This window comes from Lactuca virosa, chromosome 7 (assembly GCF_052849685.1).
Source record: "Lactuca virosa cultivar CGN04683 chromosome 7, Lactuca_virosa_CGN04683_v6, whole genome shotgun sequence".
Taxonomy (NCBI): Eukaryota; Viridiplantae; Streptophyta; class Magnoliopsida; order Asterales; family Asteraceae; genus Lactuca; species Lactuca virosa.
The window spans coordinates 230677564-230821742 of record NC_136432.1 but is presented as its reverse complement, the minus strand read 5'-3'; positions in this window follow the sequence as shown (position 1 = coordinate 230821742).

Below are 144179 nucleotides of genomic sequence, written 5' to 3'. Positions count from 1 at the left end.
TAAAAGTGTATAAATACACTAGATTTTGAAGGAATAGTTACCAAATTCTAAGAACACACTTGAAGAATTTTGAACTTGGAAGATTTTGGCTTTCTTTTTTAGAGAGTTTGGAGTTACAGCAAAGAGAAATGGAAGTGGGGGTTTTTGATTGTTTATTGTCGTGTATAAGAAGGGAAGGGTGAAGTGATATTTACCTAGTTAACTTTTGGTTATAAGCTTGGATATTTGTTGGATATTAATTTGCATGGGAAAAGGGTGAAGTATCTCATCATAAAGTCAACTATCCTTATCCCTTTATTCCCTAAACCGAAATCCCATAGAAAACTCACAAGAAAACACCCAAAACACATGTGATTTCGGCCCATGCTCCAACCGAAATCACATGTCCTAAAGCAAACCGAAATCACATGTGATTTTGGTCTAAGCATGACCAAAACCCCATGTGTTGGGTCCTAGGCCGAAAACACTTAAAGGAAGTGGTCCAATCTTGATTTATTCTAGCTTGTTGACTTTTCAAAGGTTAGTTACGTATATGGTTTGCAATACATATATATACATGTACTTATACAACTAATGTCCTTTTTGTTTTCAAAGTTCATATATATATATATATATATATATATATATATATATATATATATATATATATATATATACTTATACAACCATTGCCCTTTTTGGCTTTCAAGTTTTATTGTAACAAGGTTATATTGTGGCTACACTTATACAAAAAATATTTTAGACTTTGTTTGACTCACAATTTTCCAGTTGTCACATCATCCCCCCGTTAGAGGGAATTTCGTCCCGAAATTTGCATCTTGAACGACTTCTTACAACTAGAGGAAAAGTTGTGCGTATTTCTGTTTCATTTGGTCTTCCCGCTCCCAAGTGAATTCGGGTCCTCACTTGGCGTTCCAGCGGACCTTCACTATTAGTATACGACTTTGTTTCGTTCTCTTGATCTCCATGTCCATTATTTCCACAGGTTCCTCTACGAAGTGTAGACTCTCGTTTTCCGTGGTGGAGACTCTTCATGGTTAAGAGTCCAATTCGCATAGCGAATATAAAATGGCAACATGAGCTCCATCTCGTTTTCCACGACAACAATAGGATGGTTGTTAGAAAGAACTTATATGTCAAGCGACGCATCAACAAGGTCGGTAAAGAAGAAGAATACGAGCACAAAGGCATTGGTGAAGCATCTAATAGGCATTGTGGCTTACTTAACTTCTAAAGTTGATCGTGTACAGAAAAAAGATGAACCGGATACATGTTTTGGAGAGGATGAGGACATGGTAAATGATTAGGAGGAAGAAAAATATTACCATGGTACACAGTTGCATTATGATGATACATCTATGCATGGTTTGGAGGAGGAAGTTGGGAGTACACCTACTGTAACACCCAGTTCCTGGTATGTATTTAAAGTTATAAGTTATTTATTTTGTACAAGAACTCGACGAGTTGGAGGCCCCAAACTCGTCGAGTAGAGATGGATTTGGATGCGGGTTATGAAGTCTACTCGACGAGTTGAGAGCCTCAACTCGACGAGTAGGCCTGACAGAATGAAACCCTAATTTTAAGGGTTTTGCACCCTATTTAAACACCTTAACCTCCAAAGGCTGGCCTCATTTACAGCCTTCATCGTCCCAAACCCTAGCCAAGAAACCTTAATCCACTTTTGGAGAGTTTTGAGCAATTTTTGTGCATTCTTTGTGATTTGAAGCTTGTGAAGGAAGGAGAAGCTTGGGGATTCAAGAGGAAGGTTGTATATCTAGAGTTTGAGCTGCATTCCTTACTCATTTGAGGTATAAAGTTGATACCTTGGCTTTCTATTACTTAGATCTTCATTTAGGGTAGTATGTTGTCACTTTTGGGCCATATTGAAGTCATTTTTGGGATTTGAGTATATCATTAAGTTGTGACTTCAGATCTAGGCACTCATGAGCTTGTGAGGCTTAAAGTTGCCAGCTTTATCAAGCCTTGGCCCTTCTTCATGCCCTAGATCTCTTATATAGCTTAGTTTTGGTGTTTCTAGCTTCATGACACCATGCATGGACGTAAAGTTAGCAACCTTACGTGGTAACTTGGTCTTAGGGGACCATATTTATGGTTTGGAAGTATTGAAATCGATTGGAAGTGACTGAATGGATTTAGACAAGGAGAACTCGACGAGTTGTTCATCCAACTCGGCGAGTTGGATCGTAGTCCCCCAACCCTTTATGTTATTAAGCAAACTCGGCGAGTCTAGGAGATGACTCAGCGAGTTGGCCATGGTTTTGGGTTTTGAAGACTGAAGAACTCGACGAGTTCAAGGAGGAACTCGACAAGTTGTGTTATGAAGTCCCGACTCTATTATAGGAAGGAACTTGACGAGTTCATGAAAGAACTTGATGAATTGATGGACCAACTCGGTGAGTTGAGTCAACTCAGGCTGTTGACTTTGACCAGAAGGTTGACTTTGACCAGGGTGTTTACTGTGACTTTGACTTTGACCAAAGTTGACCCGCAAGGGGTTATGGGTATGAAAGGGTAATTAAAGAAGATCTTTTGTGTGTAGAGGATTGAGTGGAGTTGATTTCAGAGCCGAGGACAATTCAGCTACTTCATGACATTTGAGGTGAGTTACCTTCCAGTAGGAGTGGGTCGAAGGCACCAATGTCGGCCCACTAGTAAGTGTTATAGTAGATATGATTGTATTTGTGATAATTATCTGGTATGCCACTATCTATTATGGGCTAGTATGCTATGATATTATGTGATAGTGGTAGGAGGGGTAGGATAGGCCCCAGTATCGGTCGAAAGGACCGAAGGGGTAGGCCAACACTCTGATATGCTAGGCAGTATGTGACTTATGTGTTTATGTACTAGGATATTATATGGTAGAATTAGGGGTGAAATAGTCCCCTATACCGGTCGAAATGACCGAAGGGGTAGACCAGCACCCTGATATGCTAGGCAAGTTACCGGTTGAAAGAGACCGAAGGGGTAGGCCAACACCCTGATATACTAGGCAGTTACCGGTTGAAAGAGACTGAAGGGGTAGGGCAGTACCCGGACATGTTAGACAGTATGTTTATTGTATGGTATGTGATATGATGGGGGAACTCACTAAGCTTTGTGCTTACGGTTTTCAGTTTTTGTTTCAAGTCCTTCTTCTTCGAAGGGAAAGGATCCGACACGATAGCAGTGCATCACACCATGATTTTCCGCACTATGATGTTCTTGGGATTTGTACTCTAACATTATTATCTTATGACTTGTTTTGAGACATATGCTTTATGGGATTTTATGATATGAGATAACTTAATGATGTTTTCAATAATCTGTTTTATGAATTATTAAATTAAAAATGAATTTTTTGGTCTTGGATTTTGGGATGTTACACCTACACATGTTGATCCGTCACCGGACGTGGGTCAACATCACAAAAAAAACATCGACTCCTATTGTTAGGCCGTAACGAAAGAAGGGTGTTGCATGGTATCAGTGGACGCCATTCGTAGTGGTACAAAACTCATATTTTAAATTTGGTGTATTTATAAAAGATTACGTTATTGATAATTATTTAACATTTTAATTTTTTAGATCCAATCCACACCAAAATTAAAGAAAATCACCAAAGCAAGGAAAAAAAGCAGTGGAGTGTCCTGAAAAAGCAAATGAAGACATTGTGAATGAAGAGAGTAATGATGTTTCAAATCATCAACTGTTAGACAGTCTTTATGCTGCTAGTACGTTGGGTTTTTGGAAATAATGGAATATGATCTCTTCCACCCTCAACAGTACACACAGGCTGCATATACTCCTACTGGATGTGGAGTTTTGGTCAAGGTTACTTATAATTACTGACTCTGGGTGGTTAATTTCTTTGGTAACATTCGTTAAATTTTAAATACTTTTTTATATGATAATTTATATAAATAATTGTAACATTTTTATCTTAAAATGTACAACAAATTGCAATATGGAGTGGCTTGCTCATGGAAAGACGACCGACGAACACAAGGTGGACGATATACCCTCAAGAACTCAGTTTGCAACCCGAAAAATCATTTTTTTAAGGAATGTAGCAAACGGTGTTGGAGGATATCCTAAATGGAAGGATGTGGAGATGGTTAGTTTAGTTTAATAATTATTTATTTATATATATAATATTACCGAATTTACAACTATTTAATTTAAATACCTGGAAAGTACACATTTATGATTCAGCATGATCTATGAATTTCTTCTCAAAGTACAAGATTGGTGGAGAATTCAAAATTTTTGGGGATAGTATTATCTTAGAGCTAGATGTGATTGAGTACTGGAACGATTTTCCCGATGGACACATAGACAATGCAACTGTGGAGTTTGTTGAAACTATAGACGTGCCACAACAGAAAAATATCCAAGATAAAGGGGATTGTGGAGTATTCGTCTGCATGTTTATGGAAATGATTGTTTCGGGGATACCGGTGAAGATTGATAAGCCACGTGGAGAAGCGGGATTTCTCTACAGAAATAGGATGACAAATATTATTTGGGACACTATATAACTTGATTTTAGGAACTTTGTATATATTAATATGAAATACCTATTTTTAGTAATTTTTTTAATACAAATATGTGTTTTATTTTGTTATTATATATGTTTCGTGGACTGCCAAGTCACTTCCGCAGACTGCCATTTTCATTATAAAATGACTCAAAAATCTATATCATTTCATCTAATATATATATCACTTCATCTACTTTGTATCTTTTACAATGGGTTCAAAACCATGATACAATGTTTTGGCTCCTTTTAACCAATACCTTCAACACTGACGCTGAAGCCACCTTAGAAAACCATCGCAACACATTTGATATAGTAGCAAAATGGTATGAATTGAAAACAGAAGTTGTGTTATTCAACGATCTTTATAAGAAGATTGAAGACGCACGTGTGAATGATATTGAGCAAGACATCTTGGAGGCGGCTAAAGAAGAATACAAATCCATTAGCAACGGAGAGATTTTCGATTATGAAGCCCCTTGGAATCTTTTGAAAGATCTTCCATATTTTTAACTTGTACTGCGTTTGTATTGCTTTATTTATGTGTACTATGGTTGATTTTTTTTGCGTTTGTATTATCTTATTTATCCTTTATTTTTTGAAAGATAATGCACCAACAAATATTACGATACATTCAAACAAAAAAAACATTACAAATAACATAAAAACAGAAAAAAAAAACAGAAAAATAAACATTACGAATAAGATGTAGGACTGACAAACATTACATAAAACATTACAAATAAAATAGTCGTCTACATGAAAAAAGGTTTATTTTTAACGAGATTCCAAACATCTGTATACTCGAACTCATTTCCATCAAACTCGCACAGGTAATATCCGTTCACGTCTTCAAAAAGTTATTCATCGTCTGCATGAGAGCGTCGCATTATCTCATAATTGTAGCATCGATTGAACCATGTGACTTTATTCTTTAAATCGATCCATTTACTAACAATATAGGGTTTTAGCTGTTCTTGTCCTTCTCCCACCTCATGGTTGAACAAAGCTATTAGGCGGGACCATTCATCACCAACAAGGCAATGAGGGGGAGCCATTGCTGGTAGACCCACGTAAACGATAATCCAGCATCGTGTTAGGACCAACACCTCTGTTGTCGTCCATGGACATGTACCATTTGATGAAGTTGCTGCATTTGACGGATTTGCTGCATTCGAAGAACTTGGTACATTGGACGCCATTTAGTGAAAGGATCCCTTTTGTGAATAAAAGATGTGAATTTCATATAGATTCAAACTTTATTATATAAAAAGATAGGTTAGGCGGCCTGACAAGTCAGTTACGCGGACTGCCAAGTCAGTTATGCGGACTGACAAGTAAGTTACGCGGACTGCCAAGTCAGTTACCCGGACTGCCAAGTCAGTTATGCAGACTGACAAGTCAGTTACACGGACTGCCAAGTCATTTACACGGACTGCCAAGTCAGTTATGCAGACTAACAATTCATTTACTTTCGCTGACTGCCAATTTAGTAACTTCCGCGGACTGACAAGTCACTTCTACGGATTGCCTAAACATTTACTTATGAGGACTATTAATACAAATTCCTTTTAAATTGGACAACCATTTTCATTTTTAGAAGTTGTTGAAAGTTGTGAAAATGAGTTCAGTCATTGAGGTATTCAAAAAAAGTTTCTCCAACCTACCGATTTTCTTTCATAATCTGGAAAGAACCAATACTAACCCCTTCATGTGCATTAAGAAATATTCGTACAATCATTTCCAATTTTGTTTTGTGACATTGGGATGCGTTGTATGTAATCCTTTATAGTAAATTTTTTGTTATTTGAAGTTGTTATATGGCTAATATTCTTATCTTTACTTGCAGATTCGTACGTTTCTCACGTCTATGATACCAATCATATTCGTTGGTCACGTACCTCTACTTGGGACGTATATAACATCCATGTACATTGCGGTTTCTTTAGATGGAAATCATGAAACCCTTCTCATAGCATTTGCTTTCGGAACCATAAACTGTGACGAGTCATGGCTCATGGGTATGGTTCATAAGGAGGCTGAAAGAATGTTTAGGTGACAATACGAAAGTTAGTTTCATAAGCCATATGTCTGATTCCATGGACTTTGTAATTCGGAGAGTCTACCCTGATTCATATCATGACTATTGTTGTAAAAATATAGCTGAGAAAATACGCGCTTCCACCAGAAGCAATATAGTTGTGGAGCAGTTGTTCTGGAAGACATGCAAAGTGTATAATATTTCTGATTTTTATGCGTGTTTGAACAGCTTACAAAATGAGGTGAATGGGAATGATCTTCATTGGATTGACAATATTCCCATTGCAAAATAGGTACGGGCTTTTTTCCCTAAAGTACGTTTCAATGTTAAATTCATTGACATTCCCGATGTTGTCAATTGGATAAGAACAAACAGACATGAGTTACCAATAACAACAATCATTCAAATGGTCCATGACTCGATGCAAGGAGTGAATGTTCAACGTTCTGCATTCAGAGGTAATAATGAAATGTTATATGACATCATGATTTTTATTTGATGATCCAGTTCATTTCAAAGGGGAATTTCATGGTCTTCTGACCCTTATGCACTTAAGGTGCTTCGAAAAAGATTTATCCACTCTGATGGTTGTAGGGTTAGGCATATTGTTGGCGACATATATGAAGTGAGTAAGTATTTAACCACCGAATCCGTGCAATTAGAACGTGGTATTTGTACTTGCGGGAAATGGAAAAAATGCGGTATACCTTGTGATCACGCTATATCATCATTACAAAGGCTTGAAATTGAAGAAATCCAGCAAATGATAAATTTAAAGCTAACTACCGCGGTGTATCGAAATGGTTTTCAAACTGAGACAGTGAATCCTATTCCAATCCTTATGCATTGGGAAATACTGGTTGAAAGTGTTGGTGTCTTACCTCCATGGCTATTTACTTGAATTGTAATGTATGGATCACAACGAATATTAGTTTGTATTCAGTTCTATGTTAACCTTAGTTTTGGTCCGATGGCTTTGTTTAGTTTTTAATAAATAATGTTTACCTTTTAATAAATAATTGTAATGTATGTATGAAAACAAATTGACAAAAAGCTCTACGGACTGACAAACAGCTCTGCGAACTGACAAACAACTCTACGAATTGACAAGCAACTCTCTACAAAGTTGAAGGGTGTATATATTGTCATGGATGATCGTTCAATTTTTGGTAAAGAGTTACAAATTATTTTGAATTTTAATGTGAGTTCATCTTCAAATTTCTACATTTGCTCGTGCAACGAACTTGATTGTTACTATTGTGATCCGATCGACCATTTTCTTGCACCGTCACCAAACGTGAGAGGGTCGTATATGTCTGATGATACTTTGCAACAATTTAAATGGGCTGAAGAATAACAAAAAAAGATAAACATTCATCTCGGGCTCTCACTGAACGTTGTGACCTCATTGCGGCAGAGTGCAAAGAGGCTGAGGAAAGGATGCTGATTAATAAAAAAATCAAAGAGCATGAAGAATGGATAAAAAAGAATAAGAAGACTATCAAAATGACTAAAAAATGGCTTGCTGAGAAGGATGCAGAAATGATAGATCTTGGGCGGCAAAAGGATCGTTTTGAAGATAAAATAAGAATTAGGGATGACTATATAACAATGGAGAAAGGTAAGTGTCCATTGCAATTCCCTTAAGTTAATTACTATTGCTGTACGTTTATTATGTATTTTTGGTTTGTTATATTATCTTCGAGTTTAAGTTATTTTATGAAATTAACTCTACTAGTAATGATGCACTAATATAATCATAAAATTACCCATAATATTTAAAGTAACCACACCATTTCAAAGTACACAATCAACGTCTTCCAAAACATAACATACTTAATTATAAATACAACATCAATCATTCAAATCAAACGTTGAACACTAGTCTTCTCTTTGCGTCCCTTGCTTCCTATGCATCTCTTGCATCCCGTGCGTCTCTACTGTCTCGTGAATCCCTTGTATCCCTTGCGTCCCTTTCCCTTTTGTCTTACTACCTGACCCCATGCTACTTTTTCTAGGCTTCTTTTGCTTCATTGGGACCAATGTCGGACAAGTCGTTGCATCATGTGTTGTACTATCACATCTATTACACCTTCTTACTATAGGTTCCTCACCTTGTGACGGGATATGATTTTTGTTTTTCGGTCTACTAGATTGACGTCTATCCATTATCAGGGGTTTAACAACCATCATCTCATCAGGAATTTCCCAATCACATGGTTCTGGAAGGGGGTAAACCGTCTCCTCATACGTACTTCGGTACGTTTCCATTTTGTAAGCGTCTATAGCGAGATGTCCAAAGTTAGTTTTTTTCAAGTGCTTTAAGACCATTATAACAAGACCACAAGGCAAACTAGTTCCTTCCCAATATTTATATGTACAAGTATCTTGCCTCATATCAACTATGCCACTATGTTTGAAATCATGCACTTGATATATTGCATCTGAAACACCTGAAACGGACCATCCTGTCGTACGCTATTCATTTTTGCTAACTACTTTTTCAGCCCACTCCGTTAGCATTGTTGAAAATTTCTATGTAAAGAACTTATATATAATTAAATTATTATTCGACATAATTAAAGTCCAAATTAAAGTCATACCTCCATCAATGCGACGCTTGTTACACCCTTCGTGTGAAAGACGACAGAAAAACTCAAGAATGGGTATTATAGGCATCTTCCTTGCATGTACAGATAAAGCATTCATGGACTCTGCACTGTTGGAGATCATGTAACCGTACCGTTTCGACAGGGAATATGCTCCAGTCCATTTAGCATGTGGAATTTCACTTAGGTACGCCGCTACTTGCAGCCTAGTAGAACTAAATCTATACCACAAATCTTCAAATACATTTCTTTTGTAAGCTCTCACAAGCCTCCAAAACAAGACTTTTGTTTTATCATTTTTCCCAAACCGGTGTACTATGTTTCCTAGTTGATGAAAAGCATACACGCCATGATGAGCGTTTAGGAAAACATTTTCAATACTAACCCGAATTGCGTCGGCCCTATCAGTTACAAAGGTCAAATCTTGACAATCACCAATGCATTCATACAACTTTTCAAGAAACCATGTCCAAGTAAGACCAACGCATTCATACAGCTTCAAATGGGCACCATCCATAATTATGAATTTACGATAAAAACGTTTGAACACTCGTATCTGCAATATATTTGTATGGAACACATAAACACTCTACATTTTTTTACAAATTAGTATATATTAACTAACAAGTTTTTTGAATTTACCGTGCTCCCAATGGCATAAAAACAACACTCAATACAATCTTCAGAATCTGTTTGTATATAGGCTACTGTACCGGGATTATGCTTCTTTAAATTGTGAAAATAAATTGGAAGTTTGGAAAAATATTCTTCAGAGGATCCCAACAACAGTTCCATAGCATATTGTTTTGCACGCCAAGCTTGTTTGTAACTTACATTGATTTCCAGCAAAGCATTCAAATCCCTTGATATTTCATTAGGCCTACAAACCTTCGAACAAGTTTTTCCCATAATCTCATGCAATATAGTACCCATGACTTTCTTATTTGCGTGCTTATGATTTGGGTGTATATATAATGACGAACATGTGTGCACGTTGTTGAAAGTCCTGATTTCAAATTCATCAGTCGGATCAATGCGTTTTGCATATAAACGCAAACTACAGTTCTCAATTTCACAATATACCTCGTAACGGTTTTTGTTAGAATGTTTGGTCTTAAACTAAAACTTTTCTCTGGTTACTTTAAGACTCAAAGTAAATATTAGTTGTTGTTTGTTATCGTACGTTTGACGAAAAAACATATCATCATTTGGACCTAAACTATGAAATGGTCCAGGTTCAACAATGGGATCAGGACGATTAGGTATGGGAGGCATACCATAAAAGTTGTCCGAAGCTTTTTTTCCGAGTGTGAACTCATCTTCTGACCAACCTTCATTTGATTCGTCATCGTCGGTCAAAGTTTTGTCACACAGTCTTCCTAACTCATAAATTTTCTTCTTCCACCGTATTCACTGTCACAGTTTCTTCTTGTGGACACTCTTCAACATTATCAGATACAATGTTTTCAACATTGTATGGTACAATCTTGTCAACCGCTTTTGTCTGTTCGACCTATCCCTCAAACACCTCCAAATACAAATGCACAATCTCCTTCGTTTCAGACATTACATTTCTGAGTTGATGAACATCTGCTTCGTCTATAATATTCATAACGTACCCATGAATCGGGTGTTGAAATGACAATGATATACTACTATTGAACGTATTAGCCTTACTTTTAACCAAATCAAACAATATTCGACGGTCAAAATTAGGCGGAAGTAGTAAACCTAAGTTGTTAAACTTTTGTCTAACGTACGTGTTAATTCCATTGCTCAACTGCCAAAAACTCCCGTACATAAAATAACAAAACTTATATTTTCTTTGAAAAAAATTTCAACCCTAAAACTAATGGATTTTTGAAAATAGATCAAAAAACAAACAAAATCTTTTATATCACAAAAAAAACTTCGCTAACACCCTTCTAACGACCCATTCAACGGAGAAGTTAATGCCTCCGCATAGCCCTCGTCACCACCTTTGCGGAGGATTTAATGAACGTCAAAAAATCACTCCACGGAGGGTTTAATGTCTCCGCGGAGGTATCTCTGCGTAGAATCATTGTTCAGTCTCATATCAAACAAATTTTTTTGTTCCGTGGAGATTTTGTCATTCCGCGGAGCCCGTAGAGGATGCTCCGCGGAGATTTCGTCATTGCGCGGAGCCCGTAGAGGATGCTCCGCAGAATGCATGTCTATAGCCGAAATTTTGTGTTTTTGTGACTAAATTTTTAAATACCCCCCCCCCCCCCAAAAAAAAATGTCTATAAGCGTCTTTTTCCCAACTTAATTTTATTTGTTGTTTATACAACAAATTTTGTTGTTTATACAACTTAATTTTATTCTCTATCAGTTTTATTTAAATAGTGAACCATGTAAATAGCAAACTAATCGCATTAAGCATTGACGTTTCAGAAATTGAATAAAAAAAAGTAAACAATAGTTTCTATTTTTCTCCTCTGTCCCTCTACCCTCACATTTTCCCTCAAACAAATAGCAAAAACCCTAATTTGAAGAGCTGACATCGCACCTCATCCGCCCAACTCATCGTCCACACCACCATCGGTAGTGAACAACCGCCCACTCTCCATCCTCACACCACACACCGTATCTGATCGACGTCGTCACCTACTGTGTGCTCTCGTAACACTTTTCCGGCGAGAAGAATCCACCACGATCTGTCACTCTCGCTCTCACTTTCCTAAATCATTTTCGTCTTTAACAGATGTTGGTTAACCTCCTATTTTCTCTTTTCCTTTTCATATGCAATCAATTTAAATATGAAATGTATTCGTAGCGGTTATGTGAACGAAGTATTGGTAATTTTTATTATTAGCTTTATATTTCCATTTTTTTGTTAAATAACATCAGGAAAACTGAAGCATATTATATGTTGAATGATATAGGGAGCCCTTGGTGGTGAATTTGAAATCCCTCACTGTGAAAAAAGGTGGTAGCTTTAACAAGGATGGAGCATGCTTCATATCAAATGTAATGGTAAGAATCCTTTCGTATTGTATACTCCTGTTTTTTATAACATAAATACCAACTACCAGCAGGTTAGAATCATATCTCTGTTTTTTTGTGTCAAGAAGCCATATGGACATCATGTATTTTTTGAAATTATGTGTTAAATTCAGAAATTTGTTTGCCTCTTTAAGTTTAGCACAAGTTTTGTGTTTATACTTATGATATGTTTCATAATATTAAATCCCAACACATTTATGCTCAATGACACCTCTATATTGCAGTGAAATAACACCTGAAGGTCCCTAGATTGCAAATCGTGATCGTATTTTCTTTAATAGAAAGAACATAACTATTGTAAGTATCTTGTTAAACAATAATTGCATGCTTCTTGGTTTTGATTCAGTCACATGCCAACACAGAGAGTTTGTAAATATCTTATATACCCATTTAAGTCCTACATTGTTTATTATCTTGATGGAGTTGGTTAGTGTATTTCAACAGATCCTGAGTAAAGAGGTACACAAGTTGATTTTGGTCCATGTTGTTCTTCAGATCTTCAAATGTAAATTATTATATTTTGATTTATCTATCTGACCGTACATGATTGCAGGTTATGTTATATAATACACTATCTTTAAGTGGTAGTATATGTTAACCGAGTATCATATTTAAGTTATTGGGTTCAATATTTTTTTTATTTGTTGAATTTGATAAGGGTTGTACTGGTGGTGTCAAAATTACTACTACACCAACCATAATATTTTTACTTCCATGTTTTAAATTTATGCAATTTGTGGGTACCCTGTTTAACCGAGATTTGGTTATATTTCTCAGATTATTCCAAATCAGTGAAAACCTTTGTATAATGTTATTTGACCAGTATCGCGCTGCAGAGGTAGTCATTAGAGGGTCAGGAAAAATCAAAATGGTTTTTGGTATGCTAAAAACTGATTTCATTATAATTTATACTTGAAAAAAATATGATATATTAGGATGTCCTTACAAACTACAAGTACCTTTACTGTGTTATTAATTAATTTTCTTTTGATTAAAGGTTGATACATATATGTGTCTCTGTTTGGAAAGGTCAATGTACTGCCACTCTTGCTTGTGATGGGTTAAAGTTGCTCTCCTTGACGTTGTTTCTATAAGTTTCATCGCTCTCAACCCTGTTTGCACTAGGTAAACACAAGAAATGATTGATAACAATGTTTTTACCCTTTCATGTTTCCGAATTTTTATGAAGTTCAACTTATTTGATTAAATGCATTTGGAGGTCAGCTTACAAGCAGATGCAACCATGGTGAACAAACACCACTACAAGCAATGAAAAAGTAAGCAATGAACAGACACCATGCAAGCAACCTTGGGAGTAAAAAAGTTCAACAATTTTTTCATTTCTATTTTATTTTATAAACATTTGCGATCCATGATTTTCATTTTTGACAAATCTGGTTACATGTAGGATGAAGTGCCTTTATAGTTTGTGTCATTGGTTTTATCTTTACTTTGTTACAAATGGCCTTTCTTCAATTACTCTGCTTCACATCATGGTAGTTTCTTTGTTTTTGTATTACAAATGATCGTAATTTGAGTTCAAGAATTATGGTCTATGTAAAACTCATATAACAGTGTAAATTGCATTCAATATTGATGGTTAAATTTCTTGCAGATGGCCCTTCTTGAAATACTCTTTTCACATCTTTAAACCGGTGTAAATTGAAACATAAGGATCTATTTGTTTTTAAGAAATAAGAAAGGAAAAGGAAGTTGCAATGATAGAATTATGGCAAATTACTTATGGTTTATTTACATCATGTTGTTATTATCTTTGTTTATGTTATATTCTAATAATTGTTCATTATTTGACATTTATTCACTTTGGTGTACGATTGGTAATGTATCTGTCATTATATCTGGTATCAATATTGATTGGTCATCTTATTTCAGGCTGAAAGGAAGCTAAAAATACGAAAAAGGAAATACTCTGAGTTGTGCAAACAAGTAAGAAAAATTCCCTTTTGTTATTTAATTATTTCTGATTTCACCAAATTTTCGTATATATGAATGTATTTAGTTTCCATGTGTTTATAAGTCTTAATAAAACAAATGTTTAGAGATTTAGTTGTGAGAAATTAAATATCATCCTACCCACGCTCCTACCACTTTTAGATGATGACAAGTGTAATAAAAATTTATTAGTTTTATTAAATATGAAAAGTGTTAAGTGTGTAGGAAGATGGTAAGAGAAAAAAATAGGAGGATATTTGATTTCTTTTTAGTTATTATGTGTATGTGAAAGTAAATTGCTATTTCTTTCTACCTAATTATAGCAATGTACTTTCAAAGTATAATGGTTTAATACAAAAATAAAATTAAAATAAAATTAAATATTTATTTATGATAGAAATAAGAGTAAGATGCTATGTAAGACAGCCAAATGAAAGTACAATGCCTTTTTATGTATTTAGCCAATAATTTGGTTAAATACAAGATTTAATAATCCACATTCAATATTTTATCTAATATAACATCTTACTTTCATTTCGTTTTTTTTTTTGTATTTTTTCTAATTTAGCTTTTTCATATTTTTTTATTTAATCATTTCTTATTTCAAAAGCAATGTACTTTGTTGTTCACACGTATAGAAATGTACTTGCATTTCTTAAGAGTTTATATGCCAATGTAGCATCAAAAATGGTTATCCAACTAGCTGCTACTATTGCTAAAGCCAAACTTGAAAACGATCCTAACCGGAGCATTGCTAACGATGTTTAAATTGCCGTCTCTGCTTTCTATTCGAAGAAAACGGAGCCAAGTATGCAGGTAACCAAGTTTATTGCTTGGGAATTTCCTTCCGTTCAAATAAAAAAAAATAGGGATGGTGCTTCTAAGAGGAACAAATACTTGCATGGTGCTGCCACGGGACATTCGTCGGGGTGCTGGTGGCCTTCCCCGAGACTGTTCAGGAACATCTTGATGTGGGTATACCTGAAAAATTCCTCAACCTTCGCCCAGAAATGAAAGGAACTTAAAGGGTATATTGACCTTTTTAAACTAAATGCTAGATCTAACAATATAAGGGCAATGATGCAAGAAATCTGGAAATGATGCTTTTCATTGGTATTTCTTAGATTTATTGTGAAAATTTTGTGTTTGTTGATTTGTTCATTTGTGTAGCTTCAGATCTGTAATGATAATGGCATTTGAGATTTGCAAGGGGTTTTCAGATCCCGATGAAAAAATGATTTTTAGATCTGTGTGAAAAATAATTTTGTTCGGAATAGTCTTTAGATTAAAAAGGCTATTCTGGATGATATTTGGCTAAAGATAACCAAAAAGTTATGTATTAAAGAAATTATAGTCTATTATCTTTAATCAGTATTATATATTACTAGATTATGACCCGCGTAAAACGCGGGGAACATATTAAAATACATATAAAGTTATCAAAAGCCGACAAAAAAAAAAAGATAAAGTAACATAAAGAGACTTTGTGTTATTGAATATATTGAAATGTCTAAAATAAATAAAACCAAATGTCTGATTATCTATAATCGTTAGATGACCTCTTTGTAGACAATATTTTTTTGTTTTATTGGTTGGACGATCTTCCTCGTCACATATGAGTACCTTCAAGCCTTTTTTTACTTGTCATGTGAGAAATAGCTACATATAACTGACCATTAGTGAAGACGAATCTATGCAAATACAATCCAACAGTTGATAATGATTGTCATTGACTCTTGTTAAACACATATGACTCAACCAAATAATATGGATGTTTAAAGGGATAAACTAATAGTTTCAAAAAATAGAATAGTACACAAATTTAAAATTAAAATTACTACCATCAAATAGCCGATTTAAATAAAATACAAACAAAAAAATGAAATCTTATTAAATCTAAATGACCATCTTGCCCTTTACTCATTGCAATAAAAAAATAAAAAATTCATGTTTTATATAATGTATTCATCAACTACACTTTTAGATGGCAATTCCATTACCCTCCTATTTTTTTTTCTTTTATTCATCAGGTACTATTAAAATACAAAAAATTATATTTCATCTTATTACATCATTTTATTCCATGAAATCCAATCAATTATAAAAATATGAGAAAACAATATTATTTGCCACAGTAAATGGTCAAATGTGAGGTGCTGATTAGAAACAAAAAAAAAAGTAGTAATCACTAAATGGAAACGAACATATGGACATATTAACAAAACCAAAAAAATAAAAAATAAAAAAACAGAAAAAATAAGTTGAAGTAAGTAAATAGCAAATATGACAAATTGACAGCAGTTAGTAATTTAAAAGAGCAATACAAAAAAAAAAAAAATAGAATAACATTGTATTTATGATTCAGAAATACACTGTTATTCTTTGGCAGTGACAAAATGGTCAACTGGACAATTTTCTTTCATGAAAATGGTAAACTTTATAGTTGAAAGGGGCATATATGTTAAATTGATAGCAGTCAATAATTTAGAACAACAATACAAATATAAGAACAGAATAGCAATGTATTTATGGTTCAAAAGTACATTGGTATTATGCTCATTTGTAGAACATGAAAGTATCCTACTATGAAGGGATAAAAAATTGTTTTCCAGATTTGCCCTTTGTATGAATAGTACCGAATGCTGCATTATCAATTTTCCATAAAGGCAAAAGTGTATGAAATTGAAACTCTTTTTAATTCAGAATGTTTAATTTAAATAAAAACAATAACAACATTGACAGAGCCATTAAATAGTTGGAGGAAAACGAATAAAATCAAAATAAATGGTTTTATCGGAAACATATCTATTAAAATAACTAATTAGATTAATGTGAAGATTGAGGTTTGAGTTAATGAAAATATGTAGTGATTTGATAACAGGAATTGAAAGTGCGAAACAGAAAATGATAAGGCATAGAAGTACATACAGTTGATCGTCGATGACAAGGTTGGAGAAGTTTTTGCTCTATTTTTCTGCAGAGGAAGTATGTCAACTGTTCCTGCATAAATCGAAGAATAAAACTGTTAGAATTTTGTATTATGTATAAAAGATAAATAATGATGAAAAATAGGAAGTAAATAAACTGAAATGTATTTTAAATTTAAATTTGAAATAGAAAATAACATACATTATAAGTTCCTTTTTACAAAGATATCATTTGACTTATGAAAAGTCGTTTACTATGTATAATATCAATTAGAATCAATTGGAATGATTAATATGGTAATCAATTAAATATTCCAAAACGTGAATAAAGATTCTATAATTATATACTATTTGAATTCTATTTAGGGAAGATGATGTCAGCAATTTGATCTAAAAGTAGAAAACGTAAGACTGAAATACAATCAATGGATCTGCTTGCTTCATTGGTGAAATAAGGGTTATCTTTTAATAATATTTAGAGATATGTGTTATCTATTTAACTGAATGATTTTCTTTCCATTTTTTATTATTTTGGATGATAATTACCAAACAACAAATGGATAATTCGATCAATTGGATAACTATAACTTATCTTTATCATCTATATATAAAGACAAAAATAAACTTAAAAACATAAAAAAAAAAATATGGCTTTTCGTTTTCACATCGTCTCACGCTTTTAATTTTAACGTCTTTTTATTCGGAAATCTCCAATAAAATTTTTGTATTACACATTTTCATATTTCGTGTATTCTTATATAATTTTATTATTTTTGTTTGAACGGTTTAATACATTTCACATTTTGTGCCGTCTTGAACCGTTTCTTTTTATCGATTATTTGATGTATATGTTACAAATAACGCAAAAGTTGGATTTTATTGTTTTAGATATGTACTCTCTTTGGAACATAACATTTTTGTAAAAGAAACATATCGCCGAAAAAAAACTAATCGCCGCCGCTTTGCGCGGGTATACCACTAGTTTTGAAAAACAAAGTCCGAATTTTAATCATATATAACATCATCCCTTTTTTTTAAATACACTAAAAATTTAATTTTGTTTAGTACTTTTAACGCTGTCTTAAAAATTACATATAAATTCAGGAATTTTATATGCGTTATTTTTAGGTGCATATATTTATATTTAGAAGATGTATATATGCATAGATATAAATAAACTTTACACAAAACCAATTTATTGAAACAAAAATATATAATTGTTTATGCGGATACAATCATAACCAAAAAAAACTATTCACAATATTTTCATTCGTTTATTTCTTAACTACTATGCTTTTTCTTCACTTTATCAATTTTCATATTTCTATTTTCTCGACAAAGTCTTCCGAATCTACAAAAACGTACATAAAATGCAAAATTCAATCATTAAGAACATTTATAGCAATATATATGTGCAACTACATTTATGCAAATATGTGCATTTGCATATAAAATCTACAAACACAAAACCATAAATAAAACATATTTATATATAACTTTATTTTGTTATTGTTAATTGAAGTTACAATGACAAAAGAACAAATTATACAACATTATCTTCAAAAATTCAATGCAATATTTGTTCTTCTCAGTCAGAAATCCAAGATAAATAAATGTTAATCAAATTGCTTTACAACCAACGACGTTAGGGAAATTTTCCACCTATGCGAACTTAACACCTGCAACGATCAACTTACTTTTTAGTAAATTAGTTTTCAAACCAAAAGCGAACAAGAAACCTATAAGAAGTCGAAACATACCTCCAGGGGCGGACGCAGAATTTCACAGTAGGAGTTGCACGGGAAAGTTAGGGTTGCACGGTAGTAGAAAAAATAAAGTTTTAAAAGATTTCGAAAAAATTTCTACTGCGGCCAGAAAAATTAGGGGTTGCCGGTGCCACCGGTGACCCTCCTAAATCCGCCCCTGCATACCTCTCGTATTATCCAAAATAAATCTCAAGTAAGTATGGCTTATCGGCATTGAAAAAGGGAGATACCTCCATGTCGTGAAGATCGGCCTTGACTTCTAGATATTACTAGAAGATTTTTGGTCCCTTTAAGTGTCTCTTTAGAAACAGACTTGACATTTTGTGATTGCTCACAGAGTATCAATAGTTGGTTGGTTTATGCACATATGTTTTTAATATGTTTGTATTATTTAATTTTATGTTGTTATTATTATGCAAAATAATATTTGAACATAAATAAAACATTACAAAGGAGTTTGGTTTTAATGAAATTTACCTTTAACATAATATGGTAATATAGTTTTAAAATAAAACAAGATTTATCGTTAAAACTAGTAACCGGTAAAATTTCGGGATTAAAATTATATAAGTTTAAAATAGAGATTTATAAACTTATTAAACTCCAAACCTTAATTTATAAAACTAAGTTTTATTAAAATGTTTACAAATGTTCTAAAGCGCTTAAACGTCGAACTTAATAGTAGCTATTAATATTTGATCGCGTTAATTTTATAAAACTAAGTTTTATAAAAGAACATTGTTAAAATGTGTTTTTTTTTACATAAAATAAGATTTTTTAAAAGTATACCATGGTTTATTGAATGCATGCAATAACCATGATATAATATGTTTTTGAAACTAGAATTATAAAAACATAAAAGAACACTTACAAACCTCAAATATATGCAATCATTTTTGAAGACTACTCACACATCTCTTGTATGTACTAGTGAGATAAATGATACATAACCGTTTAGTGTTATCTTTTGATGGTCGGGGTGTTTTCGTGATTTCTATAACCAAGTTATAGGCTGATTACACAAGTTGTTCAAATTGGATGATTTGATCGGGAATCTTTTGTGATAAAGGGTACCTAAGCAAGAGAGTCTCGATACATAGATGAGATCAAATATGTCTAATTAAATTTGTTATTAGCGATCCCATAAATCTCAGAATTATATAGTAAGATATAATTGATAATTGATATTCACCGGGTTGAATTTAAATGGATGGGATAGAGGATACCTAACCATTTATTTGTTTTGCAACTTGGATCCTAGATTTTGATAATTATTGTTTTTGGAAACTAAAAAGGTATTAATTATTAAAGACTAAATATTGAAAATATTAAATGGATTTTGTTAAAATTTTATAGATATAAATTATCCACTCTCATTAGCATGAATAGTCATTTTCTTTAAATGACTTAATAAAACAATAACATTCAATAGATAAAGGGAACCTAAGCAAGAGAATTTCGATGCATAGATGAGATCAAACATGTCTATAACCAAGTTATATAGGCCTATTATACAAGTTTTTCAAATTGGATGATTTGATCGGAAATCTTTTGTGATAAAGGGTACCTAAGCTAAAGAGTTTCGATGCATAGATGTGATCAAACATGTCTAATTAAATTTGTTATTAGCGACCTCATAAATCTCGGAATTATATACTAAGATATAACTGATAATCGATATCTATCGGGTTGAATTTAAATCGATGAGATAAAGGATACCTAACCATTAATTTGTTTTGCAACTTGTATCCTAGACTTTGATAATTAATGTTTTTGAAAACTAAACGAGTATTAATTATTAAAGATTAAATATTGGAAATATTAAATGAATAGTCATTTTCTTTAAACGACTTGATAAAAAAATAACATTCAATAGATACAACTTCAATGAATGGGCTCATGTCTTGAGAGACAATCCCATGAGAGGTGTGAAATTATATACACTTAAAGGTTCTAGTCCTAAACAATTTGCTTTGAGCAATAGACATGAACATGATACCTAGTATGTTAGGTTTTATAGGTCAAAAAAAATATGTGGCAAAAAACTTAACCCTAAGTTCACATGCAACTTATTGGATCTAAGTTTTCTCTATTGATAAAAACAAACAATTAAACATCAAGAACCCTAGGAATACTCTATTATTTTCAAAATTCATAAAGGGATTAGGGTTTACATACTTTTTGATTATTGTTGTAAATAATCAATAAAATGGTTCTTGAACAAGCTCTAGAAAGCAAGCACCAAAAATCTCGTGCCTCTGATGGCTCACACCCTGTAACAACTCCTTATTTTGAGTCAATAAAAGTCAATAGAAGTCAAACCCTCTAAATAAAATTCGAGTTTTGTTTATTTCGTTAAGTTCATAAGGGTTAAAATATGATTCAAATTATATAAACGATGTTTTTATATAAGTATCTTAATGTTTGGAATAAAATGCACTTAAAAATCAAACCTTTTCTCTTTGGAACCGAGAACCTTCGCACCGAAAACTCAGACCGCAAACCCCACCGAGAACTCTCCATGACCGAAAACTCCCTTCAGACCGCAAACCCTCGCTATATATATATATATATATATATATATATATATATATATATATATATATATATATATATATATATATATATATATATATATTTCACACGAAAACATAAGTCATTTCTCACTTTTCAAACCGAAAACACACTCATTTTTCTCTCAAGTATTATCCAAGAATCCTCAAATCTTCAAGCAAAATTCTTCAAATCTTCATAAATTCACCAAGAACACCAAGAACAATCTTTAAATCGTCAAGCTAACCGAAAACCATCTGGACCGAGAATCACTAGACCGAAATCGTTCCTGCCCATAACCTTTCCTGGACAGAAGACTGATTTCGGTCAGTACCGAAATCATCCGCAATTGCACCAAAAACTCTTCTTTTGAACCTACTTTCATACCGAAAATAGCTAGCAACATTCCAAATAATTCCCGGTAATTTTTGTAAGTATTCCTTACATAAATTATGTGTTGTCTAACACTTTAATTAATTATTTCACTAATTTAAATACGATTACATGTTTAAATAATATTAGGATACCGTCATTTCCACGTGCGCTAGCCCGAGGATCATCTCTACAGTTTCACTATCCAAACTCGAACACGCACTAGAAGTGAGCTCATACTCCTACGTTTTCACTATTTTTCAATGTTTTTAGGGGGGGGGGGGGATACAAGCTAAACACAAGGACTCTTGTGTTAACATTCAAACGATTTCAAACTGTTTCAAACCATTTGCAATTGTTTCAAACCGATTTATCGCTGCATTTATCAACATATATTATATATATTTTTAACCCTTTTGTAGCATGTCGAGCAAAATGGTATTTTTCATAAATCTCTTACTACCGCTTTATACACACTATTAAATTGCAAATGCTTCAGTTTTTTGCAGGGCATACATTTAAACTATAATTGGTATGGTTTGTGAACCATTACACTATTTTGCTAAGTTCAATAAACGAAACAAGAACATACATTTAAACTATAATTGGTATAGTTTGTGAATCGCTACACTATTTTGCTAAAGTTCAATAAACGATACAAGAACATACATTTAAACTATAATAGGTATAGTTTGGGAAACACTACACTATTTTACAAGCTCAAGAATACTATACAGAAACAAGTATATAAACTATAATAGGTATAGTTTATGGAACACTACTCTATTCCACTAATTCAAGAATACACTACTAAATAATTATTTAAGTATAATAATTTTACATTACAAAGTACACTATTACAAGGTAATACATACAGTCTCAAGTTCAAGAGAACACTACTATACTACACGTAAACTAGTTAATACAGGGTTGTGAGGCACTACTGCGTTGTACCCATCAGGGTATAGGTCCAAGTCTTATAAATTTTAACTAGATTCTCCTGTAGGGAGAGCGTGAATTTGTGTATAGATCTATACGAGACTGACAATCCCGCACCTGAGCTGCTTGCAACAGCTAGGTCGCCAGGCATGGGGTGACAAATGTCATAACATTCCAACGCCTGAAGAATGGCGTAGAGGCCACTAGGTCATATCCGCATGGTTATATGAAACTCACAATAGTCTCAACTAAAACATTTGTTTACGGGATTAACACTGCTTCAAAGGTTTTATTTTAAATAATGAAACTACAGTACACTATTTTACACTACAACTGGTGGATTCCAGACACTCATACAAGAAGGTTTTCATACAAACACTACTACAGTACACTACTTTTCTAGCACAGAGTACACTAGTACAACATACAATTTCAAGAACATTCATGATATAGTTTTATTTATTAATAAGACTACAGTTTACTATTTCAGAGTACAGTAACAAACATAAATTTTGGTCTTAAGGCCTAAGGCTACATTTCATTTACCAAAGAAAATACTGGATTTTCTGGAAGAAAACTGTAACATTTACAAAGAACCAAAACAAGCTTTCCATCTCAAAAACATACTATGATACACTTTCAAAATCACTTGTATTCTCAGGGAACTCGTAGACAGGTACACCCACAGGTTTTGAGAAGACGAAGCTAATAGAGTCGCGTCTTTTATACTTTTGCTATACACTTTTGATGTCATACAAACTATGTATTGAACAGATGTAAACACTATGTTTGATCAATGTAATGGTTGTGTTTGCTTTGATTACTATTATGCAATTGTTGAGATACTGTACATGACGTCCTCCGCCCCGAACGTTTCCGATGTTTCGGTTTGGGGGTGTGACACACCCAAAACCCTAGAAACCCTAGAATTAAGAGGGGAGAGAGGGAGAAAAAGGAAATTCCATTCCTAATACTCTTAGGAATATCATGAACGAAATTGATGGCCTTGGGGTCCTATTTATAATTTAGGTAACTTGCAAGCAAAGCATAATCTGAATTGATTAAATAATAGATTTAATCCTAATTCAAATCTTTCCCTTTTATGCAACCAGGAGGCTTCTGAAAACCCTAGAAAGACTCCTAATTTCGTTCACCCCTTGGATGATTCTAGAATTGTTTCAACTATTGAACAATTACAATTCACCCTTACACATTTAATTAATCCCAAATTAATACAAATTAATTCTGATTAATATTTAATTAATTCTAATTGATTTCTTATTAATTTAGTAACCACATAAATTAACAAATCAATTATTCAACTATTGATCTCATGTTAATTTATTAATCACATAAAAAATTAACATATCAATTATCTATTCCAAATTAATATATTAATCAAATAATATATTAACAAAACATTTCTTACTTTCTTTCTCTCTCTCTCTCTCTCCCTCTTTCTCTCTCCTAATATCATTTCTAGATTTTTCTGGTTATGAAGGCAACCCAAAAGGACTTTGCTTCTATTTTCAAGTTTATACCAATTTAGTTATGTGCTTAGACACCTTAATCCAATAGTCTCCTACTTGGATAAGTCTATAACTACAATTGCAAGTAAAACCAAACATCGAAGAGTGCTTTCCAAAGCCACTGCTGAACTCTGAGTTAATCAGGCATTGGTCCTAAGATAAGTGATCAAATATTCATTCATTCTTCAAGATATCATATGGACATGAGACATGGATTAAAATCAGTCTCATAGTCCAAGACTATGTTTCTCGATTTCCTGATTTATGAGGACTGAATGCAGACTACTAATTAAACACATCAATTCAGTATAGGCTCGGCCAGACACTTCAGATGCCGACATCAAATCATCAAGGGGCTCAAAGATATCGCTTTTCCTGTTAGGGAAAAAGGAATGAATAAACTTTGACTTATATGATTGTATCTTTTACTCATCAAATCATGCATGATACTACGTTTTATGACATCACATTACTGATGCGTTTTTGTAATACCAATGCACAACCGACTTGCAAATTACAACTCATATATCTTCGTTTTAAGAATAAAATGTATTATCATCTCACAATTAATCGTGATATAATCGATGAAATAATTCTCTGAGCGTGGGTTTATTTAATACTCAAAATTTCCACTTTCTAAGTACTCATGAATATTGTAGCAACCATTGCAATGTATAATCTCTATAGATAATCTACAATTCAATTCATGACATTCTTAATTCAATATTTACTTCCAAAAGTATGAGCGACTGTGGAATTTTGAATAATCAAATCATTCAGGAAGTAAAACATGCAAAGTGAAACACAATAAAGAACTAATTAACTGTGGTCTCAAAACTATCGAATGTAAATAATCTCTGTTATTTAATCACCTTAAAAATTACTATCTTATTCAGTGTATAATGTTTCAAGTAATCAACTAACCACTTGAATTAAACATCAGTCATGTCATATTATGAACATACATATTATGTCTCTCTATGGTCCTTCTTTTGTGAACAGATCATCTGGACATTATTCCAATGATGCTCGTTTCACAATTTCGAATTCTTATCATTATCCAAGATGTGATGGAATTCCAACTTAACATGAATTAATCTCTTGTGATATCAAGATTCCAAAGTATCAAAGACTCGGTCTTCGATATTACATAATATCCCATTAGAACTTTGTTACTAGAAACAATTCTATGGTAATGAAGGTTCAAATTCAAGGTACACTCCTTCAACACGTCTCTTTCATTAAAGTTTCCAACTCACATGTAGACTTTTCTAGTATCTCCCATTATGGAAACATTTCCATATTTCCATATGACCATCCATTCTGATCAAGAACCATCTCAATTCAGAATCACGTTACTATGGTCCGTCCAAATTAATATCATACTTCTAATTGTCCATAAGCGACCAGTATTTTAGTATAACCTTAGAATATTCTTGACAGTTGTTTAACAAATTTAGTTACACAAAATACTAGTCATTTTTCTCACAATGCTCTAAGCATTAGAATAGGTGAATACTATAGCATATGTAATCGATCCTATATCCGAAGAATATGGGACTCGACTCATTATATCTGATATAAGGATCTGATATTTATTCAATCTATTGCTATAATATTTCCATATATGGAATTTCCTATGTTTAACCATTTCAACACGATATTCATACACGTCTAAGACTAAGTTCTATTAAACTATATGATCTAAAACTTTAGAATCGAAAGGAAATACGAGTGACCTCTCCCTTTAGTCTACTATAGTGAAACAATTCCCAAACTTTGTAATTTGCAAATTGAAAACATTGTTCCCTACAAACAATATTATCAACATGCAATACTAGCATAACAATTATGCTTCCACCAGCTTTGACATGTACCCAGAAATCAACTGGACTTCTAGAAATCAATACTCTTGACTTTCTTACTGAAGTGCATATTTCTGTTACGCGATGCTTCGATAAGTCTCCAACTAACTTCTTAAGCTTTTACACCTTCATTAGATAGCATATGTATGTGTTTAAACCCTTTTAGAACTTTGTTGGATTAGGTATCTAAGCCCATAACTATAATTGGTATGTACTTGACCCGAGAGTAGCTTGGTCCATTTGGGTTGCATATCATCAGGACAATTTGTTAGGATGGACTTTTGAGAAGAGGTTATTTATGGTTTATTAATATATTATAAGTTCTAATATTATTAATATGAAATCATATGATTTAATTAGTATTGATCAAGAATTAGTTTGGAATTAATTTAGTGATCAAAAGAGACTAATTAAATCAATGGGGACTAATTGTGCAAATTAGTTATATTTATATGTTGGGCTTATGATCTATTTTGGACTATGTTTATGTATGGATACATAAAGAGTTGGGCCACATGAACCATGGATCATAAACCCATGGGTATGGGTTAGGGTTAACCCATGACCTTTGGAATCCCACATATAAATATGTTACTCCATAGCCAAAATGACGACTCGTGTATTCTTGGAGAATATCGACGGTTTTAGTGAATGAAGATTCTCTCTCAACATGTCATCCTTTGTCCTTGTTGTGTTGTGATTCCATTTGAGGCATCCACACTATTGGTGCTAAGTTATTAAAGGCCAAAAGCTTCAAGGTTTTGAAGCCACAATAAAAGGTATGTTATCTAACTAGTTTTATTACTCAAGTATCAAAGTTTTGTATGCTAGTTATGGTAATACCTTGGAAAGATCAAGTTTGCATGTATAATAGAGAAAACATAGATCCAAGGTATTTAGGGTTGCATGTACACCTTATGAGTGTTATATTGCTCAAAACCCTTTAGTGGTATCAGAGCCATGGGTTGTTTTCTAATATACTTGATGTTTTATAAGTTTTCAAAGTGAAAAAATCGAAATTTTTGCCTTCTGCCCAGTGAACTCGCCGAGTCCACTGGGTGACTCACCGAGTTGCTTAAAAATTGTCTTGGACTCATCGAGTGCATCAAGGGACTCGATGAGTTGGTAGTCCTGAATGCAGATTTTCGAGTTTTTAGGCCTATTTTGGATTAGAATCTTTACCACAAAATGTTTTTGTTCAAAAAATTTGATTTTGTTGTTATGGTAATGATGATTCTCTTCCAATTGATAGATAATTGTCAAAGTTTCAAGACTTGTATTAGTTTATATGATTAGGCTAATTTTTGAAATTTGTTTGATATGAATTATCTTAATTTATGAGTTTGTTTTGATCAATAGATAGTTGTATGATGATAGTTATTGTTCAAAGTTTGATCTAAAATATTCTTGATATGAGTTTTGTAACTTGTCCTCAAGTTACATGAAAAGTCTCATTCAAGAATTTTAAAACTCATAAAGTTCCATAGGTTATGAAAATGAACAGTCCTATTTTCTTAAATGATTTTAAAGTCTTCCATAACTTGTCTTCGAGTTTTGGAACTTGAAGAGTTTTTCATTAAACCATTTTAAACTCATAAGTTATGGATTTAAAAAGTTTTGACAAGTTTTAAAACTTGCCCTCAAGTTTTGGAATTTGTAAAGTCTCTCTCATGATCACTTTAATTCCAAATCCTAGAATTTTTAAAAGGTTAAAATTCAAACCTTATAAACTTTATTAAATTAATTAAAGTGTTTAATTAAAAGAAAGTTAATAACTCCATAAATAACATGGTTTAAGGTTAATTAAATTAATAGTATAGTTTAATTAATAGATTAAACCACTAAGTATTTTAAACGTGTAAAATACACCCTGGCCTTCCCAGGGTAACCGTGACCAGCCTTTTCAAGGCAAACATAACCTACTCTAGCAGGGTTATAAAACTTGAAGATGAGCGAATTCCCTACAAGAAGATCACATCTACTCCATCCGAAATCTGCTGTCTTGAGATAGTCTGATTCCCTGACAGACCACTCATACTGAATCATTATCATTGAATCCAGTCCGTTTGCCCCCAACTGTCTTCTCAACTTCTGATAACTCGAGGTTCTCACTATAAAACAGGGTCACAGACCCAATAATCCTTGCAGATCCCTCTTACTTGGCCAAGGCTCAGAGACTCCCACTGTGAGTGACTTGTCACTCCCCAAATCATCTAGACGTTTTGTGCATATGTGCAACCTAAAACACAATTACTAACACTGCCCAAACGCTGAAACTGTCCGAACATTGAACTGCCTGAAGCAGTGTGCTGCCACATGGCCGCTTGCCAAAATCTATCGAGACCTCCCTGGTCTCAATTCGTTCACCAATCATCTGAAATATCGGGTTCCGGCCCAACTGCGGAGCCAAAAGAACTCCCACTTAGTCGCCTCACACGACTCCCGAATGAAATTCTTCACTAGAACTAGTTGCCACTAGTTATCATGTCACTGAGGCTCTAATAATCTCCTGATCTAGCTGATCGGATCCATGCGTCGAATCCTGACGTCACCAAATCCAAGACTAAAGTGAATGCTACCTGACCAATGGTAGCCTTATATCACCAACAATCTTATATAGTCCATTGCTTCCCTGATCCTATAACTGTAGTGACGTTCCTACCATCTTATCATTGGCTTAACCAGATCTAATCCCTATGGGGAATTCCAAAATCCAATCCGTGGATTTCCATATCCTCACTGTTGCACCCGAACTGGTGGATACTCTTGTTCCTTCTGTGACCTAACAACGCGCTCATGCTATCTACCAACCTAGTGAATGCTACGGATACACCCGCAGACTTACAACACTCTCGCACTAACTGCCAACCCATGTGAATGCTATGGCTGCACCCGAAGACTTACAACACTTACCACACTACCTGATCGCTAGTGAATGCTACGGCTACCCCCGTAGTCTTACAACACTTCCCACACTGTCTGACTACTAGTGAATGCTACGGCTCCCCCGTAGTCTTACAACACTTTCACCCTACTGACCATTAGTGAATGTTATGGCTCCCCCGTAGTCTTACAACACTTCCATACCAAATGACCATCAGTGAATGCTACGGCTCCCCCGTAGTCTTACAACACTTTCGTCCTAACACAACCGTATCCCAATACCTTAATCCCTGACCTATTGATTTGAAAGGCATACATCATCAAGCACGCACTCCACCGAACACCCGAACTGAACTACATTCATGACTGGAGCCCCAACCTGCTTTCCCAAATTCTGATATCAAGCCCCCAAGAAAACGCGATTCACCTGACGAGGAGTCTTATTGGACTCCAAACTCGCACAACCCTCAAACCAAATAGCCACTTGGGCCACCTTTTTCCTCGAGAAGTCAATTTCGGTCTCGTACGTGTCCCTGTCCTGAATACCTGCGTGGTTCTCCCCCACTTAGATTCAACTAAGTCTTCGCAATACATGGCATTTGAAGGATTCCCACTCCTTCTTACTCTTTAATAACCAATTGCCGACAACCTGCTTCTTGTCCGTGCGAGTGTTCTATTACGACCCAAACCTCCAAGGACCACGCAACTCCCAAAGATCAGACGAACACTCCCCAAGTCCCAGCGAGACTAATAATCTCAGACGCCTTGAAATGCTGCCCCACCTATATCTTAAAGTCCAAATAACCGATGTCCAGGCCAAACCTTAACAGTAAACCACTTCCCCTAGTGCTTCCAAAAGCCGACTTGCGCACAATGTCTGAGTTACCAATTCTGACCGCAAACCTTCCGCATCACGTCTCTGAACCGATCTCGACTACCGAACCAAACAACGTTGGACGCTCCAAATCATCAGAAAGGGAAACGATTGTTCACTAACCACCCCGTAACTTACGGTATGCAAACAGCATAAGACAATGTTTGAAGGTATATTCCAAACACAAACAGGACAACGAACTCAAAGATACACTTACTAAAACCCTCGAAACGAAAACTCCCTCATGTAGTTTCCCACGAGTACCACACTAAATCCGGCCCTGCTGGCCCCTCACAACTGACTCGAACCCTTGGGTCCCCTTCCGGGACCCCCCCCCCAATATACATACCTGATCTGATTCCCTCTTCCCAATGTGCTCCAAATCAATCCCTGCTCCCGAGCTCTAGAAATCATATCATTCAGGGTCTCGCACCCTGGCACACTCACCAGCTCAATCGTCAACGGCTAAACTGCAATAGTTGGAGCAACCTATGCTCTATACCGGGCTACTAACCATCCTCAATACATAGTCTCCAATCCCGAAAGTGAAATAGAACGCACAATCAATCTGTGCCGTCTGATTGGAGAGATCCACGGAGATCTCAAAATCCTGACAGTCCTTTCGTTATCTGGCTCACTACCGGAGCCGGGACCAAACCCTGGTCCTCTTTCATGTGTGCTCATCCTCATCTGGCAAAGCAGCTATCCCCACTATCAGAACATAACCAAGAATTCTCCCTACCAGGCTTCTTAGATTCTCCAAGACTTTCCCCGATTCAAGTATGGATCCTGTGCTTTCAGTAGTACGGGCCCAATACTACCTTCCACACCTATCCATACTTTCCTCCGGAATCATCCTGAATCCTCTAAGTCACCTACTCCCATGATGTACTAAGTGTTTGCTAAACAGAAACACAACATCCACCGAAGCACCTCTTAGGCTCCCCTAGGTTCCTAACCTCACTAAACCGTCCCACTAACTCACTGGAGCATATCCTAGGCTTTCCTAGGTTCCCAACCTCGCTCTGCCATCAGCTGTTGAAGAACTCCCCATGATGCCAACCATCTACCTCCTGGATATCGTCATATCCACTTAGTAGCTAACTCCCATCACTCACGAGTTCCACAAAGCACAAAGCAAGCAACATTCATGCAGCAGCACTCCGATCCAAAGAACTATCATAGAACATTCAGTCCACATATCGCAACTCGCGCAATCCACCTCCATCTATCCTCACTGTCGACTGCCTTATGCATGCAAATTATACACAGAACTGGATCTAATAGACTTTCGAATAATAGACTCTACCCTAGGACCACAACCAAACAAGGAACATGAAATAAGGCCAAATCAATTATTCTAAGGCTATAAGATCCTAACCGTATACAATTTTAAAAGCATACACATAGCAGTTACAAATACCAATTATCATTCTCATTTCAGCATGTCATCCAATATTCTCACGGCTACAAGCACCACATATCAGGCCAACCTATTGCTAACTACTCAGCATTAGCATGCAAGTCTACCAGCTCATACATCATATACAGGCATCTCCCCTAGCCCTAACTAGCATGCGATTCACAGATTCATAATCAAATCATAACAGATAACAAATGTGGGTATTCTGGGGAAACTTACTTGAGCTCGATTGATTGCATGCACCACACCCTTTCTTGTCTTAGAAATTCTTTACTTAAAAACATTTTTCTTTTAAAACTTTACAGATCTTCAGTTTGAGTTCAGACTCACCCGAAAGTATGTCCGAATCCCTCAAACCAAGGCTCTGATACCAACTTGTAACGACCCAAAAATCAGAGGTAAAACTTTCATTTTTAATATAGCTAAAACATTAATACCGTTTATTTCAAACATTCCAAATCATCATTAAGTAAAATAATTATCAGAGTTCGTCCCAAAACCATTCATTGCGGAAATCATATGTGTGTGCACTGCGATCAATCCGAGCCCTTCATTTCCAAATCGATAGTGAGTCCCCCAGAGCATACCCTACACACACAATCCACATAACATATATCGTATTAGCTGTAAAAGCTATGTCTACCGTTAGCCGCAAGGGCTATCTCTACCATCAGCCATAAAGGATGTTTATGGCTGTCTCTACCATCAACCACAAAGGCTATCTCTATCGCATATCATGCATACATACATATCACACACCTCTACATAGAAAGTATACCAATTATCATAAAATTAGCTAATTAAAGCTACACACATATCACATAAGCCATGCATACATAAAACCTGTAAGAAGTCTTTACCTAGGACTGCCATGGGCTACCCCATATGGTCTTACATCCAATGCAATGGGCTCCCCCACATGGTCTTTAACTAGGAATGCCATGGGCTACCCCACATGGTCTTATATCCAATGCCACGGGCTCCCCCCGGGGTCTTCCATGCAAAACACACAATCACATATCATAAAAAATCACGTATCATATCAAATCACATAATGACCAACACATATAACATAATCACATAATGGGTCGGCCTTGGTGCCTTAGGCCCATGGGTATGGTGAGAAGACTCACCTGGCACTGCTGAAGCCCCGCAGATAAAGCTTCCCTTGCTGGTTGACAGATTCCCGAACTGTCAACAACAAACAATACCCAATTAATAATTAGGTTCCAACACATAACCCCAACTCTATACTTGGGGTAAAAGACTACTTTACCCTTACTCAGCTTTATTCAATTCAAGGCCCAATTCAAAGCCCAAAAGCCAAACCATGGACCAAAGCCCAACACATGGCCCAATTTTCCAAATTGGGCCCAGACCTCTATATAGGCTTATCTTAAGGCCCAACCACTTATTCCAGTCCAAATGATTGGCATTCTGATGGTCCAATAGCTAATAGTCCTCAAGGCCCAATTATGACCCACTTATGGCCCAACTTTCCAAATTGGGCCCAAGCCTCTCTAATGGGTCCTATCCTAAGGCCTAATGATTTCTTTAGTCCATAACATGTTCCCAATTGGCCCAATAAGAACCCAAATCCGATTTAGGGTTTCTCACATAAAATATCGATTAGGGTTAAGTGTTCCTACTTAACCCATTAAGGACTTAATCCATTAAGTCCATTATTGCCTTAAGTTCATTTACCGATTATTGTTAATTAATAATTTAAGTTCAATAAATAATCCCGATGCGGTCCCGATAAATCCCAAATCTAAATATCCAATATTAGGGTTTTCTAAACCCTAATTAGGGTTTCCAACCCATTCATAGCCCAATAGGCCCAAAACCAAGTCCTTAAGCCTATTAGGGTTTTGCTAGTGGGGCACCGCCCACTACCACCTCGGGTAGTGGCGGTCAATGGCGGCACACGGCGGCAGCCACCACCTTACGGTGGTGGTTTTGAGTTTCTTTTCATTATACTTTAACTACAATTTACAATTCCTTAACCAAGAATAAACACACACACTAACTACATCAACACACACACATGGTGGCTTATGGTGGCAGCCACCACCTCACGGTGGTGGTGGTGGCTGTTCTTGTGATTCCGGCCAAATACTATGCAACCAACTTCAAAACACACTGATCCAAGGATTTTCTCACACAGCCACCTCCTCACGGTGGCCTGTGGTGGCGGAAAACGGTTTCGGGGTAACAACCACCATGGTCGGCGGCCATGGTGGGTTTTTCTCTCGATCTCCGGCTAAGCTTTCATGCACACACACAACAAACATAATCAATAGCAACAACACACGATAACTCGGACCAATCTCCACCTGATGGCATGCGACAGACGAAGCTCACAGTTCCCTCATCCGTCTTTGGCGGCTCCAACGGCGCATCAACGTCTCTAACAGCAGGGACAGACTTCGTCATCACAAGCAAGGGAACGTCGGCGGGGTGACAGTGGTGAATGTGGGTTAAGGCAGCAACCCAGAAGCGAACAGCAGCAGCATCAACGAACGAGTTTCCCGATCTCTTCGTGTCTCTCTGTCTTCGCCGACGACGGGATATGGTAGCTGCTCGGGTGGTCCTTTGGTGGTGGCGATGAGATGATGGCTGGGAGAGAGAGAGCTATAAGGTTTGCGACTGAAGGAGGAAGAGGGAGTGGGGGGGGGGGGTGCGGCCGACCTTCTCTTAGGGTTAGGGTTTGGCAACCCTTAAATACCCTCTCCATTTTAAATGTTCTCCATAATGACCAAAATGGTCCCTCCAGCTCCTATTTATTTCAAAAATAGATCCATATTTTACCTTTTTAATCCTGTCTCTTAAAACCCTTTACAAATCAAGTCCAATACTTACCAAATTGCCCCTTAGCCTCCAAAAATCTTTTCAAAATAAATTCCAAAATTACTTTTTAACCCACGAATAATCAGATTTCTAACATTTGGCTTCCCAAAACCAACATCCCACTACTAATATAGATTTAGGGCAATTATTTGTTTATTAAAATTTTATCTATTTATTTATTAATTAAACAGGATGTTACATAAACGCACCGGTAACTCGATGTTATAAAACATATCATTGTGTGTGATTTGATGAGTAGATAGAGCAAGCATATGAGTAGAAGTTTATCCATTCATTTTACCCTTGGAGGGATAAAAGCGATATATGTGGGCCCCTCGATGATTTAGTGATGACAACCCTAAGTGCTCGGCCGGGCCTGGACTGATTTGATTTGTTCAATTAGTCGGTCGTCATAAATTGGAAATCGGGAAACAAAAGATGGACAGAGATTATGGTTATAATCCATGTCTCAGTCCATATGATATCTTGTAGAATAGAGGAATATATGATCCCTTATCTAATGGACGCGTCATTGACTAGGTCAGAGTTCGACAGCGACTTTTAAGAGCTATGATTGCTAGTTGGGATTTTGAAGTCGTACTTGCAATAATAGTTATTAGACTTATCCAAGTGGGATACTGTTGGATTAGGTGTCTAAGCCCATAACTATAATTGGTATGTACTTGTCCAGAGAGTAGCATGGTCCATTTGGGTTGCATATCATCAGGACAATTTGTTAGGATGGACTTTTGAGAAGAGGTTATTTATGGTTTATTAATATATTATAAGTTCTAATATATTAATATGAAATCATATGATTTAATTAGTATTGATCAAGAATTAGTTTGTAATTAATTTAATGATCAAAAGAGACTAATTAAATCAATGGGGTCTAATTGTGCAAATTAGTTATATTTATATGTTGGGCGTATGATCCATGTTGGACTAAGTTTATGTATGGATACATAAAGAGTTGGGCCACATGAACCATGGATCTTACCCATGGGTATGGGTTAGGGTTAACCCATGACCTTTGGAATCCCACATATAAATATGTTACTCCATAGCCAAAATGACGACTCATGTATTCTTGGAGAATATGGACGGTTTTGTTGAATGAAGATTCTCTCTCAACGTGTCATCCTTTGTCCTTGGTGTGTTGTGATTCCATTTGAGGCATCCACACTATTGGTGCTAAGTTCTTAAAGGCCAAAAGCTTCAAGGTTTTCAAGCCACAAGAAAAGGTATGCTATCTAACTAGTTTTATTACTTAAGTATCAAAGTTTTGTATGCTAATTAGGGTAATACCTTGGAAAGATCAAGTTTGCATGTATAATAGAGAAAACATAGATCCAAGGTATTTAGGGTTGCATTTACACCTCAGGAGTGTTAGATTTCTCAAAACCCTTCAAACTTGTAGATATATGTCATGAAAGTTCAAATAATTCCTTTCCATTCCTCACAATTCGAAATATAAAAAGAGATGTCGTAATCATATTTGAGAATGCAATTAACACAATCAATATCCATATTAATCTTTATCAGTTCTTTGAAATCCATCAGCAAATGTATTTCCTCATAATCATTCTTACGAATTAGAGCGAAAACTTTGCCACTTAGATTTTATGGTGCATACGTTCCCATCCATGTGAATCTATCATGTCCATCCTACAATCATAAGACAAGGTTTAGGATAAAACCAAATTCAAATTTAGCTTTCCTTTATGTACTGAACTTCGTTATTCTAAATTTCTTGCCCTTTGGTAGCTCAAGGGCCTACCAGTGCTTCCATGTCGTTAGTAAGTCGCCCATATTGATTAATTCACTTTCACTAAGAAATAGGCTTTGATTTTGTAGTTAAATGAAAAACATAGAACTCATAAGCTTGCCAACTCAACTAGCAGTGCACAAAAATAAGAATGTGTCAACAAAACACGATAGGTTATCAACCTCAAGTCACGTGATAGTGATAACTAAAAGGTTTATTGTCGGTTGACTCTTGAAACTCTCAAGATCAATACGACTCCCACTGTCTTCTTGACATATGAGTTTTCTCTAGAGGAACATTCCTTGACGATCTTAAATAAATATTTAAAAGTTTGTGTGGATTACCGACAAGAAAACACTTCATAGAATAGGTCAGTTTATCTTTTGTTTCCCGATTAACGAAACATCAAAACTCTAATTCTATATGTGCTACAGTAAGAAAACATTTTTAACTCTACATATTTCGAGGTGTTTTCAACCTTCTTTGTTTGAAAAGTGTTTCAAGATATTATTCATAGTTACTAGAGAATGGCTCTACAACTTTATTTGGAATGAATTATGACTCATCTCTCTTGATCGAACTATTTCCAATAATATCTTATTCCTCTTCTTAGTCATACAATTGCACTTATATGTTCTTTGAGGATCAATTGTGATATAAATCCACAATCACTGAGATGATCGTAAAATATGATACTAAAGTACTATCCTTTCCTTGTAGATTGGAGAAACTTTTATCTTTCTGCCTAATAGATTCTTCTATTCGTTCTGCTACTCTTTGAATATTTTCAAATTATTAGAATTATGCTTAATCCCATAAACATAATCATATTTACTGAATCATCAGTAAATAATGACGAATAGAGTTATCATCTTTTGTGGTGGATCTGAAGAGTCCATATCAACATGTACTAGATCCATTAGTCCCTTACTTGACTCACATAAACATGTGATCAATGAATTAGTTATAATTTTCCAATGAACAAGATTCTCATATACTATGCAATACGACTTGTACAACACCATGTATCTGTCTAGTTGGCGATGAGATTTCTTTTCACTTGATCAATTATGACAATACAACAAGAGATATCATAAGAATCAAATCCAGTGCAAGAAAGTATAAAATAAGGCAACAATATAAACCAACATTTCACTTTTATCGAAAATAAACAAAAAGTTGGAACTTGTCCTTACAAGCATAAAATGATAAATTGCTTTTCTAGATATATCTGAAGATTAATAACAATCTATTATACCAAATCCTTACTAGTAGCTCCAAATTCTGATCCTCGAACCATGTGACCAAAGTCCATTTCTTACGATCAGATTTAGCTGACCTTGCTCAAGCTTCCTACTTTCTATTAGCTCCTTTAATACCATCGAAATGTGATCATCACATCATGTATTAAGAGTCTATGAATAGGAACTTATAAAATAATGGAGTCAGATAATGGATGTACCCGAAGTAGAGTCACATGACTTGACTTTAAGATCTTTCAGGTATTTTGGGCAGCTTTGTTTCCCATGTCCCTTCAACTGGTAGTAGAAACAAATGGACTATTTAGGGCTAACACATGGAACGATCCCATAATTAGCCTTTCTATTTACCATGCGATCAAACGGTTTGATCTTAGGCGACCCATTTCCATTGGGAAGAGAAATCTTTTTTGGATCACCATGTCAATGTCCATGGAAACCTTGGAGTTAGACCTATGAGCATCTCTGCTTCATATGTGCTCTTTAGCATTTCTTCTTCAGTAACCATCAACATTTGGGTCATATCAATTAGGTTTACGTCGATATGCCTCATATAAAATTCTTCAATGAACTGATCATATGACTTTGGAAGCGAAAGAAGAACCAAATCAATGGCTTGCTTCCTTGGGAAAATGACACCCATTCTATCCAACTTGTCAATGTACCATTTCATTTTCAGTACATACATACACACATAATTTCCATCTTGATGTCTACATGCCAATGTGGATTGAGTAGTCTCGTATCATTCAACTTGAGGGAAACGTAACGTTAGGAGAGCCACATGAGGAAGAGGTGGAAGAGTTGAAGAGAGATGATGTCTAGTTCCACCATTTCCTAAGGAAAGGGAAAACAATTTCACATTGACTTAAAATTTGGAATACCATCTCTAGAGGATTGAGGAAAACCATTTCCATAGAAATGAGGAAGACCATTTCTATCTTCATAAGGCATCTAAAATTAGGAGAAGAGATAATTCAAGTTATTTCATTTTAATCCTTAATTATTAACCCAAAATTAAATTAATGCTAGGATCTATATTTTCGATTCGAACTTTGAAGAGGGATGCCATAATTAAATTCGAATCTATTTTAGGTAGGTAAGGCTTTTACCAATTCCAATCTTATGAAACTCCTAGATCTTTTGAGATTCATTGAATCTTATTGTTGAAAAATGTTTTTCGATGTGACCTTGTATGTGACCATCACTGAAATAAGACGAACTGTTTTTGTATTATCTAACAAATATTATCAGTTATTTCAGGTTGCGTGGATTTGTGCTTAAATGTGAAATACAAAAATATGCGAAAGATGGAATACGCAAAGACGTAAAATAGACGCATATTTGGTCGTTTGAAGACAAAACAAATCAAAGCTAAAATTGTTAAAGACTTCAAAGCTCAAGGGACCAATATGGAAATTCAATTTCTTAATTGAATTTATGGAGCATCTGTGAATGAAAGAACCCATGTATCTTTTCCCTACTACAACTTGGACTTCCTACTCCTACTACAACTTTAACTTCCTACTCCTACTACAACCACCAGCCATTACTTTCAAACAACAACTCAAGTGTACTACTAGATATTTGTTTCAAGTATATGTATACGTAAGTATGTATGTGTAAGAGTGTGTGTTCATTTTTTCGTTGTAATATCTCTCCATACACCAAGAATCACTCCCAACCAAGAACACCACCTCCCTCTTCAAGAACAACTCTTGCAACTTCAACCTTCAAGAACAACTAAAACAAACTCCAAATACCTTCCAAACACCCTCAAAATACTTTCCAAAATCCCTCAAAATACTCTCGAAACACCCTCCAAATACCCCCCTTAAACCTCCTCCAAAAACCCTTTCAAATCACCACAACCATCACCACCTTGCTATTTTTCGAGTTCAGAATCTTCATGTCAGAAAACAAAAAACTGGGCACAACACAGCCAAAATACTACTAGGGAGATTTTCACCATCAATTCTTCAGAACCTTACCTACATCTAGAAATTTTCATGGACGATTTTGACCACTGGAAACCCCAGAGAGACGCGAGAGAGAATTAGCTATCTAGAGAGATTTCTGTTTTCGAGTTCAGAATCTTCATGTCAGAAAACAAAAAACTGGGCACAACACAGCCAAAATACTACTAGGGAGATTTTCACCATCAATTCTTCAGAACCTTACGTACATCTAGAAATTTTCGTGGACGATTTTGACCACTGGAAACCCCAGAGAGACGTGAGAGAGACTTTGCTATCCAGAGAGATTTCTGTTTTCGAGTTCAGAATCTTCATGTCAGAAAACAAAAAACTGGGCACAACACAGCCAAAATACTACTAGGGAGATTTTCACCATCAATTGTTCAGAACCTTACCTACAGCTAGAAATTTTCGTGGACGATTTTGACCACTGGAAACCCCAGAGAGACGCGAGAGAGAATTAGCTATCCAGAGAGATTTCTGTTTTCGAGTTCAGAATCTTCATGTCAGAAAACAAAAAACTGGGCACAACACAGCCAAAATACTACTAGGGAGATTTTCACCATCAATTCTTCAGAACCTTACCTACATCTAGAAATTTTCATGGACGATTTTGACCACTGGAAACCCCAGAGATACGCAAGAGAGAATTTGCTATCCAGAGAGATTTCTGTTTTCGAGTTCAGAATCTTCATGTTAGAAAACAAAAAACTGGGCACAACACAGCCAAAATACTACTAGGGAGATTTTCACCATCAATTGTTCAGAACCTTACCTACATCTAGAAATTTTCGTGGACGATTTTGACCATGTGAAACCCCAAAGAGATGCGAGAGAGAATTGGCTATCCAGAGAGATTTACTCTGAAAATCTACATCCATCACCACCCAAAGCTCCTTCAGCATCACCATCTTTGGTGCCTTACACCATCAAAACTACAACATTATTACACCTCCTACCACCCTCCAAATACCCACTCCAACCTCATCAAATCTCCTCAAAACACCCTATACCCATATTCAAACACATGACCCGTGTACTTTGCACTGTTTTGTAAACAACCCATTTTACATGAAAATGAACTTTTTATTACTTATTAAGTACCGGATTGATCTTTGAACAAATATCGACCAGTCGTTCCAAGAGTCACAATATCGACCTGTCGTTCCAAGAGTCCCAACATCGACCAGTCGTTCCAAGAGTTCAAATATCGACCAGTCGTTCCATCAGTCCAGTTCAGTCAATTTATTGACGAACCTACTTGATATATATTTATATACTTATATACTTTATTATAGCTTTATGTCCTTTAAATACAGTCATTTATATTATTTATAGCTTTACGTCATTTAAATACAGTCATTTATATTATTTATAGCTTTACGTCATTTAAAATACAGTCATTTATATTATTATAGCTTTCAGTCATTTATAGCTTTCATATTTATATTTATTCCGCAATTATTATTCTTTATATATATCTACATCTTATATCTTAAACTTATATATCTGTCACACAGTAACTGGTAACCAAGCCTTTTGTTGTGGTGATCAGATTTTTATATTTCCAACACTCGGTATCTGAGCTGATATAAAAGAATATTTTACAACAATTGGTATCAGAGCTTGTGTGATTTACTTTGAAATTTTTTTCGAAAACTTTTGGTTAGCGTTATAAACCTTCTATAAGCTTTTCTTTAAAAATTTCATTTTAATATCACTTGTTCAAAATCCTTTCAAAAATTTCAAAAAAAAAAAAAAAGAAATGTCTTTGGCAAATTACTCCAACATGAACTCTGTCTCCATTGCAAATAGCTTAGGATCTGGTTCACGGGCACCCATACTTATTCCTGAAGAGTATAATTCGTGGGTTGGCTGTATGAATCTTCATCTTAACGCTATAAATGAAGATGTCTGGAAATGCGTAGAAGGAACATATATTACTCCAGAAAATATGGCTACTCTTGCTCCAAATCAAGCCACTCAAACCGAAATCAGAAGAAAGTTGGAACTCCAAGCCAAAAAGGAACTTGTGTCTGGAATACCTCACAATATTCTAAGTCAAATGGATGACATTATACTGTTAACCGCAAATCAAATTTGGGAAAATTTGAAAAATCGTTTTTGTGGAAATAAAAGAATTATCGGAAACAAAAGAACATCTGTTTTGAATGAATTCGATAATTTCAAAATGCTTTCATCAGAAACCATCCATGATGCTCACGATAGGTTCAATCTTATTATGGTCAAAATGAACAATTTGAGTATCAAAAAGACACAACATGAGATAAATCTCAAATTTTTAAACAATCTTTTCGAAAGCTGGAAAATGGTTAAACTCATTATTCAGGGAAATCCAGCTATTCATACTGAAACTTTGTACAATTTGTATGGAGAACTTCAATCGTATGAATCCTCGATTGACCCACCAACTACTTCAACTTTTGGAGGACCACTTGCTCTTGTGTCCACATCTTCTCAAAACCAAACACCTTTCAATGATCAAAACTTTAATCATTTTAATCAGGCTACATCTTTTCAAAACCATGCCTTTGTAAATAATTCTTTGATCAGTCTGATCCAAATGATGAAGCAGACTATCAACAACTGTGTGTGTTGGTTGCAAACACAAATCTCCAGAGATTTCTCCCAAATCAAGGTCAATCAAATTTTAGACCAAACTTTCAAAACATACCATCTTTTGGACAAAACAACTCAGGTTTTCAACCTAGACCTTACTTTGGACAAAATTCTCAAAGACCTTCCTTCCATAACAACTCAAACCATGGTTTTCAAAACCAAGGATTTCAAAACAATCTTAACTCAGGTCATAACAATAATCCAAACAACAGTTTTCAGAATCAAAACAGAGGTTTCCAAAACCAAGGTTACAACAATCAAAACAATGGCTTTCAAAACAACCAAAATTTTGGATTCCAACAAAACCATTCTCAGCCTTCCCAACAAACCTAAACTCAAGCACCTGAAAGACTTCGGGTTAAGAGTCAAAAGGATGACAGTGATGAAGAAGTGATCATTTGTCACAACTGCAAAGGAACAAATCACTATGCCAGAGAATACCGAGCCAAAAACAAAACCAAAATCAAAGACTCAGCATACTATGCTCAAAGATCCGACGAATTGAAGAAATTGGAAAACCAAGAAAAGCAAAGAGCATTGATGGCAATCCATGAACCAAGCGTGGAATACTGGCCAACTTCTGATGACGAAGCTGACAATGAAACAACACAATCAAACTTCTGCTTCGTAGCTGGTGTTAACATACCTTCAAGAGCTCCCAAAGTCATAGAACATGTATGGTCTATGATCTCTGAACTTGGTTTTTCCACAACAATTTTTGAGTCCGACATAACCAAGATTGAGAAAAGTCTGGAAGCTGATCTCAAAACATATCATGACACAATGGTCAATTTTTGATATTTGCAAATATGAGTTACAAACCTTGCAACTCAAATTTGGAGAATCAACAAGAACAAAAAACAAATTGGAAAGAGATGTTGAAAGAAAATCAGAAGATTATAATCACGTCTTGGAACAATTAAATCAGACACTAATTCAGAAAAGGGATTTGGAACAAAAAAATCAGTCAGTCATTTCTTCTGAAATAAAAGATGTTTTAGAAATGGAAATCCTTCAGTTGAAACAAGACTTTCAAGAATCAACTGAAAAATACAATATTTTAAATGAAAAACTGACTGATTCTTTAAAACAAATCAATTCTCTTGAAACTGAGAATAAAAGACTGAAATGGAATATGGATTCTATCAAAGTTGCTAGAAAACTAAGTGATGATATTTTCACCAAGGCAAACACCTTAGGAACTGGCAAAATTGATACGAATTACAGACCAGGAATTGGAAGAGAATCCTTTGAAATTGAACAAGCAAAAAAGGAAAACATGACGAATTGTGAAAACTCTGAATCCATTCTACCAGATCTTTTCACATCTGTTAATGAGGAAGATTCAGATGACGAAACAGTTATCAACTGTAGCCCAGATGATACTGCTTTCACTGTTTCCAAAAAGTCTTTCAAAAGAGTTGTAAATTCTGAAACAGACTCTGCTAGTTCTTTAACTCACCAAATCAAACATACCGACAGAACCACCAAACTCAAAAACGTTTTCAATGGAGAAAATTCCTCTTATGAGGATGGTAGTACTTCTGTACCAACTGCTTTTCCTACAATGAGTTCATCAAATGTTGGAAAAACTAGTCCGGGACAAAAATACTCCAAGAAACAACAAACAAGCAAAAAATCCATTCAAGTCAACAAAACCCCACTTTTCAAACCAAAAGCTTTTGAAAACAAACCAAAGAAACCAATTCAACCCTACTTCGTACCACATAAACAGGTTTCCAAACAAAAACCAAAACCTTTTGAAAACCGCTTTCAAGATATCACTTTTAATCATTCAAGGAACTTTCAAAAACCATCACATCAGAATGTTTTAAACCATCATCATCAAAAAGATTTTCAAAACCGCCCATCACATCCCAGATATGAAGAAAAATTTTCAAACAAACCTTCACATCTAGGATATCTTTCACCAAATCACAGATCATATCAACCCACAGGTTTTCAAAAACAAATCACATTTTGGGTAAACTTGATAAATCAAATCAAACCTCAACCATTCCATCCTCATAAACCAAACTCTTACAACAACACAAAGTTAAATGCTAATAGAAATTCATTAAGCAAAATAACAACTGACAAACCAGGACCCATTCAGATTTGGGTACCTAAACCTTCTGTCTGCGTGCAGGTACTTAATGCTGGAGAACCCAATGATGATACATGGTATATTGATAGTGGCTGCTCCAAGCATATGACAGGAAACCGGAACTACTTACGTGACTTCAAACCTACACAAACCAATCAAGATGTTACCTTCGGCAACAACATGACAGCAAAAATCAAGGGTTATGGAAACATAACAAATGGTAATTTTACCATAAAGAAAGTTGCCTTTGTTGATGACCTCAAACACAACCTCATCAGTGTTTCTCAACTGTGTGATAACAATCTTGAAGTTCTATTCACCAAACAACGAAGCTTGATCATGGACGCCAAAACCAAAGATGTTATAGTTGATTCGGACCGTGCCAGAAATATGTATCCACTTGACATGGATCTTATCTATGGTAAACCCGATATATGTCTGCTATCTAAAGCCCCAGCAGATATTAGTTGGTTATGGCACCGCCGCCTTTCCCATCTAAACTTTGGGTACATCAACAAATTGATCGGCGATGATCTTGTTCGAGGGCTACCACTTCTGAAGCTCGATAACGAAACTCTTTGTGCCGCATGTGAAAAAGGAAAACTTTCCAAATCAACTCACAAAAGCATCTCAGAATCTAGTGTATCCGAACCACTAGAATTGTTGCACATAGACCTTTGTGGCCCTGCCAAAACCCAAACCATACAAGGGAAGAAGTACATTCTTGTTGTCGTTGATGGTTTCTCGCGCTTTACTTGGGTCTTTTTCTTAAGACTAAAATCAGAAGCACCTGAAGAGATGATCGACTTCATCAAACAAATCGAACTGAAGCTCAAAAGACCTGTTCGAAGAATCCGAAGTGATAATGGTTTAGAGTTAAAAAACAAGACTCTAGATTCATTTCTCAAAGACAAAGGAATTGAACATAACTTCTCAGCCCCATACACTCCACAACAGAACGGTGTTGTCGAAAGAAGGAACAGAACTCTATGTGAAACTACAAGATCAATGCTTATCTTCGCTGATCTGCCACAATACTTTTGGGCAGAATCAATAGCCACAACTTGCTACACTCAAAATCGTTCCTTAATCCATAAACATCTTCATAAAACACCATATGAAGTCATTAACAACCGAAAACCAAACATTAAATTTTTCCATATTTTTGGTTGTCGATGCTTCATAAAGAACAATAAAGATCACCTTTCAAAATTTGAATCAAGGTCGGACGAAGGAATTTTCCTTGGTTACTCGTTTTCCTCAGCTGCTTATTGAGTACTGAACAAACGTACCAGAGTAATTGAAGAAAGTACCGATGTTCATTTCGATGAATTTTATGTCAGGAAATTGGATCGTGAACATTTTGGTTCTAAAATGATTGATAATATTTTTCAAAATCCAATTCAACAAACACCTTCTCCTGACATAGACATTGAAATCGATATTGATTTACTTTTTGAACAACCAAAAACCGCTTACAATTCTGAACTTCTAACTACTTCAATTGATCCTACAGGAACACCCACTGAAGGAACTCCACAAACAAACCAAAATGATGCAGATCAATTCGAGGGGGAACCACCAACACATACTTCCTCTTTGGAACAAACACCAAATCCTCCTTTCAACACCCCATCCCTAAATAGCCAAAACAATCCCGATGCATCATTTATGGGGGAACCTTCAAACCTATTCCAATATGAAACCCCCGGAGAAGAACAATGGGATACTGAAACTCCAATTATTATAGCGGAAGAGAATCGCTTAATAAAGTGGACCAAAAATCATCCTATAGACCAAATCATCGGAGATCCCAACTCAGGCATTCAGACTAGAGCCGCATCCACAAATGAATGTTTATTTGGAGCCTTCTTATCCATGACTGAATCCAAAACCATACATTCTGCTATAAAAGATCTAGACTGGGTAAAAGCTATGCAAGAAGAGCTAGCAGAATTTGAAAGAAACGACGTATGGAATCTTGTTCCTACTCCACCCGATGTTACTGTTATAGGTTCAAGATGGGTATATAGAAACAAGACTGACGATCAAGGAATCATTTGTCGAAACTAGGCACGTCTTGTAGTCAAAGGATATTCACAACAAGAAGGAATCGACTACGATGAAACATATGCTCCAGTTGCCAGAATTGAAGCAATTCGCATCTTTCTTGCATATGCTGCACATAAGAATTTCAAAGTATTCCAAATGGACGTTAAATGTGCATTCCTACACGGAGAGATAGATCGCGAAGTATACATCCAACAACCACCAGGTTTTGAAGATCCCAAATTTCCAGATCACAACTTTAAATTGCAGAAAGCTGTCTATGGCTTGAAACAAGCACCCCGAGCCTGGTATGCCACGTTGTCAAGCTTTCTCGAAGAATCAGGTTTTAAAAGAGGTTCAATCGATCAAACCCTCTTTCGTAAAATCTTTAATAAACATCTATTAATCGTACAAATATATGTTGATGACATTATTTTCGGTTCTACTGATGAATCTTTGAGTGTTAAGTTTGCAGATCTAATGAAGAGCAAATTTGAAATGAGCATGATTAGGGAGATGACTACTTTTCTCGGACTTCAAATCAAACAGTCAACTGATGGCATTTTCATCAACCAAGAGAATTATGTCAAAAACCTACTCACTCACTTTTCAATGGACAAATCCAATACCGCAAAAACCCCAATGGCCTTTGGATACAAAATTGATGCAGACCTGACATCATGTTTTCTACATGTGTGTGTGCCAGATACCAAGAAAATCCTATGGAATCCCATGTAGTTGCTGTGAAACGCATCTTCAAATACCTTAAAGGCACTCCCAAACTCGGCCTTTGGTATCCAGCTAAATCTGATTTTCAGCGGAACGCTTTCACCGACTCAGACTACGGAGGATGCAAGCTAGATAGGAAGAGTACATATGGTAGCTGTCAATTCCTAGGAGGTAGACTAGTGAGTTGGACTTCAAAGAAACAGACTTGTGTGTCCACATCAACAGCAGAAGCTGAATACGTCGCTGCCGCCGGCTGTTGTTTACAAGTCATATTGGATGCAAACTCAACTGCGTGACTATGGCTTCAAAATCTCACAAAATCCCATATTTTGTGACTCAACCAGTGCAATTGCCATTTCTCACAATCCCGTTCACCATTCCATGACAAAGCACATCGACATTCGATATCACTTTATCAAAGACAACATTCAAAAGGGTCATATCGAACTACACTTCATCAACTCCGAAGATCAAATTGCCGATGTCTTCACTAAGGCTCTCGATGAAACAAAGTTTCAATACTTCCTAGCCCGTCTAGGAATGTTAAATCCAGATAACATCCATCCTTAAACTTTTACTTTTTGTTTGTACAAAAGTGTGTTTACTTTCATTCAAAAAGAAAATTCAAAAACAATTAAAAATTGCTTTCTTTTTAAAAAAACCAAAAACATTCAAATAACCAATATTTCCAAAAACATTCAGATAAACAAATCTTCAAAAAGAAAATAAAAGACTTACCATAATAAGCTTTTATAGAACCTTGTGATTAATCGTCTCTTGACTTAATTTTCAGATGCTTATGCTTGATGAAGATTTTAAGTCATATTGATTCTCAATTGGAGTGAAGGTTCAAATCTCATACTTTTCATAATGTATATAACTTTATTTCCTTCGATTTTATTTCATTATTGACGATTTTAAACAATCAAGGGACATAAGGTTAGGAGGTTCAGATGAAACAAAAACCCATGTGAGAATTTGTGCCTCGTCAATCTGTATCACTGTGGAATTCATTTCTTGTGAGCTTAGGTGTGTCACTAATGCTTATAAGGTATAACCGATTATACCTTGTCACGGTCTCATTTTTGCTTAGATATCAAAATGATCAGGGATGATACATTCATTTCTTACATACTAGACAAACTGTCTTTTATGCCACCAATCCCTACCTAGATATAAGCCAACCAAAAATGAAGACTTGAGATCCCGTGATCCATCAACAAGAAAAGTCGAAACGAAAAGGATTTCAACAATCACTTATCAAAGAAAAACAAAGATCTATCCACATCCAATCTTCAAATACGAATCAAGATAAAGACGAATCAACAAAAAAAGGCCAAATCATTCACCGAAGAAATACCAAAGAAAACAAAAATATTCTACATTTGGTATTTTCAAACAAACTTTTCAACCAAATGGTTATTTCAAAACAAACATCATAAGATCCCGTGATCTGTTTTTAACCATTTTTCACAAAAGAAGATATCTTAATCCCGCAAGACAGATACTCTCAAAAACCATATTTTCTCAAATGTAGCAAGTTCTCAATGCTAAAACAAAATATATTTTTACAAAAATCGATATTGATCAACAAACAGAATACCATCAAAGAAGAAGCTACAACAACATTGGATTTCCCGGGATACTGTAGCCTTCATCACTGAAGATTCTTAGTTGCAAACTGCACTATGAAAATTGCTAAACCCCTCTACATGTATTTCCCGACGGAGAGAGAGTGAACTTTAGTGGCATGAATGAAGAAACCCGCTGAGTAATGCCGCAACCAGTATTATGTGATTGATTATCTAATAATGAGACTAAGTGACTTTCAGGAAAAGCATAGCTGAACACCTCTAATATGAGTGTGAGTCGTCAGAGAGAGATATCACTCATTTTTAGTGATCATTAACTTGTTCTGCTGCGGGAACAACCAAACACCCAAGTGAAGTGTGAGCTAAACCTATGAGCGTTCATCTGAATCGACCTGTTAGACCACTTGTCGTCGTTAATAATGCTATAAAATCTAAGGAAATTTCTTTAGATACATATATGGCTACCCTTTGATAACCGAACCCGAGAATTTGATTCGGAAACAAATTTCTAAAAATCTTTTACATAAGATATGTTAAACCAAGTCACAAACTTTCAAAACAATCACTATGTTTTATATGTCTTATCTATTGACAAATCTTTTATCTCGAATCTTCAAAAGTTCAAAACTGTCAATACGATTAAATCATAACTGTCCTTATTCCAGCAATGATCACATAGGGGGAAATTGTTGAAAAATGTTTTTCGATGTGACCTTGTATGTGACCATCACTGAAATAAGACGAACTGTTTTTGTATTATCTAACAAATATTATCATTTATTTCAGGTTGCGTGGATTTGTGCTTAAATGTGAAATACAAAAATACGTGAAAGATGGAATACACAAAGACGTAAAATAGACGCATATTTTGGTGGACGATTTTGGTCACTGGAAACCCCAGAGAGACGCGAGAGAGAATTAGCTATCCAGAGAGATTTCTGTTTTTGAGTTCAGAATCTTCATGTCAGAAAAAAAAAAACTGGGTACAACACAGCCAAAATACTACTAGGGAGATTTTCACCATCAATTCTTCAGAACCTTACCTACATCTAGAAATTTTCATGGACGATTTTGACCACTGGAAACCCCAGAGAGACGCGAGAGAGAATTTGCTATCCAGAGAGATTTCTGTTTTCGAGTTCAGAATCTTCATGTCAGAAAACAAAAACCTGGGCACAACACAGCCAAAATACTACAAGGGAGATTTTCACCATCAATTGTTCAGAACCTTACCTACATCTAGAAATTTTCGTGGACGATTTTGACCACTGGAAACCCCAGAGAGACGCGAGAGAGAATTAGCTATCCAGAGAGATTTCTGTTTTCGAATTCAGAATCTTCATGCCAGAAAACAAAAAACCAGGCACAACACAGCCAAAATACTACTAGGGAGATTTTCACCATCAATTCTTCAGAACCTTACCTACATCTAGAAATTTTCGTGGACGATTTTGACCACTGGAAACCCCAGAGAGACGCGAGAGAGAATTTTCTATCCAGAGAGATTTCTGTTTTCGAGTTCAGAATCTTCATGTCAGAAAACAAAAAGCTGGGCACAACACAGCCAAAATACTACTAGGGAGATTTTCACCATCAATTCTTCAGAACCTTACCTACATCTAGAAATTTTCGTGGACGATTTTGACCACTGGAAACCCCAGAGAGACGCGAGAGAGAATTTGCTATCCAGAGAGATTTATGTTTTCGAGTTCAGAATCTTCATGTCAGAAAACAAAAAACTGGGCACAACACATCCAAAATACTACTAGGGAGATTTTCACCATCAATTCTTCAGAACCTTACCTACATCTAGAAATTTTGGGGGACGATTTTGACCACTGGAAACCCCAGAGAGACGCGAGAGAGAATTAGCTATCCAGAGAGATTTCTGTTTTCGAGTTCAGAATCTTCATGTCAGAAAACAAAAAACTGGGCACAACACAGCCAAAATACTACTAGGGAGATTTTCACCATCAATTCTTCAGAACCTTACCTACATCTAGAAATTTTCATGGACGATTTTGACCACTGGAAACCCCAGAGAGACGCGAGAGAGAATTTGCTATCCAGAGAGATTTCTGTTTTCGAGTTCAGAATCTTCATGTCAGAAAACAAAGAACTGGGCACAATACAGCCAAAATACTACTAGGGAGATTTTCACCATCAATTGTTCAGAACCTTACCTACATCTAGAAATTTTCGTGGACGATTTTGATCATGGGAAACCCCAAAGAGACGCGAGAGAGAATTGGCTATCCAGAGAGATTTACTCCGAAAATCTACATCCATCACCACCCAAAGCTCCTTCAGCATCACCATCTTTGGTGCCTTACACCATCAAAACTACAACATTATTAAACCTCCTACCACCTTCCAAATACCCACTCCAACCTCATCAAATCTCCTCAAAACACCCTATACCCATATTCAAACACATGACCCGTGTACTTTGCACTGTTTTGTAAACAACCCATTTTACATGAAAATGAACTTTTTATTACTTATTAAATACCAGATTGATCTTTGAACAAATATCGACCAGTCGTTCCAAGAGTCCCAATATCGACCTGTCGTTCCAAGAGTCCCAACATCGACCAGTCGTTCCAAGAGTCCAAATATCGACCAGTCGTTCCATCAGTCCAGTTCAGTCAATTTATTGACGAACCTACTTGATATATATTTATATACTTATATACTTTATTATAGCTTTATGTCATTTAAATACAGTCATTTATATTATTTATAGCTTTACGTCATTTAAATACAGTCATTTATATTATTTATAGTTTTACGTCATTTAAATACAGTCATTTATATTATTATAGCTTTCAGTCATTTATAACTTTCATATTTATATTTATTCCGCAATTATTATTCTTTATATATATCTACATCTTATATCTTAAACTTATATATCTGTCACACGGTAACTGGTAACCGAGCCTTTTGTTGTGGTGATCAGATTTTTATATTTCCAACAATCGGTATCTGAGCTGATATAAAAGCATATTTTACAACACTTATCAATGGCATGTTTAATCTCGGATTATGCTCTCACTTTTGTGATTTCGATGTCGAGGATCAAAAACGAGATGTGAATAACCATGCAAACCTGCATGACAACCTCAATGTCATTTATCATCTCACATTGATGTGCCAGTTAAAAACACATACTCCATCAACAATGATAATTTTCGAGATGCCCATCATATCTCTTTATAGTCCCTATTAGTGTGTCGATTAACCACACATGCTCCACTAACGACATATAAAGCATGATGTGCATTTTCATGGATTAGCATACTTTTGAAATTTTTCCTAAAGCAACTAGTGTGTGATTTTAAAAGAAGGTTCTAGTACTTTTATATCATTATACTTTTAACGAGATTATAACCTATCAAATTCGTTCGGCTGACGACCCTCCACCATACAAGGGAGCGGTGGGTAAGAATAGACACCCAATGACGGTCATTTTATAGGCTTCCGTATACACCCCTTATAATATGGCTTAGGGAATAAGGCGTACTAGCGATTTGAATGACTTTCTTATACATACAATAGTTAACTTTTAATAACATATAAGGTATATTTTAAAACCTTGTAAAATATGAGGTTCAAATATTAATTATTAAATTAAATCTTTTAATAAATTAATATTAACCAGTTATGATTATCTTTATCTTTTAATTAAAAAATTAACTAAATTAGTTAAATCATTGATGGATTAAAAAATTATTTACTATTACCCAATTAAAACAATAATTCAAATTTAATCCTAATTCAAAAACCCCTAATTTTTGAAAATAGGGCTTGAGTTTATCAGGTTTAATTATTCAAAATTTAAGGCTTTTAAAATAACATTTAAGGAAACAAGATAAACCCTAAAAAAGCTCCCTAATTTTCGAAAAAGGGTTAAGGAGGCTAGGGTTTCAAGAACCCTAGCATATTTTGAAAATTCTAAGGGTGGAGGCTAGGGTTTCAAGAACCCTAGCAAAAATCGAAAATTCCTCCCTTACGGTTTAATTTCTATAAACCCTAAGTTTGATTTATTCAACATTGTGTAAGATTAATTGAAAACTATGGCTCTGATATCGCTATTAGATTTTATAGGTTACAAAAAAATGTGGCGGAAAACTTAATCCTAAGTTCACATGCAAACTATTGGATCTAAGTTTTCTCTATTGACAACAACAAAAAATTGAACATCAAGAACCCTAGGAATACTCTACTATTTTCGAAACTCATAAAGGGATTAGCATTTTCATACCTTTTGATTATTATTGTAAATCATCAATAAAATCCTTGTTGAACAAGTTCTAGAAAGCAAGCACCAAAAATCTTGTGCCTCACACCCAAAACTCTAGAAACCCTAGAATGAAGAGGAGAGAGAGAGTGAGAAGAAGGAAATTTTGTTCCTAATACTCTTAGGAATGTCATGAATGAAAATTGATGGCTTTGTGGGCCTATTTATAGTTTAGGTAACTTGCAAGCAAAGCAGAATTTGAATTGATTAACACGACATTTCTTTCTGTCTCTCTTTCTCTCTCTTTCTCTTTCTCTTTCTCTCTCTCTCTATCTCTTTCTCTCTCCTAATATAATTCTAGATTTTTTCGGTTATGTGGGCAACCCAAAAGGAGTTTGATTCTATTTTCAAGTTTATACCAATTTAGTTATGAGCTTAAACACTTTAATCTAGGGGTGTGCACCAAACCGCACAAACCGCATAAACCGCCCGCACCGCACCACACCGCACCACATAATGCGGTTTAGAACTTTTGCGGTGCGGTTTGCGGTTTGTTATATCGTTAAACCGCACTATGCGGTGCGGTTTGTGGTTTTCAATTACAAAGTCGCGGTTTAAACCGCACCGCATATATATATATATATATATATATATATATATATATATATATATATATATATATATATATATATATATATATATATATATATATATATAAAGTGTATTGTTTCATCACTAGGATTAATAAATAGTAATAATTGTCTGATTACAAGTTCATAACAGTTAGAATGTTGGTATGGATAAAAATGGATATGTTAATTAGTCTAAAATTAGTGAATATAGTCATACAATAAGAATTAATTAACAAACGTATTACAGAAAGCAAGTTGTTTTTGAGTTTTTTGCAAAACATTTTTAGTTTCTAGTTTTATATCTCAAAAGATCAAAACGTTTTTTTAGATTTTTCAAAAGTTATAAAATGTAGCAACTCATTAAACCGCAAAACCGCACAAACCGCCCGCAACAAACCGCACCGCATAACGCGGTTTTGAACTTCTGCGGTGCGGTTTGCGGTTTCAAAAAAACTCAAACTGCATATGCAGTGCGGTTTGCGGTTTCGACTTTAAACCGCACCGCGCACACCCCTACAGTTTAATCCAATATAGTAAATGCATCATTGTGATACTCAAGATACTTCTAACATCACAATAGGAATAGTTATTCCTGACTTCCAGTAAGTCTTGGATAATTTAGATATATATCTGATAATATAACAGGTTAAGCAATATTCCAATAAATAAAATGATATTTGTTTACACTTGTTTTAACATCCGGATTTCTAGGTACTGTATTTATCTAATTATTTTTGAGTTTTGGAGAGGGACTCGGCGAGTAGGCGCTTAGACTCGCCGAGTAGAGCCGCGCATTGTTGGACTGGATTAATGACTGGACTCGGCGAGTCCATACGTGGACTCGGCGAGTCCACGCTGTTTAATGAAACCCTAATTTCTTGGGTTTGGGACCTATTTAAAGGCCCTTAGGGCCGTCACTTGCGGCTACCAAACCCCAGAGAGAAACCCTAAAAGAGCTAGAGCGTTTGTGAGAGGAAAGGAGCCATTTCTTGATCTTTGTGATTGATTCTTACAAGAAGGTGGTGATTCCAGCTTGGAGGGGACCAAGGAGGTTGTGCATCTGGGGATTTCGAGCAAAAGACTTCATCCTTGAGGTATTATGTCGCCCCTTTATCTGTTTTGTTGAAGGAATCCATAGATGTAGAGTTTTTATGTCTTTTATTGGAAGGAGTTGTGAGAATATGGCCCCTATTCACTTTGAGACTTCAGATCTTGACCCATAGTGGTCTAAAGAGCTTATTCCAACTTGCTTTATGTTGAGCTATGGAGGCAATGAGCTCAGGTTGTTGTTTTTGGGGCAAAATCACCAAGTAAAGCCTCCTAGGCGTCACATGAGTGTCAAGATCCAAGCTTTACGTGATTATCAGGCTTGGGAAGGTCAGATCTATGGTTCTAAGGAACAGATCTGACCTCAGAAGGTCAATTGAGTTTGTGCATGACATGAACTCGCCGAGTCCAAGGGCAGACTCGGCGAGTAGGGTTAGGGTTGATGGGTTTTATGCATAAGAAACAATCCTATGTGCTCATACAAACCCTAATGCTTGGATCTAGGTTTCTCTATTGTACATGCTTTGAATCCAAGTCTTGCAAACCCTAATCTAGCATACATATTATCAAAATAACAAACAACATCAGATCTAGATGTTTACCTCTTCAAATAGCTTGAATCTTCTTTGCTTGAGCTTAGAATCACAATTGTAATTCCTCTAATGGATCACAAACACCAAGTAGCAAGAAGGCAATAAGAGAGAGGAGGGAGGATGCTAGAAATCGGCCTAGGGTTTCTCTTGGAATAATGTCTCGCCGATTTCCATAGCCTAGGGGTCATATTTATACTTGCAGGCTACTAGGGTTTCAGTCTAAACCCTAATGGACAGCTTAGCCACCAAGCAGCCCAAGGAACCTTCTGGAATAAGGCCTTGGACGAAATATGATGATCCTTTCATCATATTTTCGTTCCCCCTCTTGTCCATTAGGTTTCCTAGCCCAAAATCCAACTATCACACATTTGACAGTTTATACCCCTTTATTTAATTAATCTCTTTTAGTCACCAAATTAATTCCTAATTAATTTATGACTAATACTAATTAAATAAATATGATTTCTCCTTTAATATATTATTCTTATAATATACTAATAAACCATAATATCTCTCTCTCATATCAAATTACCTTGTCAAGTTGCTTTGGTGAAGGCAACCCAGAAGGACCATGCACAACCGGGTCAAGTACATACCAAATATAGTTACGGGCTTAGACACTAATCCAACAGTCTCCCACTTGGATAAGTCTAGTAACTATATCTCACATACGTCTTCAGAATCCGATTAGCAATCGTAGCTCTTATATGCTTCTGTCACTCTGATCAAAATCCTGTCCTTCAGATAAGGGATCCTATAATCCTCTGTTCTAGATATCATGCAGACAATACTTATTGTCTAGCATTCTGTTTCTCGATCTCTGATTCGTTCAACATAGAATTCAGTTGAACACATCAACATTATCCTGACCGGGCCCGGCACATAAGTCAAACCAAATCATCGAGTGGCCAAGATATCGCTTTTATCCTCTTAGAATAAAAGGAACAGATAAACTTCGACTTATATGCTCTTATTATCTACTAGCTAAGTTACACACAATAATACGTTTTATAACATCAAGTTACTGATGTGTTTTCGTATTATCAATATATAATCAACTAGCAAACAACAACCATATCTCTAGGTTTTAAGATTATATGATATTATCATCTTGCGATCACTTATGATAACATTCAAGAAGTGATACTAGCAAGTGCGGGTTTATTCCAATGCTCAAAACATATTTTATAAGCACTCATAAACTTTGCAGCAAAACTTTGCTATGTCCAAAACCTTTTAGACAATCTACAAACTAATTTATGACAATCTTCTTTCATATCTACTTCCAAAATATGATCGATTGTGGACTGTTTGAATAATCTTATTATTCAGGAAGTCAAAACATGCAAAATTTGAAACAATAGATAAATAATCAACATAGGATAGTAACTTTCTTATAAATAAAACACCTTTATTTAATCATCAAATGTTGAATATAAAATTATCTATTACAAGTTTCCTACCTATCTAATCTAAACTAATATCGTCCTTTAGCCCAATGCTCCTAGCGTGCTTCAAATGCTTGACCCTACTCAGTCCCTTCGTAAGGGGATCTGCTGAGTTATCTTCTGACGATACCCTCTTCACAACGAGGAGTCCCTCTTCTACCCGATGTCTAATAAAATGATATTTCCTGTCGATATGTCGAGATCTGCCATGATCCCTTGGTTCCTTGGTCAAGGCAACCGCTCCTTCATTATCACAGAAAATTTCCATGGGCTCCTTTATGGTTGGCACAACTCCAAGGTCTCCTATGAAGTTCTTTAACCATATAGCCTCCTTTGACGCTTCGCTTGCCGCAATGTACTCCGATTCGCACGTTGAATCAGCTACGGTCTCTTGCGTGGAACTCTTCCAAGTCACTGCTCCTCCATTCAGGGTAAAGACCCAGCCCGACTGTGATCGGTAATTATCCCGATCCGTCTGGAAACTAGCGTCACTGTACCCTCGCACCCTTAAGTCATCACTCCCACCGAGGACTAGAAACCATTCCTTGGTCCTTCGTAGGTACTTAAGAATATTCTTGACAGCAATCCAATGTGCTCTACCAGGGTTCCCTTGATATCTGCTGACCATGCTCAAAGCAAAGGCCACATCAGGGCGAGTACAGGTCATAGCGTACATAATCGAGCCAACTGCGGAAGTGTAAGGTACTCGGCTCATATCTGCTATCTCTGCCTCTGTACTTGGGCTCTGAGTCTTACTCAGTTTGGTATTGCATTGGATTGGTAACTCCCCTTTCTTGGAATTTTCCATACTAAAACGTTTTAGTACCTTTTCCAAATATGTATCCTGACTGAGTCCTATCAGTCTCTTACTTCTGTCTCTCACTATCCTTATTCCCAGAATATATGCAGCTTCTCCGAGGTCCTTCATAGCGAAACACTTCCCAAGCCAGGACTTTACCTCCTGCAAGGTTGGGATGTCGTTTCCTATGAGTAGTATGTCATCGACATACAATACGAGGAAGCTCACTATACTCCCACTGGCCTTGACATACACACATGACTCATCCTCGTTTCGCAGAAAACCAAACTCTTTGACTTTCTCGTCAAAACAAAGATTCCATCTGCGAGATGCTTGCTTTAATCCATAAATGGATTTCTCAAGCTTGCACACTCTATTTGGATGCTTCGCATCGACGAAGCCCTCTGGCTGATTCATGTAAACATCCTCAGCTAACTTCCCATTTAGGAAAGCGGTTTTTACGTCCATCTGCCAGATTTCATAATCATGAAACGCAGCTATTGCGAGCATTACCCTAATAGACTTTATTTTGGCAACTGGCGAAAAGGTCTCATCATAGTCAACTCCAGGAGTTTGAGTAAAGCCCTTTGCGACCAATCGCGCTTTGTAAGTGTGCACTTTCCCATCCATGTCTGTCTTCTTCTTGAAGATCCACTTGCACCCGACCGTCTTACGACCTGGTACATTATCAACCAAATTCCAAACTTGGTTGTCATACATGGACTGAATCTCGCTGTCCATTGCTCCTTTCCATTTATCAGACTCTGGGCCTGCCATGGCTTCCTTGTAGCTGTTAGGTTCGTCCAGGTTTACTAGTGTACTATCACTAATAAATGTATCCCCGTCAATAGTAATATGGAAACCATAAAACTGGGGTGGAACAATAACTCTACTTGAACGTCTAAGAGGTAAGGACTGGTCAATTGGTTCAACCGGAGTTTCCTCCTCAGGTTGCATGCCAGTGTCAGAGGTTCCTTCATCTCCTGACTCTTGAAGCTCTTCAAGGTCAATCTGACTCCCACTGTCTCTTTGACTTATGAGTTCTCTCTCTGTGAAAACCCCTCTCCTAGCAACAAAGACAACATTGTCACTTGGTCTATAGAAGAGATAGCCAAAAGACTTCTGTGGGTAGCCGATGAAATAACACTTCTCACTATGAGGTTCTAGCTTGTCGTGAGTCTCTCGTCTTACGAAAGCTTCACAACCCCAAACCTTGATATGTGCTAACGAGGGAGCTTTCCCTGTCCACATCTCGTAAGGTGTCTTGGTAACCTTCTTGGTGGGAACTAAGTTAAGGATATGGGCGGCAGTCTCTAAGGCATACCCCCAGAATGAGATTGGTAACGAAGCACGACTCATCATAGAGCGAACCATGTCCAACAAGGTTCGATTATGTCTCTCAGCCACACCATTCAATTGTGGCGTTCTAGGAGGCGTCAATTGTGAAACTATTCCACACTCTTTTAGATAGTCGTGAAACTCAAGACTTAGGTACTCTCCCCCTCGATCAGATCGAAGCATCTTGATTTTCCTGCCCAGCTGATTTTCCACTTCATTCTTAAACTCTTTGAATTTCTCAAAGGTTTCTGACTTTTGCTTAATCAAGTAGATATATCCATATCTGCTATAATCGTCTGTAAAAGTCACGTAGAAGCGACAAGCGTCCCTTGTGGTGGATCTAAAGGGTCCACATACATCTGTATGTATGAGATCCAATACACCCTCACCCCTTTCATATATGCCAGTAAAGGGTGACTTGGTCATCTTCCCAAGTAAACAAGACTCACACACGTCATCGTCCCTTAGGTCGAATGACTCCAAGACTCCATCCTTTTGGAGTTGGGCTATGTGTTTCTTGTTAACATGGCCAAGGCGACAATGCCATAAGCATGCTTTGTCCAAACTTATGGATGAATCAATATTCAAAACATCATTTCCTAAATTATCAATAACTAACACAGATTCATAAATCCCATTACAAGGTAATGCATTGAAATAAAAGACACCATTCAAATAAGCATTAATAGAACCATTACTATTATCAAACGAATATATGAAACCTTGTCTAAACAATCCATGAAAAGAAATGATATTCCTTGCCATATCTGGCGAATAGCAACAATTACTCAAATCTAGTCCTAACCCATTACTCAACACTAAGGAATAAACTCCGATCTTGGTTACTGGTGAAGACTTCTTGTTTCCCATGATCAAGCTTATTCTTCCATGCTCCACTTCCCTACCTTTTCTTAGCCCCTGCAAATCAGAACAAATGTGGTAACCACATCCTGTATCAAGGACCCATGAAGTAGCAAGTGATGAGTTATTAGATTTAATTAAATACATACCTGCGAAGGTGGGCTTTATCTTCTCATCCTTGATATCCTGCAGATACTTGGGGCAGCTTCGTTTCCAGTGGCCCTTCTGGTGGCAGTAGAAGCACTCTGCTTCCTTTGGGTCAGAAGAGGGTTTAATAGAACCTGCTTTGGTCCCACTAGAAGAGGAACCATCTTGGGTCTTACCCTTATGGTGGCTCTGATGGGTTTTAGGTACAACAAATAAACTAGAAAACAATTCCTAAGTTCACATGCAACCTACTTTGGATCTATGTTTTAACTATTGAACATACAACTTTGAATTGCAAAACAAGAACCCTAGAGGAGAGAGGCTAATTTCGAAATTGACAAACTAGGGTTTAGGGTTTACATACCTTTCAATTGTTATAGCAAACAATTGATAGTCCTCTTGATCTTGATCTTGATCTTCTTGGAAGCTTAGCACCACAAATGTAATGCCTCTAATGGAATCACACCCAAGAACTAGCAAGAAGGAAAGTAGAAGAGAGAGGGGAGAGGGAGTATGCAAAATCTCGGCCTTAGGGTTTCTTCCAAAGAATCAGTACACAAAATGTGAGCCAGGAGGCTCCTTAAATAGCTGAGGGATCTAGGGTTTAAGGGAAACCCTAGTTATCCTTTGCTTAGGGCCTAAGCAAACCCAAGGGCCTTATCCAAGCCCCTATGGACGAAATTATTAGGGTTTCCCCTAAAGATTTCGTCCACCCTCTTCCAAGGGGGTTCTAGAGCCTTCCACTCAACTATTAGATAATTGCAAACTAGTCCCTGCACCTTATAATTAATTCTTTTAACCCCAAAATCAATTCTGATTAATTTCTGGCTTACAATTAATTAAACATAATGATTTCTAATTAATATATTAATCCATTAACATATTAATAAATCATTTATATATATATATTAATTTATTAATCTTATAAATTAATATCTCTCCTTTCATAATTTCCTTGTCCAGTTGCTAGGTTGAGGGCAACCCAAAAGGACTGTGCTGCTATCAATTCAAGTACATACCAATTATAGTTATGGGCTTAGACACCTAATCCAACAGTCTCCCACTTGGATAAGTCTGTAACTATAATTGCTAGTATGCCTTCTAAATTTGACCAGCAAATTGTAGCTTCCAAAAGCTGTTGCCGAACTCTGACCCAGTCAGTTATGTGTCCTAAGATAAGTGATCATATAATCCTTCGTTCTGCTGGATATCCCTAGACATAAGACATGGAATGTAATCAATCTCTTTGTCCAGAATCTATGTTTCCCGATTCCTGATTTGTGATGATGTAGGACTTCTAATCGAACACATCAATTTAGTCCTGGCTGGGCCCAGCACATAAGTCAACACCAAATCATCGAGGGGCCCACAGATATCGCTTTTCCTGTTAGGGCAAAAGGAACGAATAAACGTTGACTCATATGCTTGTATCTTTTACTCATCAAATTATGCATGACAATACGTTTTATAACACCAAGTTACTGATGCGTTTTTGTATCACCAATGCACAACCGACTTGTAAATTACAACTCATATATCTTCGTTTCAAGATTATAAGATATTATCATCTCAGTATTACTCGTGATGAATTCCATGAAGTAATACTCTGAGCGTGGGTTTATCCAATACTCAAATCTCAATTTCTGAGTACTCATGAACATTGCAGCAATTCTATTGCCATGTCTATCCTTAGACAATCTGCAATCCAATTCATGACAGTCTTAATTCACTACTTACTTCCAAGAGTACGAGCGACTGTGGAGTTTGAATAATCTCATTATTCAGGAAGTAAAACATGCAAAAATGAAACACAATAATAAACAATTGACAAAAGGTAGTAGCCAAACTTATAAATAATACTTTATTATTTAATCACCAAAAGTCAATTACATTTACTTTGTTACAAGTTTCAAAAACTAATCTAACTACTAAAACTAATATCATCTTTCAGTCCTATGCTCCGAGCATGCTGAATATGCTTAGCCCTACTTAGACCCTTTGTGAGAGGATCTGCTGGGTTATCTTCAGATGACACCCTCTTTACTATAAGATGGCCTTCTTCTACTCTATGTCTGATGAAATGGTACTTTCTGTCGATATGTCTGGTCTTACCATGATCTCTTGGTTCCTTTGTCAAGGCAACCGCTCCTTCATTATCGCAGAACAGTTCCATAGGTTCCTGGATGGTTGGAACAACTCCGAGATCCCCGATGAAGTTCCTCAACCAAGCTGCTTCTTTCGACGCTTCACTTGTTGCTATGTACTCTGATTCACAAGTAGAATCAGCCACCGTATTTTGCTTGGAACTCTTCCAAGTAACTGCTCCTCCATTCAGTAAAAACACCCAGCCTGACTGAGAACGGAAGTTATCTCTATCCGTCTGAAAGCTGGCATCACTGTAACCATCTACTCTCAAAGTATCACTGCCACCAAGCACAAGGACCCAGTCCTTTGTCCTTCGCAAATACTTGAGTATATTCTTAACTGCTATCCAATGAGCTCTACCTGGGTTTCCCTGATAGCGACTAACCATGCTCAAAGCAAATGCCACATCAGGGCGAGTACATGTCATAGCGTACATGATCGATCCGACAGCGGAAGCATAAGGTACACGACTCATGTCATCTATTTCAACATCTGTACTCGGGCATTGAGTCTTACTCAATTTGGTATTGCTCTGGATAGGTAGCTCTCCCTTCTTGGAATTTTCCATACTAAACCTCTTTAGTACCTTATCCAAGTATGTGCTCTGACTAAGTCCAATTAGTCTCTTCTTTCTATCTCTCAATATTCTAATCCCAAGAATATAGGCAGCTTCTCCAAGGTCTTTCATGGCAAAACACTTTCCAAGCCAAGACTTAACTTCTTTCAAGGTTGGAGCGTCGTTACCAATGAGTAATATGTCATCGACATACAACACCAGAAAAGTTACTATACTCCCACTAGCTTTGATATACACACAGAACTCATCTTCACTTCTAGAGAAACCAAATTCTTTGACTTTCTCATGGAAGCAAAGATTCCAACTGCGAGATGCTTGTTTCAATCCATAAATGGATTTCTCAAGCTTGCACACTCTATTAGGGAACTTTGCATCAACAAAACCCTCTGGCTGACTCATGTAAACATCTTCAGCCAACTTCCCATTAAGGAAAGCAGTTTTGACATCCATCTGCCAGATTTCATAATCATGAAAGGCAGCTATGGCGAGCAATATCCTAATAGATTTAATCTTAGCCACTGGCGAGAAGGTTTCATCATAGTCAACCCCTGGGGTTTGAGTGAAACCTTTTGCAACCAGTCGAGCCTTGAATGTGTGCACATTTCCATCCATGTCTGTCTTCTTCTTGAAGATCCATTTGCACCCAACTGTCTTACGACCTGGTGCACTATCAACCAAATTCCAAACTTGGTTGTCATACATGGACTTAATCTCGCTGTCCATTGCCTCTTTCCACTTGGAAGCCTCTGGACCTTCCATTGCTTCCTTATAAGTGACTGGTTCATCTAAGTTTACCAGTGTTCTGTCACTTATGAATGTGTCACCATCTGAAGTAATATGGAAACCATACAACTCAGGTGGCACACTCACCCTAGTGGATCTTCTAAGAGGTAATGAGTTATCGATTGGTTCAACAGGAACTGTTTCCTCTGGTTGAGTGCTAGTGTCATCTAAGGTTCCTTCATTGGCTGAATCTTGAATTTCTTCAAGGTCAATAGTGCTCCCACTGTCCTCTTTGAATATGAGCTCTCTTTCAAGAAAGACTCCTCTTCGTGCTACAAAGACCACGTTTTCACTAGGCCTGTAGAACAAATATCCAAAAGACTGCTTTGGGTAACCAATGAAAACACATTTCTCACTTCTAGCTGCTAGCTTGTCGTGAGTCTCTCGTCTTACGAAAGCTTCACAACCCCAGACTTTAATATGTGCTAACGAGGGAACTTTCCCTGTCCACATTTCGTGAGGTGTTTTGGCAACCTTCTTTGTAGGGACAAGATTGAGGATGTGGGCGGCTGTCTCTAAGGCATACCCCCAGAAGTGAATAGGAAGCGAAGCCCGACTCATCATAGAACGAACCATGTCTAACAAGGTTCGATTGCGCCTCTCAGCTACACCATTTAACTGTGGTGTCCTAGGAGGAGTCAATTGTGAGACTATCCCACATTCTTTCAGATAGTCGTTAAACTCGATACTAAGATACTCCCCGCCTCTATCGGATCTTAGTATCTTTATCTTTCTGCCCAATTGATTTTCGACTTCATGCTTAAACTCTTTGAACTTTTCAAAAGTTTCTGACTTATGCTTGATCAAGTAGATATATCCATATCTGCTATAATCGTCAGTGAAAGTCACATAGAATCGATTAGCATCTCTTGTAGTTGATCTGAAGGGCCCACACACATCTGTGTGTATGAGATCCAACAGACCTTCACCTCTTTCACAAGACCCTGTGAATGGTGATTTTGTCATCTTTCCCAAAAGACAAGATTCACACATATCATCTGACTTTAGGTCAAATGATTCCAACACTCCATCCTTTTGGAGTTGGGCTATGCGTTTCTTGTTAATGTGTCCAAGACGACAATGCCACAAGCATGCCTTGTCTACACTATTAGACAAGTCAATATTAAGTACACTATTTCCTAAGCTATCAACACAAGTCACTGTTTCATACACACCATTACAAGGCAAAGCTTCAAACATAAAAACACCATTCTTATAAACAGAAATTGAACCATTCAAATCATTAAAAGAATATGTAAAACCTTGTCTGAACAATGCATGAAATGAAATAATGTTTCTCGTCATCTCAGACGAATAGCAACAATTTATTAAATCTAATCTAACATCATTACTAAGCAGAAGCTGATAAACTCCGATCTTGGTTACTGGTGAAGACTTTCTGTTTCCCATGATCAGGTTTATCCTTCCTCGCTCTATCTCCTCACTTTCCTTTAGACCCTGCAAATCAGAACAGATATGAAAACCACATCCTGTGTCAAGGACCCATGAACGAGAAGATAATGAGTTATTAGCAGAAATAGTGTAAATACCTGCCGAAGATGGCTTCACTTTGCCATCCTTGATATCTTGCAGATATTGTGGGCAAGATCTCTTCCAATGCCCCTTTTGGTTGCAGTAAAAGCAAACTGCCTCTTTTGGATCAGAAACATGGGGAGTGGAACCATTGGGCTTAGCCTTTGGGCCATTACTAGATGACCCAGCTTGAGCCTTGCTCTTCCAGTTTTGCTTGGGAGGACCTTTCCTCTTTTTCCCCTTTCCCTGTCCAATAGCCAAAACAGGGGCACTAGCAGGTGTGGAGGGTATACTTTTACCTTTCATCCCTGCCTCAGCTGTCTGCAACAAGTTGTGCAATTGGGCCAAGGTCTGCTCAGTATTGTTCAAATGGTAAGTTAGAATAAACTGACCATAACATTCAGGAAGTGAGTTCAAGACCATGTCAATGGCCAATTCCTCATCAAAGTGAATATTGAGCTTGACCAAACGCTCTATGTAGCGTTGCATTCTTTGCACATGTGACACAACCGACTCCCCATCTTTCATCTTGCAAGCCATGAGTGACTTGACTACTTCGAACTTTTCTTGACGAGCTCGCTTATGGTACTTTTCCATAAGGTCCTTGTTCATCTCGAAAGGCCAGTAGTCCTCATAGTACCTCTGCAGTTCTGGGGACATAGTTGCCACCATGATGCATGCCACTTTGGTAGCATCATCGTAATGTTTCTTGTAGGCAGCAAGATCTTCAGGAGTAGCTTCATTCTCATCAAGCTCTTTGAGCTCCTTTTCAAGAACATATTCTTTGTTCTCGAAACGAAGAGCCATCTTGATGTTGCGCATCCAATCGTTATAGTTTGAGCCATCCATAACGACTTTGGAGCATATATTGAGCAAGGAGAAGTTCTGGTTGGAGGAGGATGAAGTTGAAGTGTTTCCAGGAGTAGACATCTGAAAAGAAAGAAAGTTTTAGTTAGATTTCAAGATACCTTAATAGAATAACCCAAAGATATAATATCAAGGTTAGGATCCAACTATGAAGATTCACAACTCAGAAATGGGATGCCGAGATCCAAGTGCAAATTTCATAAAGGTAGGCGAATGACGATTCACCAATTCCACCATTAGACGAAACAAACGAAGTGAAATTCCTAATTCTTTTGAGATACATTGAAACTATTCAATGGCATGTTTTAATCTCAGATTATGCTCTTCTATTTGTGACTGGGATGCCGAGGATCACAAACAAGATGTGAATAACCATGCAAATGTGCTTGGTAACCTCATTGTCTTTATCATTAACTATTGATGTGCTGGTAAACCACACACGCTCCATCAAAATGAAAATTATGAGATACCCATTACTACTCTTTATTGGTGCCTTTTAGTGTGCTGGTTAACCACACACGCTCCACTAACGACCAATAAAGCATAATGTGCAATTTCATGGATTAGCATACTTTTCACATTTTTCCTAAAGTAACTAGAGTTGGGATTTTGAAAATAATGTTCTAGTACTTTCTTTAATATCATTATACTTTTAATGAGAAGTAGTTGTCCTATCAAATCCGTTCTGCTAACGACCCTCCACTAATCAAGGAAGCGGTGGGTGAGAGTGGACACCCATTCAACTACCATTTTATAGGCAGTTTCCTTATACCCCCCCTTATAGATTAGCTTCGTGAATGAGGCATACTAGCGATTTGACTGACCATGTTCTTATACATATATAATATTAAACTTTTAATTATAATATATATAAGGTGTGTTTTAAAACATTTTAAAACTTCAAGGGTTTATAAATTTCGAAATTTAAGCTATTAAATTTAAATTTAAATAAACCAATTAACTAGATTTAATATTTATCTTTTAATTAACTATTAATCAAATTATTAAATCTTGTAAGGATTATCTAATTAAATTAATCCATTAATTTAATCCTAATCCTTATCCCTCTAAATTTCGAAAATTAAGGTAAGGATAATTATCCAATTAATCTAATTAAGTAACAATTATCCAAAACAAGAAACCCTAGTTATCCTCTAGCATATTTCGAAATTTACAAGGGAGGAGGCTAGGGTTTTCAAAACCCTAACCCTAATTTCGATTAGGGTTCTTTGGAGGCTAGGGTTTTCGAAAAAACCCTTTGATCCAAAACCCTAGAAATCGAAAATTTGGCCTTTAGGGTTTAATAGCTATAAACCCTAATTTGCAATTCAACAATTGTAGCAATTCAATTTAAAACAACCTGGCTCTGATACCACTGATGGGTTTTAGGTACAACAAATAAACTAGAAAACAATTCCTAAGTTCACATGCAACCTACTTTGGATCTATGTTTTAACTATTGAACATACAACTTTGAATTGCAAAACAAGAACCCTAGAGGAGAGAGGCTAATTTCGAAATTGACAAACTAGGGTTTAGGGTTTACATACCTTTCAATTGTTATAGCAAACAATTGATAGTCCTCTTGATCTTGATCTTGATCTTCTTGGAAGCTTAGCACCACAAATGTAATGCCTCTAATGGAATCACACCCAAGAACTAGCAAGAAGGAAAGTAGAAGAGAGAGGGGAGAGGGAGTATGCAAAATCTCGGCCTTAGGGTTTCTTCCAAAGAATCAGTACACAAAATGTGAGCCAGGAGGCTCCTTAAATAGCTGAGGGATCTAGGGTTTAAGGGAAACCCTAGTTATCCTTTGTTTAGGGCCTAAGCAAACCCAAGGGCCTTATCCAAGCCCCTATGGACGAAATTATTAGGGTTTCCCCTAAAGATTTCGTCCACCCTCTTCCAAGGGGGTTCTAGAGCCTTCCACTCAACTATTAGATAATTGCAAACTAGTCCCTGCACCTTATAATTAATTCTTTTAACCCCAAAATCAATTCTGATTAATTTCTAGCTAACAATTAATTAAACATAATAATTTCTAATTAATATATTAATCCATTAACATATTAATAAATCATTTATATATATATATATATATATATATATATATATATATATATATATATTAATTTATTAATCTTATAAATTAATATCTCTCCTTTCATAATTTCCTTGTCCAGTTGCTAGGTTGAGGGCAACCCAAAAGGACTGTGCTGCTATCAATTCAAGTACATACCAATTATAGTTATGGGCTTAGACACCTAATCCAACAAGCTCTTGGAAGGAGCCTTCCTCTTCTTACCCTTTCCTTGGCCAATTGCCAACACAGGAGCAGCTACAGTAGAGGATGATGCAACAGATTTGTCCTTGAGGTTGCTCTCAGCTGTCCTCAGGAGCCCTTGGAGTTTACTCAGGGTGACCTCTTCCTTGTTCATGTGGTAGGTCATCCTGACTTGGTTGTAGCAAGGAGGCAAGGAGTGGAGGATGATGTCGATAGCCAAATCCTCATCAAACTTAACATTAAGTTTGAGAAGACGATCAACATACCTTTGCATTCTTTGCAAATGAGATGTTAGGGATTCTCCACTTCCCATCTTAGCGGTGATCATGTTGGTGATGATCTCATAGCGCTCTTGCCTCGCGCTCTGGTGGTACCTGTCCAGCAAATCTTGATGCATTTCATATGGATACATGTCCTCATAGGACTTCTGGAGTTCGAGGTTCATGGTGGCCAACATGATGCAATGAACTTTCGTTGCATCACGCTCGTGGGCCTCAAAGGCAGCCATCTCTTCAGGAGTAGCTTCTTCTAGGTTAATCTTCTCTAGCTTCTCGTCGAGGACATATTCTTTGTCCTCGTAGCGAGTTATCATGCGAATGTATCTCATCCACTCATTGAAGTTCGAGCCATCAAATGTCACCTTTTGACACAGGTTCATCAACGAGAATGACCCAGAAGTGTTGTTGTTTGCGTTTGCGTTAGACATCTGAAATAGAAAGGAACAAAGTTTGATTAGAAATGAATCCCCAATTAAACACCCAAATGAGAAATTAGGGCTAGGATCCAACAACATTATTTACAACTTAGAAAAGGGATGCCGTAATCTAAAAGTAAATAATTTGAAGGTAAGTGAATGACGATTCACTAATTTTCACCATAAAAACGAAAGGAAATTAAGTTTTAGATGTGTTTGAAAATTCCTAGATTTCTTTTGAGATTCATTGAACAATTCAATGACATGTTTAAATCTCGATATGCACTTCAAATTTGCGACTGGGATGCTGAGGATCGCAAACAAGTTTGTGAATAACCATGCGAATCAACATGGTGCACTCAATGTCTTCACCACCTAATCAATGTGCTGGTTATCCACGCACGCTCCATTGATCTATGATAAAACATCGAGCCACCCTTTGTCACCAATGTCAATCCCAAATTAGTGTGCCGGTTAACCACGCACGCTCCACTAACGTTTGACAGGGGTACAAAGTGTAATTCCATGGAATAGCATCGTTTTCACATTTTACCCTAAAGTAACTAAGATTGGGAATTTATAAAACAATGTAGTTACTTTAATATTTCCATTACACTTATAATGAGGAATTAAACGCCCTATCCTATCCGTTCGGCTAACGACCCTCTACCAGTCAAGCAAGCGGTAGGTGTGAGAGTACACCCATTAAGCGCCATTTTATAGGCATCAACCTTATACCCACCTTATAGACTGGCTTCGTGAATGAGGCCTACTAGCGATAAGACTAGCTTATGCTTATACATATATATTAATTAATCTTGTAATAATATAATAGCATAGGGTTGAATTTTAAACTTGTAAAATTCTAAGGGTTTGAAATTTAAATCATTCAAATTAAACTTTTAATCACAAAATTCAAATTTCAAAACTTGAGGGCAAGTTTTGAATTTTTTAAAACATAAGGGATCAAATAACACATAATTTAAATTAAACAATTAATTTCATAATTATCTATATTTGATCCAACTTTATTTAGTCATTAGATAATTACCAAATAATTTTAAATAATCCATATTTATCATATAAACAACCAATATTCAAAAGATTTGAAATTATCTATTGTTTTGGCAAGGATAATCATTTAATTAAGATAAAATTCGGATTTTAACTTCAAAAAACGATTTAGGCATTGTATCCAAGTCAAAACAGCAACTAAATCCCGAAATATCCTCTGTTTGACGCTCGAACTCGCCGAGTCAGCTCTGAACTCGCCGAGTAGGGGCCAACTCGCCGAGTCCAGATACTGACTCGCCGAGTTGAGTCGGGCAGAGGCAAAAAACTCGATTTTCAGCAAGCAAAACAGTTAAGCATCACATACAATTGAAACCAATCAAGGCTCTGATACCACTGATGGGTTTTATGCATAAGAAACAATCCTATGTGCTCATACAAACCCTAATGCTTGGATCTAGGTTTCTCTATTGTACATGCTTTGAATCCAAGTCTTGCAAACCCTAATCTAGCATACATATTATCAAAATAACAAACAACATCAGATCTAGATGTTTACCTCTTCAAATAGCTTGAATCTTCTTTGCTTGAGCTTAGAATCACAATTGTAATTCCTCTAATGGATCACAAACACCAAGTAGCAAGAAGGCAATAAGAGAGAGGAGGGAGGATGCTAGAAATCGGCCTAGGGTTTCTCTTGGAATAATGTCTCGCCGATTTCCATAGCCTAGGGGTCATATTTATACTTGCAGGCTACTAGGGTTTCAGTCTAAACCCTAATGGACAGCTTAGCCACCAAGCAGCCCAAGGAACCTTCTGGAATAAGGCCTTGGACGAAATATGATGATCCTTTCATCATATTTTCGTTCCCCCTCTTGTCCATTAGGTTTCCTAGCCCAAAATCCAACTATCACACATTTGACAGTTTATACCCCTTTATTTAATTAATCTCTTTTAGTCACCAAATTAATTCCTAATTAATTTATGACTAATACTAATTAAATAAATATGATTTCTCCTTTAATATATTATTCTTATAATATAGTAATAAACCATAATATCCTCTCTCTCATATCAAATTACCTTGTCAAGTTGCTTTGGTGAAGGCAACCCAAAAGGACCATGCACAACCGGGTCAAGTACATACCAAATATAGTTACGGGCTTAGACACTAATCCAACAAGGGTTTCCCGTGAATCACACAGTGAGTGACTTGCCGAATTGGGGGAATGAATCAGTGAGTCAGAAGGGGGATAGAGGACTCGAGTTCACGACTGAACTCGCCGAGTCACATTTGTGCACTCGGCGAGTCTGGTCAAGGGTTGACCGTTGACTTTTGTTGACTTTTTGGGTTTGGTCAACAATGGAACTTGTGGACTGTTTGAAGGGTAAAATAGCCTTTTAGCCTTCTTAGAGGACATGTGAGAGTCTAGTCTAGCCTAGAGAGTCGTGATTGATTGAGATGATTATGTTATGTGTATAGGCAGAGGCTAGATCAGTATATACACGGGCGGGATATTATCCGAGACATCCGAGGTGAGTCTTCTCACTATACCTTACCTAGAGTGGTATTTATGTGTAGACCAGAGGGTCTTGTATGCTATGTGTATGTATGAGATTATGTGCATTGTGTTATATGTATGCTATGTTTTGTATAGACCGGACCGAAGGGTCCAACGATATAGACCGGACCGAAGGGTCCAACGATATAGACCGGACCGAAGGGTCCAACGATATAGACCGGACCGAAGGGTCCAACGAGCTATGACCGGACCAGAGGGTCCAACGAGCTACGGGACTGGAGGGTCCCACTGAGACACATCGGACCGGAGGGTCGTATTGTAGCCTCGAGTGGCGTATGTGTTGTATGTGGTATATTGGGGAACTCACTAAGCTTTTATGCTTACAGTTGTTGTGTGATGTGTTTCAGGTACTAGTGAGGATCGCGGGAAGGCGCCGGCATGATTCGTACGCACGAGAGAGGATTTATTTATATGAGATCTTGGGACATGTTTTGTGATGATACAGAGATTTATTATGATTTTGTGATTTTTATGTGGTGGAAAGTATGTTTTGAAATGAAAAATTGTTTTGAAAATTTGGGTGTTACAAGTTGGTATCAGAGCCTTGGTTTGAGGGATTCGGGTGCATCTTCGGATGAATCCGAACTCAAACTGAGGAGATGAGAAAGTTTTCATAAAATAAACAATTTTTCTAAAAGAATAAAAGATTTTGAGAAAGGCAGAAGGAAGCAGTGTGTACGATCAGCCAGCGCCCGAACGGTGATTTCCCAAAATACCCTTACCTTATGTGTTATGAGATATTATGAGATATTATGCATGCTATAGTGGGTTAGGTGATCATATTAGGACTAGAGTGGCCTGATCTGTGATGCCTTAGCCTAGGAATGATTTTGCTGCTATATGATGCTTGAGAGCGAATAGGTAGCAGTGAGGAGCTGTTGGGAGGCCTACCGAAGGGTAGCCTATGCCAGTGAGATGTAGTGTACTTGTGATCTGGAATCCAAGGAGGAGGACTTAGAGTGAATGCTGATGCGGTGTGGACGGTAGTATAGGGCCCGTACTACTGAAGACACCGGAGCAGTGTGCACCCTAAGTAAGAATCCATTGGGTACTAAGGAGAAAGTAGGGTTGAGTTATTGAGTGCGAGTATACTCGAGCGAGTCTCTGATATCTTGTGTTGTATTTCAGAGAGACATCATGGTTGGGACGCGCCACCGGCCAGGGACTAGCGAGGGGGTTGTGAGCGATGAGGAGCTCCGCCAGATGATTCATGATGAGGTGGCTGCTGCCATCCGCGCTGAGATTCCAGAGATGTTCGGGTCTATCAAGACCACGATGATAGAGGCTTTTGATAAGTGGTACGCCGCTCTTACTGATGCAGCTGTTGCTGCGGCCACCGCAGCCGTTGCTGCTGCCAGGCCGCAGGGGGGTGACTCGTTGCTGTACAGAGAGTTCAGCAACACGAAGCCACCAGAGTTTGATGGGACGCAGGATCCGATTGCTGCTATGAGATGGATTACCGATGTTGAGGGTTGTTTCTATACCTGCTCGTGTCCAGAGCATCTGAGGGTTCGGTTTGCGCTGAACCAGCTTCGCTTGGGAGCGAAGGACTGGTGGAAGTTTGTGACGGCAGACTTCACTACTGCAGAGCTGACTGCGGTGACCTGGGAGAGGTTCACCACGATGTTTCGAGATGAGTATGTTCCTCCGGTGGAGAGGGAGCGATTGGCTCAGGAGTTCTTGACCCTCAAACAGGGTACTAATTCGGTTACTGTGGTTACCCGGAAGTTTCATGAGAGGGCGATGTTCTGCCCTGAGCAGGTGTCTACTGAGCAGGCACGTATGAGCCGGTACTTGGGTGTTTTGAGGAGGGATATACGGGAGTTCGTGTCGAACTCGACTTATCGGACATTTGCTGAGCTCCAGGCAAATGCCCGGAAGAGGGAGATTGAGCTGGAGACGCAGGCCAGGGAGGAGGCCGAGTCTCAGAGGGTGGATCGGTGACCGGCATAGTCTCAGCCGGCAGCCAAGCGGGTAAAGCCCGCTGATTCGAGATCTGGGGGTCCGAAGGGCCGCACTTGTGGAAAGTGCGGCAAGAGCCACGAGGGGACATGCAGAGCTGGGGTGTGTTATAAGTGTGGGAAGGAGGGGCATTATGTGAGGGACTACCCCAAGGGATTCACGGTTTGCTTTCATTGCAACCAGACCGGCCATCGGAAGGCCGAGTGCCCACAGCTGCTGCAGAGATCAGCGCAGGGATCTGCGCATGCTATTCGAGATACAGAGAGTCGGCCGGCGAAGGCCGAGGCGCCGAAGGCTCGCGGGAGAGCCTTCCAGTTGACAGCGGAGGAGGTCCGCACAGCACCCGATGTGGTAGCTGGTATGTATTCTTTCCTCGGTTTATATTGAGTTTGTGATATTATGCTTATTTTGAGGTATGCATAGGTACATTTCTTGTGTGTTCTGTACCTGCTTTGGTGTTGTTTGACTCGGGTGCGAGTCGGTCATTTGTGTCGATAGCGTTTAGTCGACACATCAGTGTTCAGCGAGAGGCGTTGAGTCGACCTCTACGAGTTTCTATAGCCGACAAGCGAGCAGTGTATGCTATTGATGTGATTCGAGGATGTGTACTCGAGATCTTCGGTGTCGAGTTCCCGATAGATCTGGTCCCGATTGCTATGGGGGACGTATGTGTCATAGTAGGCATGGATTGGTTGAGCCGATTTGGGGCTGTGATAGACTGCGAGCGACAGTTGGTGACGATACGAGACCCCAGTGGGGGAGTACTTACGGTGTACGGCGAGGGTACCCGTTCTGGCTCAGCATTTTGTTCGGCCGCTAGAGCGAGGCAGAGTCTACAGCAGGGCTGTAGTGGGTTTGTGGCTTATGTGGTGGATACGAGAGTAGATGCAGAGAGACCGAGGTCGGTCGATGAGGTTCCGATAGTGCGTGAGTTCCCGGATGTTTTCCCCAAGGAGTTGTCGGGTGTACCTCCCGAGAGGCAGGTAGAGTTCCGTATTGACTTGGTTCCGGGGGCAGCGCCTATCGCCAAGGCGCCCAATCGCCTTGCGCCACCAGAGATGCAGGAGTTATCCTCGCAGCTTCAGGAGCTGCTGGGGAAGGGGTTTATACGGCCGAGTAGCTCGCCGTGGGGAGCGCCGATCCTTTTTGTCAAGAAAAAGGATGGTTCACACCGGATGTGCACTGATTACCGGGAACTGAATAAACTGACGGTCAAAAACCGTTACCCCTTACCGAGGATCGACGATTTATTCGATCAGTTGCAGGGAGCGTCTTGGTTTTCCAAGATCGACTTGAGGTCTGGATATCATCAGATGAGAGTACGAGATGAGGATATCCAGAAGACAGCATTCAGGACTCGTTACGGGCATTACGAGTTCGTGGTGATGCCTTTCGGGCTCACCAATGCACCGGCGGCATTCATGGATCTCATGAACAGAGTATGCAGACCGATGTTGGATCATTCGGTGATCGTGTTCATCGATGACATATTGGTGTATTCGAGATCCAGAGAGCAGCATGAGGAGCATTTGAGAGAGTTACTTGGAGTTTTGAGATCGGAGAGGCTTTATGCCAAATTCTCCAAGTGTGATTTTTGGTTACGAGAGGTCCGGTTCCTAGGGCACCTCGTTAACTAGAATGGGATTTTGGTCGATCCGGCCAAGATTGAGGCAGTGATGAGTTGGGAGGTGCCGAGATCCCCCACCGAGATCAGGAGTTTCCTCGGGTTGGCCGGCTATTATAGGAGATTTATCAGAGATTTCTCCAAGATCGCCGTGCCACTCACCAGATTGACCCGGAAGGGTGTTTCTTTTTCATGGGGCCCAGAGCAGCAGGCCTCCTTCGAGACACTTCACCAGAGACTGTGCGAAGCCCCGGTGTTAGCCCTTCCGGAGGGAATGGAGGACTTTGTGGTGTATTGTGACGCATCGATATCGGGGCTGGGAGCGGTGCTAATGCAGAGAGGGCATGTGATAGCATACGCATCGAGACAGCTGAAGCCTCACGAGGCGAGGTATCCCACCCACGATCTGGAGCTGGGGGCAGTAGTGTTCGCCCTCAAGATCTGGCGTCACTACATGTACGGGGTTCGGTGTACCATATACACGGACCATAAGAGCTTGAAGTATTTGATGGATCAGCCCAACCTGAACATGCGTCAGAGGAGATGGTTGGATGTGGTGAAGGACTATGATTGCGAGATCCTGTACCACCTGGGCAAAGCTAATGTTGTAGCTGATGCCCTGAGTCGCAGGGCGGAGAGTGCCCTGATACGAGATGTTTGTATGAGATTGACAGTGATGACTCCGGTGTTGGACACCATTCGAGGGGCGCAGGTTGAGGCCATTAGGCCGGAGAACCGGAAGAGAGAGCGGGTTATCGGACAGGTATCGGAGTTCGTTACCGATGGTCGAGGACTTATGACCTTTCAGGGTCGGATTTGGGTACCGTTCGTGGGTGGAACGCGTACCATCTTGATGGAGGAGGCGCATAGATCGAGGTTCTCGATCCATCCCGGGGCCACTAAGATGTATTTGGACCTGAAGAGAGAGTATTGGTGGCCCTATATGAAGAGGGATGTTGCATGGTTCGTAGAGAGGTGCTTGACCTGTCGCAGAGTTAAGGCCGAGCACCAGAGACCGCATGGTAAATTGCAGCCGTTGGAGGTTCCCGAATGGAAATGGGAACAGATTACCATGGATTTTATCACCAAATTGCCGAGGACTGCTAGGGGCGTCGATGCAATTTGGGTGATTGTGGACAGGTTGACGAAGAGCGCTCACTTCCTTGCTATCAGTGAGAGCTTTTCCGCTGAGAGGTTGGCAGAGTTGTACGTGAGGGAGGTGGTATCATGGCATGGAGTGCTGATCTCGATCGTCTCAGATCGAGATGTGCGTTTCACTTCCAGATTCTGGAAGAAGTTTCATGAGGAGTTGGGTACGAGGCTGCATTTTAGTACCGCATACCACCCACAGACAGACGGGCAGAGTGAGCGGATGATTCAGACGCTCGAGGACATGCTTCGGGCATGTGTATTGGACTTTGGAGGGAGTTGGGACACATATTTACCCTTGGCAGAGTTTTCCTACAACAACAGCCATCATTCGAGCATCGGTATGCCACCCTTTGAGCTGTTGTATGGGAGGAGGTGTCGGACTCCCATTTGCTGGGGCGAGGTCGGGCAACGTGTGATGGGTAGTACGGAGATTGTGCTTCAGACGACCGAGCAGATTCAGCAGGTCAGGCAGAGGTTACTGACGGCCCAGAGCCGTCAGAAGAGTTATGCGGATAGACGACAGTCCGAGCTCGAATTTCAGGTTGGTGACTTCGTCCTCCTGAAGGTATCTCCTTGGAAAGGAGTGATCCGATTCAGGAAGAGAGGCAAGTTGGGTCCTTGGTATATTGGTCCTTTCAGGGTGATCGCCAGGGTGGGCAGAGTAGCGTATCGTTTGGAACTACCTTAGGAGTTGAGTCAGATTCATGATACCTTCCACGTATCTCAGTTGAGGAAGTGTATCGCCGATGAGTCGGCAGTGGTTCCCCTTGAGGACATTCAGGTGGATGCGAGCCTGAACTATGTTGAGAGGCCGATTGCGATTCGGGATAGGAGGATCAAGGTTTTGAGAAACAAGGAGGTGTCATTGGTTCAGGTCCAGTGGCAACATCGGAAGGGTCTGAGCTGACTTGGGAGCCGGAGTTAGAGATGCGTGAACAGTACCGAGAGTTATTTGCTGAGAGAGACTTCGAGGGCGAAGTCTGATTCTAGTGGGGGAGAATTGTAACATCCGGATTTCTAGGTACTGTATTTATCTAATTATTTTTGAGTTTTGGAGAGGGACTCGGCGAGTAGGCGCTTAGACTCGCCGAGTAGAGCCGCGCATTGTTGGACTGGATTAATGACTGGACTCGGCGAGTCCATACGTGGACTCGGCGAGTCCATACGTGGACTCGGCGAGTCCACGCTGTTTAATGAAACCCTAATTTCTTGGGTTTGGGACCTATTTAAAGGCCCTTAGGGCCGTCACTTGTCGCTACCAAACCCCAGAGAGAAACCCTAAAAGAGCTAGAGCGTTTGTGAGAGGAAAGGAGCCATTTCTTGATCTTTGTGATTGATTCTTACAAAAAGCAGGTGATTCCAGCTTGGAGGGGACCAAGGAGGTTGTGCATCTGGGGATTTCGAGCAAAAGACTTCATCCTTGAGGTATTATGTCGCCCCTTTATCTGTTTTGTTGAAGGAATCCATAGATGTAGAGTTTTTATGTCTTTTATTGGAAGGAGTTGTGAGAATATGGCCCCTATTCACTTTGAGACTTCGGATCTGGACCCATAGTGGTCTAAAGAGCTTATTCCAGCTTGCTTTATGTTGAGCTATGGAGGCAATGAGCTCAGGTTGTTGTTTTTGGGGCTAAATCACCAAGTAAAGCCTCCTAGGCGTCAAATGAGTGTCAAGATCCAAGCTTTACATGATTATCAGGCTTGGGAAGGTCAGATCTATGGTTCTAAGGAACAGATCTGACCTCAGGAGGTCAATTGAGTTTGTGCATGACATGAACTCGCCGAGTCCAAGGGCAGACTCGGCGAGTAGGGTTAGGGTTTCCCGTGAATCACACAGTGAGTGACTTGCCGAATTGGGGGAATGAATCAGTGAGTCAGAAGGGGGATAGAGGACTCGAGTTCACGACTGAACTCGCCGAGTCACATTTGTGCACTCGGCGAGTCTGGTCAAGGGTTGACCGTTGACTTTTGTTGACTTTTTGGGTTTGGTCAACAATGGAACTTGTGGACTGTTTGAAGGGTAAAATAGCCTTTTAGCCTTCTTAGAGGACATGTGAGAGTCTAGTCTAGCCTAGAGAGTCGTGATTGATTGAGATGATTATGTTATGTGTATAGGCAGAGGCTAGATCAGTATATACACGGGCGGGATATTATCCGAGACATCCGAGGTGAGTCTTCTCACTATACATTACCTAGAGTGGTATTTATGTGTAGACCAGAGGGTCTTGTATGCTATGTGTATGTATGAGATTATGTGCATTGTGTTATATGTATGCTATGTTTTGTATAGACCGGACCGAAGGGTCCAACGATATAGACCGGACCGAAGGGTCCAACGATATAGACCGGACCGAAGGGTCCAACGATACAGACCGGACCGAAGGGTCGAACGAGCTATGACCGGACCAGAGGGTCCAACGAGCTACGGGACTGGAGGGTCCCGCTGAGACACATCGGACCGGAGGGTCGTATTGTAGCCTCGAGTGGCGTATGTGTTGTATGTGGTATATTGGGGAACTCACTAAGCTTTTATGCTTACAGTTGTTGTGTGATGTGTTTCAGGTACTAGTGAGGATCGCGGGAAGACGCCGGCATGATTCGTACACACGAGAGAGGATTTATTTATATGAGATCTTGGGACATGTTTTGTGATGATACAGAGATTTATTATGATTTTGTGATTTTTATGTGGTGGAAAGTATGTTTTGAAATGAAAAATTGTTTTGAAAATTTGGGTGTTACACTTGTTCAAATAATGGAATAATTCAAGGCTAAAAAAAGGTCACTTTGTGTGATCGAAGAAGTTCATGTTTTATGGACTGAATACCTTTAAGCCCAAGAAATCCAAGAAGACCCACATTGATAGATCTTGTTTCTTTTGTGGAGAAACTAGATACCGGAGAGAAACTGCTTTTCTTATATGAAAATAAAGTCTAGAAGAGACTAGTAATTCATGTATCTACTAGATATAGCTTATACTTTTCATATAACACTCAAGTACTTGGTACTTAAATGTTAATCTAATATTTGTAACTTGTTTGCATATATTTACAAAAGAGTAACAGGCTGAGAACAAACAAGTTGAAACTACACTCTCGGAGTTTAGTTCATTATTTATGCTTAGAACATAAATTAATTGTAATATAAAACAATGTTTGTTTTGGAACAATGTATCTTTTAAAATTTTCATGTATAAATATACATGTCTCGATTATTTTATTTAAATGTTTGATTATTTACTTGATCGTTTTTCATAACGATAATACTCATATCCTAAAATGATTAACTTCTATTTATAAGACTAGATCTCTTAATAGAATTATAAAGTAAATATCAAAATTTTAATAAATAAAATTAAGTTCTATATACAAGAACTTTTGACTTAAAATTGTTTTGAATCAAAGTTATCTATGACATTGTTATCTTTATTATATAAATGAAATACACATATTTCAACTTCAAGAAAGGGATATTTGAAGGCAAATAATGTAGTTTATTTGACATATGTGAATCTTATTTAAATATAAAAGATTCCTAATCAAATTTTCACTAATTTATAGAGGAAATAATAATTAAGGAACTATACGCTATGGTGTATGACTTCCTTTCTAAAGAATGTCTAAGATTTAATGCAAGAGACCAAATCAACTTTATTAACAACTCTAGTAGTTATAATTATATTTTACATGTTAAAACATAATTGTGAAACCTTTGTTGATGTTTTCAAATATAAAGTTGAAATACAAACCAGTATTACCATTTAAAGCCTTAGTGATAATAAAGGATGAATTAGACCTTACCGAATAAAGTTTACTTTCTAATCGGCAGAAATTGTCTTCCTTTATGCTCTTGGGATTATATATTAATCACTATTAATTGTATCTTGAATACAAACACCAACAAATTACATGTCTGTAGAATATTCTAAAAAGGCATTTAGATTATACAAACCCACTAAGAATAAGTTCTCTTATTCTTCTAAATGTTGAGTTAGCAGAAAGCAAGCTTCCAATGACAAAGAAAGTGGGAGGCACATGGAACTTGAAGCAGCTTAAGAACCATAGTCTGATGTAGCAATTGTTGACACTAGTTTCAACAAGGAATTGTTAAACTTGAATAATAGCTATTCACAAACACAAACTGTTCGCATTAATGGTAGAAATCATCCTTGACTTGAGAAATGTGGAATCTCTCATTGATGAGTTATTCTTGATGATTTCTAGAAAATCCATCAACTACCAAGATGCTATAACAAATCTTGAATTGATAAATGACTTAGAGTCATGAATATTGATATGTAATCCATGTCTAGTAATCAAGTATGGGTTTGATTGATCTTCCTTTCTATAGCAAGGCTAGAAGGAGTAAGAGATTCTTTTATAAAGAATACATACAATGATATCATACACATGTAGCAAGGCCTGCCATAAAATGATTTTCTTATACTCATGGCATTACTATGGTCTTTATCATACTATTGACATTGACTATGATCAAACCTTTTCACAAGTAGCTATGCTTAGATCAATAAGGATATTTTTTCTCATAACTACATATTGTTAATATGAGATATGACAAATATACTTCAAGAAAAACTGCTTTTCTTAATAGATATCTACTAGAAGATATCTATACATCTTAGCCTGGAGGTTTTTTATTCCATGTTATCCTAACAAAATGTGTAATGCATAAGATCCACTTATGGATATAAAGCAAACATCTCAACGTTAGAATCCTTATTTTTATATACAAATACAAGGTGTACTTTTATATCAAAATGAAGATGACATTTGTGTTTAATAACAACTAGTGGGAGGATAGTAATATTCCTAATCTTGTATGAGTGAGACATACTTAATCATTTGAAATAACATTCCGACTATGCAATGTCGTTTTACCTTCACTAGAAAAGTATTTCTAAAATGAAAGACTTAAAAATGACAAGATACATTCTTGGAATGTAAAATCTATAGAGATAGATAAAGATGAATGATAAAAGTTTTAAATTCTTTTGCATGAATTAACAATATCTTAAAAGATGTCAAGATACAAAATTCCTTTGGAGGATTCTTGGCATTGTTACATTACACCATTTAGAGTATGTCTCAAAAGAACCTAGCATATAGGTTTAAGCCTGATGAAATGATTTATATTCTATCTACTTGGTAAATGAATCCATCATTTATGTCATATCACACACAAGACTAGGTATATGGTTATGCTATGAACATATCATGTGATACAAATTAAATACATGGTTAAGTCACTGGATGACTATCAGAACATTCTAAGAGTAATTTAGAAGAACTAATAGAATGTATATGAGATAATAAATTTTGAATAAGATCTTAATGTAAAGAGCTACATAAGATGCTAACTTCAAAACAGATAGACATAATTATGAATTGTAATTGGATTATGACTTCATTATGGAATGAAGAGTAAGTTTTGTAGGAATGAGGTCCAAGCAAAACATAATTGCACAATCTACTAAATAAGAATACACTACTACTTCAGAAGTTGAAATCAAATATGATTGGATGAACGAGTTCATTGAAAAACGATGTTGATTTCTGCCATTCAAGGATCACATAGAAATCTTTGTGACTTCGAGAGTATACTTAATCAACCTAAAAGACTCTATATCACGAAAGAACACCAATCATATTCTCCAAGATATTTAACTATACTTAGAGTAATGTCAATTAAGGAGATGATAGTATTCGCAGAATTCACATAAATAAAATTTAGCCATACCGACTAATAATGTCATTCCTTTAAGCTAAGTATGAGTGGTCCCACTTCAGATATAGAACTTTATTATTCTAGAAATGGGATTTTGATTTGGATTTAGTATTTGGATATTGGAACATTAAGACAACAACTATTATATATTGTTTTGATATATTGGGATATGGTCATCACATCAATACTTGTGTTCTATATTAACATGTTTAATCCATGAATAATATTATTATTCTAAAAGTTCATAGTTGGTTATAATTGTGGGAGCAATTATGAAGTAATACTAATATGAATTGGATTGGTTGACTCTCACTGGATGAAAGTAGGCAAGTGGTTGTAAGCAAGTTTCATAGGTACTTGTCATAGAACTGGTATTAAACGGACTCGCATCAAGATCAACTCATAGATCACAGTTATGAGTGATCCTTGATTAAAAGGTACTATATTTGTATCCTTAAAACCTGAGATATATAGTATGACTTAAGTATAGGGAGTGTGGTGCTTTGATATGGTCAAATTCTGATCCTTAACCGACCAGTTTTAAAAACCATTTTCACATATGGTATGAACTATGCAAGAGGCTTATGTAGTCAAGATGGTATTTGTTGCTCTTATGTGTTGAGAGTTAGACATCTAACGTGCAATACCCAAAGTTGAATTACAAATGAGATTGATTATGATCCAAGGCTCATGTTCAACAGGATATCTATAACAAATGGATAATTGATAAACTTACCTTATAGCATCAATTGAAGCTTTGAGCTTTTGAGAATTGGATGTTGATGAATGACATTCTTTGTAACGCCCGTGTTTCCTGCTAGTTTAGTCATAGTTTGTAGTCACTTTGGTCAACTATTGTAACCTTTATATGAATGAATGAGAAAAGATTATTCATATATTTATGTGCTCATGTTTTTTATACGATACTTTATGCAAATTGTATAATTATTTAATAATATAAAAAATAAGATTAAAATACGCGCTGAAGATAAAAGATTACTTCGGAAAAATAATCTTAACCTAGTTGTAGTATGCGTTACAAGGATTCTGGAGATATAAGGAGTGTTCAAATCCGACTTCATATGAAGAAGTTATGCTTCTTTGAAGTTTCGCGATGAAACCGGCATGACTCTACGTATCGTAAAAAGTAATTTGTTGATAAATTACTTTTTAGCCTAAGTGATCTAAACGAAAGTCATAATAATCGTTAAACCAAGAGCGTGAATATAGAGAACATCCAAATCTGACTTCGTGAGAGGAAGTTATGATTTTTCTAAGATTCAGCATAATAGAATAAAGCTCAAAAATCGAATTTTTGATCGGTCGATTTTTAGCCAAAACAATCTAAACGAGAGTTGAAGATCTTGTTAATATCAGTCCAATAATATAAAGTCTATCGAAAATGGACACCAGATGAGAGAGTTACGCATTTTATACAGGATTTAACAGTCTAAGCCTGTGTGAAAAATATAAAGTCAAAATTAGCCAATGGAGTCCAAATGAAAATTGTAGATCTCGTTAAGATCTTTTCAGGAATATAAAGAACGTAAAAAATGGAGCTTGTATGAAGAAAATACGTAATTTTGAAAATATAAAAAATAATACGTGTGTGTGTGAGGAGCGCGGCGCGCCCGACAAGACCACACAGCCCACCTGCTTTTCGCCACGTGTCAGGCCAACATTAAGCCACGTCACTATGTTCCGACCAAGAGCGCAGCGAACCCTATGGCATGCGCGTCACGCATCTCTTTTCTGGTCTATGAATGGTCGGCTTCATATAACATTTCATCCCCATACCCCTACAACCCTTCTCTTTCGAGTTCTACCTTGTTTTAGCCCCTTTTTATTTCATTTTTAGCCTGCAATGCCCCTGAGTACTCATCTGAGTAATAGCCTTCGAGTAGGAGATCCCAAGTCGGTATTCTCCCCGATTAGATCCCCGTTCTCATCAATAGTACTCTGTAAGTGAGCTACGCTTACTCTGCCTCCGTGTAATTTATAATTATAATTATAAGTCGTTGCTAGGACCTTATAATTAAGATTTATCAATGATCGCAAGTCGTTATACTGATTGATCTACTTACGGGAGAGGTGCCTAGAATGGTCACGTCGGCTTGGTTGTTGGATTTCAGAAAAACTATATGCCAAAATGGTTATGCCTCCCGACTAACCTGCCTAGATGATCCTTACTTGATAGATCTTGAAATAGACTTTGAGATTATTGAGGAATCTAAAACCGTAGGATAATAGTTCCATGAAGTATGAAATTAGACTAAAACTTAGCGTTATGTACATCTAGGTCTTTTGGAAAAGGTGTAAGGCGAAACGCTGTCCGATTCACCAATCACCAAACACTTTGTCAGGTGAGTGGTTAGTTATTATCAAGAACATAATCTTAATTTAACAAGTATTAATACTATTAAGTAATATTAAATGTTTACACGTATTATCAGTGCTGTGTGCTATTTGTATAATAAAATAATTGAATTAGAAAGTGTATTAGGAATCGTAGTTTAAATTAAGTTTGATATCGACTAGGTCTCATAGTTGGGGTTGAATGTGAGATCAGAACGAGGTGAAGTCCTCATCTTTCTTGGATGACCAGAAATGGTGGGTCCAGATCAGATAACTAGCAAGTATGTCTGGTCATCGACCAAAGTAGATGAAAACACTTGACCATTCTAGGCAGTCTAGTGAATTACATTGCTAGCATGGACTTATAACCCATGGACGTAGATAAAACAGGATACTATATTTATCAAATCTCTGAACATTGGTTGCCTTATATGACTTACACTAGCCAAGGACACCCCTAGCTGTGTAGTCGAATAAATACTCAAACAATTCATTAGGTAAGGTGATTCTTATAGATGACTGTCAAATTAGGATCTGTGAGGATCGGTTGGGTTGGGTAGTTGGTCTTAGGTCAGATTCTATATATACCTATGTTATCTGATAACGTGGTTCTGCAGGATTGATATTATTTATTATCATTAAATTATTATGGGTTCGAAAACCCTATGCATCTCACCAAATTTTCCCAAATTTGACCTACTCATTTTTATGCATCTCAGGTAGTCTAGTTAGGATGCTGAGTAGACTAAAGAGATATGCATGTAATAAGTAGTTTCAAGACCTTTTATACTTTACGATGTAATGTATGTTTGGATATGAATGAATGACATCCTCAAGGTTTTAATAAAATAACTTTTGTTATCTCACAAATTGTTTTATTTAACTGGGAATTTCTGCATCTCAATTTATAAATTGTAAAGAAAAAATTGGTTCTAAAAAATGTGGGATGTCACATTTTTCGTTGTGTTTTATTGGGGGTAGTGAAATGTTGTTATATGTTCAACACTTTCTATATCAATCTATGATGAGTCTTATGCAAGTGGGATATTAAAAGATCTTGTATGCCCAAGAAAATCATTATATAATGATATTGCTAATAACATAAGATCCTATAGGGTCACACCTTATAGAAAGTTACCAATAATTGATTATTTATTAGTATAATTTTATTATTAATAAATATATCAACACTTGTATTTAATTGGATTATTTTGGGAAATAATATTTTACGAACCTATTGTGAATTTTTATTTTTAATAAATAATAATAAAGAGAAAAAAACTATATATATATATATATATATATATATATATATACACACACACACACTATGGTATGATTATTTGAGTTGTGTACAAACTTTTGGGCACTTTAGGTAACCAATCTAGTTTCACCTCAACTAACTAGTTATGGTAAAGCAAATGACACTTCTATTTTGTCCCCTTTGACATTATGGACGAAAATTGAGTAAGATATGGTCTTGGATTGCTTTTTCCATTATTTAATCCTTAAGCCATGCTTGTAGGAAGAGACTTTCACTTTTTGCTTTAATCGTCACTTCTCACTTTTTGGTCTAAGGATAAAAGCTAGTGTATGGGATTTTAGAACTAGCTTCTTTCACTTTATTTCTTCCTTTCTTGTGCTTCATAACTGAGAGTATATGGCTCCCAATGGGGCTGTCAAATTTGAAGATCATAAGCCCTATCTTCCTTCTTCCTTTCTTGCAAATGGTGGTAGATATGAAGACTAATAAGTTGTTTTCTATTAAGACTTATTTGGATATGTCTTAATGGCTTAAAATTAACTTGTTATTAAGTTTTTACTATTATATTTTAGTGGTGTAAAGTTTGCTTGGTGGGTACTTCTAGAGAGCTCTTAATTTAGAGCTTAAAACTAACCAAAGTCTTCAAAGGTAGTTATACTTTCTGTCTATTGTAGTTTTAATATTTCTAAGTCTTGCAAAATGATCTTTTGGTGGGAAAAAAACTAGTTTCATTTTGTTCAAATCTAAAGTCTTCCATTGCTATGTTTATGTTTTAGAAACAATTTTTGAATAAAAACCCAACAATAAGTGTGTTGAGCTGTCGAGTTAAATATGAAGTCACATTTAAAATTTGAGAATCGAATTGACCAAGATTTATGGATTATATAAATATCAACACCGTATATATATGGAAAATGATGAAATTTAAGGGGCGAAGACGAGTGATTTTAAAATTGAGTGGAGAGTAGTGGGTATAAAGGTAATTTAACTTTGAGCTAGAAGATGACAAGTGGCACCAAAATAGTTATTTTATTAAGTATGGAGATGAAGATATATCAATTTGTCATTATAAAAATTAATTATTTTATAAATCAAATGCTTACAATCAAATATTGGATCGAATTTGGAAAGTAAAAGTTAATTGGTTTTCTTGTTTATTATATATATATATATATATATATATATATATATATATATATATATATGTAACACTCCAATTTAGCTATTACACTTTAGGCCCTTGAAAAGGAAAAGATGGCATAAAAGGTCCCTTAGTACGTGGGGCGTACTCCAGGAATACACTTAGCGTACTAAGGATGCATGATCGCGGAAGGTGGCCGCGTACGCAGGGCGTACGCATAGGTACGCGGGGCTTACATGACAGAGGGCCAAAACCCTAATTCTCGGACTTGACACCTATTTAAACACCCTTAAGCCTCTTGGACTAAACCCTAGTTAGCCTCCCTAGTCTTATTTCGCCCTTCTACACCAAAGATACCTTGTGAGAGTGTTTTTGAGCTTAAGGAGTGTATTGTGGCCATTTTAGTGACCATTTAAGAACAACGAGTTGCTAAGCAAGCTTAGAGTGGCATTGGGCTTCAAGAATCCGCATCTAGTTCACCTTGAAGAGCTTCTGGAGGTATAAAGCTTTGATCTTTCCATCTTATTCATTAGATCTGGCTAGGGTTTTCTATTTTGTCCCTTTAGTTGGTTTTTGGACCACCTCTTGAGAGTTTGAGCAACTCCATAGCTTAGGGAGGATAGATCTGAAGTCCTTTGGTCCATTCATAGCATAAAAATGGAGTCTTGATGGGTGTTTTGACCTCATGCATAGATTAAGACTCTTGGAAAGGTCTTAATGGGTTGTTGGGAGCATAGGGGACATGCAAAGACATAAAGTTACCAACTTTATGCCTTAGGACGTCTTAATGAGATCATATCTAAGGTTTGGACGTTAGAACATCGAGTGTTAAGCACTTAATGGAAAATGTGCTTAATCTGTTTGTACTATGGGAGTAACTTAGGTGCTGTTTGTTTTTTGGGAAAAAACCTCTTCGGACCTCTTATTGTTGCGCGGCGCAGCACACGCGCAACACTTTTCATCTCGCAGCTGTTTGTTTTTTAGAAGTATTCGGAGTCAAAAACCTCTGCGCGTGCTCTGTTTGGTGCAGCACTTGTACTGCCTCTTCCAACCTCTTCTTCTTCTTTTTTTCTTGTTGAAATTTTGATTATATGTTGTTGAAATTTTATTTCACTTTTTTTTGTTTATTCTTGTTGGGTTATTTTTGTTTTTTATATTCAATAATGATAATTTCTTGATGAAATATCATTATTTTTACTAAAATATCTTTATTTTTTGTTGAAATATCATTATTTTTTTACTAAAATATCATTAATTCTTGCCGAAATATTATACATTCTTAAATTTTACGTATTAAAAAACTATTTTCGGTTTATAAAATTAGTTTATTTTAATTTTTAAATATATGCAGCAGTATGCAGATGTTAAAAAAACAAACACGCTTCTTTTACTGTCTGCAGCCGTTTGGTCTACCTCTTCTACTACAGAGGGTTGCAGAAGTGGTCCACACACTTCATGAATTTTTGCTTCAGAAAATCAAACAGCACCTTAGAGTACGCGGCGCATACAGCTCAGGGACTCAGTACGCTACGCGTACCAGTGTGGTACGCAAGGCGTACGCACAACATATGGGCTCGGATTTGTTTTGGGCTTGTAAGCTTTTGGGCCTTAAATAGTCATTGGGCCTGGTCACATTTTGGAGTTAGTGGGCTAGCTTATCTGTTTTGGGTCTGGATACTATGGTTGGGCTTTATTGGGCCATGAGGCCCATTAATGATTTTGGACATGGACTTTGGGCTCATTAGCAAAGGAAGACTTTTTGGGCCATTGCGATAGGATTTGGGGCTTGGGTTCTTCAATTGGATTGTGTTCAGTCCTAACCTTGGGTAATGTTATTATTATTCAGCATGGGTGGTTACGGACTGTTAGGAGAGCAGCTTTCGGATTCAACAGACAAAGGTGAGTCTTCTCACCATACCAATGGGTGTAAGGAACCAAGGTCGGCCTATTTTATGATATGTGGATTGTCGATTGATTATGCGTTATGTTAGTATGACATTTGCATGGAAGACCCTGGGGGGTTCCCGTGGCAGTAGACTGAGACCACGTGGGGGTTCCCGTGGCATTTGGTATAAGACCTTGGAGGGTTTCCATTGCATCCTAGTATATTTGCATGTTTAGTTTGTATGATATTTGCTTGGTAGTGAAGACCATGCGGGGGTTCCCATGGCAGTAGAGAAGACCATGTGGGGGTTCCCATGGCAGGAAGACCATGTGGGGGTTCCCATAGCAGGTACTTAAGACCACGTGGGGGTTCCAGTGACACTAGGTGTAAGACCCTGGAGGGTTTCCATGGTTTCCTTATATGTTGTATGCATGGCTTATGTGATATATGTAGCTTTTATAGCTAATATGATATGTGTTATGTGGATTGTGTGTGGGGTATACTCTGGGGGACTCACTAATCATTAGCTTACAGTTTGTGGATTTGTTTCAGGTACATCTGAGCCCAAGGGCAAGGGTAAGGCTTGATGGCACGATGTGACATCCCCATTTTCACGGCCAGAAAAGACCGATTTTGTTTATGCTTTATGAAAATCAGAGTACCCTTTTTAATAAAAGTGTTGCGGAATTTGTTCCCAGAAAAACATGATAATTACGTTATCAAAGCATTTCCTAAGAAATGTATTTTATTCATTTTAAAACATTTGGGATGTCATCGTCAATACAGAAACATAAGCATAAACAGAACTTACATTTATTTACATTAGTGATCTGCATCTCTTTAATCTCTCAGTGTAATGTACCTTCATATCGACACCTGTGATAAAAATAAGCTTGAGTGGGTCAGGTTGGGAAACCTGGTGAGTACATAGGGTTTTCAACCCACAATAATTTAATTATTATGTTTAAACATCAAATAATCAACCCAATTACCCATCCCCATTATCTTCTTTACTCTTAAGGATCTACCCTAAGAATCAGCTATTCCTCGTTCATTCATTCCTAAGGATTATCCTAAGGAATAGGCACGAAATCCATCGTTGCTAATGACACATCTGTCAAGCACAACTGCTAATATTATCACTTAGGCCCATCTGCCAGAATTGTGACATTCTTTATGGGGCGCATCTGCCGGTATAGTCCTTTAGGCGCTTCTGCCGGGGTTATGATGTTCTCTATTAGGCGCTTCTGCTGGTAGAGTCCTTTAGGCGCATCTGCCAGAGTTATCTCGTTTATTGACAGTATCGTTTCCGAGAATCCACTCGCAATACATGTCAATGGGTTTTTAGAGTACATCTGGTGATAACACAGTTCAAAACACCTACAGGTTGCGAGCCTGCTAGTGTCCACTGGACTGTCTAGAATAGTCCGTGGTTGTCATCCATACTCTGCTGAATGACGGGGCCAACACATGGGTAAAAGGCTTCTCTCATGGTTTACCTCTCACCCTTATCTCATCGTCTATATCACTTCTCATCATTTTATTTTTGTTACACAGCAACTATTTCATCTACCCATGTTTTACCCAACACATTTTGTAGATATAAAATACATATACAGTTTAAATCATTTAAAACATGTATAAAATTGTTCATCCAGCATAGATAGCAAGTATACAGATAATATTCACACATAGCACGTAATTTATATTAAATACTTCATATCTATGTGTAAGATGAAAGTAACTATGCACTCACTTGAAAAGGTGGTGACTCGGCACTCGAACAACACTTCGTTACTCTTAACACAATTTTCCTCGGACAAAACCTAGTATCATTACCACTAGAGTTTAGTCTAATATTCGCCGAGACTAATTAATAGTCTGGCTACTATTACTATTATATAAGCGTTAAACAATACTTATATAACCCATAATAATAGCCCAAATAATCGTTATAAGGTCCTAATAACATTACTATATTGAAACATAAGCTATACTAAAGATAGGGTAGGCATAGCTCACTTACAGCGGGTTTTCTCGAAAATTGGGCTTCGCTGCAGCAGCGTTTCCGAGCCGAAAAGCTCTTTTCTCGAGGCTTCGGGAGCCTCGGGGATTCCTTCGGGTGCTAGGGGGTTTACCTAGACTTTAGGGGGGGGGGGTTAGGGAGGCTAGAGAGAGAAACTAGAGAGAGAAAGTGGAAGAGGAAATGTGTGAAAATGAATGGAACCCAGCACCTCTATTTATAGGCTGAATTCCTGATGGTTTTTCTTGGGGAGAAAGCCTTGGCCCATATTCAGCCACGTGTCATCACCTGATGGCTTTTCTTGGGAAGAAAGCCTTGGCCCATATTCAACCACGTCACCCCTTTTGCAACAGCACCCTGCCGACTTCTAAACCCCGTAACTTTCACATACGAGCTCCGTTTTCGACGTTCTTTTTTTCCACGCGTAGGTAAAAACAAGATCTACAACTTTCATTTAGACTTTGTCGGCTAATTCTTGACCGATCTTAAATTTAACAGTAGGATGAGATTAGACTGTTAAATGACCACGAAGAATTCGTAACTCCTTCATACGGACTCCGTTTTCGTCTGTCTTTTTACCGTTGAGTTCCTATTAATGAGATCTTCAACTCTCATTTAGGTTACGTAAGCCAAAAACAGCTCGAACTAAAATTCGAGTTTCGGGTCGTGCACTGCTATGCCAAATCTTAGAAAATTCATAACTTCCTCATACGAAGTCAGATTTGGACGTTCTTTTTATGGATGCTCTCGGTTTAACATATACTACAACTTTTGTTTAGATCACTAAGGCTAAAAAGTCCTCTATTGTAAATTCACTATTTACGTCTCCTGGTGCCGTGTCGGTTTTGCCGAAAAACTTCGACGGGCCATAACTTCTTCGTTATAACTCGGATTTCGGCGTTCTTTATATGTACGGAACCCTTGAGACATATTCTACACCTTGGTTAAGATTATTTATTCTAAATAATCTTTTTCTCGAAAAATCGTTTTCGACCCCTATTATCTCTAAATTGACTAGCCCGGATCTACGGGCGTTACACGCGACGTGCACTCTCTCCCAAGCGTTTTTATGGGACGCTCTGATGGTTTGAAATAAAATTGTAATTGTTATGAATTTTGAAAACAATTGTATTTGGGATTTCATGGTTTGTGGAAAGTATTTTGGTTAATCAAAAATGAAAATTTTCTTTTGAAAATTGGTTCGTTACAAGTTGGTATCAAAGCCTTGGTTTGAGGGATTCAGGCACACCCGCGGGTGTGTCGGGTCTCAAACTAAGGAGATGGTAAAATTGTTTTCAAAAATAAAAGTTAAAACTTTTAAAGAATGGAAAAGAGAAGAGTGTAACGCGTGTGATCGGCCGAACCAAGTAAGTAGTTCCCCAATATATTAGCCATGTTATACTGATATTTGAGCTATGATAATCGTATGGATCTTGCTATGTGTATGATTTTAAAATTGTATACGGTTAGGAGATTATAGCCTTAGAATGATTGATTTGGCATTATTTCCTGTTCCTTGTTTGGTTGTGGTCCTAAGGTAGAATCTCTTATTCGAAAGTCTATTTGATCCTTTTATGTGTATACTTTGCATGCATAAAGGCAACCTGTTATGATTGGTATTATTGATGTGGGTAGAGCAAATCTTAGGATCGCCTATGATTTGAGATATGCGGTAGTCTGTGGGATATGATTTATTTTGGTACGAATTGGCGTTATCAAGTAGAGCCTTGGGGAAGGTACAGGTAGGTGTGGAAGGTAGTATTGGGTCCGTACTATTGAAAACACATGACTTGTACCCGAACCAATGTTAGATCTGAAAGCTCTAAGGAGGACCGGTGTGGAAAGATCCCCTATTTTGACATCATGATCATTATGATTTATGACATTGTAGTTCAATATGGTGGTGACACGACATGGAGCCGGGGGATCAGGATCGGGATCTGGATCTGGGTTGGGCGATGGTACCGAGCCCATCGACGAGAGGTTGCGTGAGCTCATCACAACCGAGGTTACGAGGGGCATCCTTGACGCTACCCCGATTATCTTTGGGACAGTGAAGGAGGGTATGATGGAGATCATGGAGGAGAGGCTCAGGGCATTTAGAGCCGAGATTACTGTGGGCCAGGTCGGGGCCTGAACTCCCACGTTCCGAGAGTTCAAGGCATGTGGGGCGCCAGAGTTTTTCGGGTCAGGGACCCCCTTGTTAGCCGACGCTGGGTGGCGAATATAGAGAACGCCCAACGCACGAGTTCTTGCCCTGATGCGGCAAGGTGGGTTTTGCTTAATGTATGCTGAGAGACAGAGCCCGAGATTGGTGGGGAGAGGTAACTAGTCAGGTTGGAGCAGCCGGTGTGGCTGAGATGACATGGGCCGAGTTTGTTCGGCGATTTGATTTGGAGTTTGCACCAGCTATTGAGGTGCAGAGGTTGGTGACGGAGTTCCTGGAGCTCCAGCAGACCACCGAGACTGTGGCGGAGATCACCGCCAAGTTTCGGGAACGAACATTGTTGATCCCACAATATGCTACCGATGAGGACATGAGGAGGACGAGGTATCATTCCATGTTAAGGGATGATATCCGGGAGTTTGTGAGCTTCATAGGGTGCAAAACCATGAATGAGATGGTGGAAAAGGCTCGTGAGTGGGAGATGGAGTTGGACTTCCGCACAAAGCGGAAGCCTGAGCAGGCACCAACAGCAGTAGGTCAGGCTAAAAATCCTAAGACCTCGTATTCATCTAGTAGGGGCCAGCAGTGGCCGATGTGCCAAGTATGGGAGATCTCATGGTGGAGTTTGTCGGGGGAAGGGCCCGGTATGTTATACATGTGGTCAGCAGGGCTACGTGAGCAGGGATTGCCCCAAGAAGGGCTTGATTTGTTTCCACTGCAACCAGACTGGCCATAAAAAGGCTAATTGTCCTAAGTTGCAGGGAGGGGGAGGAGCAGTAGCGGTACTTGCACCCGCCACGTTGAGGATTACTGATGGCCGCCCTGCTAAGGCGGATGCTCCTGTGGTGAAGTGTCGTGCATTTCAATTGACCACCGAGGAGGGTCGGGCAGCGCCAGACGTTGTGGCTAGGACCTTTTTGGTCAACGGTATGTCTGCTCACGTTTTGTTCGATTCGGGAGCTACCCGATCGTTTGTGTCTCTTGTGCTTAGCAAGAAGTTTGGGGATGCGTCGGGAACTTTGGATTCCCCGCTTGAGGTGGAGATTGCAGAAGACCGCACCATGAGTGTTGCAAGGGTGTATCAGGACTGTTTCCTGAATGTTCTTGGGGAGAGGTTTCGTGTTGATCTAGTCCCAATACCGTTGCGATGTCTGAAGGTGATTTTAGGGATGGACTGGTTGGGGGCCAACGGGGCCATGATTGATTGCAAGCGCCAGCTGGTGAGGGTTCGAACCCCAAGTGGGGGAGAACTGGTTATTCATTGAGAGAGGGCCTCACAAGGGCCAACCCTCTGTTCAGCTGCGAGGGATATGAGATTGCTTCATCAGGGTTGTACGAGATTTCTGGCATATATCTCGGATACGAGGGTTGAGACCACGACGGATGTGGGTAGTGTGCTAGTTGTATAGGAGTTTCAGGATGTCTTTCCCGAGGAGTTACCGGGAGTGCCTCCGGAGAGGCGAATGGAGTTTCGCATTGATTTGGTGTCAGGTGCGGCTCCGATAGCGAAGGTACCGTACCGGCTAGCACCGCCCGATATGCAGGAGCTATCTACGCAGCTTCAGGAGCTGCTAGACCGAGGGTTTATCCGTCCGAGCAGTTCCCCATGGGGAGCTCCGATCCTGTTCGTGAAAAAGAAGGATGGATCACACATGATGTGCATTGATTATCGAGAGCTGAACAAGCTAACGATGAAAAACCGTTATCTGTTACCGAGGATCGATGATTTGTTCGATCATCTACAGGGTGCGTCTTGGTTTTCCAAGATTGATCTTCATCAGGGTATCACCAGATGAGGATATACCGAAGACAACTTGCAGGACTCGGTATGGGCACTATGAGTTTGTGGTGATGCCATTTGGGCTCACCAATGCCCCAGTAGCATTCATGGATCTCATGAACAGAGTGTGCAGACCGATGCTGGATCGGTCGGTGATTAATTTTATTGATTATATCCTGGTCTATTCTAAGACCAAGGAGCAGCATGAACAACATCTGAGGGAGGTATTGGAGACACTGAGGGTGGAGAGACTTTATGCTAATTTCTCCAAGTGTCATTTCTTGCTGCGAGAGGTACAGTTTTTGGGGCATATCAGTAACCAGGAGGGCATTTCGGTTGATCCAGCCAAGGTTGAGGCAGTGATGCGGTGGGAAGTACCGAAGAACGAATCCGAGATCCGTAACTTCTTGGGTTTAGAGGGCTATTATCGGAGATTCATCTAGGATTTCTCCAAGATTGTTGTGCCTTTGACCCGCTTGACCAAGAAGAATGTGACATTTCGATGGGGTACGGATCAGCAGTTGGCTTTTGAGACCCTGAAACGGAGGTTATGTGAGGCTCCGATTCTAGTACTACCCGAAGGTTAGATGATTTGGTAGTGTACTGTGATGCATCGATCTCAAGGTTAGGCATGGTACTGATGCACAGGGGGCATGTGATAGATTACGCCTCGAGGCAGTTGAAGCCTCATGAGGCGAATTACCCCACCCACGACCTGGAACTGGGGGCAGTGGTGTTTGCCCTCAAGATTTTGAGGCACTAATTGTATGGAGTACGGTGCACTATTTATACTGATCATGAGAGTTTGAAGTATTTGATGGATCAGCAGAACCTCAACATGCGACATAGGAGGTGGTTGGACGTGCTGAAGGACTATGATTGTGAGATCTTATACCATCCAGGGAAGACCAACGTGGTGGCCGATGCTTTGATCCGCAAGGCAGCAGGTTCCCCGATTGGGAACGTTTGTTTGAGGATGACGGTGATCTCTCCATTGTTGGATATGATCAAGGAGGCTCAAGTCGAGGGTGTGAAGAAAAAGAATTGGAAGATAGAGCGGATTCGGGGACAGTATCCCTTGTTTGTTCGGGATAGCCGAGGTCTCCTGATATAGTGTGGCTAGGTGTGGGTACCGGTGACTGGAAGAGTGAGACAGAAGATATTGGAGGAGGTACACAAGTCCAATTTCTCTATATATCCGGGTGCTACGAAAATGTATAGAGACCTGAGACTGAGCTATTGGTGGCCCTGCATGAAGCGGGAGATCGCTTGGTTCGTGGAGCGGTGCTTGACCTGCAGGAAGGTCAAGGTCGAGCATCAGCGGCCTCATGGCAAAGTTCAGCCGCTACCCATTTCCATGTGGAAGTGGGAAGAGATCACTATGGACTTCATCACGAAGTTACCGAGGACAACGAGGGGTGTGGACGCCATATGCGTGATTGTGGACAGGTTGACGAAGAGTGCCCACTTTATTCCGATCTCTGAGAGTATATCTATTGAGAAGTTGGCGGATATTTATGTGCGAGAGGTGGTGTCTAGACACGGGGTGCCAGTGTCGGTAGTCTCTGACAGAGATGTTCGATTTACATCTAGATTTTGGAAGAGGTTCCACGAGGAACTGGGCACTCAGTTGCATTTTAGTACGGCGTACCACCCCCAGACAGATGGGCAGAGTGAGAGGACGATCCAAACACTCGAGGATATGCTTCGGGCATGCGTGTTGGATTTTGGAGGTAGTTGGGATACATACCTCCCGTTGGCAGAGTTTTCATACAATAACAGTTACCATGCCAGTATCGACCGACCTCCGTTTAAGATATTGTATGGTCGGAGGTGTAGGACCCCGGTTTGTTGGGGCGAGGTTGGACACCGAGTCATGGGGAGCACTGAGGTAGTGCTCAAGACTATCGAGCTGATTTAGCAGCTGCGCGACCGGCTGCGAGTCGTGTAGAGCCGTCAGAAAAGCTATGCTGACCGGCGTTGATTGGATCTTGAGTTCCAGGTGGGGAATTTTGTGTTACAAAAGGTGTCACCGTGTAAGGGAGTCATCATATTTCGGAAGAGAGGCAATTTGGGGACCCGATATATTAGACCGTTCAGGATTACGACCCGGGTGGGCAAGGTGGCCTATCGTTAGGAGTTGTCGGATGAGCTTAGCCAGATTCACAACACCTTCCACGTGTCACAGCTTTGGAAGTGTGTGACCGACGAGGCCACGATCGTTTATCTGGACGACATTCAGGTAGACGAGAGCATGAACTACATTGAGAGGCCCGTTGCAATTTTGGATAGGAAGACCAAGGTTCTTCTGAACAAGGAAGTGAAGCTAGTAAAGGTGTAATTGCAGCACCGAAGGGGCTCCGAATGGACATGGGAGCCGAAGGACGAGATGCGGAAGCATTACCCCGATCTATTTGCGTCTACAGACTTCGAGGACGAAGTCTAGTCCAAGTGGGGGTGAGTTGTAACACTCCAATTCAGGTATTACACTTTAGACCCTTGAAAAGGAAAAGATAGCATAAAACGTCCCTTAGTACGCGGGGCGTACTCCAGGAGTACGCTTAGCGTACTAAGGATGCATGATCGCGGAAGGCGGCCGCGTACGCCCATAGGTACGCGGGGCGTACGCGACAGAGGGCCAAAACCCTAATTCCCGGACTTAAAACCTATTTAAACACCCTTAAGCCTCTTGGACTAAACCCTATTTAGCATCCCTAGTCTTATTTCACCCTTCTACACCAGAGATATCTTGTGAGAGTGTTTTTGAGCTTAAGGAGTGTATTTGTGGCCATTTTAGTGACTATTCAAGAAGAAGGAGTTGCTAAGCAAGCTTGGAGTGGCATTGGGCTTCAATAATCTGCATCTAGTTCACCTTGAAGAGCTTCTGGAGGTATAAAGCTTTGATCTTGCCATCTTATTCATTAGATCTAGCTAGGGTTTTCTATTTTGTCCCTTTAGTTGGTTTTTGGACCACCTCTTGAGAGTTTGAGCAACTCCATAGCTTAGGGAGGATAGATCTGAAGTCCTTTGGTCCATTCATAGCATAAAAATGGAGTCTTGATGGGTGTTTTGACCTCATGCATAGATTAAGACTCTTGGAAAGGTCTTAATGGGTTGTTGGGAGCATAGGGGACATGCAAAGACATAAAGTTACCAAATTTATGCCTTAGGACGTCTTAATGAGATCATATCTAAGGTTTGGACGTTAGAACATCGAGTATTAAGCACTTAATGGAAAATGTGCTTAATTTGTTTGTACGATGGGCGTAACTTAGAGTACGCAGCGTGTACGGCTCAGGGACTCAGTACGCTGCGCGTACCAGGGTGGTACGCAAGGCGTACGCACATCTGATGGGCTCGGACTTGTTTTGGGCTTGTAAGCTTTTGGGCCTTAAATAGTCATTAGGCCTGGTCACGTTTTAGAGTTAGTGGGCTAGCTTATCTGTTTTGGGTCATGGATACTATGGTTAGGCTTTATTGGGCCATGCGGCCCATTAATGATTTTGGACATGGACTTTGGGCCCATTAGCAAAGGAAGACTTTTTGGGCCATTGCGATAGGATTTGGGGCTTGGGTTCTTCAATTGGATTGTGTTCGGTCCTAACCTTGGGTAATGTTATTATTATTCAGCATGGGTGGTTACGGACTGTTAGGAGAGCAGCTTTCGGATTCAACAGACAAAGGTGATTCTTCTCACCATACCAATGGGTGTAAGGCACCAAGGTCGGCCCATTTTATGATATGTGGATTGTCGATTGATTATGCGTTATGTTAGTATGACATTTGCATGGAAGACCCTGGGGGGTTCCCGTGGCAGTAGACTGAGACCACGTGGGGGTTCCCATGGCATTTGGTATAAGACCTTGGAGGGTTTCCATTGCATCCTAGTATATTTGCATGTTTAGTTTGTATGATATTTGCTTGGTAGTGAAGACCATGCGGGGGTTCCCATGGCAGTAGAGAAGACCATGTGGGGGTTCCCATGGCAGGAAGACCATGTGGGGGTTCCTATAGCAGGTACTTAAGACCACGTTGGGGTTCCAGTGACACTAGGTGTAAGACCCTGGAGGGTTTCCATGGTTTCCTTATATGTTGTATGCATGACTTATGTGATATATGTAGCTTTTATAGCTAATATGATATGTGTTATGTGGATTGTGTGTGGGGTATGCTCTGGGGGACTCACTAAGCATTATCTTACAGTTTGTGGATTTGTTTCAGGTACATCTGAGCCCAACGGCAAGGGCAAGGCTTGATGGCGGGGACGTACACTCTCTCCCAGACGTTTTTATGGGACACTCTGATGGTTTGAAATAAAATTGTAATTGTTATGAATTTTGAAAACAATTGTATTTGGGATTTCATGGTTTGTGGAAAGTATTTTGGTTAACCAAAAATGAAAAATTTCTTTTGAAAATTGGGTCGTTACAATATATATATATATATATATATATATATATATATATATATATATATATATATATATATATATAACTAGGTTATAGCACGTGAGAACCACTATTACAAAAATAATTACTTTTTATAGTAAAACTCATAATTATTAATCAATTATTTTTCAATAAATTATTAATTAAACATGATTTTGTAGGATTTTCAAGATAAAAATACAATTAATTATCGACAATTATAACCGAAACTTATTCAAGACGAATTTAAATTTCTCTTAAAAATAAAGGATCAAATAAATAATTGTCTAACTAAATATAAACATCAATACTTTTTAAAAAATAAAAAATGATGTGAAAATGACAAGTGTCATTTTTATAAAGTATTAGAAATGAAAACGTAAATTATGAGAAAATGACAAGTGACGTTAATAACTATTCTTTTATTAGTATAGGAAGATATCAAAGAAATTCTTATGTTAAATAAAAAACAATCATTCAACAAATTACACCATTAATCTTATTTATATATCAAACAACATTTTTGACCATTAATTTTCATTCTTTTCCATGATAAAATAAATAAGAAATAGAAAAGATGGAGGTAAAACAAAAATAAGCATGCTGAGGTATTTGTGTTGCCGATTGGCATAGTTAACTTGTCATGGAGCAATTAAAAGTCATGCAAACTAATATATGTGGATACTTTTGCTTGAATTTTTTAAGAAACAATTGAGTGGATCTATGAGGTTACTCTCTAAAATGATCCATAATTTATTATGTAGAGAACTTATTTACTATATTAGGTTATAATTTGTTATGTAGAGACCTTATTTATTATATTAGGTTATCTTTGTCTTTGGATTCATAAAGACACTATAATTTGTGTTGACATTCATTCTTTCCCTTATTCTTTTTTGGACTCGACTATTTTTGCCCCAATTGCTCTACATCAATCTCATAAGGATGTCTATTCCTTTGCTTTCTTTATGTGGTCCAAGTTTTTGTTACACTTTAAAATGATTTAATTGCAAGAAATAGATATGTAACTTACCAAGAGTTTCGTTATGGAAACTTACTCTCAATTTCTCTATAACAAGATCATGAATAAGTTGTACATAGGGATTTAGGTGATCATGTTTTCAATACCTATATTACTTTTATGGTAAACGTCCATGTTTGAAAAAAAATTAAAAATGCTATAATTTTATGAACCAGCGTTTCTTTATCTATATGTCTTTGCATATATTTATTTTATTTATGTTGCACACTGAAAGAAGATTGAAAAGTTAGTGTCAAACTTGGAAAAGAACGAAAATTTAATGTCAAAATTGCAAAAATAAAAATGAAAAAATAGTGTCTTTTGTGCAACTGTTTTTCGTTTATGACACGTCATCATGTCATATCAGTAGTGGTAACTGGATGACCTGAAGCAATCCGATCAACTGGTCAGAATTATAACAAATTGAAAACATATTGACTTAGTTGTAGCAGAAAAAAAACACGGTATCAAAATCGAAAAAAAGAAAAAATTAATGAATTTTATGTCATTTATCCTAAACTCGATGTAATATGTTTTTGATTTTTCTTTACAATCTTTTCTAACATCTAAACATTAGAGTGTAAACGAAAATATATGAAGTTTAAGGGATTAAAAATGAAAATGTTTATTCCATCCGTTACATGAAAATGGCTATTGGCGTTCACCTACTCCTCGGATGCTTTCACCCTCATTCCATCCTTTACGCGGCGCATGCTCCGGTTGGGTCCCCAATCATTTTGGCCAGATCATTATGAGATTCCCTCTTAAACATATATTTTGAATATTTGTCCATGTTTAAATTTTGAATTATTTGATTATCTAAACGAGTTATGATGTAATAGCACGTGTATAATTTTCTAGATTTTGTTTATTGAAAAATAAATAATTTATTATCTTCGGAATCATGTCGATTTCTTCTAAAATTACTCATGAACATATTCATATTACTATCTAAGTATCTATAATTATAGTTTAACGAATAGGCAATTTATATGCGATAAATTGATAATTGTTATTTGCAATAGTCACAAGATATTTCCAAATAATATTACAAATATTGATTTCCATCTAACTATCTTTACTTTACATGGCCCACCTATGATAATACAGTCAAACTTGTTTAGAAGGCTAACCATAGGTCATCGCTATTGTCGTAGACTGGTAGTTATCTTTTTTAACATTATTAATTTAAAGTTTATATATATATATATATATATATATATATATACAAGTTAACCATAGGTCATCGCTATTGTCGTAGACTGGTAGTTATCTTTTTTAACATTATTAATTTAAAGTTTATATATATATATATATATATATATATATATATATATATATATATATATATATATATATATATATATATGGGAAAAGGGAATATACATTACAGCCTCACCTAAGCTTAGGTACTAAACCTCTTGAAAATACATTGTTTTACTATATAAAGATTACGGTTAATGGATTCACGGTTAATACTTCAAGATGTAAATTCAAGATCGACACAATAGGGTTTAGGGTTTAGGTTTAGGGTTTAGTAATGTTCACTTGTGTGAAGTAATAAACGATAATTGAGGAAAGAAAACAGAGATGGTAAAACGATAATGAAAGAAAGAAATATTATGGAGGATGATATATTTACCAAGTGAAACCAAACCGGACATATTTAGCATGTTAAAACGACATGTTTTAGAGGTTTAGTACCTAAGCTTAGGTGGGGCTGTAATGTATATTCTCTATCCCCATATATATATATATATATATATATATATATATATATATATATATATATATATATATATATATATAAGTTCAATTGAGAAAATAAAAAATGTTGAGAATAGGGGAATGATTCTCAGCCACTCATTTATTTTTGCCGCAAAAGCCTCCGTTGTACCAGCGGAAATAGATAACGGAAATAGATAAGGAATACACATGTGTTTCCAACAAAACATGTTTCCTTAAACTATACTAATCATTACCTTAATATATTTTTTCGTTTTTTAATTTTTAAGAAGCTATTTTTATCGAAAAATGATTTTAAATATATACCAAAATTAATGATTTTTTATTCTCTACAAATAGACATCCATATTGATATACTTTTAAGATAAAATAAATTTTTTTTTTATATTTTCAGTTATCGTTATTCATAAGTGAATAAAAATACATCAAATTTTTGCTACAGTAGATTCGTTATTCACTTATGAATAAAAATACATAATTAATTTTTTTTTATAGTTTATGTATCATTTATACTACTTATTCATATATGAATAACAAATTAACTGTAACAAAAATCTGATAAATGTTTTATTCATATATGAATATAAAATATGACGACAACTAATACACATTTTATTCATATATAAATATAATATATGAAGAAAGATGATGTAAAAAATATATTTTAAGTAAGAAAACTTTATTACATGTCATATTCATATATGAACGACACTTAAACTATATATAAAAAAGTTAAACATACGTTTTATTCATAAGTGAATAACGAATGTACTGTAATAAAAATCTGATAGATTTTTATTCACTTATAAATAACAAAAGCTGAAACTCTAAAAAAAAATTATTTTATCTTAAAACTATATCAATATGGATGTTTACGTATAGAGAATAAAAATTATGAATTTTGATATATTTAAAATAAATTTTCAATAAAAATGGCTTTCTAAAAATCAAAAAAACAAAAAAAAAGTATATTTTTGCGTATATTAAGGTAATGATTAGCATAGTTTAAGGAAACATGTTTGGTTGGAAAACACACTTTTATCCGTTATCCATTTCCGACGGTACATCTAAGTGTTTTGCGGTAAAATAAATGTGTGGCAATATATATATATATATATATATATATATATATATATATATATATATATATATATATATATATATATATATATATATACTAGTCGTTACCCGAGCAATGCGGCGAATACTTTGTTTCGACAATTAGTTTCTTTTCGGGACGAATACCATCTGGATAATATATGTAATGAAAGAAAAAGTTTGAGATGAAAACCAAAAATCTGGGATTCCACATGGATGCTTCATTCAGCACTTGTCTCTTAGCCATCGATGTTTCGTCCCAGATGATTACTTTTTCCAAGACGAAGTAGTTCAGCAACACCACTTTGTTTTTTGATGTTGTAGAGTGGAAAATTGTTTTATTTTTCGTTCCAATATAAACATTTCTGGTCATAAAGAAAAATTCTTGATAAAAATATTTTACCGAAAAATAATGTCTTTAATTAATAATCATCATTTGTTTATTCAATGTGTTTGGTTTTGTTGTTTAAACATAAAAGTGTGGATGATGTCTCTTGTCATATTGAAAACTTTTATACAATGAAACTTGATTATATAATTTAGTGAAATCTTATATCCTTGATATGAGATACGAAACTTATTTCTTTAAACTTCTTGTATACCAAGAAGCTCGATTATATAACTTAATTTTATTCATCAGACCATTTAGATAAATTATGGGTAAACACTATCCTAACTTTGAAATTTACCAATATTGAAATTGTTTTATTGGTCGGTAAGATATTAGTTTTTTTGGGGATGAAATATTGTGTTTACACAAAAAAAAATGCAAATACATAAAAAAGAAAATTAAATAAATAATAAGCTACAACTCGAAAGTCAAACTATTCATAAATCATTGAGGTCGAAAAAGAACTTGCAATGTTCACTGCATAACATTTCAGTTCTAATAAAAAAAAGTAAAATTTGTTGAACAAAAGACTTAATAAAATGATTTGTATATTATTCATATACGTATTTGTTTTTGTATCTTAATACAGCCAAACGAAAAAGATGCAAAGTCTTACCCTAATCATGAAACATTAATAAGTTGAACACTATTAGTATTATATTAGACAATATAGATGTTAGAACAATGTTAATGTTCAAATAATTAGAGGCCTGCTGTAATAAGTGATTTTTTAAATCTTAACAGTCTGGCTCATCCAATGTCGTGATACATACATAAACACTCAACACAAACTAATCTATGCCAATAATAAACTAAGAAGAACGTGACAATCAACCACATATATCATTGAACTACAATTTAATCAGAAATTTCTCACCTATATATAGATCCAAATGAGAAGGACTTGTAAAGAAACAACAACAAAAGGAAATAAGAAATGAAAAGAAGATATATTTATGACATATTTTATCTTTTTCCTAACCTTTACCAACATCCAAATGACTTGACTCAAGTGACTTTCAAAAGGAAAGACTATAGAAAAGATGACTTTTAAGGAATGTTATAGAGAAGATGCTTACCTTATTTATAAAATTAACCAGCCTTTCATCTTTGATTTTTGTTGTATCACTGTAAATAACATTGACACTATTAAAACCAAACAAATAGAATCATATAGTGTAGAAAATACGATGCTGAAAATGTGAGAAATAACATTTAACTTAAATTACATGTCAAAGCAAGCATCATGTTGTACACCTAAATTGTATAATTTTTACTTGTCAAGGTGATTACCAAGTAGTAGCGAGAACATATGCCTCCATTGGCTATGACGCAATTGCTAAATCCAGCAAGTAGAAAAGATGACATATCTTCCATTTTTTTGCACTTTTCAGAACCTGCTTCTGTTCAGCATTTCAACCGATCTGGATCCTTTCTTTTTCTTTCCTTTTTATCTTTCATCATGTAAACCAATTTAAGGGTTCTTTAATATTTTAACAATGTATAATTTTGGGTTATTACACACCAGTCAACTAAATCAAACCCATAGAGACAAATATACTAATAAACTTGCAAATGAATTGCACCCAATGGATCAAAAACGAAAAAAAGCCTTGAGACAACATTAAAACATTTGCATTTGAAGTCAAGGTCCTACCAGTAAACACGGTTACCTACTATATAACTATAGTTCATTACCATTCTTTGCGATTTGCCCAAACTAAAATAAGAATAAAGCATAAAAGAAAAGCCACAAAAATGACATTTATTGTCCAAAATCAGTACAACATGTAAAAGACTGTTTCTAGACTATAAACCCAACATTACGATGCCTCCATCTGTCCCCTGATGGTCGGCTCCTTTGAGCCTGCTAGCTTTTTTGATCCGGATATTTAGGTCGGTTTTGGTCTTATTTGGTCCGATTTTGTACCGAGTTTTTTCATTGGACCAAGTTTCACTAATTTCTGATTTTTTTGTCCAAGTTAGCAAAACTTCAAGGTCTCATTGGTCGTACCAGTTTGACACGGGATTAATTTTGTCGTGTTTGTCATGTTTTTAAAGTCATTTATTAAACGTGTCATGTCCGAGTTGTTCATTCTTGACCCGTTTAATGTAACGACCTTGCCACGTCATAATTGCTTTTTTATTTAAATACCAATCATCATTCTTGCTAATTGAAAGAAAAAAATAAAACTGAAAATACGCAAGAAAAATTCTATCACCTATAACAACAACAAACATACCTTGTAGTATGCAACCACAATCACCAATCAAACAACAAAACCTGTAAATTCGAAAAAGTGAATAGAAAAGGAGGTATGAAAATGAAAAAAAAAAACAATTATACCTTGGTTTCATCGTTGAAATCAAGATCAGAAATCATGTTAACATGGGATGAACGAAGTAAATTTCCACCCATTAAAAATCCATCATGCCTCTGGTCAACAAAACTGGCATTAAGATGCAGAAAGTCTAACAAAATCACTAAGATGTAGAAAAGAGGGTTCGACAACCTACCTACTGAAGGTATAAAGGAGGAATCAAAGTTGTATCCACTCTGACCACAAGCCATGAACAACAACAACATTATCAAAGATTAGCATAATTATATTTAATAGTCTTTTCAGTCAAAATGAAAGTGATATATATCATGAGTGAACGATTCGGATACACTCAAACTTTCCCTGATCTTCATATTACCCCTGCATATATGAACAAAGCACCAAGATTATAGAAAACATTAATCATATCATATTAATATAAATAAGGTGCGACAATGGAACATGTTTACCTCTTGAAAACCATTTGAGGATTCCAAGCAACAATTTTGAAGAAATTCCAATTTGCGAAAAATAATGGCATACAAATAGTCACAGAAAACACAGACAATGACATATATACATAGCCACAAACACACACGTATACATACAAATGGTCACACACAAATACACATACACACATAGATAAATAAACAAAAACATTCACATACATATAAAAGACATAGACATAAAAACAGAATGTAAAACAATGTTGAGCTTGAAGCATAATTTCTTTAAAAGATAACTTACCTTAATGAACAACAAATAGAATCGAAACCTGAAATCCATAGTAAAAGCAATAAATCAATTAAATGAGTAAAACGCCAAACCAGTAAGAACTCAAACCTATGAGAACTTGAAAACACCTCTTTGGAATCGAACCCAGTAGAACTCGAACCTATTAAAATACAAATAATTAAAAAAACGAAAGTAATAATGAAAGAAAAATTCCATCCTATTCAAATGAAAAAAGAAATAGGTGGGGTTGTTGGTGCTGTGTTTTCTTCAGTAATGGTGGTAAGTGATGCACGATGGTGGTGCGTTTTCCCATAGGGGTGAAGGGTGGGTGATGACAGTAGTGACTGGTGGTGGAAGTACCTGCAAACATAAACCCCATTGTTATTACATCTAAATATTTAGCGTTTCATCTTCATAAAGAGACAACAATCGATCTTTTCAGGAGATAAAGAGACGATGGTGAATGATTTCAGCATATTTTTGGCAGAAACAGAAGGTGGATATGGATGAGTAGACGGCGGTGTGACTGCATCGGATATAGGAAGATTTTTTGAGCTACAATGGTGGCCACCCTTTTCATCTGTAACATCCCAATTTTCAAGGCTAAAAATTTCATTTTTAATTAAGTAACATGTAAAATCATTTATCAAACATTGCTAATATTATATTAATTCATAAAACTGTTACGTCGTGTCTCAAAAACATACCATCAGATAATAATAATAATAATCAGAGTACAATCCCAGAAAACTCAATGCGGAAATCATGCGTGAGTGTGATGTGCCACTACCGCGCCGATTCCTTCCCCTTCGCTGAAGAGGTACCTGAAACAAAACTAAAAATTGTAAGCACGAAGCTTAGTGAGTTACCCCATCATACCACACACCATACAATAACGTACTGTCAGGCAATTCTGGGGTGCCTGACTACCCAGGTCAAGCCATTCTGGGGGTGCTTGACTTACCCAGGTCAAGCCATTCTGGGGTGCTTGACTTACCTGTCGGTCTATTTCGCCCGACTACCGGGGACTATTTCACCCCTACCACTACCACATAATAATATAACACACATATACTGCCAGGCAATTCTGGGGTGCCTGACTACCCAGGTCAAGCCATTCTAGGGTGCTTGACTTACCCACGTCAATTGGGGTGCTTGACTTACCCGTTGGTCCTCACGACCGACATCCGAGGACTATTTCACCTCCTACTACTACCACATAATATCATAGCATAAACATATTGTCAGACAATTCTAGGGTGCCCTACCTACCCTTCGGTCCTAACGACCGAACTTGGGGACTATTCTCCCCATACTACCACTATCACATATAACATATCATGCTAGCACATAAACGTATTAGGTAGTAGCAAACGTAGATGAATATCACAAAGACAATCATCTAACATACAACTCCTACTGGTGGTCCGACATTGTGGCCGTAGACCCACCGCTACTGGAAGGTAACTCACCTCGCGGTCGTGTAGTGTCTGCACTGATCTCGATGTTGAAATCGACTCTCCCCGACTCCTCAGTCCCTACACGACATTGGGACCATCTTCAACCGACGCGCCGAGTTCCATTTGAACTCGTCGAGTTCATCTCCCTCATACCAACATGTTCAGTATGACTCGCCGAGTTGTATGAACAACTCGTCGAGTCCGTCTTCAAGGGTTGGGAGATTGCATTGGACTCGCCGAGTCTGTTCATACACTCGTTGAGTCCCATGATTTACAGGTCCAAAACATACCCCTATAAGGCTGAGTGTTCCTTCCACTCAACCAAAACCATTTCCAGGAGACGCTTTGGGGGAAAAAGCGTCCCGACTCGCCGAGTCGCCTAAGTGACTCGCCGAGTCCCTCTTTGTCCAAAACTATACAGTCGATTTCAGTGGGTCTTAATGCATCCCAATCATAGATCTGACCTCCTAGGGTCCCTTTTATATGTAAAGCTACGCACTTGATGTCTATGCATGGGGTTTTTGGCTCAAAAGGCTATAAATTGGGGTTTATATGGTGCATGGGCTTCCCATGGCCATAAAGTTGGCACCTTTATGCCATGGGAACCCTCAATGGTTCCAAATATGAAGCACAAACCCACATATACAATCAAATCTGAGCATAGCCTCTCAAAAGCTTAGAAAATGTAGAAAATAGCCCCAAAACAAGATCTAGGAGATAGATGGTCAAGGTTCAAGCTTTTTACCGTGAATGAACTGAGAATGAAGCAAAACCTCTGGATCTATTAGCTTCCACTTCAACTCCTAAGCTTTCTTCTTCTCTTCTAACTTCAAATGCACAAAAGTCACCAACAAGCTTCAAGAACACTCAATAATGGTTTAGGGTTTCAATTTAGGGTTTCTCTGAGTTGGGAGGGTGATGGAGGCTGGTTTGGGATGAGATAAAGTGTTTAAATAGGGTGCCAACCCTAAATATTAGGGTTTTGTCCAGACAGCTCCTACTCGTCGAGTTGGTCTTCCGACTCGTCGAGTAGGTCACTTAAACCCCCGATCCTACAGTCGAGTCTACTCGACGAGTTGGGCCTCCAACTCGCCGAGTCCCAGAGTAAATTGCAACATTTCAATGAAATTAAATACGTATCAGGAATCAGGTGCTATAAATCTCCCCCACTTATTTTAGACTTCGTCCTCGAAGTCTGCTGCTGATTCTGGAAAAAGCTCGGGGTAGTGCTCCCGCATATCATCCTCCGGCTCCCAAATCCATTCCGATCCCTTGCGGTGCTACCATTGCACCTTCACCAGCTCCACTCTCTTATTCCTTAGGATCTTTGACTTCATGTCGAGGATCGCTACTGGCCGCTCGATGTAATTTAGGCTGTCATCCACCTGAATATCCTCCAAGGGTACCACTGTCGAGTCGTCCACCAGGCACTTCCGTAACTGGGAGACGTGAAACGTACTGTGAATCTGACTGAGTTCGGCTGGCAGGTCCAGCCTATATGCCACCTTGCCCACCCGGGCTACAACCTTGAAAGGTTCAATGTACCTGGGGCCCAACTTGCCCCGCTTCCTGAATCGGATGACGCCTTTCCAAGGCGACACCTTCAGGAGGACCATATCCCCGACCTGGAACTCCAGGTATGATCGGCTCTTGCCGGCGTAACTTTTCTGCCGACTCTGAGCAGTCTGAAGCCTGCTCCTAACCTGCTGAATTCTCTCTGTCATCTTGAGCACCACTTCGGTGCTCCCCATGACCCTATGTCCGACTTCGCCCCAACATATCGGGGTCCTGCACTTCCTCCCGTACAACATCTCGAAGGGTGGACGATCGATACTCGCTTGATAGCTGTTGTTGTAGGAGAACTCAGCTAATGGAAGGTAGGTATCCCAGCTACCACTAAAGTCTAGAATGTAGGCCCGCAGCATATCCTCCAAAGTCTGGATGGTCCACTCACTCTGACCATCCATCTGTGGGTGGAATGCTGTGCTGAAGTGCAGACGAGTACCCAAATCGTCGTGAAACTTCTTCCAGAACCTGGAAGTAAACCGCACATCTCGGTCCGAAATCACGGAGACTGGCACTCCGTGTCGAGCCACAACCTCTCGGATGTAGATATCAGCCAACTTCTTGGCCGAGATGCTCTCCTGGATCGGTATGAAATGGGCACTCTTGGTCAACCGATCCATAATGACCCAAATCGAATCCACTCCCCGTGCAGTCCTGGGAAGCTTGGTGATGAAATCCATAGTAATATCTTCCCATTTCCACATGGGAATGTCTAACGGCTGCATCTTGCCGTGTGGCCTCTGGTGCTCGTCCTTGACCTTCCTGCAGGTCAAGCATCGCTCTACGTACCAGGCGACGTCCCGCTTCATGCAGGGCCACCAGTAATCGGGTCGAAGATCCCTGTACATCTTCGTCGCCCCGGGATGAATCGAGAATCGGGATTTGTGCGCCTCCTCCATCAGAACCTGGTGCACACCCCCATGATAAGGAACCCACACCCTACGGTGTAGCGTCAATAACCCACGGCTATCATAGTCGAAGGAGGAAACCTGACCCACAATACGCTCACTCTTCCGATGTTCCTCCTTCATGGCCTCCAGCTGGGCCTCTCGGATCTGCTCCAAAAGCGGAGTTACCACGGTCATCCTCATGCAGATGTCCCCAATCGGCGCTGCCTTGCGGCTAAGCGCATCGGCCATGACATTGGCCTTCCCCGGGTGGTAAAGGATCTCACAATCGTAATCCTTCACCACGTCTAACCACCGACGATGCCTCATGTTCAGATTCAGCTGATCCATGAGATACCTTAGACTCTTGTGGTCCGTGTAGACGGTACAACGGTCCCCATAGAGGTAGTGTCGCCAAATCTTGAGGGCGAAGACGACCGCCCCCAACTCCAAATCATGCGTCGGGTAGTTCGCCTAGTGAGGCTTCAGCTGTCTCGAGGCGTAGGCAATGACATGCCCTCTCTGCATCAAGACTGCGCCTAAACCTGAAATGGACGCATCACAGTACACCATGAAATCCTCCATGCCCTCGGGCAGGGCGAGGATCGGCGCCTCGCACAGTCTCTGTCTCAACGTCTCAAACACTGCCTGCTGCTCAGGCCCCAAGCGAAAGACAACGGCTTTCTTCGTCAGACGGGTCAGAGGTACGACTATCTTGGAGAAGACCTGAATGAATCTTCGATAATAGCCTGCCAATCCGAGGAAACTCCGAATCTCAGATGGAGACTTTGGAACCTCCCATATCATCACGGCCTCCACTTTGGCCGGGTCAACCAATATCCCGTTCTGGTTGACAAGGTTCCCAAGAAACTGCACCTCGCGCAACCGGAACTCGCACTTGGAGAACTTGGCATACAAGCTCTCCCTCCGCAGGGTATCCAACACCTCTCGCAAGTGCTCCTCATGCTGCTCCTGCTTCTTGGAATAAACCAAAATGTCGTCAATGAAAACTATCACGGACCGATCCAACATCGGCATGCACACGCGGTTCATGAGATCCATGAACGCGGCAGAAGCGTTGGTGAGCCCGATGGGCATTACCACGAACTCGTAATGGCCATACCGAGTCCGAAAAGCAGTCTTCTGTACATCCTCCTCTCTGACCCTCATCTGGTGATATCCTGACCGCAAGTCTATCTTGGAAAACCAAGACGCTCCCTGAAGCTGGTCGAACAAATCATTTATTCTCGGGAGTGGGTAATGGTTCTTCACCGTTACCTTGTTCAGCTCCCGGTAATCTATGCACATGTGATGTGACCCGTACTTCTTCTTGACAAACAGGATCGGGGCTCCCCAAGGCGAACTACTCGGCCTGATAAATCCCTTGTCTAACAGCTCCTGTAGCTGCGTAGACAACTCCTGCATCTCAGGAGGAGCCAACCGATATGGTGCCTTGGCTATCGGAGCCACACCAGGGACTAGGTCGATCCTGAACTCCACCTGTCGCTCCGAAGGTATCCCAGACATCTCCTCTGGGAATACATCCGCGTAATCTCGGACCACCGAAACATCTGTCACCGTCGTCTTACCCTCCTCCCGGGTATCCATAACATAGGCGACATACCCAGCGCAACCCTGCTGAAGATAGCGCCTAGCCCTCGCTGCTGAACATAGTGCTGGTCCGCGCTGTGGCCTCTCGTCCTGAATCACCAACTCTCCCCCACTCGGGGTCCTGATCCAAACCAACTGCTGCGCGCAGTCGATCACTGCTCTGTTGGGGCTCAACCAATCCATGCCTATAATCACCTTGTTCCCACACAACAAAATGGGAACCAAGTATACCAAATAACGCTCCTCGAACAACCTCAAAACACAGTCCCTAAAAACCTCTGACGCTCGCACTGATCGATCATCCGCAATCTCGACATCTAGAGGGCAATCCAACATGCCCGAAGACTCAGGGAACCTCTTGCTAAGCGTAAGAGAGACAAATGATCGGGTAGCACCCGAATCAAACAACACCTGAACTGGGATACCGTTCATATGGAACGATCATGTCACCACATCGGGTGTGATGCGTGCCTCCTCGGTAGTCAACTGGAAGGCTCGGCTCCTCACCACTGGAGCCTCTGTCTTGCCCTGCCGACCATCAGTGATCCGCAGAGTCGCTGGAGCTGGCGCCTTCACTGGCGCTGCTGCTGTCAACTGAGGGCAATTGGCCTTTTTATGGCCTCGCTGGTTGCAATGGAAACACAACAACTCTGATGTCTGGAAAGTGGGCGCAGGGGAGTTACAATCCCTACTGAAGTGCCCTGTCTTGCCGCACTTGTAGCAGCTCGATGATCCCATCCTACAAACCCCCTCATGAGCCCTGCCGCATTTCCCGCAGCGGCCCTGTCCTGACTGGACCTTCGGCCTAGTGTCTGCTCCCTTGGACTTCTTCCCCGAAGCCCCAGTAACCTGTCCCTCTTCCGCCTTCCTCTTCCTGATGTGCTCCAAGTCTATCTCTCTCTCCCTCGCCCTGGCAATCATGGAATCTAGCGTCGGACATGCTGAGAAGCTGACATGCTCCCGAATATCAGCTCTCAACATGTCGTGATAGCGGGTCCTCTGCATATCCTCATCTCCTGCATACTGGGGCACCAATAATGCCCTCTCCCGGAACTTGGCGGTAATCTCCACCACCGTCTCTGTCGTCTGCCTCATATCAAGGAAATCCCTGGCCAACTGCTGAAGCTCCACAGTTGGCGCAAACTCAGCCCTGAACCTGGTCACAAAGTCCGACCAAGTCATAGCCTCAATAGCCGAGGCCCCCAACGAGTCATCAACCGACTCCCACCAATCCCTGGCCCTATCTCTCAAACAACCTGCGACATATCGCACCTTCGACCCCTCAGGGCAGAAGCTCGTCAACTGTGCAGACTCAATGTCTGCAATCCATCTCCTGGATACGATGGGGTCCGTAGCCCCATGAAAATCCGGCGCACCACTACCCCTGAAGTCCTTGAAGGACAGTGTGCGTGATCCTGACTGACTGAGTGCCATATCGCTCCTGAATGCCCTGAGGCGATCCTCCATCAGCTCAATGATCCCTTCCTTGATCGACCAGAAAATCACCGGCGTCGACTCAAGGATACCTCTCGTGATCTCAGACGCGATGAACTCGCGTAGTCCCTCGTCCACTGGCTTGGAACCTGCCCCCGAGCGCGATCCTGAACCGGATCCTAATCCTGAACCTCCCCCTCCATGACGTGTGATCATCACAATTCTGAATCATAACACATAATCGTCAGAATCATACATAAACCTTGGGAGGTTTCATACACTCTACAAGTTTCCTGGTTCCATCTCGGCCCTCCTTGACTCGAGTACGGATCCTCTGCTTTCAGTAGTACGGGCCCATACTACCTTCCACATCTAGGCTTACCCTAGGGTAACTCTCCGGCCTACCCTCCGCCATCAGCTGCATAAGGAATTCCTGCTACCTTTACTTAACTAGCTCGCGAATACTATTACATATCACTAAGACCAAATAATTCTTCGAATGAGAGGTCCTACCCTACAACGGTTAGACTCAAACAAGAGCTGCGCAATAGGGCTAGACCTAACCTTCTGAAATTATTTAGTCCTCGCAATATGTAACTTAACGTATTCGTTTACTAGTTGGCTAAAGATAACTAGGACTCCCGAAGCACAAAGCAACATCATTCGAGCATTGAGTAACCCAATCCAATCATACTCTATCCAAGCTATCATATAACTGACTAATCAGTAACATCTTGCAGCTCAAAAACACATATAGCAGGCGTATCAGGCATCTTCCTAGATCCTTAGCCCTAATCTAGCATGCATTTCTCATACATATATAATAGGCATATAAGGCATCCTTCCTAGATCCTCTAGCCCTAATCTAGCATGCGGTTCTCATAATCATATCATATCATAACATAACATGTATGTGTATCTTGGGGAAAACTTACTTGAGCTCGGCCAGTCGCGCACATCACACATCTTGTTCTTTTTCAAAGTTCCTTTTTCTCTTTTCAAACTTCTTTTCATAAAATGATTTTCTTTTTGAAAATTTTCATACCAAGTCCTCAGTTTGAGTTCAGACACACCCAAGAGTATGTCCGGATCCCTCAAACCAAGGCTCTGATACCAACTTGTAACATCCCAATTTTCAAGGCTAAAAAATTCATTTTTAATTAAGTAACATGTAAAATCATTTATCAAACATTGCTAATATTATATTAATTCATAAAACCGTTACGTCGTGTCTCAAAAACATATCATCAGATAATAATAATAATAATCAGAGTACAATCCCAGAAAACTCAATGCGGAAATCATGCGTGAGTGTGATGTGCCGCTACCGCGCCGATTCCTTCCCCTTCGCTGAAGAGGTACCTGAAACAAAACTAAAAATTGTAAGCACGAAGCTTAGTGAGTTACCCCATCATACCACACACCATACAATAATGTACTGTCAGGCAATTCTGGGGTGCCTGACTACCCAGGTCAAGCCATTCTGGGGGTGCTTGACTTACCCAGGTCAAGCCATTCTGGGGTGCTTGACTTACCTGTCGGTCTATTTCGCCCGACTACCGGGGACTATTTCACCCCTACCACTACCACATAATAATATAACACACATATACTGCCAGGCAATTCTGGGGTGCCTGACTACCCAGGTCAAGCCATTCTAGGGTGCTTGACTTACCCACGTCAATTGGGGTGCTTGACTTACCCGTTGGTCCTCACGACCGACATCCGAGGACTATTTCACCTCCTACTACTACCACATAATATCATAGCATAAACATATTGTCAGACAATTCTAGGGTGCCCTACCTACCCTTCGGTCCTAACGACCGAACTTGGGGACTATTCTCCCCATACTACCACTATCACATATAACATATCATGCTAGCACATAAACGTATTAGGTAGTAGCAAACGTAGATGAATATCACAAAGACAATCATCTAACATACAACTCCTACTGGTGGGCCGGCATTGTGGCCGTAGACCCACCGCTACTGGAAGGTAACTCACCTCGCGGTCGTGTAGTGTCTGCACTGATCTCGATGTTGAAATCGACTCTCCCCGACTCCTCAGTCCCTACACGAAAACTCTTCTAAATTATCAACTCATACTCATAACCCTTACAAGGGTCACTCAATCCCAGTTAACGTCCAAGTCAAATCCATGGTCAAAGTCAACATCCAGTTGACTTGACTCGCCGAGTTGGTCCACCAACACGTCGAGTCCCTATCCTTTCAGGTGATACAACCCCCGACTCTACTCGTTGAGTCTAGCAAGAACTCGACGAGTTCTCCTTCATCCATAACATTGGGACCATCTTCAACCGACTCACAGAGTTCCATTTGAACTCGTCGAGTTCATCTCCCTCATACCAACGTGTTCAGTCTATGACTCGCCGAGTTGTATGAACAACTCGTCGAGTCCGTCTTCAAGGGTTGGGAGATTTCCTTGGACTCGCCGAGTCTGTTCATACACTCGTCGAGTCCTATGATTTCCAGGTCCAAAACATACTCCTATCAAGCTGAGTGTTCCTTCCACTCCACCAAAACCATTTCCAGGAGACGCTTTGGGGGAAAAAGCGTCCCGACTCGCCGAGTCGCCTAAGTGACTCGCCGAGTCCCTCTTTGTCCAAAACTATACAGTCGATTTCAGTGGGTCTTAATGCATCCCAATCATAGATCTGACCTCCTAGGGTCCCTTTTATATGTAAAGCTACGAACTTGATGTCCATGCATGGGGTTTTTGGCTCAAAAGGCTATAAAATGGGGTTTATATGGTGCATGGGCTTCCCATGGCCATAAAGTTGGCACCTTTATGCCATGGGAACCCTCAATGGTTCCAGATCTGAAGCACAAACCCACATATACAATCAAATCTGAGCATAGCCTCTCAAAAGCTTAGAAAAGGTAGAAAATAGCCCCAAAACAAGATCTAGGATATAGATGGTCAAGGTTCAAGTTTTTTACCTTGAATGAACTGAGAATGAAGCAAAACCTCTGGATTTTTTAGCTTCCACTTCAACTCCTAAGCTTTCTTCTTCTCTTCCAATTTCAAATGCACAAAAGTCACCAACACGCTTCAAGAAGACTCAATAATGGTTTAGGGTTTCAATTTAGGGTTTCTCTGAGTTGGGAGGGTGATGGAGGCTGGTTTGGGACGAGATAAAGTGTTTAAATAGGGTGCAAACCCTAAATATTAGGGTTTTGTCCAGACAGCTCCTACTCATCGAGTCGGTCTTCCGACTCGTCGAGTAGGTCACTTAAACCCCCGATCCTACAGTCGAGTCTACTCGACGAGCTGGGCCTCCAACTCGCCGAGTCCCAGAGTAAATTGCAACATTTCAATGAAATTAAATACGTACCAGAAATCGGGTGCTACATCATCTTCTATCACAGAGAAATTGAGGGAGGGATAGTGAACCCTAGAAAGTCGAAGACTACATTAAAGAGGTTTAGAGTGAAATAGAGGAGGGTGATTGACTGATTGTGTCGGATATGGGAGGAGTTTTCTACTGGAAAACATATCAAGAGAGATGTAGTATATGGGGGACTGGACCTAACTAAATGGAAAGAGGGTGTATATTTTACCGGTTCCTATTTGACCGGGTAAACCTTTTAAACTTGAAATTTGAATTAAGGCTTATCACTTCCTCGCATGCGGACTCTATATTGGGAAATATATTTATTGAAATAAATACTTGTACTTGTTGCATTATATATTGTAGGAATTAAATTATAATAATATTTTAATGATTATTTGTTGTACTATTAGCTTAAATATTTGCACGTCTTAAATCTATTTTTAGAAATAGTAAGGTTTGTATAATAAGATAGTAAGATATATATATATATATATATATATATATATATATATATATATATATGTATATGTATATATATATATATATATATATATATATATATATATATATATATATATATATATATATATATATATATATATATTGAGGTAAGTTCAATTGAGAAAATAAAAAAAGGTTAAGAATGGGGGAATCATTCTCAGCCACTCATTTATTTTTTCCATAAAAGCCTCCGTCGTACCAACAGAATTTGGAAAGGAATACACATGTGTTTTCCAACAAAAACATGTTCCTTAAACTATGTGATGAGAATTAATTTCTCTATTATCGTTTAGATTCGTAACAGATTTAGTCAAACACAATAAAAGTAAAGAACACACGATGAATCAAAAAAGAGCTGAATGATTAATACGCTCCACCTCAGAAGAGCTCGATAAAGAACTTCGACTGTAGAGGTGTGCTAGGGTTACAGTTCAATAAAGGAATAATAATTGAGAAGCGTACAGAGAACGATGCATGCATGCATCTTATATACTAAACCCTAATGACATAAACACGGCTGGACATGCCCAAACCGTGATAACAATGGACTGAGGTAACAAGCCCAATGGCGGAACTCCTAGAACCAACAATCTCCCCTTTGCGTCAACTGAGGCGAGAGATCATTTCGGTTGAGTGAGAGTAGATTTCTTCACAGTCTTGAATAGCTTCAGTATGATGGCGAGAAGAGTTTGTCGGAAGTCAATTTACCACCGAAGCATTTCCAAAAATTTTTTCTTATCAGCATCACTGTTTAGCTTACACATGTGAGTGATGTCAAGAATGTGCTCCAGACAAGAAGTGGAGAACAGGTGTTTATCATCAAGAGCGAACAAGCACTTTTGGCCTTCGGCTCTGGTGAACATGACCGTGTGATACTTCGTGTCAATCTTTCCCATCTACATCTTTTTAACATCGCTTGCCTTCCCAATTGGTTTGATTGTAGGCTTCTTCCTTAAGGCAGAGGCGATCTCTTGATCCATCTTGGCAACCTCATGAATGTAAGAAACTAACATTCACTTGATGTGATCGATGATAGGCTAGTACTGTTGTTGATCAGTAAGCAAAATGTTGTTCAAAAGGATCCGGTCGTGTAGGTTTAAGTTCGGCAGATCAGCAAGATAAATCATATGAACCGAGTTGTCAGAGCCCCGGGTCACCTTGAACTTTACATTTATAAAATTTCCCGCAGGAGTTGGTTTCAATACCTTGACTGTTGTGATCTTTTGTGCGCTCCAGGTCAAGTATTGTGGTTGAGAGAATGCAAGATAGTAGTCAATTAATTCTCGATCAACCTTCGGGTCAGGAGAAGGAACAACAACGATTGGCTCAAAGCAATGAAACACAAATACCTTTCGGGTGATAGGCATGTCGAACTGAGAGTCTCTCGAATTTTCTCGATCAAACGAGATGACCAGTTCAAGCCAGTGAGTGCTAGGAGACTCGATTTCTTCTTTTAAGAGTTTCTCCAATGTCTATAAAGGAAATAGAGTTTTTCTACTTTCCAATGCGTCATGAGCTTCTTTTCGTTTTCTTTCCCTCTCTTCTTCTTTTCTTGCGATGCGAAGATTTTCATCAAGCTCTTGATCTCGTTTCTTTTTTTTAGAGCATCTTCTTCAGTTTCTTCCTCATCACTATCACCGACTATCTTTTTGTTTTTGTCCTTCACACTAGAACCTGAAGCTTCATTACCCTTCGGTTTATTGGTGACTTTCGGTTGAGAAGAGATTTGAATTGGTTTGCTTGTTGGAGGTTGTTGTGGTTGACCCTGACTTGCTTCTCCCCCTTGTTTCGGAGGGACAACAGTCTCCGGAACACCTTCTATTTGGCTTAACATTTCAATAGCAGGTCTCAGCTTCTCAGCCAAATGCCGCCGGACAGTGAGAGTAAGAACCGAATCATGTGCCTCTAGGAGATTGGACAAAATAGAGTGCACATCACCAACACAACTTTTGATAACTGCTCTTTCAGACTTGAGATCATCAATTTCTTTGGTCGCCAGAGTGAGCTTCAAGGTCTGAGTTTTGAGCTGAGCAGTGCGATGATCCAGTTCATCCATAACGTTGTTTTCCACAGCTAGCTCAGTCTGGAGTTGATCAAGACGAGCCTTAACTGAAGATACGAACTCTGCATTATCAGCTTGAATCCATGTTCTAATGCTTTCAAAATGCTTATGCTCCTCCTGAAGCGTATTGGTGAGATCCTTAATCGTAGCATTCACCATATTGGCATTCTTTTGAGCAGCTTCCTGGAGAGAGTCCAAAAACACTTGAGCATCAGAGATTATTTTGTCAACATTTTCAGTCGCTTTCTGACAAGAAGTATTAGAAGCATCCACAGCTTTGGTAGCTTTGTCAATCGAGTCCTGATGCTCTTTGACCAGAGTAGAGAACAGGGCCTTGACCGCTGCTTCTCAGTATTCAGTAGTAGAAGAGGAAGATGCAGAGGTAATAAGCTTGTCAAGTTTCTCGTTAAGTTCCTTTAAATGTCGTTTCGTTACATGAGCATCATCATCATCATCACTCTGAACTCTGTAGGGGCTAAAATAGAAGGAATCAAAGTCTCATTCTCTCCACCGAGAACAGTTTCAGATTCGTTTGAGTGAGGTGGAGATAGAGGTTTAGAGGTAATCGGGGTTTCGGTCCCTGAAGTAGGTGCCCCCGTATCAGATACGTTGACACGAACTTGAGGTTCGGTGGGAGTAGTGGTGGTGGTGGAAATTTCGGTGAATAAGGATATTGGTATTGGTATAGAGGTTGCAGTTGTAGAAGAGATTGGAGGAGGGCATGGAGCAATAGTTATAGGAACAGAGCGAGTAGGAGAGGAAGGAGGTGAGTTTCAGATACCATGATGAGCCGGTGAAGTTGGAGGCGAATCTCCTCTGAGCAAACTCTCTTCTTGAGAATGTTCACTATTGCTTGACTCTTGTTCAGGTTGTTGGTCAGAGGGAACATATTCTGAATCACTTGATGACTGATCCCTTGGGTTGGGCGCCTTCTTCTTGATCTTTCGCTTCTTAGGAACGGAAGGAGCTGCTTGTTCTGACTTTCGCTTTTTAGGCGGAGCAGCGGGAGATGATGGTCCTTCCTTCTCCCTTTTTCGTTGATCAGCCTTCTTCCCTCATTTCGCTGGTTTATCAGCGGCATCCATCGATCTGTGCATTTCAGGGGTTAGCTGCCTTGGTCCTGTAGGAGGAAGCTTCTTGTATTCACGAATGAGCTTGCTTTCCCCAGAAACACAATGGTACATTGACTCAGGAATCGAACCGATGAACATAAACTTGGATGGATCGGTAACAATAATCTTCGTCGTGTGAAAAGTAGCAATAGGTGACATCAAAGAGTCTGTCATTGTTGGAATGTGGAATTTCTTCATTGCCCATTGAGTAACAAGGGTCCAAAACCTGCCACATGATATTTCAGAATAACGAGAAGACGAGGTAAGACTTTGTACCATTTGAGTCCAGAGAATAGACCCATAGTCCATGTTGATCCTGTGGTAAAGACCATAGAGAAGAGTCATAAACGCTTTGCTTGCCCCATCAGACCCTGCAACACTCTCCGATAAACCCTTGAAAAGAAGAGTAAATAGACCATTCCATTATGGAGGAAGACAAGACTTCTTGAACTTTGTCACTGTGGTAAGAACTTCAGTATACCCCATATCATAAAACATGGTGAAAATTTGTGTCGTGTTGATTGAATCTGGGTTGACCATGGAGTCATCGAGGATAAGCCTTAGCAATGAGCAAAACCTAACCATTGAATCGAAGTCTTTTGATCCAAAACCTCAAAGAAAATCCTCTCCTTGACTTTATCGTATGACGCCGTTGAATAAACTTGAGAGAGGAAAGACATCGGGATAGACTCCACCTTGGTTCGATAATCAGATTTTGATTCGACTTGATGGTGAGAGACGATGACTATGCACTTTGTTCTTGAGCAGAAGATGAGTCAGCCATTGTTGAAACTTGAAGTGTTGAAGATGAATAGTAGAGAGAAATCGCCGTTTAATGCTCGAGAGGATTTTGTAAGTGGTAAAGAGGTAAAAGTGAGGTGAGAAAACCCTTTATACGATTACCATGAGAGAGAAAAATCCTGAGTGATGATTGTACGATTTTCTGAATCGACTCCTGAAAAAGTGTGATTTGACAACTGTTACCCCGAAAGTGTGTCAATGGAGTCAGGCGGCGTGAGAAAAGGAAACGGTTCAAATTCACGCGCCTTTTAAGATCTTATCCATTCACCGCCTCTTTGTTTTTAAAACTGTTCAAATTCCCTTTGAAATATGGATTCACCCTTTCGCTTTCATTGGTATTGACTAGCCTTCGCTTCCAAACATAGTCTAACATTATAACGTATTGAAACGAAACTCCAGATCTGAGAAAAAGCCATTAGTACCACGATCAAGACTTGTGGAAAATCATAATGATCTTCGTGCAAGAGTGTGCCAAAGAAAAAGAAATAAAACAAAGTATTTGTGGGATATAAGTGATGTCAATTAAGACATAAAACTGTGGATCCCGGGCACGAATCTCTTCCTTCAAAGTCAAGAGAGACTAGAAGTGTCTGTGTGGTTTCCCGTTAACATACGATCAAATGCTTATTAAGAAGCATTGAAAGGCATCTTTTCAGTATAAGGTTATTAGGGTGGCTTTCGCTTCAATCAAACTACAGAACTTGATATAAGACCGAAAGTTGGATGAAGTACTTGTGAGACCAGTGTAGCCTATAAAACAAGTAGGTTTGATCAATTTTCAGTGACTTGGTGATATTGTAGAAATCTCAAAAACAAAAATAAACTGGATCTTTTGGGCAGAAACGTCTTGGTGTTAGACAATTTCATAAAGATCGCTCAAAAATAAAAAGAGATTTCTTGGTACCTCCCACTAAAGTGGTTTCGTTAATACTTGGGGTGAAAACTAGAACGTGTGATTGTTCACCGTCAATTCATTGTAGGTGTTGGATTTTGGGTTTCACATAGTACGTGGTGAAACGAAACTATGATCATGAACACATATTTTGTGTAACCATAAACCTCAGTGGTAAATTCTGAGAGTCTCAAGGGTTACGATTATGAACCGAAATCTGATGGAGAAAAGTGTGAAGGTGGTTAAAGAACCGAAAGTACCTCTGCTATATAGTAAGGACCGAGCAGAAAACTCTCAACTCAATATGAGAAGAGTAAGGTAGCTCATGACTTGAGTGATTTTAGCAGCCTTATAGGGCAGAAACAATTTGTATATATTGAATCAGTAAGGCTTCACTTAGAGTCGTTGAGGCTTAGGACAACATACAGCAGCATGCTTCTAGGGACATGTAGCTAGTACAAAGATAAAGAGAGTTATACCTGCCCCAGCTCCATCAGTGGAAGTTATCCAAGAGTCCTTTCAGTGTGATATTTTTGGTATTTTGCTTTTATATGTGAAAAAGAAACGAAATAAAACTAAACACAAAATAAAATATTTTTGATCATTTGGATTTTTCTGAAAAATAACAGTAAAAACAAAAAAGAAAATATTTTTTTGGATTTTATGATTTTTCTGAAAAGAAATAAAAACAGAAAAGAAAATATTTTTGGATTTTATGATTTTTTTTCTGAAAAGAAATAAAAACAGAAAAGAAAATGTTTTTGGATTTTATGAAAAGAAATGAAAAACATAAAATGAATTGAGAAAAAGTATACATAGTGTACATAGTATACAACCGAAACTTCACGTTTGGAGAGATGAGGCGAAATGGACCGAGCGTTCGGTGCATTTCGGTTCCCGAAAAATCTGGAACCGAAATAGACCGAGCGTTCGCTCTATTTCGCTTGCTTAATTTTAAAGAGGCGAAAGGGGTTTCAGTACTGACTCAGCTTCCATCATCCCTAAGCCTTGGAGTATTTTATTAAAACTTGCTTCGGGTAAGGCCTTCGTGAAGATGTTAGCTAATTGGTCAGCAGATCGAACAAAGTGGATCTCAACGTTACCATCTTCTACGTGATCCTTGATGAAGTGGTATCTCAGTGCTATATGTTTCGTTTTCGAGTGTTGCACTGGGTTATGACATATCAGAATAGCGCTTTCTGAGTCATAATAGAGGGGAATTTTCTTCATGTTTAGGCCATAGTCTCTAAGTTGACTTTGTATCCATATGACCTGTGAAGTGCAAGACGGTGCAACGATGTATTCAGCTTCGACTGTAGAACGAGACACACACGTTTGTTTCTTGGATTTCCAGCAAACGAGTTTTCCATCAAGGAATTGACACCCTCCAGTTGTGCTCTTTCGGTCTAGACCACATCCTCCAAGATCGGCATCGGAGAATGCTTGAACAAAGAAGCCTGATTTCGCAAGGTACCAAAGACCGAGAGAAGAGGTTCGCTTCAAATATCTAAAGATATTTTTCACAGCCATCATATGAGGTTCACGTGGATTAGCTTGAAACCTGGCACAATAACAGACAGAAAACATAATATCGGGTCTACTAGTTATTAGATACATTAGAGACCCTATCATTTGACGATAGAGGGTCATATCAGCAGTCGGTTTCTCCAGAGATGGTGTTAGCTTCGTTCCGAATGCCATTGGAACCTTTACTTTAGAATCTCCCATCATACCGAACTTCGCCAGTAAGGTCTTCGTGTAAGCCTCCTGATTAATGAATATGCCTTTTGGTCCCTGTCTTATGTTCAGTCCAAGGAAAAAGTTAATCGGACCCATTGAGCTCATCTCAAATTTAGTCTCCATCAACTTCCGGAATTCAACCGTTAAGCTAGGATTCGTAGAATCGAAGATGATGTCATCAACATAGATTTGGACGATCATTAAATGGTTACCCTCTTTCTTGCGAAAGAAGGTTGGGTCAACCGGACCTTGTTTGAATTTTGACATTTTAAGAAAGCGAGTTAGTGTTTCATACCAGGCTCTCGGGGCTTGCTTCAGACCGTAAACTGCCTTTTACGGAATATAGCAATGATCAGGATACTTCTCGTTCACAAAACCCGGTGGTTGCTCCACGTATACAGTCTCTTCTAGTTCTCCATTCAAGAATGCACACTTGACGTCCATTTGAAAAACTTCGAAATTCTTGTGAGCAACGTATGCCAGAAAGATCCGAACTGATTCCAACCTTGCTACAGGTTCGAAGGTTTCTTCATAATCTATACCTTCTTCCTGACAATATCCCTTAACCACTAGCCTTGCCTTGTTGTGTATCACATTCCCTTCTTTGTCCATTTTGTTTCGGAATACCCATTTTAATCCAACCACAGATGCATCCTTTGGTGTAGGAATCAGTCTCCAGACTCGGTTTCGCTCAAACTCATTGAGTTCGTCTTGCATAGCCTGTAACCAATCAGAGTGATCAAGTTCAGTGTTAACTGTTTTCGGCTCAATCTTGGAGACTAACGAATTAAACATGCAGAATTCCACTTGAGAGAATAGAGCTGTTTGCTTCGCTTTCAGTTGAGAGCGTGTAAGAACTCCCTCAGATGATTCACCAAATATCTAAGTTTTCGGATGATCTTTTTTCCATTTTATGAGAGGAGGGTAGTTAGGATCATAAGCAGGATCCAATTCGGCATTGACTTCTTCTTCAAATTCTGACTGAATGTTGTCATCATTCGTATTACCATTCTCCCCCTCGAACGATGAAACAACTTTAACATCAAGTTCAGAATTCTCCCCCTCGATTGGACTGTCATGGTTCATTGTTGGAGATGGGTTCTCCCCCTGGAAAGGAAAATCAAGTCGCTTTGATGTAGACGAACCCCCCCTGGAAAGTGGTGCGGTCATTTGTAGGTTCGCTTGGACCTTTGGGTTCACTTGGATCTCGAGGTTTGCTTTCCATGGCTTTTGCAGCTTCATTGATTATCTTCTTCAGGTTGTCAACCTTGTTATTATCCGCTTTCGCTTCAGAGAGAATTGCATTTTCCGGTTCATCAAAGAGCAACATGTACTCTTCAAGCATATTTGATATAGGAGCCGTGACTTGACCTGTTTATGGAAAGATCTCCTCCATTGGGCTTTCACTGGGTTGAAGTTTCTTCACGTAATTGTCATAAAAAGTGACATAATAGGTTTCTTCTATCTTCTTTGATCTTTTATTCAGAACCCTATATGCCTTGGAGGTAAGAGAGTAGCCAAGAAAAATCCCTTCGTCTGCCTTCACGTCAAACTTATTTTGGTTCTCTTTTGAGTTGAAGATGAAGCACCTAGAACCGAAGACATGAAAGTATTTAACATTAGGCTTGCGATTATTCAAAATTTCATACGGTGTGATTGAAAATTGCTTATTGAGGAAGGTTCGGTTCTGGGTATAGCAAGCAACAGAAATCACATCAGCCCAGAAGTACAGAGGTAGCGAAGCGAAGCTGAGCATAGTTCGGGCGGCTTCACACAACGAACAGTTTTGCCTTTAAACTACACCATCTTGCTGCGGTGTATAGGGTGCAGAGAAGTTGTGAGTTACTCCCTTTTCGACGAGAAATTCTTCAAAGTCGTGGTTTTTGAATTCTAACCCATTGTCACTTCGGACATTTCTCACTACCTTTCTTAGCTTTACTTCCACCTGTTTTATGAAGTTTTTGAGTTGTGGAGTTGCTTCTAATTTCTGTTTAAGAAAGAAAACCCAAGTGAAACGTGAAAAATCATCGACAATAACAAGAATGTACTTTTTACCAACAATACTTTCTATGGCCGATGGACCGCATAGATCGATGTGTAGAAGCTCAAGAGGTTCGATGATCTTTGTGTTAACACGTGTGGGATGACTCTTTCGGATTTGCTTTCCCATTTCGCATGCAGCACACAAATGTACCTTGTCAAACTTTAGAAGTGGCAGTCCTCGCACATGATCACCAAGAACCAGCTTGTCGATGTCTTTGAAGTTAAGATGCGAGAGTCTTTGATGCCACAGCCAACTTTCATCAGAATGAGCTTTCGTTAGAAGATATACAACAAGCTTATTGGGTTCAGATTTAATGGATACATTTCACCTTTGCGCTGGGACTTCAACAGAACAGTCTTAGTTGTCTTTTCAATGATCTCGGATCCTTCATCATCAAATGAGACCTTCAAGCCAGTCCCCACAACCAATTGCGAGACACTTATGAGATTGTGTTGCAATCCTTCCACGTAGGCCACCTTTCGAATGGAAAAATATCTGTTCATTATCATTCCATAGCCTTTTATTGTGCCATATGAGTTGTTTCCATACTTGACACATCCACCATCTTTTAGAGCCTAAAACTCCCTAACCTCTTCCCGTCTCCCTATCATGTGACGCGAGCAGCCACTGTCAATATACCATTCGTCGTCAAACTGCTCGTCACTGAAAACCTTCTTGATCAACTGATCACATTCGTTGATCTGCTCGCCCATCGGTTTGGCAGCGAAGCATTTGTCTTCTCTTTCCTTCGCCTCATCAGACCCCCCATCCGTTTTGTATCCTCCCATTTGTGACACTCCAGGAGTCACCATTAAGCATCTTCCAGCAAACTCAACATTCTCTTCCTTTGCCACAAAAGCCCTACCATGCGTAGGTTTACGAACTTCTTCATCTTCGGAGTCGGTAGACCAGACCTCTACTCCTCCAAACTCATAATCAACTAGGTCCTCCTGCATAATTAAAGCATTCATAGAATTGTTAGAGGTTTTCTTCTTCTTTATTTCCTCTAGCTTGCGTGAATGGTATGCTTCATCATCTTCTCCATCCTTCCTCTCAGACAACTTTCTCAACATACAATCTTTGGCAAAGTGATTTTTGTCGTGGTAGAAATTGCAGTCATATCCGGAGTCACCTACAAGCTTGTTCTCATTCTTCGCTTCTTCTTGTTGAGGTGTGTTTTAACCTCCTCTTTTGCCTTTTCGGAACTGTAGCTCCCTTGCCAATTTCGGTTCTTGGAAGTGGGAAAAATTTTGCGAGCAAACTTCTTGGGATTAGAGATCATTAATGCATATTCATCATTTGTCAGATCACATTCAGAGAGATCCAACTCTTCTTCTTCTTCAGCCACGTTCTTGCCCTTTGAGAGAAGAGACAAAGATCCCATACTAGACACCACCTTCGCTTCCTTAGTCACCACACTTTCATGTGACTTGAGTATTCCCACAAGCTTCGCCAACGAATAGGTTCTGAAGTGTTCATGAGCTTTCACAGTCGAAACCACAGCCATCCATTCGGGTCTTAGGCCATTCATAAAAGTGACCTTCTGCTCGATTACTTCTCTGCCAATTCCATGCTTGATCATCTTGCTGAGAAGATGATTGAAATGATCGAACGCCTGAATGAGTTTTTCTTCTGGCTTTTGCTTGAACTCACTGAACTCAGAGAGAAAAAGAGTTTGAATTGAGTGCTCTAGATCCTCATCTGTGGAATACAGATCCTTAAGCCTATCCCAGATTAGTTTTACCGTCATGCATGAACTGACCAGGCGAAAAGTATCAGACTGCAAGGCAAATCTGATCATCCTCATAGCTTTAATGTTGCTCATCAGTTTGTCCTTCTCTTCTTGAGGAACGTTCTCCACGTCGATCATCAGTAGATTGTACTCCTTTTGAGTTTTGATGATTCTATTTGTTCCAGAGTGAGTAAACAGATCCAAGGTGATAGCCTCCCAGATCAGATATCCATTATCCTCTGAACCAAGAACATAGTCTTCAAAGTGATGCGTCCAGACTTCATAATCTTGTAGTAGATCCAATGCTGTTGGATATGTTGATGGGGTTTGTTTATGAATCTTCGCGAGACATGATGACCTGTTTTGAATATCTGTCAAGAACCAGAATTGTAAAGGTTGAATTAGGGTTTTATCAAAAACGTGGACCAACGTCAATAATGAGATGACGGCTCCAACGATTTCAACAAAAGCGGAAACCCTAAAGGGATTCTTCCAACAGAAGAGATGCGTATGAATTACACAGTCTCCTGCTCTGATACCAATCGATGAGAATTAATTTCTCTATGATCGTTTAGATTCGTAACAGATTTAGTCAAACACAATAAAAGTAAAGAACACACGATGAATCAAACAAGAGCTGAATGATTAATACGCTCCACCTCAGAAGAGCTCGGTAAAGAACTTCGACTGTAGAGTTGTGCTAGGGTTACAGTACAATAAAGGAATAATAATTGAGAAGCGTACAGAGAACGATGCATGCATGCATCTTGTATAATAAACCCTAATGACATAAACACGGTTGGACAGGCCCAAACCGTGATAACAATGGACTGAGGTAACAAGCCCAATGACGCAACTCTTAGACCCAACACTATGCTAATCATTACCCTAATATATACAAAAACATACTTTTTTTCGTTTTTTTTTAATTTTTAAGAAGCTATTTTTATCGAAAAATGATTTTAAATATACCAAATTTCATGATTTTTTATTATCTACAAATAGACATCAATATTGATATAGTTTTAAGATAAAATATAATTTTTTTTTATATTTTCAGTTATTGTTATTCATAAGTGAATAAAAATGCATCAAATTTTTGCTACAGTACATTTGTTATTCACTTATGAATAAAAATATATAATTAATTTTTTTTACAGTTTAAATATCATTTATACTACTTATTCATATATGAATAACAAATTAACTGTAACAAAAATCTGATAAATGTTTTATTAATATATGAATATAAAATATGACGACAACTAATACACGTTTTATTCATATATAAATAGAATATATGACGAAAGATGATGTACAAAATATATTTTAAGTAAGAAAACTTTATTACGTGTCATATTCATATATGAACGATACTTAAACTATAAAAAAAAATTAAGCATATGTTTTATTCATAAGTGAATAACGAATGTACCGTAATAAAAATCTGATAGATTTTTATTCACTTATGAATAACAAAAGCTGAAACTCTAAAAAAAAAATTATTTTATCTTAAAACTATATCAATATGGATGTCTATTTATAGGGAATAAAAAATTATGAATTTTAATATATTTAAAATAAATTTTCCATAAAAATGGCTTTCTAAAAATCAAAAAAACAAAAAAAAAAATTATGTTTTTGTGTATATTAAGGTAATGATAAGCATAGTTTAAGGAAACATGTTTGGTTAAAAAACACATGTTTATCTGTTATCTATTTCCGCCGGTGTCACAACTAGCAAAATTAGGGTTAAGAAATGTTGATCCTTGTACAAGATGATCTCTTTGTGTAATCTAGCAATATTTCACATAGTGAAATTTAGACTTCAATGCTATAAAGTTCATACTTTCATACATTGTCATTCAAGTCGAAACCACTTTGTATAAACCCAAAACTCGATCCAATAAGCCAAATTCAATCATTTTGAGCCTTAGCCCAAGGATTTTCGACCCAAATATCTTCTTGGGCCAAGTCTTCTTTATTGGGCCCTATTGGGCCGATAACCTCTTTAATTGGTCCTTTTGGACCGAAAACCCTCTTTTGCGCTCTAATGGGCCGAAAACCTCAATTAGACTTCATTTTGGGCCGAAAGTCATCCTTTGGGACCTATTGGGCCGAGAACCTTATTTTTGCATTAATGGGCCGCAATTCACTATTGGACTTTCCATTGGGCCGAAAACCCTCTAATGGGCCTTGTAAGGCCGAAAACCACTATTGGGCCCCCTATTGGGCCAAAAGTTCTTAATTGATTTTCATGGGGCCGAAAAACTCATACTTGTGCCCTAATTGGGCCGAAAACCCCTTAATTGGGCTAAAACCTTTCCTAGAATATTAGTGGGCCGAAAACTCTTTTGGGCCAAGTCAAGTTCGAAGCCCATTGATCTTTTGGGCCAACCTTGGGCCAAATACCTCTCTTAATCGGCTATGGCCGAGAGTTAAAAAAAAAGAGAGAGAAATAATTGTGCAAAGGGTGTGCCACCTCAATAATACACCACATATAACAATGCAGTTATCTCCCATACATCTAGGAAGGGAGTATTGACCAACAAATATCAAGACACAATTCCCGCCCCTCTCATCCCTTTAATCAGCCGATCCTTCTTTCCCCTCTCCACAATTCATTTTCAAACCTCACACACTCATCTCATTTTCTCTCAAGTTCCATTGTTCTCTAAAGGAAATCTCGAGTTCTTCATCATCAAGATCGGTTATTAAGCTTCTTGGTAAGTTCATGTCTAACTCAAGAGCTTTTACTTCATGTTTATGCTTATAACACTCAACTTATACACTTAGTTATATGTTAAACTCCTTAGAACAACCACCACTTCGAAAATCCTCTCAAGAGAGAAAGCTAGGACCGAAAACCTTTCTCCTTCTTCATCTACATCTTGAAAACCCCAAGGTGAGCTTCATACCCCTTATTTTCGAGGTTTTTTTTTTTGGGGGGGGGGGGGGCGAGGAATACAAGTCTAGTCTTGTGTAAACTCTTTGAATAATTGCATGCATTTGTGTGTATGTATGTTTATGTGTGAAGAAATGTTGATATTTCATGCTTACACTCCAAGAGCTCGAGATTTTGTTAAGTCTCAAGTTGTTGGAACATAGTTATCTTGGTGTTGTTTCATTTATTTTGGTGTTTTGTTAAACATGGAAACAAGTTGCTAGGTGAGAAATGGATGTGTGTTGAAAATCACAATATATGTACAAGACAATGTTAAAATAATTTTTTGTTATGAAAGCTTGAAAAATGGTAAAATATGAAAATTTACACTCAAAAGGGTAAATTTTTGAATATATAAATTTTTACCACAAACACTTGTAAAAATGGGTTATTTATGATAATTGTGGTAAAAATGGGTTATTTATGATAATTGTGGTAAAAATGGGTCATTTATGATAATTGTGGTAAAAATGGGTTATTTATGACAATTTTAGTAAAAATGGGACAAACTCACTTTTCCACAAAATTTGTATAAATGCATAAAATATAATGAATTTTTTTTAGTTTTATACGCATTGTGGAAAAATCGAGACATGTAAAAATTATTATTATTATGGTGTATAACCTATGGTAATATGTTATTTTTACACAAAATGTTATAAACATATTAGTTCAAAATTTGAATATTTATCAAAAGAGTTTATAAATAAACCTACCAAAATGGTGAACTAATTAGACTTTTATGACATAAAAGTTGCATGTCATAAACTGTCTGTCATAAAGACTTTTAAACACTACTAGTAAACTGTGTAAATTTACGACAGGAATTATTGCGTGTCATAAACAATGCAGTCGTAGATATACACTAGGAACGTTATTTACAATATTCAATAATGGGATTCAAAATTTGTGTAATTGTTGTTAAGGCTCTTGTAAAACACTCCTTCACCGTACCTATTTAGTGTACACCGTAAGTTCTGTAGTTATAACCAGAATCTACTGGAGGGAGAGCGGGATATATGTGTATAGATCTATACGGGGTTGACACCCCCACACCTCAGCTGTTCGCTATAGCTAGATGAGCCAGTCTAGGGTGACAAATATCTTTAGAAACCGACACTTGAAGAACGTCAAGACAGACGCGTTAGTCATATTAGTATGGTTGTAACGACTCAAATAGAGAATAACAATAATATTTGAATTTACAAGAACAAACACTCTCCTAGTTTTATAAAATACACAGCTATGTTTCGTCTATTTTGTAAACTAATCTCACCACTCCGGTCTTAGGGTTTTTAGACCACAACTCTCTTATATACAGAAAATATAGGTTTTTATGGGGACACACACTCTTTTGAAATACAAACAAAGGAAAAATAAAGAACATGCATGCAATTATACTCGATTTTGGAACAAGACTCACAAACTACTTTTATAGAAAATATCGGATTTTCTGGAGCTTTTACAACTTATTATAAACAAAGATATCACTACATTTTCTCACAAATATGCTTATGAACTCACCAACATTCTATGTTGACGCTTTTCAAAACGACTTGTATTCTCAAAAACTCAGTGAACATGTAACACCCGGTTCCCGATACGTATTTAAATTTAATTAATTGTATGTTTTACGCTAGGACTCGGCGAGTTGGAGGCCCAACTCGTCGAGTAGACTAGACCCTTGGTCGCGGGTTTTAAGTAACCTACTCGACGAGTCGGAAAGCCCGACTCGGCGAGTAGGACTGTCTGGATAAAACCCTAATATTTAGGGTTTGCACCCTATTTAAACACCTTATCTTGTCCCACCCCAGCCTCCATCGTCCCTCCCAATCCAGAAAAGACCTAACTCGAAACCCTAATCATTTATTGAGTGTTCTTGAGCTTTTTGGGTCCATTTGTGTGTATTTGAAGTGTGAGAAGGAGAAGGAAGCTTGAGAGATCAAGAGGAAGCAAGAAGATCCAGAGGTTTTAGCACATTTCAAGCTCATTTGAGGTATAAAGCTGAAACCTTGACCATCTATCTCTTAGATCTCTAGTTAGGGTTCATTTCTACTTTTTCTAAGCCTTAGAAGTGTCATTTTTGGGATTTTGTGGTTATAAAGGGGTATGACTTCAGATCTGGAACCATTGAGGGTTCTTATGGCATAAAGGTGCCAACTTTATTGCCATAAGAGCCCCATGCATCTTGTAAACTCCATTTTAGGGCCATTTGAGCCAAATACCCCATGCATGAACGTAAAGTATGTAACTTTACGTGTATTATGGACCCTAGGAGGCCAGATCTATGTTTTGGATGTGTTAAACCCGACGGAAATCAACTGTATGGACATGGACTTTGGGGGAGTCGGTGAGTCGTTCTTGGGACTCGACGAGTCGGGGTATGGTTCCCCAACCCTTTTATGCTTGGATCGAACTGGTTGAGTCTAGAAAAGGACTCAACAAAATAGATGTGAAACTAGACCTGGAAATCATGGAACTCGGCGAGTTCAAGGCAAGTCCCAACTGCATGAAGGCGAACTCGACGAGTTCATAAGGAACTCGGTGAGTCCAGGACTAAATGTGTCTTCTTGCATGAAGAAGGACTCGACTAGTTCAAGGATGAACTCGGCGAGTCAGTTGCAGAAGGTACCGACTTTGTATGAAGGAGAACGGGGCGAGTGTGTGCAATACTCGGTGAGTAGGATAGAGGTTTTAGTGTTTTGAGGATTTGGGGACTCGTCGAGTTGTTGGGTCAACTCGGCGAGTTGAGTCAACAAGACGTTGAATTTGACCTAGAGTTGACTTTGACCAAGGGGTTCACTTTGACATTGGCTTTGACCTGAGTAACCGTTGTAAGGGTTAAGGGTATTTAAGGGCAAATTAAGGATGGTTGTTATGTGCAGGATTTGAGAGGAGTTGATCCCGGCATCGAGGACAATTCAGACTGCACGATATCGAGGTGAGTTACCTTCTAGTAGAAGTCGGTCTAAGGCACCTAGGCCGACCCACTAGTAATTGATTGTAGTAGAGATGATTGTCTTTGTGATAATTGTATGGTATGTTGCTATATGATATGCTTTATGTGATAGGATGCTATGATTTATGGGTTAGTAGTGGTAGGGGTATTATAATCCCTAGTTACCGGTTGAAAGATACCGAAATGGTAGATAGTACCCGTGCATGCCTAACAGTATGATCATGATATGTTATTATGTGGTAGTGGTAGGGGTGAAATAGTCCCCGGTTACCGGTTGAAAGATACCGAAGGGGAGGATAGCTCCCGGTTACCGGTTGAAAGATACTGAAGGGGAGGTTAGCTCTCGGTTACCGGTTGAAAGATACCGAAGGGGAGGTTAGTTCCAGGTTACCGGTTGAAAGATACCGAAGGGGAGCCCAGCTCCCAGCTATGCCATACCGATACTGGTTGAAAGATACCGAGGAATAGGGATTAGGTGGTATGTGGTATGATGGGGGAACTCACTAAGATTTGTGCTTACGGTTTTCAGTTTTGGTTTCAGGTACCTCTTCGTTGAAGGGGAAGGAGCCGGTACGGTAGCAGTGCATCGCACACACAAGATTTCCGCATTCTGAGATCCATGGGATTGTACTCTAACATTATTACTATTGATGATATGATTTTTGAGACATGTGATTATGGTTTTTGATGGATTAGTATGGTATCGATGATGTTTTTCAGTAAACTGTTTTATAAGTAACCTATTTAAAAACGAAATTTTTGGTCTTAAATTTTGGGATGTTACAAGTGTAACATCCGGATTTTTAGATATATCATTGTAAGAGAAAATTATGAGATTTATGGAGCAGCTCGACGAGTTGTGAGTCCAACTCGTCAAGTAGAGTCGAGTCATCCGCGTGGGTTTAATGAGCGGACTCGACGAGTCAGTGTGCTGACTCGCCGAGTTGGTGCTGTGCGAGGAAACCATAAATTCCCGGGGTTGGGGCCTATTTATGGAGACTTATAACCTCAAATGCGCCTCACCAGCTGCCCAACTCTCCTGTGTGAAACCCTTAGCGACCATTGAAGATAAGAGAGAGTGCTTGAGCTAATATCAAGTGTTTTTGGTGAATCTTTGGAAGGAAAGGAGTGAGCAACAAGCAAGGAATGAGAAGAGGTCATGGTATCTAGCATTTCTTCACTTGGAGCTTCTGTAGAAGGTATAAAGTCTACACCTTTCTCATCTTATTAGTTGGATCTCATGAGTTCGAGAAGTTAGGGTTTTCATCACATATTATTTAGGACTTTGAGAATACTAAGTTATCAAGAGGTTTAAACCTCAGATCTGGACCTTGTGAGGTCCTAAGAGCCCAAAGGTCCCAACTTTATTCATCCATGAGAGGAGTATGGTGTTTAACACCTTGTGAGAACTTGTATTGGTAGATTGGAGCAAAACCACCATGCATGAGCGTAAAGATCGAAGCTTTACGTGACAATCGAGCCTTAGGATAGCAGATCTAGTGTTTGGAGTGATAGATCTGCCTTAAATCGTCTGAATGAGAAATCAGATCAAAGGGACTCGCCAAGCCCATGAACTGACTCGACGAGTCGGTTAGGGTTTGTCCCGACGAGCTGGACCGTGCAATAGCTCGGCGAGTTAGGGGTTAACTCGACGAGCTAGACCTTCACGAGACTTATGAGGAACGAGTGGACTCGACGAGTCGCATTAGTGCACTCGGCGAGTCAGGTCAAACATGGAATGTTGACTCGAGTTTGACTTCTGTTGACTTTAGGGTTTGGTCAACATGAGCAATGGAGACCATGGAGGGGTAAAATGGTCTTTTACCCAATTAAAGAGTTAGAGAGAGAAGAATAACATTTGGTTATTGAGAATCGAGAATCGAGTATTAATTAGAGATATTTACCCTATGTGTTAGGCAGTGGCTAGTTCGAGATTCGAGTTCGAGGGTGATTGTTTGCTGCTTGCAAGGAGAGTCTTCTCACTATACATTACCTAGAGTGGTACTTATGTGTGACCTAAGGGTCTTATGTGCTTACATTGAGTATTATGTTATCCTGCTTTATGTTTTATGTTGTGCATTATGTCTTTGTGATTTATGCTATTCAGAGCTTTACAGACCGGACCGGAGGGTCCAACGAACCGTGGGACTGGAGGGTCCCACTGAGACACATTGACCGGAGGGTCTTACAGTGATATAGCCTCGAGTGGCTAATGAGCTGTGTGTGTGTGGTATTTTGGGGAACTCACTAAGCTTCGTGCTTACCGTGTTATGTGTTATGTGTTTCAGGTTTCTCAGGATCGCGGGAAGGCACCGGCTTAACTGTACACACCAGTGAAAGAGTTATGTTTTGTGGATCCTGGATTATTAATCAAACAATTATGGAGTTGTGTTTTGTAAATTTAACCAATGAGATTTTTATGAAATGTGTTATGAGAATCATGTGATTTTAAAATGAAAAATTTGTTTGAAAAATTACGGTGTTACAACAAGTTGGTATCAGAGCCTTGGTTTGAGGGATTCAGACACACCTTCGGGGGTGTCTGGACTCAAATCGAGGGCTTGAAAGATTTTTACAAGAAAATAGTTTTCTAAAAGTTTAAAATAAGGAATTATGAGAAAGAACAAGGTGTGTGATGCGTGCGACCGGCCGAGCTCAGGTAAGTTTTCCCCAAGATACCTACACATGTTATGTTATGATGTGATATGATTATGAGAACTGCATGCTAGATTAGGGCTAAGGATCTAGGAATGATGCCTTGTATGCCTGTTGACCTTGTATGAGAACTGCATGCTAGATTAGGGCTAAGGATCTAGGAAGATGCCTTATGTTCTTGCTATATGTGCTTATTGAGTTATATGTTAGAACTGATTAATCAGTAATATGGTGACCTGAATAGGATATGCTTGGTATGGTTAATCAATGCTCGAATGTTGCTTGCTTTGTGCCTTTAGAAGTTCTAGTTATCGTTAGCTAACTAGTAAACGAATACGTTAAGTTACATATTGCGAGGACTAAATAATTTCAGAAGGTTAGGTCTAACCCTATTACACAGCTCTTATTTGAGTCCAACCGTTGTAGGATAGGACCTCTCATTCGAATAATTATCTGGTCTTAGCGATATGTAATGGTATTCGCAGGCTAGTTAGGTAAAGGTGGCAAGAATTCCTTATGCAGCTGATGGCGGAGAGTAGGTCGGAGAGTGATATGTGCATATCTACACATATATTTTACATCATATCTTAATACTTTTAGCTATAATTATGCTTATTATAGAACAAAAGGTACTTATTATGCTTAATATCTGTTATTTAGCATAAAGACATTCTCGGGAGCAATATGGAAGCTAGAAGCAGGAAAATACGAGCTTAGACAAGAAGAAAACACAAGAAGGATGTTGCTAGACAGCTTGACCCCTCGTCAGTATTTTAACCATATCTCATGACTCGTAACTCCGATTAAGGTGATTCAAAATGATCTGAAAACTAGACACAATTTCAGACGACTTTCATGTTTTGAGAAAATGTGGATTTTCAACCACCACGACGTGGTGAATGGAATCTTCGCGATTCTTGGCGCTGGCTTGGGGAATACGTGATAAACACGAGGACCACGACGTGGTGCCCTTACCACGTCGTGGTGTTGAGATTTTTGGTAACTATATATATCTCGGACATTAGGTCGATTCCAGAGGATATAGGGTTGAAGGCTGCGACTATTAACGAAAAATACCCTTCCAAGACCCCTTTGAGGGCAGAATTCAACTAGAGATCAAAGGATAAAGAGATTGGAGCAAGGATTCACATCTACACATTCGGTTTGCTTAGTTTAATCATGATTAGTCTAGTTTCCCTTATGTTTATCTATTTTCCAGCTATGATTATGGGCTAAAAACCCTTGCTTTCGTTTAGTTAGTTGAAACCTAAAACTATGACTTAGTTTCTTACTTTATGGATTATATGAATTTGGTTTATGCATGTGTTTGATTATCATTACCTAGCATGTTAAAGTTTGTAACTTTTTTGCTTAATTTCAAGTGTAGTGTAGCTTAGTGACCATTAAATTACATGAACTTGATTACCTAGTGATTTAGTGACCATTAAATTGCTAGAGCTAGGATCGACCAAATCTTTGATAAGTAATAAAAGTAACAAATTTAGCTGTGCTGGAGAACATAATTGTGACCATAATTGCATTTGCATAGATAAATCTTACATAGCCCATCTATAATGAATAACTAATTTTGTGTTTTGCTTGTGTATGACCATACAAAGTAGTTCATGAATTGGTGAAAATATTAGTGAATCTGGACTTGAATTGCTAATTACAATAACTTGGTAACCAACTTCATTAATCCATAAATAAGAACTAACCATAGGAAAAAGGTGGATTCGAAACTAAACGAAAGTGTTTTAGTATATTGATTACAATCGTTTTTATTCAAGTGCTTAAGTTTTTCTGAACTTGTAAAATCAGATAAAACCCCCACTTTTAGTTGTTTTTCTTAGTTTAGCTTTAGTAATTATTTTATTAATTAAATACCGTTCCCTGTGATCGACACCCGACTTACCCAAGCTATACTATAATCTGACTAGGTACACTGCCTATAGGTGCATAGTTAGTATAAATTTGTTAGGTTATAAATTTAAAAGTTGATACGTATAATTTGTGCACATCGGAGAGCTACCCTAGGGTAAGCCTAGGATGAGATTAGTACAGAGACGCAATAGTAGTAGAAGGGACTTGGTAAAGTCAAGGAAAATTTTTGAGGAAAGTACGAATAGACGTGGAAGGTAGTATGGGCACGTATTACTGGAAGCAGAGGATCCGTACTCGAGTCAAGGAGGGCTGAGACAGAACCAGGGAACTTGTAGTATATGAGACCACTCGAGGTTATGTATGACCCTGATGATTAGGTGTTTTGTTTCAGAATGGTGATGGTTACGCGACATGGAGGAGGAGGTTCAGGTTCAGGATCAGGTTCAGGATCAGGTTCGGGATCAGGTGCTGAGCCACTTCATGAGGGACTACGTGAGTTCATTGCTTCTGAGATCACTAGAGGCATCCTTGAGTCGACCCCGGTGATTTTCGGGTCGATGAAGGAAGGGATTATCAAGCTGATGGAGGATCGCCTCAGGGCATTTAGGAGTGACTGGGCGTCTAGCCAGTCAGGGTCGCGCATGCTGTCCTTTAAGGACTTCAAGGGGAGTGGTGTGCAGGATTTCCATGGGACGAAGGATCCCATCGTGGCCAGGAGATGGATTACAGACATCGAGTCTACACAGTTAACGAGCTTCTGCCCTAAGGGGTCGAAGGTTCGATATGCTGCAGGTTGTTTGAGGGACAGGGCTAGGGATTGGTGGGAGTCGGTTGGTGACTCTCTGGGAGCCTCAGCCATTGAGGCTATTGTAACGCTCGTGTTTTTGGGCTAGGCATTAATGTCGTTGTAATTGTCTAGGTTAACATTTGTAACTCATTTTGAAATAATAAGAATGTATTATTTGAGTATGATATGTTTATTGCTTAATTGTGTGATTTAAATGAATTAATGATAAAAATAAGCGATAAAATAAAATATTAGATAAGCCCGATATCTATGAAGGAAGTTGTAGTGGTCGTGGCAAGGTTTCTGAATATATAAAGAATGCCGAAATCCGAGTTATAACGAAGAAATTATGACATGTCGAAGTTTCGCGACAGAACCGACACGGCACTGTATGACGTAAAATACGAATTTAATATAGAGCGATATTTAGCCTTAGTGATCTAAACGGAAGTCGAAGAGTTCGTTAAACCGAGAGCGTGCATAAAAAGAACGTCTAAATCTGACTTCGTATGAGGAAGTTATGATTTTTCTAAGTTTCGACTTAGCGGTATGCAGCCTGAAACTCGAATATGAGATCGAGTGACTTTTATCCGAAAAAATCTCAATGAGAATCGAAGATCTCGTCGTTGGTAGTCCAACGATAAAAAGACAGACGAAAACGGACGTCGGATGAAGAAGTTATGATTCTATAACGGAGTTTTCCTGTCCCGGCCTACTAAAAATAATACAATAAAAATAAAGTCAAAATTAGCCGACGGAGTCTAAATGAAATTTGTAGAGCATAGTCTCACCTACGCGTGGATATAAAGAACGTCAAAAAACGGAGCTCGTATGCGAAAGTTATGAATTTTTGAAGTTCGAGGCACGCATACCAAAGCTTATCCGAACTACGCCCCGCGTAGATCTTCGTACGCCCAGCGTACTGCTTGTAGAGGCATTACGCCCAGCGTAATCAGGATTTACGCCCAGCGTAAATCGGGGTTTCAGCCCCTATAAATAGAACTCAAGGGCTGCCGAGTTTTGTTGCCCAATTCTTCTCTCTCTCTCTCTCATTATTGCCTCGTTTTGCATGCAACTTATACCCCGAAGCCCCGGTATCATTCCCAACACCCGAAGCAAGTCCCGAAGCCCCGAAGATCCCGAGAAGTAAAGTTTCCGAGCCGAAACTCTGCCCGCGAGAAGCCCGGTTTTCAATAAAAGCATCCCGGTTTTATCGGAAAAGATTATTTTAAGAGGCGAGGTGCTGTCCGATCATTTTCTTATCAAGTGAGTGTATTTTCGTTTTATTCTAACACATAGATATGAAGTATTCTTTATAAAATACGTGCTATGTGTTTATATATTATTTGTTTATTTGAACTAGTTGTTGAATGGATGCTTTGTACAGGTTTTAAGCTGTATATAAATGTATATATTTTATCTACTAATATGTTGGGTAGAACATGGGTAGACAGTTGGTGTGTGATAAAATAATATGATGAGAGGCCTCGATGTTGTTGTTGATCTAGTCATCTAGCGGAGTATGGATGACGACCACGGACTATTTCTAGACAGTCTAGTGGAACGCTAGCAGGCTCATAACCTGTAGGTGTTGTGAACGATGTGTTCACCGGTGTACTCTATCCCCCTCATGGTTGCCTTTAGGACATCTATTGTTAAGGAAACCCCTTTGCAGTAATGTCCGTCCCGATGAAAATCCTAGATTAGGTCCCTTGTAATAGTTGTTGTTTTAGGGACATAAAGTGAGGATAACGGGAATGGGTAATCGGGTTATTGTTGGTCGATGAACTAAATATAATTATCTATTGTGGGTTGAAAACCCTATATGCTCACCAGGCTCCCAAGCCTGACCCACTCAGTTTTTCTTTGTATTACAGGTAGTGGCACGAGAGCATAAGTTGGATGACATTGTCAAGATATTTTTGGATTATAGACCGGTAGTTATATGTAACTGTTGTAAGGTCTATTTTGTATTGTTTATGCTTTTGGTCTGTATCGGAACATGACATCCCGAGGTTTTTGTTATATAATGAAAATACATTTCTTTAATGAAATGCTTTGATAAATTCTTATCATATTTTGTTTTGGGAACAAATTCCGCAACTCTTTTAATCAAATGATTACTCTGATTTTATTTAAAAGCATAAATTAAATCGGTCTTTTCTGGCCTTGATTTTAGGGATGTCACAGCTATGACCTGGTTAGACTTTGTGACCAGGTTTACGGCTGAGTTTGCGCCGGCTGTGGAGCTTCAGCAGCTGGCCAGGGAGTTTCTCGGCATGAGATAGACTACAGAGACAGTGGCGGAGATTACCGTCAAATTCCGGGAGAGGGCCTTGTTGGTGCCTCATTATGCGGGGGATGAGGAGATACGGAAGACCCGCTATCATGACATGTTAAGAGCTGGCATTTGGGATCATGTCAGCTACTCGGCATGCCCGACCCTGGATTCCATGATTTCTAGGGCGAGGGAGAGGGAGATTGACTTGGAGAACATCAGGAAGAGGAAAACGGAGGAGGGGCAGGTGACAAGGGTTTTTGGGAAGAAACCCAAGGGATTCGACTCTAGGTCGAAGGGCGAGCAAGGCTGGGGCCGCTGTGGGAAATGCGGCAGGTCACATGGAAAGGTGATTGCATACACATCCAGACAACTAAAAACCCACGAAGTAAACTATGCGACACATGACCTCGAGCTGGGAGCAGTGGTCTTTGCTCTTAAAATATGGAGGCACGACCTTTATGGTACTAAGTGCACCATTTTCACATACCACAAAAGCCTCCAACATATCTTGAACAAGAAGGAATTAAACATGAGGCAGCGAATGTGGGTTGATATGCTAAACGATTATGAGTGCGAGATCAAGTATCACCCAGGCAAGGCTAACGTGGTAGCTGATGCCTTAAGCAGGAAAGAGTACTCGGGTCGCCAAGTAAAGACGCTAACGATAACCATCCATTCCCACCCAACCTCACAGATCAAGGAAGCTCAATCAGAGGCATTGAAGCCGGAGAATGTCGCGAATGAAATGCTGTGTGGGATGGATAAGAACCTTGAAGTCAAAGAGGACGGAGTTTACCATTTCATGAATCGGATCTGGGTCCCAAAATTTAGGGGGATTCAGAGATATATTCATGAACGAAGCTCATAAAATGCAATATTCCGTCCATCCAGGTTCCGATAAAATGTATCTGGACATCAAACAACATTATTGGTGGCCAAACATGAAGACGGAGATCGCCACTTATGTGGGCAAGTGTCTCACTTGTGCTAAGGATAAAGTGGAAAACCAGAAGCCCTCGGGATTGCTGCAACAACATGAAATTCCCGAGTGGAAATGGGAAAGGATTACAATGGTTTCATAACCAAGTTACCCAAGACAACGAATGGATTGGACGCTATATTGGTGATTGTTGATAGGTTAACCAAATATGCCCATTTCCTGCCAATAAAGGAATCATATAAGATGGAAAGATTAACACGAATCTATATAAAAGAGACCGTGAGACTCCATGGGGTACCAATATCTATTATCTCGAATCAGGATAGTAGATTTACTTCAAGATTTTGGCAGTCGCTCCAGAAAGCTATGAGAACACAACTAGACATGCGCATTGCCTACCACCCCCAAACAGACGGCCAAAGTGAGCGGACCATTCAAACGCTAGAAGACATGCTCCGAGCCTGTGTAATCGATTTTGGAAAGGTATGGAATACCCACTAGCCCTTAATCGAATTCTCGTATAACAACAACTATCACTCGAGCATTAAGGTGGCTCCTTTCGAGGCCTTGTATGGTAGAAAATGCCGATCACCTCTTTGCTGGGCTGAGGTGGGTGACACTCAGTTGGCACGAGGACGAACACCAAACAACACTCTCACAGGACCTGGGATCATTCGGGAAACGACGGAGAAAATAATCCAAATCAAGGCACAAACCCAAGCATTGCGTGACCGACAAAAGAGTTATGCTGATAAACGGCGAAAGCCTCTGGAATTTCAAGTCGGGGATCGGGTGCTATTGAAGGTCTCTCCCTAGAAAGGGATGATCCATTTTGGGAAGCGAGGAAAACTAAATCCATGATACATCGGGCCATTCGATATTCTTGCCCGGATTGGTCCTGTGGCTTATAAGCTGCAGCTACCTGCGGAGCTCAGCAACGTACACCTTGTGTTCCACATCTTGAACCTGAAAAAGTGCTTATCAGATGAAACCCTCGTCGTTCCCCTGGATGAGATCGAAGTAAATGAAAACCTCCTATTCGTTGAAGAGCCTGTGAGATAATGGACAGAGAAGTGAAGCGTATAAAACAAAGTCACATTCCGATTATGATGGTTCGATGGAACGCAAATCGTAGACCGGAATTCACGTGGGGATGCGAAAACCAGATGAAGCTAAAGTAACCTTACCTATTCTCTAGTTCATAGTTCTATATTTCAAAAGAATTTCGGGACGAAATTCCCTCTAACGGGGGGATGATGTCACAACTAGCATTTTCGGCTAGGAAATTTTGTCTACCTGTAATCAACTCTTGTATAATTTGTAACTTTTAGTTGATATTATGCACTATGCTCATTCTAAAACAATCATTTGAATCAAAAATCACCCGTGAAGTTCAGAACCTAATTCAATACATCTCATATACTCAAATGTGGGTTTGTAACCCTAATGTCCCGATTCAAACTCAGAATGGACCAGGATCCTCTTATTGGGCCTAATGGGCCAGTAAACTCTCAATTTGGTTATTTTCGGTCAAGGAACCCTATTTGGGCTCTAGTTGGACCTACATTCATTAAACCATAGCATTTTGGGCCATATTGGGCCTAAAATGTCTCACATTGTTCACATGAATCACAATGGACCATAAATATCTTGTTGAGCCTCATTTGGGCCGTAAACCCATAGGAGGGCTCAATGGGCCGAAAACTTTCATATTGGGCCTCATAAATTTTGAATATATTCAAAAATAGCCCAAACAATTCATTTCTCTTCCTCCTTACTCCATTCTCGGCTTTATTATATAAAAAAATAATATAAAAATAAAACTAGGATGGATAAAAACTTGACAACTCAACTTTAACTAAAGGAGTTCCATGCACATTGTATAACATTTATCTATGAAATCTCATATTTCCATGCACATCTCTTCTTACCTCTCTCTTCTCTGTTCTTTCATCCTTCTTATTCTCGGCCACCTCTCTCTTCATTTCAAACTTCACTTTCACTTCTAAACTTCTTTAATAACTCTCAAGAAAGCTCTCATTTCCTTCCAAGAATTCGTGTGTGCTAGAGTGTGTGTCCAAGAACACTTCATCAAAGATCATCACTTTTGGGTAAGCTACTCTCTAAGTAAGATGATTAACTTCATTTTATGCTAATCCTTCACTCCTTAACACTCTATTTCAAGATCCATGCTTATAAAATCTCTTAGAAATCGAAGAGCTCTTCAAAGAAGTGAGGTAGGTCGAAAACTCATCCCATCTTCTTCAAAAATCGAAATCATCAAACCAAAGTGAGTTCATACCCCCCCTATTTTCGGTTTTTACTATGTTTTGGGGGAGAATACAAGTTGTTTTGTGTAGATCTATGTGCATATGCATGATTATGTGTGTTTTTCATGATATATGTTGTGATTATGTGTTGTAAACTTCATAAACTCGAAAATATGCTAAAATATGATAATATTTGTAGAACATAACACTTGATACAACTTATTATGCAAAGAAAAGGTTTAAAACATTACAAGGTTGTTTAAAACTAAGAAAATTGCATAAAAGGGCCAAAAATGACAAAATAATCAAAAAGTGAAGTTATTATATAACTCATGGTTTTGAAGGGACCAAAAAGGATTTATTTTGAATAAATATGGATCTTTATGGTATTTATGATTTTAAAAGGGATAACAGTGTAAATTTTCACAAATGGGCCTCACATTGGGCTTTCACGGTTTTTGGGCTAAGTTTGTAAATTTTTGGACTTTTGTGGGCTTGAGTGTCATTTTAAACAAAGTTGAGCCAAAAATGTTATTTTTCGGTTATAAGGGCTGAAAATGATAA